Genomic DNA, 144,179 nt, shown 5'->3' with positions numbered 1-144,179 from the left:
GTTTAAACTGAGAGCCCTAAAAGTGCTTCCCTCTCAAGTGTATATATATTGAAAGAGAGAGAGAGAGCGAGAGAGAGAGAGACTTAACCCTTTGAACTCTATGGGCTATAAATCAAGGAGGACATGCTAAAAGAACTGATTCTTCTCTGCTTGTTCCTATTCATCTCTCCTCACCCTTCTTTGCATGACTGCTCTGGGTTCAACTACGACTCTTCAAAAGAAGACATATTGAAGTCCTATTCCCCAGGACTCTAGGATGATTTTATTTGGAAATGGGGCTGTCGCAAGTGTATCTAGTTAAGACGAAATCATCCTTAATCGCACATGCTTGATGTGATTAAATGAACATGATGATGTGAAGACAGAATGAACACTATAACAATGAATAACTTAAGTGATGCCTCTATAAGCCAGGAAACGCAAAAGATTTCTGGGAAAACCAACATAATCTAGAAAGATGTAAGAAATACTCCCTTTTACTGTTTTTTTGTTTTAATTTATTTATGGTGTCAGGTATTGTGGCAAATGAGTTAAGCTGTTTACTGCAACACCAACATCCCAAATGGATGCTTATTTGAGTCCCGGCTACTCCACTTCTGATCCAACTTTCTGTTAATGCACCTGGAAAAACTGCAGAAGGTTAAGCCTCTGTGCCACATTGGAGACCCAGATGAAGCTCCTGGCTCTTGACTTCAGCTTGGCCCATTCTAGGCTGCTATGGCTATTGGGGGCATGAACCGGCAGATGGAAGATCACTTTCACTCTTTCTCTCTGCTCCTACCCTCATATCTTTACTTTTAAAACAAATAAAAAATAATTCTGGGCCCTCGCTTTGAACATGCCAGAATCCCATATGGGCACTGGTTCTAATCCCAGCAGCCCCGCTTCCCATTTAGCTCCATGCTTGAGGCCTGGGATAGCAGTCAAAGACAGCCCAAAGCCTTGGGATCCTGCACCCACGTCGGAGACCCGGAAGAGGCTCCTGGTTTCAGATTGGCTCAGCTCCTGCCATTGCAGATACTTGGGGAGTGAATCATTGGATAGAAGATCTTTCTCTCTTTTCCTCTCTGCATATATATCAGACTTTCTGATTTAAAAAAATCTTTAAAAATAATTCTTTGGTGAATAAATAAAATATTAATCTTCTATCTTCTAGTTCACTCACCAAATGACTGCAGCAGCTAGATTTGGGCCAAGAAAAACTCAGGAGCTGGAAACTTCTAGGTTTCCATGTGGATGCAGGGACCCCAAAACTTGGGCCATCTTCAATTGTTCATTCCAGGAACATTAGCAGAAGCTGAATTAGAAACAGAGCAGCCAGGACTTGAACCAGCACTCATAGGCCATGACTTAGTCAGCAACACCAGCCTCTAGTCCCCTACAGTTTTAAGAGGAAGCATGGCCCTTCTGATATCTTTATTTTGGACTTTCATTTCTAGAATCATGAAACAATAAAGTTCTATTATATGAAGATGCCTCCTTTGAGGAACTTTGTTACAGCATCCAAAGTAAATAAGTACACTTGATCTCTAAAGATGGCACCAATAGACCAGTGTGGGAGGTAGCAACAGGAGGCACCCCAGAGGTGGGAGGAATGACAACTGTGCAGGCAGCTGCTGCATTGCTCTGCAGCATTGTTCTACCAAATGCTCTAACTCTCCATTGCTCTGCAGCATTGTTCTACCAAATGCTCTAACTCTCCATTGCTTCTTTCTCCTGCCTTCCATGTCTAGGGGCAATGGTGAGCCTGCTGTTGCCACAGTCTACTTCCACATTCCCTGTAGCTCTCCCTTTACACAATCTATGCTTTCATAAATAGTCCTTCCAATAAATTTTATAAATAGACCTTAATTGCCCTGTTTGAGCACCCTGAATTATATAAAGAAGGCAACTAGCACTTGCTAAGTATTACCTACACACATATAATTATTTTCAAAACAAGCCTGATAGAATGATGGCCAAAAAGCCTTCAGGAAAATCCTGCACACGTGGTCTAAAAGCCTCTGACACAGACATGTGAAGACTTCATTTTAGTGGTGAGAGAAGGGATGAACATGTAGCAGGTATTACTTACTGCTCTTAGGGACAGCTATGAGTGTCACCTTCCAGAACTCAACTGTTTACTTACAACAAGGGATACCCTTGGACCTTTATTGAACCACATCTACTTTTTTTTCTTTCCGTGAAAAGTTAGAGGGGAGGAGAATTTAATTCAGTGTAAGTCAAAGGAACTTTGTAGCTGGCTGCACTGTGGCTCATACTTTTTCTCCTGGCAAAGGTTAGTTGTCTGCAAGGGCATGTCAGAGGCAAGCTACAAGACATGAAAATGTCCTTTGTCTTCTGTTCATGAATGAATGAACCAGCTTTACAGTTCAGAACCAATTCTCAATGGAGGCAGTGTGGGCAGCAGGCAGATAGTGCTTTGTATTGTGTTTAAGAAAAACAAAACAAAACAAGTGAAGGAAATTTCATCTAATTTCTATCTTATGATAAAAATGAAAACCGACAAAACTATGACTATTCTGGTCCAAAAAGGGAAGCAGCACTGAGCTGAGAAAGATAATTGTAATGACAGAAATGTGTGCCAGACAAAGCAATGCACACATTTATCTCTCCAACTCCATAACCAAAGTACTATTACTACTCCAATTTGTTGATAAGAAAACTAAACATTAAAAATGTTAAGTAAATTACCCAAAGTTACATGGCTCGTAAATGTTAAAGTTTACGAATCATACTCTGTAAGACAGATGTCAAAGTCCCATTGAATACCCACAGAAATTGAATACTCACAGATTTCCCCACTCCCATGCCAAGGTGTAAGACTTGGGGGTAAGTAAAAAATGGGTTACATTAAAAACAAATGGCTTTTCCCTCCAGATTCTGAATTCTGGCCTTGAGAATCATGGCAAAAGTAATACCCCTATTTTACAGCTAAGAAAGCCAAGCTCCTTGTAACTTGCTTGAAGTCTCACAGCTGTTTTCTTTTTTTTTTTAAGATTTATTTTTTATTTTTATTGGAAAGGCAGATATACAGAGAGGAGAGACAGAGAGGAAGATCTTCCCCAGGTGAGCGCAATTGCCGATGCTATGCCAATCCGAAGCCAGGAGCCTCTTCCGGGTCTCCAACACGGGTGCAGGGTTCCAAAGCTTTGGGCCATCCTCAACTGCTTTCCCAGGCCACAGGCAGGGAGCTGGATGGGAAGCGGGGCTGCCAGGATTAGAACCGGCATATGGGATCCTGGGCATGCAAGGCGAGAACCTTAACCACTGTGCCACTGCGCCGGGCCCCCACAGCTGTTTTCTAAAACTCAATCATAACCTAGTCTTAGCATCTTAGTATGAGTGAAATGTCCATAATGGATTAAGGCTGGCCCTTCACATTTGGAAGCCCTTCACTAAAATAGGAAATGAAGATACAGACGACAATAGAAAATGTCCTCTCTAGAAAAAGACTCTTCTATTAACTGAATTAACAAACCAGCTCCAGTGCCTCAGGGAAGATACCTTGAATAATCAGGCTTGATCTCTTAGAAAACTGTGTCTGATACAGTTGGCAATGTGAATAAATACCTAGAGACTAGCTCCAAAAGGCCCCAAATCACTCAAAAACTAAGGAGTCAGGTTGGATTTGGGGTATAAGGAACAATACATGTGATCACTATAGAAAAGTGGTCACACCCAGGGGAAGTTAGTTAGAGGTTGTTTGGCACAAATATTTTAAGATTCACATTTGCAAATTTTATATAATGTGCAGATGATGTTGATTGATAGTCCAAGCTTGAACACATCTTTAAAATACATGAAAGACACTAATACAAGATGGCCAAGTTAGTAGTGAAATAATCGAAAAGGCAATGAAGTGTTACAACACAGCTAATCATTTTTCTCTAGTCCCAGCTATGCCCCACTGGTCCCATCAAAATTTCCTTCAGTAACAGATATTTTGAAATATGTGTCCTAACAGTACAGTAATTGAGCTCAGTAGTTCTCAAACTCTGGTGGGCATTTGAAGCATCTGGAATGTTTGCTAAAACACTGTCCTAGGGTTTCTGGGTCAGCAGGTCTTGGTAGGGGCTGGACTGTTGGCTTCTCTAACCCATTTCCAGTTGATGCTGATGCATTGTTCCAGGCACCACACTTTCAAAATATCACATCTGGGGCCAGTACTGTGATGTATCATATTAAGCCACTGCCGGAAAAGCTAGCATCACACATAGGTGCTGGTTTGAGTCCCAGCTATTCCACTTCTGATGCAGATCCCTGTTAATTCAGCTGGGAAATCAAATGAAGATTGAGTCTTTAGGCTTCTGCCTTTTGTATGGGAGACTTGAATAAAATTCCAGGCACCTTTCTCTGGCCTGCTAAAATCCCAGCTATGTAGTCATTTGGGAAATGAATTAGTAGATGGAAGATCTATCTGTGTAACTCTGTTTTTCAAATAAATACGAATCTTAAAATAAAAAATTCAACGGCATAGGAAGACCTGTTGTTATACATGAAAGTCACCCGGGAAGTCTTTTCCTCCACTTGCATTTTCAATAGTATTGGCTTCACACAAATAGAGCAAGTTAGAATTCAGATTTGAAAAGGGCACAGTCTGGGTATCTCTATTCTCAACATAAACACAGAAACCAATAAAATACTGTAAGATAAAAAAAAAGCCAAATAAAAAAAAATCCATCCCAACTCTCCATATGACTGCAGTGTGCTACCTGAACATGCTGTTTTAAGACCGAAGAGGGAGAAAAAGCTAGTTCAGCAGAAACATGAGAGAGCAGCTTTATTTTCTTAACTTAGCAACTGATAAAACTGAGGACTGGAATAGCAATAAATAATCAATCAAGGCATCAGACAAAGGGAAGGCAAAAAAAAGCTTAAGAATTGCACCTATGATCTATATTGAACGTCTTAAAAAGCCAACAACCACTTACGGGAACTTCTGGCTCTTAGATCCTGTGCCTTCTGCAGCATGCATAGTAACAGATGTGTAGACCAAAGACATTCCAGCTGAAATGAAAAGAGTATGAGGTTGGAGTTTGAGTTCTGAACTGCCTCTGTGCACAGCTACATCAGCAGCTTGATTTCTGTTTCCTCCACACCACAGCTTTGTTACGGCAATCAATAACAGAAGGTAGGATGTCTGTGTTGCAAAATTAAAAGTACTGTTATGGGCAAAATTTCTTAATAATTTTCAATTTTTAAATCAAGTTCTTACACCCAGAGAGATAGGAATTCAGAGTGGAGGCAAAAACGCTGTGCACAAATGGGAGGAAGATTTATATTAAAGTGAGAGAAGGAACATACATTCCCACAGGATCGTGGAAAACCCTGTACACAGAGACAACGATCATGAGTAGGCCAGAGAGCTGCCTCTGAGAAGAGAAAGTGGGAGGAGGTGAGAGAAGGCCCCAAGGGCATGATCCAAAAGCCAAAAAAAAAAAAAACAAAACAAAACAAAACAAAGGAGTGTTCCTACATCTAACAGTCACTTTTATAAAATAGGGAGTGGTGCCCCAATTGATTATACAAGTTGAGTCAGGTCTGGACAGGATTTAATGTGCATGCGGTTTTCTGGGGGTTTTATGGCCTACACATAAAGCTTAGCTTCTCTGTGGCTAGAATGGTGTCTCCTCTTTCCCTATCCTGAATGAGACACAGGTGCATCACTGGGAACTGGGCATACTGACTGAATGGTCAGGGATGGAGTTACAACACAGAATTAGAGTCATACTTTTGTTTTTCTCTCAGCCTATTTTGCTTCTAAATACACAATGTGTCCTAAATAAAGAGCCAAATAAGTAAAGCAAAAAGACTTCTATTTCTTACTTCTGGTGCTAAATGGCATGTGCCAGAATTGCATTTGAATATAAGACCAAGCCAATATTGGATTTGAAGAAAGATGAAACTGAAAATGAATAAGCAAAATCCAACAGAAGATTTGACCAAGGCAAGTCCTATAATACCAGATTATCCCACAGGTTAGCATTGGCTAAGCAGTCATCTTTAACCTTTGTGTATCAGTCACACAGACCATGGAATTTCTGGCCTACACTAGCTAGTCATGCTAGATTGTGTGTATTCCTGCCTCATTTGGACAAGTTCTAGGTCAATAATACCCAGATCTCAGCTTTCAAATGGCATATGGTTATTGCATTTACTAGCATATTCCCAAACCTATAGTTTCTGGGTTAGAATTTCCATGAGACTATGAGCTCTGCAGTCCTTCCAGTTAATGGGGATAGCAGCTGTGGCTCCAGAGTCCCAAGACCAGCCTAGGGGCTTAACTGTGAAGCAGTAGAAGCAACATTGTGACCTTTGTAAAAAAAAGACCCAAAATAACCAAGGGCATGCTGAGATGAGACAAGGAAAATTCAGCCTGAATTAGCATCCGTGATATATAGCAAGAAAAACAAGGATTACTTGTCTCTACAGTCTATGTTTAGTACAATGTGCTCCTTTGAAAGCTGGAATGTGTAGCTGTTATTTATAGAAAACACCATACACAAGCCCAGGACATTTCTGTAGTATTTTTTTTTAAATCTATAACAAACCATGGAGAGAAATTTATTGTTGATGTTAATAAACTGTATTCCCAGTGATAAGGATGTGGTTTTGCAAATGATGAGGCTATTTCCAATCAGTCTTGGGTGCATGAGGTAGTTCAAAGCAGTTACAAAGGTAGAGATGGAGGAGGGAAGCATTGCAGTAAAGAAATTTCCTAAATGTTAAAAGAAGTGTCTCATTCTTCTGATGTCCCTATTTGAAAAAGAAAAATAAGAATAAGGTCAAAAATTTAGTGCTGTTGACTGGAGCGGGCAGAAAGTAGTCACCAGGGGCCAGTGCCGTGGTCTAGTGGCTAAAGTCCTCGCCTTGAATGCGTTGGGATCCCATATTCTTTAAGGCATCTGGTATTACTTCCCTTTGATAGATTATCAAGAAAATCACTACCTTTTTTTCTGGGTAGACTCTGTTCAATAAGCACTCATCTTAATTTGTATTGGGAAGTGTTCCTTCTGTTACTTTTTTTTAAATTTTGTGTTTCCGGAAGAAAGTCCCTTCATTCCAAGGAACTTTAAGTCACAAGTAGTTCTGCTTAGTTTATCGTGGGACCTGCACGGTGCCTCTAGTCCGAGGAGACAGCTTCATGAGCACATGGCTTGGGAGAAAAGTGGATGTATCTCCTCAGGTGTCAGCGGGCAAACTGCACAGCTGTTCTTAGTAGCCTGCCTTCATAGAATGAATCTGTTCCAAAAAAAATGTTATATATGAACTGAACAGATGTGAACTCATTATGACTTGTAGCTTCTCCTTGAGGAGAGGTTTTAATAAACTGTCAGGACAGTATTATACTTTAAAGCCAAATCCTTGCAGCTATTTGCATAATGTATGTTTTGTAAGATGAAGAATTATCTGCTAATTAAGCTTTTTTATACAAATAAAGAATCAATCAATATACTAATAATTTCTTTTACAATTACTTTATAGTGAGTTAAATTCAATTCAGTTTCTAGGATGACAAATAACCTGTGTTTATGCTCTAGAATTCTTAAGAGTAAAAACCGTGTCATCAATATAGCCTATAGAAATATGTGTTGCCATAACAAATTTATTTCTTGCAACTTAATGGTCAGGAAAATCCTTCAATATAAAATTATTAACAGCCGGCAAGACTATCATTTGCAAGTTGTCCCCCAAAATGTGTTGCTCTGCTCTGTCAATCCTCACCCCTACTCTCCCTTGTAGGGCTACCTTATCCACATTTAGAGATGGAAAACTTTAGCAGTGTACAGGGATAGAATACAAAAGTGTTTCCTCTTTTCCTTCAAGATAAACATGAACTTACTGTATCAGAAAGATATGTTTCTTTAAACTTACTTGTTTATTCATTTACAGGAACAGTACAAGATGGGGGGGAAGGAGGTAAAATCTCATCTGTTGGGGTTACTCTCCTTCAGTAGCTGGAGCCGGGCTGGGCCAAAAGTGGGAACAGAGAAATCAGTTTGGGTTCCCCATGTGTGAGGCAAAGACACGACTACCTGAGCCATCAGCTGCTGCCTCCTAGGGTAAAAGTTATCAGACAGCTGCGATTGGAGTTGAGACAGGATGTGAACTCAGGAACTACTGTATGGGAAATGGGTGTACCAAATAATGTTTCAACCACCAGGCTCAGTGCCCACCCAGGAGAGATTTTTTTTTTTTTTTTTGGTAAGTCCTTTATCAGAATTATTTTGGTTGGAAGTGATTAAACCCAATTTATATTGATTAAGACCTTATAAAGGCAAGATAGAGGTAAAACTTCAAAACACCCGGCCTCAAACCAACTATTCTCACTTTCAGTCTCTTCTGCTAGTTCCCATTACTCAATAACTTGGTTTCTGTAGAAGCTTTATAGTCACACATTCTTATTCTTGTGAAAATGTGACCACCACCCACTAACTCAACGAACATCTCTGAGTTTCACCACCAGAGGGAGACTGAGACTAGAATCTGGTCCCTAGTTTTAACATGAGGGAGGACTCATTGGCTTCACTCCTGTCCATCCTAACTGGATCCAAACCTGTTCCAATCAGCTCTAAGTGGGATGTAGTTTATTACCATTAGTTGGGCCAATCAGAGCAGGCATAAAAATAATCTAAGTGAATGGCAGCTCCTTATTTAGTCTCCCACTTGTGTCCCAACTCAGAATTAGAATATGGAAAGGAACATTTCTGTGCAGTTGTGGGTAAGCTCTGGCTTCTTATACCAAGTGCCAGTTGAGCTAACAAACTCCTTTTTATTCATTCAATCAATACCAAGTTATTGAACACTTTTTTACATCACAACGGAAGTTTGGAAAAGACTAAATCTTATGGCATTTAGTGGCAAGATGCTGAGTGACTAAGAACTTGTGCTCTGAGCAGATGCCCATGGATTGAAATGCCAAGTTTCCAACTTACTTGGTGTCTGGTTTTGGCCAAGTTATTGAGCATCAAGGGGCTCAATTTTTATACTTAAAGACCATACAATAAACACTAAGAAATGAGAGCTACTATTGGTCAATAACATATCAAGATGGTCTCATTGTCCATATTGTGTTTATAAGACAGTGGGACATCTAGATGAAGACCTAATACAATTTGGATAAAATACAGATTATTTTTATTTGGGTGGCACCATTGGTCCCTGTCCTACGTAGATTATACAAGTAGCCCCAGCACAAACCAGCACTTACCTCAAAATAATTGGCCCATCATTGTGGCACCTTGTCCCAAATTCCCATGTGTCTGAATTTTGTCTCTTCTATTTCTTTTCTGACACTTGCCCACCTTGAAGTATGTGTGTTTCACATCAAATCTGACACACCTATTGTTTCTAATGCTCCCTACTTTCACCTTTCTGACCCTTGTTCCTAACTCCCCAGACAAGTGAGTCTCAGGTGCTCTCTATAGTTACTGGAGTAACTCTCTATACAGTCAGAAACACAGTGGAAGGGATTTCAGGGGAGCAAAACAGAAAACATGTTAGGGTGAGCGAAGATACCAGACACAGGCATAGGATTTAAGCAGGCCAATAAAGCCACTATAAAAATAGAAAACTACATCCTAAGAGACAGTGAGAAGCTAAACCTTGATGGCTAGTGAGCATGAGCATGTTTTCATATATCTGTTGGTCATCTGAATTTCATCATTTGGCTCACGTGTCACAGTTAGGTTTTATCTCAGCCTAGTGAGAATGGTCATTATGGAGAAACCAGAAAGCAATAAATACTGGCAAAGATGTGGGAGGATAATGTCCCCTTATCCACTGCTGGTAGAAATGTAAACTAGTGCAACCATTATGGAAGATAGTACGTGGATTCCTCAGATATCTGAAAATAGATTTACCATGTGACCCTACCATTCCAGTCCTGAGAGTATGTGCAAATGAGATGAAAACATACAAAAAAGTTGTCTGTGTCCCCAAATTTACAGCAGTGGCTAAGAAATGGAACCAATCCAGATGCCTACTAACTGATGACTGGATAAAGAAAATATAGTATATACACACTATGAAATACTACCCACCCGTGAAAAATACTATAATCTTGCCTTTTGGAATTAAATGAACCCAAATGGAAATCATTATGCTTAGTAAAATAAGCCAGTCCCAAAAAGATAAATGTAATGTTATCCTTGATAACTAGTACACAGATTACAAAAAAAAAATGTAATCTGTATAAGTGAGATTGACATCCTAGGATTTGATGGTTTTAAAGATTTCTTTTTATTGAAAAGGTAGATTTTATACAGAAGAAGATACAAAGGTCTTCTATCAACCGGTTCACTCCCCAAATGGCTACAATGCCCAGAGCTGAGCCAATCCAAAGCCAGAAACCAGGAGCTTTATCCAGGTCTCCAACAGGGGTGCAGGGTCCTAAAACTATGAGCTATCCTCTACTGCTTTCCCAGGCCATAACCAGGAAGCTTGATGGCACACAAACTGGCACCCACATGGGTTCCCAGTACTTGCATGGTGGAAGATTAGCCGGCTGAGCCATTGTACGAGGCCCAGGATTTGATTATTATGTATAGCCTTTATTTGTACTCCTGAGGAATAGTAGGTTTTTTGTTGTTGTTGTCTGCTACCTGGTGTATTGATATTTTTACCTAATGGACTGTGATTGTGAAGTGTAATGAAAATATGTCAATGTACAAAATTAAGGGGGAGGGGGAGAAAATAAGTAGGAAGAGACTGGATAGCAATGCAGGCATGAGGAAGGGTAGAGCGGGAACTATTATTATGCTGCTAAATCTATTGTGACATTTGTCCATTTTATATACATGAAAAACAAAGAAGAAGCTAAACTTTAATGATAGTTTCTAGAAGGTAGATCAGGATCTCCTTTGTTGCTCTGCCTTGCAAACAAACAATTTAAAATTTTTAGTGACTCTTTTATTCTTTAGCTTAAAATATTTTCAGCATCTTCAAATAGTAATGTGTATAAAAATGTTAGAATATGTACTTATTTCAAGATCTCATAATTCCTAACTCTTCATATTAGAGTTTTTTCCCAAATGTTACCCAATTACAAATTGATATAATGACTACCTAAAGATTCCCTGAATGTTATCCATTGGCAGCTCGTCCTGTTTAATGTCTAGGATCAAAAAGGGAAAAATTCAGAATATGAAGAAGTGATAGCTGTTATTTAAAAAGTAGACCCAAGATTCATCAGCAATTATGCCAAATCTACCAACCATCGTTTAAAATGAGAAGCTAAATAAGGTGAGTAAAATCTGAAATGTGGGAAATTTCAGAAAAACTAAATTCTAATCCTTCCTTTAATAATTTGGGATATTGTTTAATATGCATTTAGGAGATAAGCTTGGGAAATGCTTAAATTAATTAGCTCTTGAGAAACAGAGCAAATTGAATGTATTTCTGAACAGTTCATTTACATATAGGAATTAATTTTATCTTCAGAGAATTACTTGTTATATCTGTGAACCAGATTGACTGGGGTTGAATTCTTATATTTAGTGCATGTTAGAATAATATTGTGATAATTATAGGACATTTATAAGTCTTCTATGACTTCTGACTTTTCATTTCTGGTGTACCACCCTCACTGGTGATAATTGCTTTGGGGAATCAATAGTAATAGTTTTTTTTTCAAATTGGGAATTTATAGTCTAATTTGAAAGCACACACACATAACACATACGTACACACTACAAGTCAAAAACAAAGTGAAACAGTACAAATTTAAACTATGAGTTGAACATACAGTACCCGCAGATTGTAAAAAGATTTCATCATAAATTAAAATTTAGACATTTGTGGATCAGGTAGGACTTGAACCAGACAATTAAATATTAGTACCACATTTATTAGCAATAAATAAATAAGTGAATAAGAGAGAATAAAAGTTTAGGCAAGAGAATTTCTATGCCCAATATTCCAAACTTGAGTCAGGCACATGGCTTAGCATTTAAGACACAGCTTGAGATGCCCACATGTTACACTACACTACCGAGAGGGGAGTCCCAGCTTGGCTCTTGAGTTCATCTTCTTCTTAATGCAAACTGTGAAAGGCAGCAGGCTCAAGTATTTGGATCCCTGCCACCAACATGAGAGATCTGGATTAAGTTCCCAGATCCCAGCTTTGGTCTGACAAGCCCAGCTCCAGTTATTGCAGAATCTGGAGACTATGAACCACAGAACCCTCTTGGTCTCTCAAACATGTAAGCATTCATTAAAATCTTTACACTGCAGTGTGCTAACCAATCAGTCTTTATATTCACTCATTGCTGATGTGGTGGGAATGAGAACTGAAAGAGAATAAGGAATTCACCCCCATCCCATCATTCAGGTCCTAGGCCTATTCCATCTCTGGACATGGGTGGCTCCCAAAGCTAGCATAGAAGGAATTGGGTGTGTGTGGATTGTGTGTGGGAGGTTCCAATCGGCCAAGCCTCACACTGATGGACATCACTTCTTCTCACATTCCACTGACAGACCACAGTCAGCCACCTGACCTAACTGTATGGAACTTGGGAAATGTAGTTTTTCTGGATGCCTGAGAGCAAACTTAACATTGTTGAATTAGGCATAAATTTTGGCTCAGGGAGAATGGAATGTCACAGTGGCAAATTTCAGTGGTTATTGCTTGTCCCCTCCCTCAGACTCATCTCTTCCTCTTAATGTTGCTTTAATTTATGAACTGTGTGTACCTCCATTGTTTTAAAGGATATTAACACTTTACACACAGCTAGAAGAAGAGAAGTTCAGACTAGTTATCATAGATAGAAAGTTGGAAGCCTTTGTAGATAACTAACATCATAAAAAATGATGCTGCCAATAACGGTGTAAAGACTGACTGGAAAGAGATCTGAAAAGAAATAATATCTGCATGATATTGTTAACAACATTTTCTTTTTCTTGGGTTTCCTATAGAATCTCTTAATATTGCTAGACAATAAAATTCTGGATGATTGCTCTGGGGAACAGCAAGATAGAAACCACCTAGGAAAGGGGAAAGATGCCAGGGTGATATGTCAGCATCTGAGAATTTAAACAGCCTCCAGGGAGAAGGGGGAGAATCCAGAATGGCCAAAGCTAAATGCTAAAGCAGCTAGAACAATTAAACAGAGTTCTTTTAACCAAAATAAGCCAAGTTACCACAAATAGAATAAGTGCTCCCCCTGCCCTTAATTGCAAAACAAGACTGGAAAGTTGAGCCTCACCATTGCAAATACAATAAACAATTGTATTCATTGCATACTAAAAATGTGTATCTGTTACAGCCCAGTTAAGAGGCTGGCTTAGCTTGGGTATCCCCTAGAACCAGAGCCCTGAGACAAGGTTTGCAGACAGGTAGTTTGTTTTGAGAAGTGATCTCAGTGAACAACAGTGAGAACTATGTAGATGAAACAAGAGGGGAAGAAAGCCAATATACTAATGAGCAACCACTGTAAACATCTGGGGCTTGACACCAAAAGCACCATTTGCAGACCATATAGAATGAGCTCACTTCTGTCCACCCAAAAGATGGAAGAGCGTAAAAAATATACTTTAATGAGCACATCATAGTGGCACTTCTTTATGCAATAGTATTCATCCAATACATATGTTTACAATGAGTCAGCTCATTTACATTTATCGTTGCTTTGTGTAGCAAACATTTACAACCTCCTCCCTCTACAGGCTACTTTGAAATATTCAATTGCTTGTTGTTGACCATAGTTTTCCTACCAACTGAACCCCATCCTTTCTCTATCCCTCCCTCACCCATACCAACCCCAGGATCTGGTAACTACCTTCTAGTCTCTATTTCTATGAGATCAACTTTTTAACTTCCATATATGAGTTTAAACATGTAGCATTTATGTATCTATGCCTAGCTAACTTCACTTAACAGAATTGCCCTCTACTTCCAGCCATGTTGTTGCAAATGATGGCATTCATCCTATTTATGGCTGTATATAATTCCACTGGGGATATTATATCACATTTTCTTTATCTACTCGTCCATAATTAAAATTCACTGCATATTTTTTGTCATTTCTTTGAAAGGCAGATAGAAATGGACAGAGAGAGATCTTCCATCCACTGATTCACTCACTAAATAAATGCATCAGCCAGGCCTGGGCCAGGAACTCATTCAAGATCTCCCATATAGATGGCAGGGACCTGGGACAGATACCTACTAGAGAGTGCCTTAACAGGGTAAACTGATGGGAAGTAGAGTAGACAGGACCTAAACTGGTGCTCTAACATACAAAAAGGTTTAACCTTCTGCACCACAACTTCAACACAGTATCTGTTATTTTTTGTCTTCTTGAGGGCTGGATTTGGATAATCTATGGTGGCTATGATATACATTTATCTGAAGATTAGTGATTCTGAATATGTTTATATACTTATTGATCTTCTGTATTTCTTCCTTTGAGAAACATATATTCAGACTATTTAGCCGTATTTCAATCAAATCATTGTTTTCCTGATGTTGAAGCGCCTGAGTTCCTTGCATATTCTGGAAGTTAATTCCTTGTTGGATTCAATTTGCAAATATTTTCTTCCATCTTGTAAGTTGTCTCTTCATTTTGATAATCATTTCCTTGGATATGCAGAAGCTTTTTGATTTGCTACAATTACACTTCTTAATTTTTGCTTTCGTTGCCTGTGCTTTTGTGATCATATGTACAAAACCACTGTCCAGACCAATGTCTTGAAGCATTTCCTCCTTTGGTTTCCTCTAGTGGTTTCAAAGATTGAGGTTTCAGTGATCCTCTTTGAATTGATTTTGCATGTGATAACGAACAGGTTATGGATAGCCAGTTTGAACGCACCCTGAAAACCTACGAGCAGGAGGGTCACCAGGCCCCACTGGTATCCATCCCATCACACTCATCTTGGATAGCTTTGGGCGTTAAGTGAGAGATGCTTCAGGTACCACTTCCCTGGTGCTGCAAGGTTGCCCTCGATTGTTACCCTTTCCCATTCTGTCATCAGCAAAGCTGAAAAACACACTAAAGGCTGCAGTAATGGGATTGAGAAATGGAGCTGAGATGATGGGGGCTCTTTGATGTCGCTGCAATGACCTGTTGTAGCAGAGGAGATACAGGAGCATGGGCCAGAAGACCAAAAGAGGCAAAAAGAAGAGACTTCCTGCTACCCTGATCCTTTACTTTCAGGTCTCATCTGTCCTTTTCAAAAGTAAAACCATCCCAGCTTTCTAAGAAAGCGAGATTTGGTTCATAGATTTTAACAGGCATGTGCTACCGAATGTAGCCTCTGAACAAACTTGAGATGAAGGAAAGGCTACCAACTTCCCTTTCAAAAACAAATGCTACCAATAAAGAAAACCTGGCAACAGGGGTATTGTTTGCCTAACACGCTAGCACCTTTTGATAGCAAATTGTGGTTTCCCAAAGGGTGAGTCCCTGACAAATGCATTTATCCGCTTTTTAATAGAACCCTCTGATTTTTTTCTGCCATTCCACAGGAAAAGCAGCTAAAAAGTTATTTCCTGCACTAACCTCTTATATGTTGCCCACTGTAAATGAAATGTTTTTGGCTGATATCCACATTCAGAAAAATGTCTTTACCAGCTAACAGCCCATGGGCACTGAATATCTTCCTGTAAAGAGTTTCTCATACTGAAAGAAACATTCTCCACACTCCTTTTACCTCTGTTGGTTTGCACAAATGCATGTTTTTGACATTGTCACTGTGCTAATGGTAACAGACAGTAATGTCATAATTAGCAGACACAATTTTGCTGCACATCTACACATTTACTGCAGTGTGTAAGAGAAAGGAATTTTACATAAAATTAGGATAAAGAAATGTCAGGATGGAATACTCTGTTAATCATTGCACTTTCAGGTTGTTTTTTTTTTTCCTGATTCCAAGAATCCATTTAGCTAGCAACACCTCTTTGAAATGATTACAACTTCAGTTATCCTGATTGAAACACAATTTCCATGCTGAGTACATAAGACAGAAAATTACAGGCAAGCTGTGCTTCTATAAAGCATTGCTAATTCAGTAGTTTTTAAAAACTGCATTCATATGAGACGATTTCAAGTCAGTGTTAATACATCTACCCATTAAGCATCTACTAAGGGGCCTTGAAAGGTGCTCTGGATTCAAATTTAAGAAAATCCCTGCCCTCAGTAATTTATGAACTAGTAGGTAAAACATAAAAATAAGGACCTACAGGGCCCGGCACGGTGGCGCAAGTGGTTAAAGGTCCTCCCCTTGCACGCCCGGGATCCCATATGGGCGCCGGTTCTAATCCCGGCAGCCCCGCTTCCCTTCCAGCTCCCTGCCTGTGGCCTGGGAAGGCAGTCGAGGACGGCCCAAAGCTTTGGGAACCTGCACCCGCGTGGGAGACCCGGAAGAGGCTCCTGGCTTCGGATCGGCATAGTATCGGCCCGTTGCGCTCACTTGGGGAGTGAATCATCGGACGGAAGATCTTCCTCTCTGTCTCTCCTCTCTGTATATCCGCCTTTCCAATGAAAAAATAATAAAAAAATAAATCTTTAAAAATAAGGACCTACAGAAAATGTTATAGGAGGAGCCTATTATTAATCAGTCAAAGAAAACCCCTAACTCCACCTCTGTGTCCAATGGGAGCAAGTAGGGAGGAAGACTTTTCCAGATGGGTAAATGTTACCAGAGGAACACAAAGGGAAAGGCAAGTGGAACATGTGGCAGGGACGTTGATCAAGGCTTATTTGAAGAGCTTGAAGACATAAAGTCTGGCTGGACAGGAGGTACAACTGGAGAAGCACAAAGAGCTATGGCTGAAGATGGAGGATTCTGCAGTGATTAAATTGTGCCTTCTCTCCAAGCACTGTGGAGACAGGAAGTTTAAGCAGGACAAGCAGAATCACATTTGCGTTTCAGAAAGAAACCCTCAGTGATTATGTAGAAGATGGATTTCTGAGTGTTGCATGGCCAGGAAAAAAGGTGATAAGGGTTTGATGTGAGCATACAGAAAAGGATGTACATGTCAAATTATCAGTGTGTCACAGGTTCCATATCGCAAAGAGGAGAGCAGAATGAGGAAGTGGAAGAGGGTTTAGGTTAACAGTACTTTTTCTTTCCCTGCTGGTACCAACGCTCCTCCCTACAACTGCCACCTACCCCACTGCTGAAAATTCTGCCAACACAAGCAAATAAATAACAGGATAAAAATTATGTTTCAGAATGACAGATGCCTAGTTTAAATATACTTGCTGCGGTATTACCTTCTGGCCCTTGGCCTTGGATGCAGGATGGGTCAATTTTAATATTCAAAGGATAATCATGCTTGCAGTAGAATTCTAGAATTAATTGTTGGAGTTGACATAACTTTGCACTTTACAAAATAATCTTTCCTGAGTCTTCTTCTTTAAAACTCAGAAAATCAATTAAAACAATAATGCTCTCACCATCCCCGTGTCACCAATGAAGTAGCTGAGACCAACAGAGTTTATGCCATTTGCTGCAACCCACACAACTTCTAAGGATCTGCCTCCAGTAACCCCACTGTTCTCATTCCAGAACTTCACAGTACCCCACATTAGACAAACATTTTGGTTTTCAGTTTGCACGCTCATATTTTTTAATTTCTATCTTAATATTTATCATATCTACTCAACTTCATTATGATTCTCTTAAGGCCAGGAATTGGGTAATTGCAACTCCTTTCCTTCTACATGGACTAACTATGTGATCAATAGCTGGTGCTGACAGTAGTAATTTCTTTTAAAATTCGAACAACATAGGAATTCGGAGCAGCATTTAAAAGCAGCACTTAATTATTTATACTGAAGGAAAGCAATATAAGTCAAAGGAGTATCATCTAGCACTGAAGAGCTGATACGAATCCTGGGAAGGTGTAACAGTTTCTTATCTGTGAGTTCCAAGTCCGTGGATTTAACCAAACAAGAATTTAAAATACACTGAAAAGAAAATCATATCCATTTTTAATATGTACAGACTTCATCCTTGAGGTTATTCCCTAAACAATACCATATAGCAATTATTTACATGGTATATACTTTGTCATTAGGTATTGGGCATATCTAGTTATGACTTAAAGCATATAGGAGGATGTGCATAGGTTATATGCAAAACCACATAATTTTACACAAGGAATTGAAACATTCCTAGATTTTGTATCCACAAGGAGTCCTGGAATCAACCTTCCATGGAAACTGAGGAAAACTGTCTAAGCTGAAGGTTCAGAGCATGGGCTTTTGTGGTGTGCAGCTCTGTCTACCCTTTATCTTCAGCATTTATGACCCTAAACAAGCTAATGTTAACATGTGTCAATCTCTCCATCTCAAAGAGGAGAAGTGACAGAACCACATGGAAATTCATGCAGGGAGTACATAAGGGATTACATGCAAACTCCTTTTCTGAGTCAGTAAGTATAATAAAAGTCATGACTTTTATATTAAACTGTGATGTTAACTCAAAGCCCTATACATTTCTTCCTCAAAATTTTTTTGCTAAACTATGGGGGCTCCTGACTCGCTGAAGTCACGTTTCCATTCTCTGATTTACACTATCAAACTGGAAGAATTGAAGTGGTTTTTTTCCTAAAGTCCAACCATACTCTCAAGAAAATTACAGAATGTATTTCAAATGTGTAGCCAAAATTTTAGAAAGGATTCAGAGAATGGCTAAAGGGTCTATTAGAGATGTCCAGGATAGACAACTTAAAATTCCTCTTATGTGTGGCTTAATTTTAAGAGATATCAGTTACCCATGGACAGCTACATTCCAAAAATATTGAATAGAAGATTCCACAAATAAAAAACTTCATAGGTTTTAAAATTTAGTCATTTTCAGGAATATGATGCCTCTTCCTTTGTCCATTCTGTCAAGTCTGGCATGAAAATCGTTTCTTTGTCCAGCTGCATCCACACTGTATAGGCTCTTTGACCATTTGTCTGCTTGTCTACCAGATAAACAATCAAGGTAGCTATTGTAGTGCTTGAATACAGGGCGCATCACCACGTCTGGTTACAGGCATGCTCTGGGATCTAGAAACATTTTCCCCTTGGATAAGGACAGGCTGCTGTTCAATGTTAACCATTTTTCCAAGAACTATTTCACTAACTCCTGCTTCCCACCAACATGTGGCTTAGCTTTTGCAGCCACAGCAACTGAAATACTAACTATGCTTCTCCCCACTGCCAACTGGACTTGAGAGAACACTGATGTTCTCTCTAATCTCTATCTTCCAATCCAGGTCAAGCCTCCTCCAGAGAGACCAAAGACTCTAAGAATCATGGATCCCTGCCAAGATCATTCATTTCTTGCCTCCTGCACAGTCTCTCTGTGGATTAAGAACCAGTAGTGCGATTTATTTCTCCACCTAAATGAGTTATGACACTTCTTCCTTATAAGGGAAAATCATCTACAGTCAATTTTAGTTTTGGATACTTTTCTCCCCTTTTAATCACAGATTATTATGGTACACTGTGATGATGGTGTGCCTGCTCAGTAAGATATAAAATGATGATAGTATGTGACTTGGGTTTTGTTTTTGTGTGAGATGTTTCTTGATTTGGTCAAGGGCTTCACTCCCATCTCAACACTTGCCATCTGCCCTGACCGTAACATTGCACAATTCATCAGGTGATAACTTAAAAAAGGAATCTGGTTTGCATGAGATACAAGAAAACTCCTTGCAAAGCAATGTCATAATTTTGACTCAGATAAACCACCTCCTAAATAGCCAATTTTTCTTCAGCCTTTGGAATAACATGGTGTCTCACCATTACATAGTATCTATAAATTATCCCAATGTTTTCAAGTTACCTCTACTTGAAATAAAGGATGTCTTGTTATTTTGGGACAAGAAACTAATGTGTTTGTCTTTTGGCCAATGAAAATTAGGCAATCTCAGATTCATGTAGATCTGGTTTTTAAAAAAGTGAATTCTCCAAATTTATGTTAAATGGAAAGCACAGTTAGAAATCTGAAGCACAGGTTCAGTGTGATGGCTTAATGGCTAAATCCTCATCTTGCTTGTGCCAGGATCCCATATAGGCACCGGTTCATGTCCTGGCTGCTCTACTTCCCACCCAGCTCCCTACTATGGCCTGGGAAAGTGGTAGAGGATAGCTCAAAGTCTTGGAACCCTGCACCTGTGTGGGAAACCCAGAAGAAACTCCTGGCTTTACATCAATTCAACTCTGGCCATAACAGCCATTTGGGGAGTGAGCCAACAGATAAAAATCTTTCTGCCTCTCCTATATAAACCTGAATTGCCTTTCTGTTAAAAACAAATAAATATTTTAAAAGGATAAATAAAAAGAAATCTGAAGCATGTCCTCCATTTTACAGAATTCCTTTCTGGAATTTTGCCTGTAATGCACCATATTTGACATTTTGTGACTTGAGGCTTTCAATACAAGTTATTTCAGGGAAAGGATGAAACATGGTGTTACTTTCTCATGTGTAATGTCAACTCCATCACTAAATTGTATTTTCTAGAGAGCAATTAGAAATGTTGATACAAACCCAATCAAAGTTATGTGACTTTATATCTGAGCTTTTTAATTGCCACTTTGATGCAGCATACTACATTGAATCTTGCTTTGTTATCTCTTATCCATCATCATTTTGATTTAGTAATATGAACATATCCCTTTTCAACTTTGGGTCTACACATATTGAATTTATAAATCTCTTTCAATTTAGAAAGAAAATGAGCTTTTGGAGTTATTAGACAAAAGACTGAAATCTTAACCTAAATCTCATAACATGCCTGTTATATTAAGAACAAATATCTGAACTTCAAAATAGATTGGATTCAGAATTCTGACCTATGAAGAGCATTTGCCTTTCCCCAAAACACTTGCTATTAATAAGCTAAATTTTCAACATTAATTCATTGCACAATAATTATAACGTAGTTATATATTTGTATTTGCCCAGAATTCTCATCTCTGTTTTGAAACAAAACCCATATTCTCTTTAAGAAACTACTTTTGAGGCTGGAATAGTGGTATAGCAGGTAAACCAGTCACCTGTGATGCTGGCATCCCATAGGGCACAACTTTCAATTCAGCTCTTACTAATGGCCTGGGAGAAAAAAAAAACATAAAATAGTTCAAGAGTGTGGGCTGCTGCTGCTCTCACATGGGAAACCTGGATGAATCCCCTGGTTTTGGCCTGACCTAGCACTGGCTTTTGCAGCAATCTGGGGAGTGAACCAGCAGATGGAACATCTCTCTCCTCTCTCTCTCTCTCTAGCTCCCCCACTGCCACCCAATCTAGTCTGTAACTCTGACTTGAAAAAAGAGGGGAACCTCCCAAATATTTCTTCTTTCATACTCATATTAAATGGCAGGGTGGCTGAACGGCTGGTGCCAGGGCAGAGCATATGAGGTGAACTGCCCAACCAAAACATTGTGTCTCTTGAGGATGGATAGAACCAGGAGACAAAGAGGAAAAGAACCTTCATTACTCTGAGCCCAGATCCAGCTGGCCCAGAATCCACTCTACCTTGGAGTGCATGATAAAGTAAGCTTAGGTCAGCTTGAGTTAGTTTTCCTATTACTTACAACAGACAAGAGTCCTGACCATAACAAATAGCTTCAGAATTTATTTATTTGGCATTGCCTCAAAAAAGATTTCCCGTTAGTTTATTTCTGTCCTGCTAGTAAGCTCCTGAAGCTGCATATAAATCATGTAAGGTGGTAATTTCAAAGGTGATCCCCCAAAAAAGTACATTCAAGTGTTTCTTGTTTCTGTGTGTGGGTTGGTGGCTCTTACTCACATATTACCATCAGGAAAACTTATCTATTTCTCAAGTTTCTATTCTCAGAACTATTTCTGAAATATGGGTCAATATTTCACTGAATATGTTCTGTGACTTTTCTTCCTGTTTCTAAACTTTCCTTGTGCCTGCTTTGGCATCTCATGATAGAGAAGGGAAGTGAGTGGCACGCAATGGGACATCTTGCAGGAGATAGTACCTTTAAGAATCCTTGTGTTCCTGATTATATCATAATTTACATGACCATCTATTTAAGTATGTATATTCCTTTGTGTCAGAGTCTCCTTGATTATTAAGATACATAATTAGGCCATTTTTGGCTATAAACAAGAAAATTTACTAAAAAAAAGGAAAAGAAAGAAAGTTTACTTTTCCATATATGAAGAAGCTGATGCGACATGCTTCATGGCTAGTTAACTCAACAACTAACTGATGAGTTCCTTCTCTTTCCAGTTTGCTGTCCTCAGGAAGGTATTCCTCCCTTAGCAAGAACATTGTAGCAATCCTATTCACTACTGCACAGATGATGATGTGTAGAGAAATGGAGCTGTTTCTCATGAGTCCTTTTAAAAAATCATTTCTTATTATTGGAGAGATAGAGATGGACAGAGATCTATTGGTGGCTCATTTTCCAAATGCATGCAATGGCTGTGGATAAGTCAGATGAAACCGGGAGCTGGAACCACAGTCTTGTCACCAACATGCGTGTCAGGAAATTAAATACTTGAGCTATCACTTGCCTCTCAGGATGTGTATTAGCAGAAACCTAGAGTCGGGAGTTAGAACCCTGGTATTCAATGTGAGACACAGGTATGCTAACCACTAGATTAAGCAACTGTTTCCAGCCATTGTAAATTCTCATCAAAGAAGGAACCAAGTTCCATTGACCAGAATTGTATCATGTGTCCTAACTTAAACCAGTTGCTGACAAGGGGACTAGGTATATACTCCTGGAAAAATCCATTCTCCCAAAGTTGAGGATGGGACCAGCATCCTCTAGAAAGATGTTCACAAGAAGAAGTACTATCTGAAAAGAGAAGTTGGGAAGGTGACAAAAGTTCTATGTAGTGCTGGCTTTCTGGGTGTATGTCTGTTTTTAGTTAAATGATCCATCATCATGAAATCCCTAATAAATTTTGAATAAAGGGCCTTGAAATTTATGTGTCCTGTCTTAGTTCTGGCACATTAAATAACTGTACCAAAGTCATAGGGGTGTCTTCTTCATCCTTCCATCTTCTTTCTTTCTTTAGAAGAAGGTGAAGTAAAATTGTGCTGTATAAAGTGAAGAGAAAGAGCCAAAAAAAGATAGAAAACAGGAACTGTGGGTGGAACAGGGAAGCCATCAGCACAGATGTGAGCACACAAACAAAACAGGAGGGCTGGAAGGCAGAAGGCAGAAAACAAAAAAGATAAGAAGTATACCTGAGAATGGGCTCAAACGGGGAAAGAACTCTTTCTCAGGGGGTTGCACCAATGGAGACCCTACTCTGTACATCAACTGGTCTCAGAAAATGTTATGAATAATTTTCTGCTTTTTAATGATCCATATATTTGCTTAGTTTATTTTCATCTCTATCATGTTCTCTCTCCTCAACCACCACTCCCTTTTTGACATTTCCTTTTTTCTGCTGTCTCTCCAGTTTTCCTATTTGAGAGCTGCTTTCCTCACATAAATTATTGTCTCTGACTTCTTTTCAAGAATAGATTCTACTGTGAGGCTCCAAGGGGACTACTAGCTACAAGTGCAGAGACCTAGAAAGAATGCAGGGCTTGAGCTGAGCACAGCAAAGCTGACCTAACCCAGGACCAGGGCACACAGATCGGCTGTTGCTGTTCATGCAGTTACCCCCACAGCCAACACGCTCCTGGGAACACGCATATGGGATAAGCCTGGTTGACCCTGTAGCTCAGCCTCTTAGACTCACTGATTATTTTAGGACTGGATATTGTCCTCAGCTGCTTCATAAACAAAGTGCAGTTCCAACATATCTGTCTGGACAAATGAGAATGAGGCACTCGTTGTTTTCTGGTGTTCAACAATTGTATCGACATAAACTGTTCCATGACACTTTTCTCATGAGTTGGTCAGGGCCTAAAAAGAAGAAATAAAAGAATCAAGATGGAGGAATAGGGTAAGGACACGTTTAAATGAATGGAGAAACATTTAATCGGGATGAAGCAGAGAGGACACATTCCAGGAAATAGGAGAGGACAGAACAACAGCAGAGGGTTCCTGGAGACTGACAGACATGGGAAAGCAGTGGACACAACAGTGTGATGTTGCAGTGACTGATACTCCAGTGGCCTAATAGCAATCTTAACTCCACCAGCAGTGGAAACTCCACCAGCAACCAGGTGAAAAGGGACTTTACTGGGAGCTTGGGAGGTGAACCCAGACAAAGAACTGTCTATCCTGCTGGTCTGTTTGATTTGACCAGGAGCAGAGACAGAACAGCAGATTCCAGATGGGCAGTGCGAGAACAGAGTGGATTTCACAGCCCAGTCAGTCCCCTAAAGCCAAATTAGGTGCCATTTTGCCTAATGAGGTAATGGCAAGGGAAAGGACTGCGCATGCACTGAGCTGGAGTGAACCCATTTCTGGCTCAGTGAACTATAGCAAGGCGAGATTCTACAGGTTCCACCCAAGACAGTCTGGGTAGCCCTCAGACCTGACAGCTAGTAGATCAAGAACTCTAGTAGTGGCACATCAGGCGCCATTTAGTACAATGTGGCAAAAGTTTTAGGACTGCAGGGGACAACAGTGAACTGAACATGTGCTGAGCTCACAGGAACTCACTGAGTTCAGGGATTGCACTGGTTCCACAGGAAAATAATACCAACTGTGGCATCATATGGGTCAAAATAGGTCCGTGTGGCACCCAGATCTAATGGCCAACAGGTTCTGGCAAGATCAGCACCACCAACAACCTAACTAGATAGGACACCTGGTGTCTCCCTAATCCTGGGACCTGCTCCAACCAGAAGTGGGAGAAAGGTTGCAGAGACAACCAGTGTAACCTCAGCACGGTATCACAGAAGGTAGAGACAGGTGAGCCAGGAGCTGGGGTTGTGGAGACCACGGTGGAAATCTAACATAAGAACCCAGACCTGGAACTTACTGGAAGAAGTGGCACAAGTGACTGCAAGTAAAAATTGTGTACCAGCTGCAATAAATAAAATCGCATTGTAGACCTGTGGGTGACACAGCTTAGAAACCTTCCCCAAGGATAAGGATCTGATAACTAGAAGTACAATGATCAAGAGCAAAAGAAGAGACAAAGACACAATGAGTATTACTGAAGACTCCCCCACAAAGGAGCAAAACACTGTGCCAACCTCAGAGCTAACTGAAGAAGACATCGAGAAAATGGGGAACACATAATTCAGAAAACTCATTATAAAGCTTCTGATCAACAATGAGAAGCACATACAAGAGTTCAAAGAATTTAGGGAATGTTACACAAGAAATAGCAGCAATAAAGCAAATCAAGGCTGATATATCAGAAATTAAGAACACAGTAGAGCAAATTAAAAGTACACTAGAGAATCTCCAAAATAGAATGAAGCAAGCAGAAGAAAGAATCTGAGAATTGGAAGATATTTCCTGTCACCAGGGGGAAGCACACAAAAAGCTGGAAGCAGATCTGGATCAGGCCAAAAATGTATTCAATAAATGAGAGACACTATTAAGAGGCCTAGTACAAGAGTTATGAGAGTCCCAGAAGATGCAGAAAGAGAAACTGGTTTTACAAATATATTTAATGAAATAATAAGGGAAATTTTCCCTAATCTAGAGAAAAAATTGAGAAACAACATCCAGGAGGGATACAGAACTCCCAACATCCTTGATCAAAAACGATCTTCATCACAACACATGATCATCAAGCTCTCTTCAGTAGAACATAAGGAAAAGATCCTTAAATGTGCATGTGAAAAAAATCAAGTGACATATAAAGGAATGCCAATTAAACTCACAGGAGATCTCTCACAGGAAACTCTACAGGCAAAGAGAATGGAGCAACATATTCCAGATACTGAAAGAAAAAATTGTCAGCCTAGGATAACATAATCCAGCAAAGCTTTCCTTTGTCTTTGAAAATGAAATAAAATTCTTCCACAGTAAAGAAAAGTTAAAAGAATTTGCCTCTTCCAAATGATACTACAAATGATACTTCAAGATGTTCTCTTGACAGAGAAGAGGAACAGCACCCAATAAAACCAAAGGCAAATGTGAAGAACATCCCATTAAAATGACAACAAAAGACTAAATCAATGAATAATCCATTCCTAAAATGACAAGACCAAATTACCAGCTATTCTTATTAACCCTGAATGTAAATGGCTTAAACTCAATCAAACATCATAAATTAGTAGACTGGATTTAAAAACAAAACCCATCTATTTGTAGTCTAGAAGAGACACAGTTCACCAACAAAAATCAGCGGAAACTCTATCTCATGGATTTTTTTTTTTTTGGTTGCAGATTTTTTTTAAGGTTTAATTTGTTTTTTATTGGAAAAGGCGGATATACAAAGAGGAGAGACAGAGAGGAATATCTTCCATCCAATGGTTTACTCTCCAAGTGACTGCAACAGCTGGAGCTGAGCCAGTCCGAAGCCAGGAGCCTCTTCCAGGTCTCCCACATGTGTGCAGGGTCCCAAAGCTTTGGGCTTTCCTTGACTGCATTCCCTGGCCATAGGCAGGGAGCTGGATGGGAAGTGGAGCCGCTGGGATTAGAACTGGCTCCTATATGGTATCCCCGGCACGTTCAAGGTGAGGACTTTAACTGCTATGCTATTGCGCTGGGCCCAGATGGAGAGATTTTTAATGACATCGTTTGAGCATTTGAGTTCAGGTGAGCCTGAACTCTCAGTCTGATGTTACAAAAACTAACACAGTCCCTTTAATTTTAATATAGTTTAATTCAATTTAACTCAAGGATATTTGACTTGATTCATACCATTACCACCAGATAAATGTGTATTTTCAGTTAGTTTTCAGGAAAATGTATGTTCTCAAGATTTCTTTTAAATTTATAACTGCATAGATATTTACAGTCCTAACTCCATGTGTTCTTGGGAATATGCTCTCTGACTGTTCAGGGCAATCACATCGGGGATTCTGCCAGTGAGAACTGAGTAGGGTCTGGTCATCAGTTACTGGGAGAAGAGGCATATTTGCCTCTATAAGTTAGCAGGACTTGCAGAGATATTGAAGTTGAAATTGACATGACACTTAGTCAACACTCAGATCTTGGAAATTGGATTACAACCCAAATTGTTTATTTACATGGTAGGCATTGCTTTATGAAATGGAGATGGTAAAAAGAAACAGATTTATAAGCAGATCATGAAAAAAATCTGGACAAGCAGACTTCAGAAAAAGAAAATGTTCTCCCTGTAGGATTTGCACATATCCCTCCATTTCACCTGCTCTTGATTCCTGGCATTAGCCTTACTAACTACAAAGACTTTTTAAAAGGCAAATATACTTCTGGATTTCACACTTTATGTTAGTATCACCAAAATCCTAAATTTCAGCAATTCAATTGTGTAATGAACCCTAAATTCAAGAAAAAAAATCATCTTTGTGTGAGCTATTTCACAAAAACCTAACTTGTAAAAACTCTCAATGTTTTTTGTTTTTATAGACAAACTTTTCAAAACTTTCTTTTCACATGCAATCACCATTTCTACAATTTCCGATTCTACTTCTGGCCAGCCTGACTCACTCATAGGACCATGAAAGAGAATTAGAAAATTCAACTGGAGCCCTCAGAAATTCCCTTGCTTCTCTGTGGAGGTTACACCTGCCTTCCAAATCTCTCCCATCTCATGAGCTTGCTCTACAGTTCCTGCTGGCACCCTTTGGAACTTGGTTTCACCATAGCTTGAAGCATGTTTGTATTTTGAGTCCCTTCCTCTTTCAACTTCTCTAAACCCAAAGCTCTTTTTCTGCTCTGAGGAAGAACTCCTGCCCTGAACTTCAGTGCTAAGGAACCTACACCCTAGACAACGCAAAAGCAGGTTAGAATGAGGCAGCAAGTGTGATGCATGAGCAAATGGGAAGGAGCAGAGAAATCAGAGGGAATACGAATCTGACTTTGAATTCACTTGAGCATCACTCTGGCTAAGTCAGCAGTGATCAGTACTAGTCAAGTCCCATGAAAATATCGCAGAAGTGAATTATAATGCACTTCTCTGGATATTCTAATATCGCAGATAATGTCACTTGACCACTTTTCTCATTTAGTACTTCTACCCCCACCTTAGGTTCTAGAAACTTACCCCCTCCTGCTTATCTTTCCCTTTAACCACTGCCTTTTTTTACTCAGCTTCCATGGTTTTGCTTTCACTCCTCTTTTTTCACTTCATTGATCATCCTGAGTCATCTCATGCATTCCCTTGACTTTGACCCACACCTACATACACACTGCAACCTGAGCATTCACCGGGTTCTCCTTCAAAATCTGCTAGATATAACTCAACGTCTTTGTGACTTAAATCCTTTCCAAGCATTTTGCTGTCCAATTTTTTCTTCATCCTGAAGTCCTTGTTTTAATGAATGACACCACCTTCTATTGAGAGTCATATTCAGACACTTAATTCAACATTGTAGCATAGCTGATAAAGATAGTGTGGGCAACCCAGTAGCATCCAATATGGATACCAGTTTGTGTCCCACTTGCTCCACTTGGGATCTAGCTTCCTGTTAGTGGCCTAAGAAAAATATTGAAAGATAGCTCCAAATATATGGGCACCTGCATCCTTGTGGGAAACCTGAAGACGTTACGGACTCCTGGCTTTGGTCTGGCCTAATCCTGGACATTGCAGCCATTTGGGAAGTGAAGCTATGGATGGAAAATCTCTCTCTCGCTTGCTCGCTCTGTGTCACTCCCAATCTCTCTCCCTCTCTCTGCTTTTGGTAGATGATGATGCTGGACTTTCCTACTGGAGAGCTTTCTCCTTTCCAAATAAATGAAGTAAATCTTTTTTTTTTCAAAATCTGGATCCCATTGACATCCTTCTCCTAGCAATGTATCTCCAAAAAATCTTTCCGTCTGTTCCCTTCCCTATATTGGGCTCTCATCATTTTCTTGCCCTTTTGTAATAACTTCATAATGGAATTCTGTGTCTCTAATCAATTTTCCTTCCACCTCACTATACGAATGGCTCTGAGTTACCTTAATAAAACAAATCCTTATCACATTACTGCTATGCTGCCAGGCTATTGATCATACTCTATCAATACTGAAGAGGAAATTCTCCAACAAGAAAATCCAGCATCATCCTTGTTTCACTTCTCCCAAGTCTCTTGATAAACTTTTCACATAAAAGCAGCTAGTCTTAAAATATGACATTTCATAGCTCAATTATTTCACTCAAGGCTTTAACACTGTGTTTCCCTAAGGGTAATAGGATTTTTGCTTTTGGTTTTTTGATATTCCAACTTTATTATTTTCTAAGGACAAGATGCTTCATTAGCAAAAATTGCAGGCATAAAAGAAGTAAAGCAAACAGAGCTGATCATGTGATAGTTCATGTTCTACTCATTACTTCACACAATTCTCTTCACAATTGAGTCCTTGCCACCCACAAAGCTTCGTCTCTTGCTACTCCCTCTCTTTGTTCTATATTTCTCCCCTCTCAAAAAATAATCTCAGGGTTTTGGCCATTCTTAAATTTTTCTTTAGTTAATCAACTGAAATAGATGGATAGTGACACACAGAGAGAAACAGAGTACCGCAAATATCTAACAGCTGGGGCAAAGGCAGGAGAAATCTGGGAGCCAAGAAATTAAAATCCAGGTCTCCCACATGGGGGCAGGGTCACAGTGCTTCAGCTATCACTGGCAGCAAAGCTAACATCCAAGATGAGTGCCAGTTTAAGGCTCAGCTATTCCACTTCTGATCCTAACATGCTAACATGCCAGGGAAAGCAATCGAAGATGGCCCCAACTATTTGGATCCCACTGTCCACATGCATACATCTGGTTTCAGACTTCTGGTTGGAGTCTGGCCCAGCCCTGACTGTCACAGACAGTGATCTGTGGATGGAACATCAATATCTCTCTATCACTAAGCCTTTTATATTAATTAATTAATTTAAAATATTATATGGGGTAGATGTCAGATATTATTTTTTCACATAAACTGGCCTACTTTCACTTTATGACTTATTGAAATTAAGTTAAACTGGTGTCTTTATACTAAAAAAAGTTTTAAAAATCTATGAACTTATTTTAAATATTGTTTAAATAGGTAAATATGAAAACTTGGAGCTTATATTATACTAGAAGAGGTAACAATAAAAGATTAAACAAGTAGCCTAAAGGAAATTGATAAGGGAATATGACAATACTAGTTATAGTATTACTATCACAAAAACTAATATTTGTTTAATGCAGTTTCAAACTTTTAAACTTATTTGAAAGGCCAAAAGGGAAGGAGAAAAGGTGGCAAGGAGGGAGGATAGGAGGAGGAGAAAGAGTTTGAGGTGGAGAGAGATCTTCTATCTGCTAAGTTTATTTCATAAATGCCCACAACAGCCAGTGATGGCTCAGGCTAAACTCATCTGGGTCTCCAACGTAAGTAGCAGGAACTCAAATACTTGAGTTATCACTCCCTGTTGCCTAACAGAGTACACACTAGCAGGAAGCTAGAATTGGAAGAAGAGCTGGGACTTAACCCAGGCACTCTGATATAGCATGCAGATGTCCCAAGCTTCATGTTAACTGCTGTGCTCAGTGCCCATTCCAATTAACATTAATTGAATAAATACTATTTGCTGACACTACTCTTTACACAGAATCCTATAATGTAGATACTATTATTATTTTATGGTTGAGGAAAGTGAGGCAAAAAGAGGTTCAATAACTTGTTCAAAGTCATACATTCATGGAGTAATAGAGTGAAGATTTAAAGTGTAGCAGTTTCCTATATAAGGCAAGCATCTTGGGAAAAAAAACTTCTTAAGATTATTAAAGGGATAGCAAGAGAGTGTTTTTTGTTTTTTGTTTTTTTAACCAAAAGGAAAGGGGAAATAAGAACTCTCAGTGGTAAATGGATAAGAGGGAAGTGGGCACAGAGACTTCTTGGCTTTGTAGGCATTTGCCAGTCTGGGTAAGTTAGAGGCTTGTGGCAATGGCTTCTGTGGGCTAGGAGGGGATTCAGGTAGAAGACTGTCATCTTGTAGACTGGAAGCTCCACTCCACAGTGCTGAGCATGCGGGACAGGCAAGAACCAGGAGTGGAACAGCCCAGGATAAATGGAAGCCCTGGGATAATTTCTATTTCGATATTTAAACTTAAAGGTAGAAGTGCGCTCAGAAGTTTAACAGAAGCAGACAGAAATTCTCCCTGGAGATTAACAGGCCTTCAGCTGTGGTTCTCAAAATGTTCCCTAGAATACATTTTCAAACACAAGGTCACACACACAAAGAAAATCAGGAATATAAGTAAGCTGTGAGCAAGAACTTACAGAAACAATAAACAGAACCACAAAGATTCCAAATACAGATAATAAAGGAGCTATGCTGACTTTGTTGAAATAAATGATAGTTGGGGATATGAAGCTATTTGATGGATGCCAGACTGAGCCATTGGCCATGGGCCACTCCCATTCCCTCCCAACATGGGCCCCTGACACATTGCAACCTGCTTCATCCAAGCTTATCAGGACAAGCCTACTGACAAGACAGACATAACTATTCTAGTGACCTAATCATGGCAGTGACTGCCTGCCACACTGTGCATAAACAACACAAAGATGTGTTCAAGGGTTGGAGAATCAGAGGTGATGGTAGAATAGAATTTAAAACTCAGCCACATTTTGACAACCTGAGGTATGATACTTTTTGGACAAAATTTATTATACGGGAAATTACTCTGAGAGACTTACAAAAAAAACCTATAGACCATTCCTACAAAAATAAATTAATTAATAAATTCTTAATACTAGCAAAGGGATTCACCAATACAATAAAATAATAACCATGATTAGATGCACTTCTTTTCAAGCATGCATGCCAGAAAAACTCAATGTTAGAAAATCTAGACTTTGGCCTCAGTCACAGAGATGAGGAAGGAAGCTTCATTATTTGAAAGAAAGGGAACAAAAAGACACATGCATTGCTACCTTCAGAAGTCGACCTGGGGCAATTTGGCTGCCCACCATGTGCAGCAGATGACACAACCAGAGTGCCAAGCCTTAGAGATGAAATATCACTGGGACTGGATGGATGAGGCAACTAAAAATTGTGAACCATAGATTTAGGCATGGAGTTCATGAGGCAGCCGCAACTAAACCAAAGAGGGCAGCTGCTGTGGCATCCAGTTCATCTTGAATTTCAAAACTTAGTCACAAAATGGACTTTAAAAACAAACAAAAGAAAAGAGAAGAAAAAGTCTCTTGAGAGGAGCCACCATTTGGGCGCAGTAGGTTAAACCACCACCTGTGATACTGGCCTACTGTATGAGTGCTGGTTCAAGTTTCCAGCTGCTCCACTTGCAATCCAGCACCCTGCTAATGTGCCTGGGAAAGCAGCAGAAGGTGGCCCCTGCTGTCCATATGAGAAACTCGGGTGACGCTCCTGGTTCCTAGTTTTGGCTTGGCCTAACCCGAGCTCTTGTGGCCATTCGGGGAGTGAACCAAAGTGAATGAAAAATTGATTTTTTTTTCACTCTCTCCTTCTCTCCCTTTCACTGAAACTCTTTCAAATAAATTCATTAACCTCTAAAAATCTATTAAGGTAATGGTTCAGGAGAAATACCTCAACCTGTGATCACCTTAGCACATGCAAAAAAATTTAAAAGACATTTTTAACAAAATCCAATATTCATTCCTGAAATAAAAGCCTTGATAAAATGTAACAAAAAGCACTTATCTTCAAAAAAAGTTTAAGAATGTTAGAAGAGTTTTTAGTATAACTGATGGATAATTTGACAGGTTCCAATGGACAGCATTCCTATAGTATACTGTCTTTTCCATGTGGTTGCTATAGTCTAGAGGTAGAGTCTATTTTTCACATCTCAACTCTGTGTCACCCTGGTTAATGGTTTTAGCAAACAGAATGTAGCAGAAGTGAAATCTTGTAATAGTTAAGCGTAGACTCTGAGAAATCTTGCACACTTCTATTCTTTCTCTGGGATCCTTGCTTTCACCTTTAGCACAAGCCATAGCTAGCCTGCTGCAGGATAGAAAATCAAATGGAGCAGACCCAAAAAGGCCCAGCTGAAAACCAGCCACACCATGAAGGCAATGTGCAGAAACCAGGACCCACCAGCATAAATTGCCAACTTGGTGCGCAGTATCATGAGATAAACAACTGGTTGTCCAGTCATTAAACTATGAGAAATTTTGTTATGCAACAATGGCTGATTATTACATCTAAGTCTGAAAATCCTCCACCAGTTTCCTTAGTTTGGATATATTAATTTCTGATTACGTACAATTTAGTATTAAGTTTCTAAATGGTAACAGAGAAGCAAGTAGCAAAGCTACTATTCTACAAGATAGGAACACTTACTGATTTTCAGGTCATACCCAAAAAATGATATTTTGCTAGTTGTCTCTTCATTACTTTATTTATTAAGAATGCCTTGAAATATTTAAAAGACATCTGGTCTGAAAAATATTTTTATTCAATTTATGCTTTACTTCCTTATCCTCATCATGAAATACAGATCCCTATGACAACCAGTTAGGATTCTTATCCATCTTTCTTTTTCCTTTTTCTTTTGCCAAAATGCTGTCTATATATTACAACACTTTAAATCTCAGAGTGAACTTCCAGAGGCACAATATTACCTTCATCTTTTTATTCAAACTCCATCGGCTTCAAGCTTTTCTTACAGCAGTTGAGAACTTTTCCTCCTTGTTGTATAACAAAAATACAACTTTTGTATTTACATTTCTTTTTGGAAAATGTTTGGCATTTTCTATGTAGTCAAATGCTAGCATTGTAAGAAAGACTTGTGGCACACTAGCTCATTATTACTTAATACTTTCCATTTTTATTAAGTGTAGTGAGCAATTTGTACTCAATATCCTTTCCTCTTCTAGTGCAGTGAGAGATATGCTAAAGTAAAATAAAACTCAAACATCCTAGATTATCCTTGGATAATTAATTGTTCATTCTAATGACTATATGACATAAAAACTGGACCTCTATATTACACAAAGCAATGGAAATTTTGAGACATAAACAGTCTACTTCATGCCAGAGTCACAATTAAGACATCATTGTGACCTCCAGCCTCTTCCTGAGGAAGAACCTATAGGCCTGGGGCATTCTTTATGACTTCCCAATGATACCCTTGAACACAACTTCACTGAGACAATGGAGAATTTAAAATATTCTTGGAATGTCTAGACTTGCGATTTCCCTGTAACCTTACTTACTTTTTTTGAATTCAATCTTTAAAACTTTTTGTTATTTGGAAGACAGAGTTACACACACACACACACACACACACACACACACACCATTGAGAGACAAAGGAAGCGAGAAAGATTCCATTTGCTGGCTCACTCCCCAAATAAGCCTCATGGCCAGGACAGAGCAAGGCCAAAGTTAGGAACTGGAAGCTTCTTTCAGGTGTCCCATTTGAGTGCAGAATTGCAAGCACTTGGACCAGCTTTCTCTGCCTTCCCAGGCATCTTAACAGCAAGCTAGATCAGAAGAGAAGCAGCTGGGACTTGAACTGGTGCTCATAGGAGATGCTGGCATCACAGGTCATGCCACAGTCCCAGCCCTTGAATTAAGGAATATGTTTACAACCTCCTCTCTTTGATTTAAAAAAAAAAAAGAGTTAAGCTTTGACATGGAGTGCTTGAAACCAATGTGATTCTGGCAGGTTCTGATGGCAAATTGGGAAGACAAGGAAGTTTCAAGGAGCAACAATCAAAACTCTCTTTACTGCCACTGGGATGCACAGTTTGCTTGGTCAAAAGCAGTACTATTGTTAACACCCACGAGAGAATGGAGTATGTTTCAAGCAAATTCTTTTTACACATAATGCTTTGTCTTCTATTTATTTAATTTTGCTACAAATATACTCTCTAAATAGCCTGCAAATTGGGAATTATTTCATGGATAAGATGGTTATATGGAAAATGTAACATGATGTGAAAAAATTGCCAACCCCTGGGACTAGATTTTATGACAATGTTGCAGTTCCTTTTAATCATGCTGTGCTCACACCCAACCAGATATCAGCTCATGCCAGGCTCACCTCTAGAAATTCTCCAGTTTTCTGCAGAGTCTATCACCACAATCCTATTTCAGGCCTCACTTCCTTTCTGCTGGTCTATTGCTTTTGGCTCTAACTTGATTCCCCCGCCTCCTGTCTTTCCTTATCCTATTTTAACCTGAATTTAATCATTTTGAGGCAACTTCAATCTTACTTTGAAATTTATATTCATTTTATTTGAAAGACAAAGCAACATCATGCCTTCTCTGGTTCACTTTCCAAACAACCATAATAGCCACGTATAGGAAGCACAAGTGGCTCTGGGGTTCAAACTTAGGAACTCATAACATGGGAAGTAGGCATACCAAAAGACAACTTTACTGCATCAAACACTCTCCCTGAGCCTGGTGCAATAGTGTAGTGGTTAAAGTCCTAGCCTTGAACATGCTAGGATCCTGTATGGGTGCCAGTTCTAATCCCGGTGGCCCTGCTTCCCATCCAGCTCCCTGCCTGTGGCCTGGATATGCAGCCAAGGATAGCCCAAAGCCTTGGTACCCTGCACCCATGTGGGAGACTCAGAGGAGGCTCCTGGCTCCCAGCTTCAGATTGGCTCAGCTCCAGCCATTGCAGCCACTTGGGAGTGAACCATCGGATGGAAGATCTTCCTCTCTGTCTCTCCTCCTCTCTGTATATCTGCCTTTCCAATAAAAATGAATCAATCTTTAAAAAAAAACACTCCCCAATACCAATTTCAATCTTAACACTGACATAATTAAGATTTTTAATTATTCTGTCATTTACATAATGACATTCAAACTCTTTACATGGTGCTCACAAAATTGTCCAGACATGTTTATTTCTCTAGCCCATCATCACACATTCTGTGGCTGTGTGAAATTGCTCTACTATTTCTTTCCCTCTGTGTATACACTTCCCTGCCCTTCCGCCTTGGTATACTTCTCTTTATGAGAAACATTCTCTTCATCCTCTTAAGTATAAATTCCACCCATTACTCACAGGTCATACCAAATGCCACCTTATTCACATCTCTCTGATATCCCTGTGTAAATACAATTGATCTATCCCACTGCTGCAGCATGGTGGAAGAAAGGACTTTTGTCCTTGTTAATCCAACCTAAGTCACCTTGAGTTCTATCTTACACAACTTCACAGCATCTTCCCCCAACCCCCATAAAATATTTTCTCAACAGTATCTCCAGCATGCTGGCAGTGGAATTACTTTCATCTCCAGGAAGAAAAAAAAAGAAATAGAAAACCTGCTCCATCAACCTTTCCTGTCATTCTCATTATCACGCTGCAGTTTAGGGGAAACCCCTGCATCTGTTATCCCTGCGCTGCCCTCATGACCTTTCCTTGAGAACCACTGTCATCATGCACCAAAATCATAACTTACCAGCAGGTGCAATCCTACTGCTCTGGGAAAATATTCCTGAGCTCTCAAAGTTGCACAACTGCCTGTTGCAAAGAAGTTTCCCTTCCTGGAAGGACAGAAGGAAAAGCTCCTCTCCCTGCAGGCATGTGAGGCTACCTTCAGCCCCGTCACTCCTAATGAAGCCATTGTTCAGTTGCTTAGTTCCTCATGTCAACAATGTACACATACAGCCTCTGCTACCCAAGGTACTGCAGACAGCACCAGAGTAGCTCACATGTGAAAATAACCTCACATTGCAGGCTCAGCCCTCCATCCTGTGCCACTCCATTGCTTGTTGCTTGACTTGCACAACATTCCCCAGGGCAAAGCATTACTTACCATTGAATTAAATATATCTTCCAGCTTATTAACCAAATCTTTACATGTATCAGTTGCAGTGCCTTTAGTTGTGTTCCTTTAATACAAATAATAATGGAATCTGCCAGATGACATAACTAAAAACTTACAGGTAAGACAGGTTTGAGGATGACTTAATCCAGCAGATAGATCTAGTGCTTCATAGGTCTGGGCTCTGCCTTCCATTTAGCATTGACCTCACCCTCAAGGCTGGTGTCCTTACAGATCCGAGCTTCAGGCCCACATTTCAGTGTAAGGAGAGTTGCTACCACAAGTGACCTAAACACCAGGCACAAAGTATTCAAAAATCCCAGCAAAATTTTCCAGAAGCCCCCATCCAACACCATTAGCTGGAACTGAGACTCTCATTCCTGAGCCAATCTCTGACAAAGGGAACTAAGATTGTCAATCAGAATTCCAACATGGCTTCCGGAGAGGAGAGGTGGACACCTAAACAAAACTGAGTTGGCAGGATAGACAGAAAAGAATATTTAATAGGCAATCGCCTTATTTACTTCAGAGGGAGCTCACTCGTGTCTTACAATAGCTACCTTCTTTCTGAACTGCTGACACAGAGAATGTCTCATAGACCTTGGTTAAAATCTTGAATGCCACAGTAATACTTATTTTTAAAAAAGCTTATTTCCTTGCTCCTGGCTTTGGATTGGCTAAGCACTGACTGTTGCATCCACTTGAGGAATGCATCAGCGGATGGAAGATCCTCCTCTCTGTCTCTCCTCCTCTCTGTGTATCTGACTTTGCAATAAAAATAAATAGATCTTCAAAAAAAAAAGCTTCTTGAATCTTATAGACACAATATTGAGCAAAAAAGACACAAAAGAGGATATGGTACTATATGATTCCTTTTATAAAGTCCAACTTTATAAAACATACTTTTGTCATAGAAATTAAAGAGGTAATGTCTGAAAAGCAGAAAGAGGAATTCTAGGATCATGTTCTGCTCCTTGATTGATCCTAGTATGAATTTCATTTGTGAAAAATCATTGTGCCAAATATATGTTTCTATGCTTTTTAAAATGTATGATCTACTTCAACAAAAAAGAAGAGGGGTGGGTATTTTGCCTGGTGATTAAGATGCTCATTGGAATGCCTGGTTTCAAGGCTGAGTCCCACTCCTGATTCCAGCTTCCTGCTAATGTGAGCCCTGAGATAGCAGCGGAGTCCTTACTGCCCATGTCAGAGATCAGGATTTAATTCTGCGATCCCAGATCCAAACTGACCCAGCCATGGCTATTATGGGCATTTGTGGAGTGAATCCATGGATAGGAGCACTTTCTCTGTCACCCTCCTTCAGAAATGAATAACGCTTATTTTTTCTTAAGTTTAAAATATGAATGAAAAGAGTATAAACTATTGTGCAAATTGTTATAGATCAAGATAAGTAACATACATTCTTTAAGATTCAAAGAGTTCATAGCTAGACAAATGAGTCACCTAAATCAATAATACATTACTATAAAGTGTTATGACATATGTTGCATATGTTTTAATGAGCAACATCAAATCCAAGGTTAGTTAAGGAGTAAGGCATCCCAGAGAGGCTGACACGTAAACAGAGCCAAGAAAATGTCTAAATGTGAATATGCTTAGTAAACAGTAAAAAGAACACTGTGAACACATAGTAATAACAGAGTAGTAGAATAGTTGGGTATGGCTGTATCTGAGCATTTCAAAAGAATAAGTGTAGAGGGTAGAGACATTGACAGAAGGATTACAGTTATAATAAGGAAGGAAGCTTTATCCTGAAGACAAAATCATGGAGAGACCATCATGACCCATTAGCAGCCACGAACATGATTGACACACATAGTAACAGGACCTTTTTGTGTCTTAAGAGACTGGAAACAGCACCCACCAAGAGACTGAAAGGGATTGGTTAGAGCTAGCCATTCTGCAAGGCACATGGTCCAGATCCTTGCCCCTTTTGCCTACACTCTTGACCTGCATCTTTAGGCAAGGTGGAACTGGGACAAAGAAGAAGGTGGAATATTTTTTCTGTTTAGGCATAAGGGAAGCAGATACGTCTATTTTACACTATTTAATAATTTCAACTAGATCCCGATGCTACAGCTCTTCTTAACACAGCTTAAGAGGGAACTGCAACAGCAGAACTGAATGTCCAACCCAGGACCCTGGAATTTTGTTGTAAGCCCTTCCTGTGATGTGACCTGAAAGGCTGAAAGTACTGCTCCTTTTAGTCTGATTTTCCTCATCATGAGGTGAAGGATTTGCCCCTGGTTATATCCAAAGTCCTTTCTAGTTCCTTCCAAGATTCCATGCTAAAATTAGGATGCAAATCCTTCCCCTGGAGACTGAATGAAAAAGTGTGTTTTTAACACAATTCATTTGCAAATTCTTGGTCATAAGTTACATTTTGCTTTTATTATTTTTTCTTATAAATAAAAAGAGGATGGATTTCCAGAGCTTTCTTTCTAGATTTTACCAGGGGAGAGGGGGGTTAACTTAATAGTAGTTAGGGATCTAGAAGCCTTTTAAAGCCAAACCCCACATATGTTATAAAGCAACAATATAAGTAGTTTCTATAATATATCTGTAGAAAAAATGTTCTCACTTGACATAATGACTTTACATAAATACTTACGTATAATGGATTACTGTTTTTGGTCATTAGAGTCACTGTTAATTACCTCTTCTTTATTAACTCCTATGAGCCTCACAAACTTATTCCCTCATTTTATATTCCAATGCAGATAAAAATATCACTGCAAGTATATTAGCATCCAACATCCTAGGTATTGGAATTGATATGTTTGTTTTGTTGTTTTGTTGATGTCCAATGAACACTCAGTGACAGAAAAAAATCAAGAGACTTCACGTAATCTTACCTTTTCATCTCTTGTAAAAGAAATGACCTCATGAGCTAGTGGTTCTATGTATATAAACATTTACATCCATGTTTGAAAGACATACCTTAGGTCGATAGCAGTGGATCCCAGTAAGAGGAAGTGGTACTGTGAAAAAAAAAAGAAATGAGAAGGAGCTTTGACTTATACTCAGAACACTTTGGTATTGTTAAAACATATTTTTTATAACAGTTAAAGTGTCCTCCCATATTTATGAGTAATTTTTGAAAAATATTTTCTTAGCTTTCAAAGTTCTTAAGAATTAAATAATTCTGAAAATTTGCATGGCTCAATTACTATATCTAATACATTTCCATAATGAAATAAATTATATGTTTTACCATTATTCCTTATAACAATCATATTTTATGTTAAGCTTCCTATTTTTTGAAGAGTTTAAGCCTTATTGCAAAAGGGGAGTGTGAAAAAGGAAATATCTATATTAGAATAATAGTCTCTACAAGTACAAAGAACAAATGATACATAGGAAGCTATCACAGGGAAATCCAAGAAATCTCTAGGTGTTACCAGCAATGCCCTCTCCAGTGAATGCCTGAGGGGAGTGAACTGGGAGTTGGGCAGCTGAAACCATAACTTCCACAATTAGATTCAATTCACAGCAGTTTGAGACACAGATGAATACAATATAGTCATTCAGTTACAAATTGGCTGACTGGCCTCTATTCAAGTAAACCTAATGCTTTAGTAATCAGGGATGTTATAAGTGTGTAAAGGATGGGGTCATTAATCTACCTTGGAAGAAGTGAGCTGTGGAAGTTAGTGAAGTTTTTTATAGTGGGTGATTTTTTTAAAGGTTTATTTTATTTTCATTGGAAATTCAGATATTCAGAGAGGAGGAGAGACAGAGAGGAAGGTCTTCCATCCGATGATTCACTCCCCAAATGAGCGCAATGGCCAGTGCTGTGCCAATCCGAAGCCAGGGAATCAGGAACTTCTTCCAGGTCTCCCATGCGGGTGCAAGGTCCAGAGGCTCTGGGCCGTCCTCGAGGGCTTTCCCAGGCCACAAGCAGGGCACTGGATGGGAAGTGGAGCTGCTGGGATTAGAACTGGCGCCTATATGGGATCTCAGCACATTCAAGGAGAGGAGCCACTAGGCCACACACCGCTGTGCCCCTACAGTGGGTGATTTTAAACTGGGCTTAAAGGACACATGGGATTTCCCCGGGAAGCAAAGTGAGTGGGGAAAGAGTGTTAATTCTTGGGAGTAGGAGAAGATCAGTGAGAAGCCTTTATCACAAAAGCAAATAGGTTGTAGCTGTGCTAATGCAATGTGACCAGATTCAGAGTACGGTGAGGGCTGGATGATGATGAATTCATGAGAAGAAGCAGGACAGGATTGGAATGGTTCCTCAAGGCTGAGCTCAATTTGAGACTTAGAGCAGCTTATATACTCTTACTGCTTCCCCCAATATGACCCCCAATATCTCAATAAATCGTAAAAATTATGCTTTTCAAAGAATTTCTCAGTTCATAAGAAATCAAGAGGAATAACTTATGGCTAAGCTCTTGGCCCCTCAAAAACAAAACCAGTGAGTTGAAATGGAAATGCTGAGAACATCTTCACTAGTCTGAAGCTTATCCCAGCACCAGGATCAGAATACTAAACCTCCAACTCCAACTCCAGTCACCCGCAAAGAGATGAACCTGAAATTTCATCATTTAAAACTGGAACCTCAGAAGGGCTGGACATCTTCCTAGATCATTACAGCTCCTTGGCTCTCAGCAACCAAATAGGCAAATTTTTCTGCACGTCTCTCTAAAATGTAATGCCACCTTAGGCTCACAGATTATATCCATTCTAATGAAATCTTACAATGAAAATAGATACATTACCAAAGACTCAACAGGAAAAGTCACCAAATGGCAACAAATAAAGACCCTTAAATCTTTCAGTATTGGGGGCCAATAATTCATCTAGTGGTTAAGTGCAAGGTTGGAGTTCATGTTCAGAACCAGAAATCCACAAAGAATAGAGTTCATCTTAACACAAGCTTTATTGGGAGCACTCCTGGGCGAGGTTCACTGGTCTGTTACAGACAGCAGGCCAGGGAAGTCGCACCCAGGGGACTTGAAGAACTGTTTTTATTAGGGGGCTATAGAGGTGGGGGTTGCGGGACAAAGGAACATGCCTTCTAGAGTGTTATAGGATCCCTTCAACCTTGATGGATCTGTGTGTCACTGCTGGCCGAGTTGGAAGCTGCCTTCTCCTGGTGCAGTCTTATCAACCACCCTTCTCAGCCTCCTCCTAGGCCGCCCCTCACCCACCCCAGTTGGGCCTTATATTAAAGAAACCCACATTCCACTTCAGGGTACGTAGATTCAATTTCTGCCTCCAGTTCCGGACCTCAGCTTTCTGTAAATGTAGACCTAGGAAGTCAGTAGTGATGGCTTACATGAATTGCATTCCTGACACATGCATGGATCACTTGGTTTGAATTCTTGGTGCCTGGGTTCAGCGCAGAATCATTTGGGGCATCTGGATACTGAACCAGCAGATGGAAAACTACCTGTATATCCACTTCTCCCTTTTTGTCTTTATAGATAGATAGATAGATAGATAGATAGATAGATAAATTAGATAAAAAGATAGACAAAACAATTTCTATTATAACCAGTGCTTACATAATATAATTATCTGTGAGATAATTCTATCAATAAATGGTAGAATATCAAAAATGAGCAAAAAACAAATTTTCAGAAATCACCACAGTTTCCAAAAATTGGAAACAACATAGATGCCCACTGACACAGGACTGCGTAGAAAAACTGGTTCATCTATTCTATGGAATACTACTGAGCTATTAAAAAAGAATGAAATACAATCATTTGCAGCCAAATGGGCCGAGTTGGAGACCATTATGCTAAGGGAAATGAGTCAATCCCAAAAGGTCAGATACCACATGCTTGCTCTAATAATATAAGATTACTTCTATCAAAAATCTCAATGCTGGTGTTGGTAGAGGTTGTGTTGCTCATCTTATGGAATGATTCTTGTTTCAACTTGCAGTTTTGTAAAATCAAATCTAATTATTTTTGTGGTGACTGTTATCTTTTTGCACTTCCTAGTTTTTTGTATCTCTCCCAATAAATTCTTTTGATTCATTGATCATCCATAAGAGATGGAGTGCTTGTAAACACTTGAGATTATAATTGTCCATTTCAACACTGATTTGGTACATATCATGAATAATGAAGTTCTAGTTATTAATTGTAATTCCTCCCACGCCACAAGAGTCATGCACTGGCATCTATTCCTACAAGAAGGTTTTTGATTCCTGTTTTCACCACTCTTGTGATGCTTTTTTATTTTAGTAGCATGCTTGTTAATTTCATGTTGAAGAAAACTTATTATTTTCACCCCAAAGTGGACTGTGCTCACTGGTTCTGTAATTTAGGGGATATATAATGGAAGTATAATGAAGACTGATAAGTTCAGATATGGAGACAAAGTGCCGTATGTCTCTGTACATGCAGACAAGAGATGGACTTCCAGTGAAAGAATTGAATGCATCCTAATAGTAAGATGATGGACTCCCTGACAATGTGCATGCCTACATTCTTGGGAAAAACTTCAACAACAACACAATGGACTTGTAACTGTTCATCCATTGTAAAACTATGGGGAAATCAATGTGGGGGACATGGGAGGGACCTTGGGGAAGGGTACAGGCAACTCCAGAACCTATGAAACTATATAATAAAACAAAATAAAGTATGCTAAAATATATGTATAAAAGAAATCACCGTGGCTTGAAAAATAATCCAATAAAACATTTAGAAATTTAAAAAATAGTTATAATTAAAATTTAACTGATAGTATAGGTGGCCAATAAATAAGGGAAATAATTATTTTACTATAATTTTTATGGCATTTATCACCCTCCAAATTCAATAAACTGTTTGCACTTGTTAAGAGCATCATTTATTACCTGTTTCCCCATTTTATTTCATTCACTACAATCTCCTCTTGAGAAGCAATGTATTTGTTTTGTTCACAGAGACATCCATCCAAATGCCTGAAACAGCGCTTTCCATCCAGTAAATGCTAAAAACACACTTCCTACATCAATGAATGAAATTGTCCAGGATGCACCTAAGTGATAAGAAATAAAAAACATGAAGGAGGTATGAGGGGGTACAGGGAACAAAAACAAGGAAGTTTAACAAAAACCCAATTAGATTTCCCAAGAAATATCCTCTTAAGTTGACCAGTTTTAAGAAAAATTACTTTAGGAAGTTGAGGCTATAAAACCGATTTCCTTAAAACTATCTGTGCCCGAAGACTGAAGACCTCAAGAGGTACATGAGCCAGTCTAAACATTGCTCATGAAAGAATAAGTGAGGTTATCTATTTTAAAATGTTCAAAACATCAATGTTTGTGCCAGAAAACAATCAGATCCCACTAGCAATATATTGTCCAAGTTGGATAGTATACAATAATAAAGCCAAAAGACCTGCTACAGTACATAAGCTGGATCTTAAAACATAATGCTGAATGAGAAAATGCAAGTTACAGAGATAATGCCATCTTAAAACTTAATAAGTGAAACCGAATATTGTTTAAGGAAATATACACATATGGTTAAATCTTTTTTCAAATGATGAGAAAATGAGAAATAGGGTTTCAGGACAGGTACTGCTTTGGGGTTGAGAGAGAACCCTGGGGCTTCAGGCAGGACTAAATCCCTGCATGGCCTCAACATTGTTGATCACTTTCTGTCACTTACCTAGACTAAAGGGTGGATCATTTTATGCGTCAACTTGACTGAACATAGGGCATGCTGAATAAACTTTATGTTGGGTGTGTCTGTGAAGCTGTTTCTGGGTCAGATCAGCATTTGACTTGATGAACTCAGTAAAATTATCCTCTCTAGTGTGAATTGGATCACCCAGTCCATGAAGAGAACCCAAGGTAGAGAAGGGAGACACACCACGTCCCGCTTCCTGCCTGCCTGCTGACTCAAGCTGGGACATCTCATCTCATATTCTTCTGCCCCAGACTGGGACTCTCAGGCTTTTGAGCTCAGACTGAATAACACCTTTGGGTTTCCTGAGTCTCCAGTTTGCAGAGAGCCAAGACTGGAATTCTCAACTTTATAACTGCCTAAGGTGATTTCTCATAATGAATTCCTTCTTTGCTATCCTATAAATTCTGTTTCTCCAGAGAATCACACTACAAGCAAGGGCAAAATGTTTCATTTTTAAATTATGTTTCATAACTTATCTATCCATTAAATATGCCCACTTTATGAGAAATATCATATAAAGAAAAAAATTCCTGGCCTTAATTTGTGCAAGTTTGAGGTACACAGAAGCACATATGAGCATACTTCAGAAAGTTCATGGGAAATGGAATCTAAAGATGGGTTTATTTTGATGTAAGAACATTTTGCAATCCATGCATGGTTTTGATCATAGTATGCATTTCCCTTGAACATACTGAAGACCCTTAAAATAGAGCTCCAATGAGAATAACAAACATGAAATCATTTCAACCAAATGTCTTTTTATTCTTTTTAACATTTACTTATTTTTCTTATTAATGTAATAAGGTCATTGAGAAAAGAGGCTTTGTGTTCTTTGTGCTACCTATCACACACATTGAATCACATTCTTATTTGAATTGAAACATTATACATGAGAGAGAAAATAAAAATAAGTTGATGTATCCAGTAAGCAAAAGGAGGTACTAAAAGGGGATGGTATCTGAGTATAAAAGAGAACTGGGCAACTAGGCAGCATCCAGGAGCATGATGAAGGGTTTTGAGGAAATGCCTGCAATAGTGTGAATTGGAGATGCTAAGGATCTATGTGGGGCTTGGGGCAGGGGGAGAGGAGGAAAAAACAAGAGCAAAGAAACAGTTCAGAGGTACCACTGATCAGAGCTGGAAAATGACTGAGGGACTCACTCTCTTTTTCAGGAGATAATGAAGGGAAGAGAGAGGGGTCACTGACCTGGTGCATCTCACTCTTTCCCCATATGAAATGAATGTATTGGGTGATATGCTCTCTAAACCCCACAGTAGTAACGTCCTGAGGCTTTGCCACAAAGTGCTTTTGCTCCTCTGCCATTTAATGCACACACCCATACCTATTTCTCATGTGTCTGAGAGCCAGGGAGAACCCTGGAAAATAGAATAGCTTCCTTTTTTCCCCTCTCCTGCCCCTTTGAAACATAGAGCTTAAGAAATTATTCAAGACTTAATAAATTTTTCAGGTAAGAATTTCAGTTCACACAAGTTAAAGAAGCAACTGCTATTTATTTTTTAAAATTCTAAAATTACTTTAGAATGTGCTGGATATAAAAAGAATATATTAAGCCATGCCTCGCGATTCTGAGGCAGACAGAAATGAGGAGAATGTTTACCAATATTCCATCAGCTATTTGATTAGCAGAATTTTTCAATTTATTTCAAAAGCAGAGCAACATATATACACATACAGAAGAAGAGATCTCCCATCCACCAGAATCACCCCCCAAATGGCCCCAACAACCAGCAAGCACTGAGCTTAGCTGAAGCCAACAGCCTGGAATGTCATGCAGGTCTCTATGCGGGTAGTAGGGATGCAAATTTTGGGGCCATCATTTACTAAATTCCCAGGTCTATCAGCAGAAAGCTGGATTAGAAGTGGAACAGCTGGGATTTAAATCAGTGCTCTGATATGAGATGACAGTGTCTCAGGTGGGGACTTGACTTGCTTTGGCACAATGCTTGAAGGAGTGAAATCTGTAACTTCAGGTAAATAAAGGTGTTAAATTTTATGCAAATGATAATGTATTCATTAAATACTTCCATATTGTGTAATTAGGTAAAATTGAATGTGACATTATGAAGTCATCCAATAAGATTTTTATTTTGCAGAAATAATTTCCAATATTATGAGAAAATAGTGATCTCATTTTTTTTTACACAAAACATGCTACTTAACTAAAATATGCATGGGCTAGACAAGGATGAGCTAGTATTCATAAGGGATTCTGGCGACCCGGGCAGAAGTTTAGCCTACTATGCCACAGTGCCAGTCCTGCCTCCTCTTTTTTTTCTTTTAGTTTACTTTTCAAAGGAACTATTTGAAACTTACGTTTCAAAACTTTTTTTACTTACTATTTTTACTTATATGAAGAGTAGAAAAAGAGAGCCACAAGAAGAGATCTTTTGTGCACTGGTTTACTCTCCAGATGCCAGGAACTACTTGGGTTGGGGCAGCTCAAGGGGTGGCTGTCAGGGACTTATTCTGGATTTCCCACCTGAGTGGCAGGAATTTAAGTACTTGAACCGTCTTTGTTGCCTCCTAGGATGCCCATTAGTAGGAATGCTGGCAGGAAAAGAGGAGCCAGGACTGGAGCCCAGGTACTTTGAGAAGGGATGCAGATATCCCAAGCCACATAAGAACTGCTGTGTCTAATGTTCCAACCCTGGATGTCTGTTTCAGTACGGAAGCTACTGTTGTTATTATTATTTTTTGAGGAACCATATTTGCTTTGTCTCCAGAGAACAAAATTTTTAAACTTTTTGTTGAATTAGTGAAAAAAAGACACATTCATTTTTTAACACTGGCTGTCAAACATGTGTATGCACTTTGTTGAAAGAAAGAAGAAAGAAAGAAAGAAAGAAAGAAAGAAAGAAAGAAAGAAAGAAAGAAAGAAAGAAAGAAAGAAAGAGAGAGAGAAAAAAGAAAGAAAGAAAAGAAAGAAAGAGAGAAAAGGGGAGGCAGGAAGAGAGAAAAGGGGAGGCAGGAAGAGAAAGCAGGCAATGCTAAGGTGGAAAAAATTAAAGTTTTCATTAGAGAGATTAAATCCACAAGTGCTGTGGGAAATGTTTATCCCCGTATCATTCTCACTTATCACACATGAAGAAATGTCATTAAGGCCCTGTTACCACATCATCGTACTGCTTTTTAAATTTATCTTCGGCTTAAGTCCCCTCTGGGAGGAAAACACACTCGCAATTTCACACATGGCTTTGAAAATCACTACATAAGGAGCTCTGTGAAAGTCTATATAGTTAATAGAATAGTGTGAGTCAATAATTATTTGTGTTACTTGCCCCATAGGTAACATTTAGTGAAATGTAAGCCATTAGTTTCCAGTTTTATAGATAAAAATGCTATTTTTCTTATTGATTCCAAGTAATGTAGTTGCTTTACAGTGGAATTAGCTTTAAGGAATGACAGTAATTCATTCTTAGTCTTTCTTATGGGAAGAAACAAAAACATGGGTAAATACTGAGGGGAGAAACAATCAATTCTATGGTTGTTGTTTTCAATTTAAATTTCCTGCATCCAATCTTCTTTATTTTATGGCTTCTGGAACTGACATACTGTGTTGAGTTTTCACATTTCCTCTATACCTCTCAAGAAATAACCTTGAGACCAGTGTTGCAACACAGTAGATTAAGCCACCATTTGGGAATGCCTGCATCATATGTGGGTGTCAGTTTGAGTCCTGTCTGCTCTAGTCTGATTTAACTCCCAGATAGTGTGCCTGGCAAAGCAGCAGCAGATAGTCCAACTACTTAGGCCCCTGACACTTATGTGGGAGATCAGGATGAAGTTCTTGTCTCCTGGTTTCAACCTAGCTCATCCTCTTCCAACTGTTTGGGAAGTGAACCAGCTGATGGAAAATCTCTCGCATGTGCTGGCTTGCTCTCTCACTTTGCCTTCCAAGTAAATAAATCTTAATAAAAGAAAAGATATAAATATGCATTTACTCAATGGCTAGTTTAACTGGGCTTTCTACTCTATGGCTGAAGAAGTATATTAAGAACTTCAGAATAACAAGAGGTTTTTTTTTTACCCCTCCCTCACCTTTTAACCCAGAAATTTAAAAAGGAAGAAAGTTTTACAGCATGTATCAAAAGTAGCATCTCAGACAAAGGATAAAGGATTGAAATGATCAATGTGTGCTGTGAGGTTCTTACAAGCTAATAAATTGCTTGAAGGCAAGGAATCAGGAAGCTCCAAACTCTATTAAACGGACACAAAGTGAACTCAAGAATGGGATTCTGATGCTGTCATCAGTAAAACACAACCAGGTTTTTGTACAAGCAGGAAAGAAAAAGGGCAATTAGTGAAATTCATATCATGTCAGTGTTATGGGGTGCAGCCAGTGATAGCCAGTATCCATTGACAATAAGCAAATGAAATGTGGCTCTGGCCCTCACTCTCTGTCCTGAAGGTGGGGCCTAACAGCAATGGAATGTTAATTCCATCCTCAGCCACTCCCCCCCACCAATACCACCTAGGTATTTGCTCCTGCCCACCTATGACTCACCTATCAACTGAGAGGGGATGGTATTGCATGGTTGTGTAACCACGCCCCTCACAAGCCCCTTTTAAAAGGCCCATGAAGCCCGGTAGGAGAGAGGCTCACTATCTGGTCAGGTGCTTCAGTTACTCTGGCACCTTGACTCTTGGCTGACCCAGGACAGGTAATCCCCTGATCATGTGTTGTGGGCTAAGGAGGTGATTAGCGCTGTTGAGCTGGGCAGGAACAGGAACTGGGCTTGTGGCTAAAAACACTTAGACTAATTGGACTCATCTGTACCCAATATCCTGGCTAAATTAGGACGTGAGGGGCAAGAGTATATAAGGAGAGGTGAAGGAGCAAGAGACTTCTACCATCACTGGTCTCCTGTCGGTGCTTCATCCCCAGACCCTCTCCCTCTCCATGATACTGGTTCTACTGGTGGGAGCAATCATGGTCCCTGTGTACTGCTTAGGTGGGACAATGGATATGGTAATGTTGTTTCTGGTTTGTGTGCTATCAGGAGTTTCAGGAGAGGTGAGCCCTAGCAGTGATGGAATGTGGGCAGAGAAGCCAGGGAAAGGTAAATGTCTGCAGCTTTGTAAGTGTGTCCAGGTTATTCGTTGCATGTCTTTAAGGATAGTTTGTATTGCTGGGGAAGCTAGGACATAGGTCTTCAGCTTAACGGATATGGACTTAAGGGTAATGACCATTTGTTCCCCTTCTGGATTATGTTTGGTTGGATTATGATTGGTTGGATTGCCATATGGACTTGTGATTTGCTATTTCTAGTATGCTGTATTATCACCAAGTTTGGTTAATAAAAACTTCTTAATAAACCTTAGACATGTCTGGTGTGATCTCACTTGCACCCCGTAACATCAGATCAATTAAAATAACATAAAGCAGAGCAATTAATTAATCATTTGTCACCCTCTCTGCCTAACTTGACTTGGTATTCAACTCTGATTTTTGTTTTAACACATTATGTTTTGAGATCCAATTCTTCAAAATGATGGCTGGATGCTCCCTTACTGCAAAAGAAATTGATTTTTTTAAAAAATCTTCCTGAAGGGACCAACACAGTGACCATTCACGCCAACCTGCCTGCAAGTGGCAGGATCCCAGCTGGTGCCACTTTGTGTTCTAGCTACTCCACTTCTGATCCAGTTCCCTGCTATTGGCCTGGGAATGCAGAGGAGGATCAAGTCGTTGGGCCCCTGCTCTCACATGGAAACCTGGGAGGTGATCTTGGTTCTTGGCTGCAGATCAGCTCAGTTCTGCCCATTGAGGCCATTTTGGGAGTGAATTAGTGGATGGAAGATTCTCTCTTTCTCAGTAAATCTTCCTTTCAAATAAAATAAACCTTTAAAAAATATACCTTCCTATAATTTCTAGTACTAGGTTACTATTTAATAAATTTTGACAGATTTGAGTAATATAATTTAATTTGAACAGTTAGATTAATATTTTTCTTGCTTACAGAAGAAACACAAGGCAATGCAGAAACACTGAAAAACAACAGAAAATAAAAGCCAATTTAAAAGCAATCAGAAATGCTAAACATCTTTTCCCCCTTCCTACCTCTAGAAATTGGTGGGAAATCTTACTGTGTATTTTGCTATGTTGGTTTATAGAAGGAATAACGGTATAAAATTATGCATATTGACAAATTGACACTAAATGGATATTGCAAACTTCCCCGTGTCAGTAACCATCCTTCTACAACACGATTTCTATAGAAGTTCAGTCTTTCATTGCATGGAAAAACCATGAATCCTACTGAACATCAAAATCACTTCATTTCTAATTTTTTCTATTATAAATTATTTTACTGTGACTATCCATGTTCATATCATCACATCACAATAACTAATCAGTTGAATTCAGCTCTGGTAATAGATAATGGTTGATGAAAAGAGACAAATAATAGAATTAAATGGGTTTGTACATCATCTATTGCATACTTTATATCTTCACATGGAAAAATTGCTAATCTCTTCAAATCTGAAGAGAGGTACTTAAATTTTATAGAAAAAGCATGCCTGTCTTAATAAACTAATTTCTTCTTTGGAGTATAAAATGATTACAGAAAATCAAAGCCTTATAGTATTTAACAATAGAAAAAAAAGCTTAGCATTTATTTTATACACAATTTGCCTTATCTCAATGAGTTATTGGAAAGGAGTATGGGAAAGAATACTTGTTAATTCAGGAAACTTTGAAGATAAGTACATTTTAACTACATAAACGCATTGATACTTTGATAGGTAATCATTAGAATTTCAATGTTGTGTCATATGAAGCAGCCATGTGAATTTTCAAAACTAAAATTCTCTGGGCCTGCATGTTGACTCAGCCAGTTAATCCTCCATCTCCAAGCACGGGCATCCCATATAGGTGCTGGTCCAAATCTCAGTTGTTCCATTGCCCATCAAACTCCCCCACTTCCTATCCAGCTCCCTGCTTGTGGCTTGGGAAAGCAGCAGAGAATAGCCTAAAGCCTTGGGACCGTGTACACACATGGGAGACACAGGAAGAAGCTCCTGACTTTGGATCAGCTCAGCTCTAGCCATTGAAGCCATTTGGGAAGTGAGCCAGTAGATGAAAGATTCTCTCTGTCTCTCCTATCTGTGACACTGCCTTTCCATAGAAAATAAGTATTTTTCATGTCAATTAACTCCATAGTGTTGTAAATTGTTGTGGATGTTTTGTTGTGGCTTTTCACTGGACGGGATGATATTCTGCCAGCTCTGCTTTCATACCAGAGATGGTCTCCCCAAGAAACTGCTGAATTTACCTGGACAATAAGATGCTGGACTCTATGCAGGGAACATGCTTGCAATGAAGAAACCATGACTGGATTTGAACTATAATACTGCAACAAGGTGGAGGAACCCACCATGGGGGGAGGGCATGGAAGGGGTTGGGGAATTCCCAGAGACTATGATATTGTGCCATTAAATGAAATGTATTAAAAAATATATATACATATGTATATATATACATACATACATATATATACAGATTATAGACATGACACTTAAAAAATAAGTATTTTTTAAAACCCTATAATTCTAGATTATGATTATTTAATTGGAAAGTATGAGACTAAAGTTATCTGCCACATGCCAGCATTAATGCTTTCAAATAATTCCATCACTAATATAAATGATGAAAAGAAACTCAAAAATATCTCAACATACACCGTTTAAGGGCATCAGTTCATGGATTATTATTTCTAATCCTTTGTACGAGTTAGGCATCTTTGTAGCTGGTGGTCTTTCCCTCCCTATATTTTGAGTCCAATATTTTAGGACTCTTGCTACAAAATGTTCTCTTGTAGTAACCAACTAAACTTCAAACTCTTGACTGCAATTATTTCTGAGGAGTAGTATCAAAGTGGCATGGAAGATGAAAAAGATCATTAGTTTTTGCTCTGTTTCAAGTTTATTTAAAATTTTAGCAATTAGAATATATCCACCTATTCATTTTTTTTTATTTTTTATTATTGGTTGGTGTTGTTTGTTTCCTCCCTTTAAAAATTTCATTATGGTTGAGTTTCCTTCCAGCTTTTGTCCAAGCTACAATGGTGGCATTACTTCAAGGGTAAAAGGTTAGCAATGAGCTTACCTTGAAGAAAGAAGGCTAAAGGAAGCAGAGATTGTTGAAGCTTGAAGAATGTAGAGTTTTCCAGGCAGACATCTAGAAAAAGGGCATGTGGTTAAGACAGTGGCTGTTTTGAACGAATGGAGTTGAGGCAGAGGGAACACTTTTTCTTTCCTCTTTTTTCCTATTTTTTAAATTATATTTTTGACAATCTTTACATAGTTAATTAGGGTAAAAAGGTTCAAGGGCTACAGGAAAGTGGGTAAGACTATTATTTCCACATTGCTTCCTTCAGGTATCTAAGGTAAAGGGGGATTTTAAGGGAGAAATCCTACCCAGTCTCCCACCCTCCCCAGGTCCCTGATGTGGGGCAGGCTCCCAGGGTCTTGCTCAAGTGGTTTTCATAGTTCAACAGTTATGAATCGCTGCCAATCTCATCACTCCAAGCCCGATGAGGTCGTTGAAGAATCTACTGATTGATACAGTCCATCTTGGAGTCTCAGTTTGCCCAGTTTTTCACTGCCAACATATGGCTGAGGTGGTTGATTGACTTTTTCTATTCTCTGACTTTTCATGGTTAGGGTTCTGAGTCAGGCAGTTCAATTGGTGAGATCCCCAAATAAACTTTGTTTGAGGTGTTCCCAGACCAGATTCTTTTGTTGTTGTTGTTGTTAATGATTTAATGGAAAACCCATCATTGTTTATATACATTTTAAAAGTTAACTTTTTAATTTATTTTTTGACAATCTTCACATAATTAGGGTAAAAAGGTTCAAGCGCTACCCAAAGGAAAGAAAATGGGAGGTAAGACTGATAACTCAAACTTGAATTTGGCACAGAAAGTCCCTGACTTTTGATGGTTTGATGAAAGATTTTTTTCCACTTTAGAATGAAATTTTTTGAATTCTGGACTTTCATGTCTTTTTCCTAAGGCAGCAATATTTTAGTATGGCATGTTCTTATGATGCCAGGCAATGAGCCACATCTCCCAGGCAGTTCTGCAATCTATGGATCATGAGGGGAAACTGCTGAGACTGTGCTCCATTGTGTTCTATAGTCAATAGATTACATGAGAGAGGTAACACTTTGATGTAAAATAAGCTGTGTTAGATTTATTTTTAAAGGTTTATTTTTATTCGAAAAGCAGACCAGGTTTATGGAGAGGAGAGACAGAGAAAGATTTTCCATCACTGGCTCCCCAAATGGTCCACAAAAAAGCTGAGCTGATCTAAAGCCAGGATCCAGGAGCAACGTCTGGGTTTCCCATGTGTGTGTGTAGAGTCCCTAAGACTTGGACAATCCTCTACTGATTTCATAGACCATAAGCAGGGAGACAGATGGGAAATGGAGCAGCTCGAACACAAACTGGCTCCTATTTGGCATTCTGGTACTTACAAGGTAAAAATTTAGCCATTGAACCATTGTACTGGGCCTGTGTAGATTATTTTGCCACACTGTGGGCTAATGTAAGTGTTAAGGAAGTCTGCTCCTTACTGTAATATTTGGTTGGTTACATGTATTAAATGCATTTTCAATGTGGGATAATTCCAATTTACTGATAGGTTAATGGGACTGTAACCATAGCATCTGTATATGAGTTTATTTTACATACACGCAGCATCATCCTATGGTGCTTTCTCCTCACCAAAACAGTATGAAATTATAGAAGGGGGGGGGCGGAGGAAAGACTGCTACTGCTAGTGTTGATGATGAAGACGATGATGATGATGATATACTGGCAGAAAAAGTATGTAGACTCTGGTCAGGGCTGTCTCAAATGACACAATTAGGCTTAGGTTTTCTGTATTTAAAGTCATTTTGTTAATGACTATCTTGGGATCTTAAATTTTCTAAGGTACTGCTGATTTTTTCTTACCCTGAACTTTATTTTACAACTTGCATTTATATAAAACTGAACTTTGAAAACAGCTTTAACGTATGAGTACAATCTTTTTCTGTTTTTGTACTAAAGTTATTCTAACTAAAATGTTCCATTTTCCTCCCCATAACAGTTCTAACACAGAAATCCTTAGTGCACTCCCTATCTCTGCTCATTATGAGCATTTATTATTCCTCCTGAAGTCAATTCATTTCTGGATATTGGGATTTGGCTGAATTATCTCCAGAGGTGTCTTTGTGGTAATTTTAAAGCATTTGGCCACAATGTGCATCATATTTCTAGCCAGGGATGAGCTGATTATTTAAGCCCTTCAATGCATTTTTGGTAAAAATCCACCTGTGATTCACTAAGCTGACTTTACATGAAAATTGGAGCCATTTATGAGTTGGGAGCCTGCCATCCTCCTTCTGGCATGCAAGAAGCTTCTCCTTCCTTGGGGATTTTGGAATTTCAAGCTGCAAGCTGAACAGCTGAGTGGGGAAAAGTCCATAAACAAATAAAGCATCCTAAGGAAATCACTCTTTTTTGCTATTCAGTTGCACAATTAAAGTAGAACTTTTTATAAGAAAATCTTTGGTATGCATGAATTGTTTGATACAGATATAAGTCTTTGATTACTATTCCAGGATCATGTAGGAAGTATCATCTCCCTTGGATGTCGATGAAGTCCTTTAGATGAGACTTCTTTTCCATGACAGTGACCATTAAGTCAAGATTCAAAGATGAAAGTTAGCAGCTAAAAATTTAGACTATTCTCCTAATTTTGCATTCAAAAAAGATATAACTAATCTCCTTTTGGTTTTCAATAAAATAACATATCCTTATTACCTGTATTCCCACCCTAAATTCACAATTATTTTTTCAAAATTTATTTTATTATTGAAGAGAGTGATACACACACACACACACATACACACACATTGAGAGAGAGAGAAAGATCTTACATTCACAGTCCACTCCCCAAAGGGCCACAAAAGCTGGGGCTGGGCCAGGCTGAAGTCAGAAACCAGAAATTCTACCTGCATTTTACATTTGGGTGGCAGGAGCCCAAGCACTTGGGGCCTCAACCGTTACTTTCCTAAGCATACTATCAATGAGCTGGTTTGGGAGAGCAATGGCAGGGACTGAAACTGGTGTTCTGAATGGACTTAACACACTGTGCCACAAACCTGGACTCCTTAACTCACAATTAGAAGTGAAACTGTGATTGGGTTGCATTCAATGCATGTATTCAAAGCTCTCGTTTTCATTAAGGATTTGATTATTAGCTGAATTTTATTTGTATGTGTTTAGCTGAACCTTCTAATCCTTGAAGATACCAGTGATATTGGACATCAATGCTTTCTGGAACCTTCATAGATAACACTTAAAGTCCCTTTGAGAGTTTATTCCATCATTGAAATGAATGCCAACCTTCTTTAGAAGGGAAGTTATTCCCAGACTTGACTCATTGATTAAGATGTAAGCCTTACCATGAAATTTTCTTTCCAGCAGCTAACTCTCTTCCAAGGAAGGATATATTGCATTAAAACATCCATAGTGGCAAGACTGCATTTTTAAAAAAAATGCTTATGTAATGAAGACAGTCATGTATATGTATGAATTTTAACCAGGACAGTGCAGGGGGATTCAATCATTATAAGGTGACAAGAACAGATGTCCTTGAAAAGACGTCTCAACCCCATGAAGTTCATGGCTTTCTGGACAGTATAATTTCTTCTCTTTAGCCCTAAAATCTAGTTATATATTTATGTTTTGTGTGAATACATTACAATTTTTAATTAAAATTTGCATTAAAATAATATCATTCAGCATCCTGGATGGGTATTTTATATATGTTCAACATATTGTATAGATGTTCAGAATAATATAGGGAAGAGCAGAGAACTTTGAAAGTCTTTTCTCTGATTTCTCTTTCCTTTTGTTTTACCTTAACATATTTTTCTAACATTAAGTGTTAACGTATGAAGGAGTTACATTTGAGGATTAGAGATAGCTAACAGAACATGGAGAGACAAAGTACATGGGAGACTCCCAGCTTGAGATTAGCTCAGCTCTGGCCTTTGCAGCCATTTGGGGAATGAACCAGCAGGTGGAAGACATCTCTCTCTTTCTCTGTCTCTCCTCACTCTGTAAAAACCTGCCTTTCAAAAATAAAAATAAATACATCTTTACCCAAAAAAGAAACTATTTGACTTAAAGCTATGAAAAAAAATTGTCATCTACATATACAGAAATTGTGATCAAGCTTCACATTCTCTTAATTTCCCTCTGATTGGCCTTGTAAGTAAATCTCTCTGCATCCCTTGGTGGTAAAAAGGCAATTGTGCTTCTAAACAAAACAAAAGAAGGTAAAGTGGTTAATTACCAACTTAGCTTTAGGGAGATTAACAGCCTTATTTTAGGTGTATTACTGAGCAATTCAGACCTTAGAATGTGTTGCATTTAAAACCTGTGACAGATGTGCCTCTAATGTGGAATAAATCTGACATAAAGGGCAACGTGAGCATAAAGAAAAAAATTACGAAAATTCCACTTATGTTTTAATCAGCACTTTTAAATATGTCCTAAAATTTCAATCTGGTTAGTATGATTGTAAGAAATGTGCTTAGTGCATTTCATTGAAGGCAAAAGTAGTATAACAGGAAAGATGTGGCCACACTACTTTCCCACCTTCCTTTCTGGCAGATGACCTGCATGACCCATCTCTGTCAGTGTCCCATTTGTAGGTGATCGGTATTCTTCTTCTCCCTCAAGGAAGGACAAATATAACTTTGAGGAACACATTTTTAAATAGTTTTTGGAACAGGGTTGGCAGGGATCATAAGGATTAGGATGAAGTAGAGTTGTTCTTATGACCTTGCCAAATATAGAGGCTGGGCAGATTTGATTTCTGTGTATTCACACAGAGTTGTTGAGGAAATGAACACTAAGTATCCACCCCCCACTTTTTCTTATATCTCCAAACTCAACAATGTTTAAGCCTTGAGTACTGACTAGACTCAAGTCACTTTTAAGCTGTCAATAAAAAATGGTCAGTGCTCACCAAGTCCATATCTTACTAGGTGAAGAGCACTGCCTTCCTTTGGAACCGATTTCACCAAAAATTGTACTAGCAGGCATGCAAAACAGTGCTTGGGCATAGGAAAATTGATTAGTAATGCATTTAGTCACATGGGAAAATTATTACAACTCCTTTAAGAATCTAATTTACTCTTGGAGATTTGTGCTCTGTGGAAAGACGTGAATTCTTCATCTCTAAAACGTAATAATTGTGAAGAACGATGAAGGGTCTGAAATTTTATTCTACTTGTGAGTTAACAAGGTAGTCAGCCACAGTTTCACAGATGCTGGCAGAAGGAATAAAACTCCTAGGCCAAAGACCAAAAAAAAAAAAAATGCTGACTATGCAAAGGCAGTGTCTAGAGTATCAGCATTGTGCCAGTTCCCTGAGTCCTAATTCCCACAGAGAGCCGTGAAGAGGGCCAGGAGACACCTGCATATGCAATGGATTACATTGCAACAGAGAAAATCCAAGGTTAGGTAACTTGAATCGTTTATAACAGTCTGGTAGGCCTGTCCAATCTTTGCACCCAGGAAAAAGCACTGTCTACTACTACAACAGAGCAAAAACATATTTGCTCTGTTTCTTTAAAGAGGAACTTTATCTTCCAAGGCCACTCACCATAATTTAAAAAAAAAATTCCTTGAAAAAATATTTCAGAATCAAGACAGCCACTGTCCTACTTGCAAGATATAAAGAAATGTGAGGTACTCATGGAGAATTGGCCTAAATTTCTATCTCTATTTTCTCAAGAGCGAGACTTTATTTTTATGGTCCCAGCTCTGCCCCTTAGCCCACTTTCCATTCCCTGCTCAAATTGGAAGCCTTTCTTGAAATGCTATTGGCAGACGTTGATTTAAGTAGATTGGGAAACCTCGGTAGTGGAGGAAACAAAAGTCAGGGCCTCTACAGAGCAGTTAGCTCAAGACTGACTTGCTGCTTGGCAACTCCTTCCTCCTCTCCTCCCCCGGACACATCTTCCTTTCTTTTAGTATCTACTAAACAGTGATTGATTGCTTTTGGAGGTTTTTGAACAACGTAGATGCCTCTCAGCCTTGACTGCTGAGTGCTTGCACATGTTTGTGTACTTCACGGAAGACACTTTCCCTTGAACAGCTTTGTGGGCTAGCCTCCCTGAAGAAAGAGCAGTCTTAACCTGGCAGGGGACAGAAAAGTAACTGTGAAGCAGAGAACATTTCAAGAGTACAGCAAGCCTGAGAGATAACATTGTTGGGAGGATCAAAACAAAATAGTGTCACTGGGCACATAGGTGCCAAGGCATACTATTACCAGGTAGAAAAAGATGGAGATAAAGTAAGGCAATGCCAAAGAGAAGCTTTGCCCATTCTCGGATTTTCCCTGGACTCAGCAGTGTGCCCGGTGCAGAGGAAAAAGAGTCTCTTCTTTCTCCCCCTCCCAGATCTCAAGTATTCACTAAAATTTCACAATTGTCTGCTGTTGCAACTGTCACTGCTGTTTTGATGAGTTTCTGTGCATAGAGCACTTTCCATTTGGCCAGTTTTATGCTACCCTAGCATGACAAGGTCAAACAAGACAATGTTCCTAGGCCCTAAAAAAGTTCACAGCCTAGTGGAGGAAACAGACAAGTCAACTGACATGTAACGGCAAATGCTGAGAGAGTGGCATGATTAGCGGGAGAGATGCTTGCTCTAGGACCCAGACTGGGTCTATTATAAGTCTACAGTGCACAAGAGGGAACTAATGGTAGCTGATACTCGCATTGCACCTACTATCTGCCAGGAATATATATATTTTTAAAATATTTACTTTGTTTTTATTGGAAAGTCAGATATACAGAGAGGAGGAGAGACTGAGAGGATGATCTTCCATCTGATCATTCACTCCTCAAGCGGCCACAATTGCCAGAGCTGCGCCAATCCGAAGCCAGGAACCCGGAGTCTCTTCTGGGTCTCCCACATGGTACAGGGCCTGCTGGGATTAGAACCAGTGCCCATATGGGATCCCAATGAGTGCAAGGTAAGGACTTTAGCTGCTAGGCCACCACACCAGGCCCAGGAATATTTTTAAGAAAGATGTATTTATTGGGCCTGGTGCAGTGGCTCAATTGCCTAATCCTCCCCCTGCAAGCACCAGCATCCCATATGGGCACAAGTTTGCGTTCCAAATGCTCCACTTCCCACCAAGCTCCCTGCTTATGGCCTAGAAAAGCAATAAAGGATGCCCCAAAGCCTTGGGACCCTGCATCCATGTGGGAGACCTGGTAGAGTCTCCTGGATCCTGGCTTTGGATTGGCTCAGCTCTGGCCATTGCAGCCATTTGGGGAGTGAACCAGTGGATGAAGGTCTTTCTATCTCTCCTTTCTATAAATATGCCTTTCTAATATAAATAAATAGATATATACATACATAAATAAAACATTTAAAAACAAACAAATAAATAAATGAAACTTTTTTTAAAAGATGTACTTATTTATTTGAAAGGTACAGTTGCTGGAGCAGGCGTTGTGAGAGGAAGAAGAGATTTTCACTCACAAATGGTCAAGGCTAGGCCAGGCCAAAGCCAGGAGCCAAGAGACTCATCTAGGCTTCCATTGTCACCTTCCACTGCTTTCATACGACTGACAGCAGGGAGCTAGATCAAAAGTAGAGCAATCAGGACTCAAACCAGCACCTGTAAGGGATGCCAGCATCAAACCCCAGTCAGCATTTTAACCAATCATGCCATGATGATGGCTCCCAGGCAGTTTTAACTACTTTTATAGAATCCTATAAAAGTCCTATGAAAGAGGTACTCTGATGTAATCCCCATGTTTTAGAAGCTCAGGGAGATGAAGGAGGTTCCCTGAGCTCAAAGAGCCTGAACTCAACAGAGGGAGATTTGTCTCCAGGCCTCTGGCCCATAGTATTTGTTACAAGATGCTTTGTGTTCCTTACTGAAACAAGTTTAAACTAATTGTCTTAGAAAGACTATCACCATTTATAACCTATTTGGATGGTAAAATAAATTTTTTAATTCCAAACTTCTGACTCATGAAGAAATTTTCAAAGCCTGTAACTGCTCAGGACTTCCTTGCCCCGTAAGAGAACTACAAGTATGCATGCTGGCTTATAGAACTCTCCATATTCTGGACAAAGGGCACTAGATTATTAATGATCACATCAGAAGTTCAGGAATGTCACATTTGGGGCTTTAATCCTTCACATACACAATTCCCATCTTGCTAATAAAATTGATGAGGTAAGATTACTTTAAGAAAGCAAAAGCAAAGTCCACTTATAAGAGAACTTCCATTCTTAAAAGTGGGAAAAAACATGCACTGCGTAGAACACTATGCTTGCTCCATGCTCTTGCTCCCTTGAGAAATTGGCTAAGTCTAACCTTCATGTTGTGGTGCAAGAATTTCTACTCAACACTCTTTATTATTATGGTTATTACGCACAGCCTTGGAGAAAGCCAGGAAGGGAGAGAATGAGGGCAGGGAGCGAAAGTCTTCCCTCATGTGTAAAACAAATTCCAAAGAAGGGATAGATTTTTTTAGAGAGAGATTTAGGAGGAAATTTGGAGACCAATTCCTGCTACCAGAATTTTTTTTTAATAGATCACTTACTTTATTCGGACTTATCACAGAAGCCATGCCTCACTATTTCTAGATGGCTACCTCTATTTGAAAAATAACTCATTTGAACAGTCAGATACTTTGAACATTGAAAATTAATTTTTTGTTCTCCAAACAAGATGAGCATTTCGAATGTAACTTAAGGAAACATTTGAGTACACAGACAGCTGACAATCTACTTGTATATACAATCGTATATCCTCTTTGATTAAAAAATAAAAATAAATTAAAATGACAAATTGGTTTATGCCAAAGAGAGAACAAATTTCCTTAGATCTAAAAATGCCTAAGAAAGAAGCAGATATTCTTTCCTCCGGGCTTTCTTTAACCCCAGAGCCATGCTTCTTGGGAGCATAAATGTACCAGACTTGTGCTGGAGCAGCTTCCTCTATGTGGAGGAGCGAGTGTGTGAGGCTGAGCCATGACCCCACCCAAATCATATGTTGAAGACCTAACCGATTGTGACAGCCTTTACACTTGAGAGAGCTAATAAAAGCAGAATGAGGGTTAGGGGGTCCTATTCCACTGAGCAGTGTTCTTAGCAGGGAAGGTTACAACAGAAGCACAGAGGGAAGGCCATTTGAAGACACAGAGAAGAGAGCTATCTGTCAGTCAAGGAGAAAGGCCTCAGGAGAAATCAACCCTGCTGATGCTTTGAACTTGGACTTCCAGCCTCCAGAACTGTGAGAAAGCAAATGTTGTTTAAATCATCCAGTCTTTGATACTGTGTTATGACAGTCTGAGGAAAATAACACAGGATGTGGAATCTAGTGACTCTAAATTTCCTTTAGAGCTTCTATATAGAACCCTATAAGGGCAGGCTCATGAACTTACTAATACAATTGTAAACATCCCACAGATTCCATGAGTTCACTCGACAAACACTACTGACTTTACCTTGTACATTAGGAATTGAGCTATAAATGGGGTGTGCAACAGACTGGACCAGTCCATTGCACATGCTGGTAGGCACAGGAACCAGAGCTGGGGGCCAATCCAGAGGGGGTTATTTGGGCTCGCTCTGACTGGGCTGCAGCTCCCCTGATGTATGTGAGTGTTGAACATGAGGTGGGCAGGGTTGGGCAGCACTCACTGGTTTGCAGAAAGGTAGAACAAATGATCAACTACCCCAGTGAAGCTTGACAACAAACTTCCGGGCGAATGAAGACTCTGAGGTGGCCTATGTCAGCCAATTGATCTTAGGATGATTTCCTCATCCTTAGAATGGTGACAGCAACAGCATCTCAGAACTATCTAAACAATTTGAGCAGAACCCTCAGAACATGCTCCACAATGGGGAACCTGGGATGACAGCAGGTACTGAGGTGGCTGGGAGGCTGGGAGTGGTTTTTCCCATTGTATCTCACCCTCCCCCAGAAACAGGAAGAAGAAAGAAATTATCTAAACAAAATAAGTCTGCGAAAACTGATGAAGAGAAGGGAGGGAGGTAAGGGGACTACAGGGGAGGAATCTAGGGAATGAAGAAAGTCGGATTGTCTGCTCAGAATTGTATGGCTATGTATATTAATAAAATGTTTAAAGATTCAAAAAATAAAAAATAATAAAAAATAAAAACAAAACCCTTGGTTTACACACACCAGCATCCCATATGGGTGCCAGTTTGTGTCCCAGCTGCTCCACTTCCCATCCACCTCCCTGCTTGTGGCCAGGGAAAGCAGTGAGGATGGCCCAAAGTCTTGAGACCCTGCACTGGCATGGGAGATCAGGAAGAAGCTCCTGGCTCCTGGCTTTGGATAAGCTCAATTCCAACCATTGAGGCCACTTGGGGAGTAAACCAGAAAACAGAAGATCTGTCTTTCCTTCTGTCTGTAAATATGCCTTTCCAACAAAAATAAATACATTTTTAAATGAGCCCCCAAATAACTCAAAATAAATAAGACTGCCAATCATTCTCCAAGTATTCACAGTTGAAAGAGGAGACAGCCATATAAATTGTTCAACAGAATGTGATCAGTATGCTTGCACATTCTAGCCGTAGACTGAGCGTTGTGGGAGCTCCACTGGGATGTAGGGAAGCTGCCAGTTTCAAGGCCATGCTTAACCCAGGGCTTTGGGGCACGGTGGCGGTGTGCCAGGTGGACCAGGGAACAGAGAGCCATTGCGGTGATCAGGACACCAAAGACAGAAGCAGAGAAGTGGGAAAGCATCCAGAACTCCAGGTGATGAATGGGAAGTTCAGACTAAAGGCAGTTAAGATGTGTCCAAGGGAGGGTGGAAGCAGAGACTGAAGAGTTAGGGTTGGCGAGGCATGCCAAATTTGGATTTTTAAATTCAAAGCAGTGGGAAGGCATCAAGATTTTTAAATCGCAGCATCATGATCAGACTTGCCCTGAGCCTAGTGTCTTCAGAGTGGACAAGCTAAATGGCCTTAGGACTGGAGGGCTGCAGAAAGACCAAGGGCATCTGATCGGAGACAGGGTGCTGGGGTGAAGGAGGTCAAGCTTGCTTTGGAGATGCTGGTGTGCAGAGGTGGGATGGATGGGATCTTGGAGCTTACAATGTGAGCATTTCAACACTTTCACATGTGGGAACTTTAAGAGGTGCTTCCAATTGTGAAGTACTGCTCAGCAGTCACTTGCTCCTTTGCTTTTCCTGTAGCAATGTGTAAACAAACATCACTGCTTCTTTAAACTTACACATTGCCCACTTAATACAACACTTAGTATCTTATTTACTTTCTAAAAATTAATTGCAGGGTACGATGCAATGGCTATTTTGGCTAATCTTTCCTTTGCAAGCATGGAGATCCCATAGGTGCTGGTACCTGTCCTGGCTGTTCCACTTCCCATCCAGGTCCCTGCTTGTGGCCTGGGAAAGCAGTCCAGGATGGCCCAAAGACTTGGGATGCTAGACTCACATGGGAGACCAGAAAGAGATTCTGGCTTCAGATTAGCTCAGCTCAAGCCATTGTGACCACTTGGGAAGTAAACCAGCAGGCAGAAGGTCTTCCTATCTGTCTCTCCTTCTCTCTGTAATCTGCCTTTCCTATAAAAATAAATCTTTAAAAAAAAAACACCTTAAAATTAAAAGAAAAAATTAACTTGAAAAGAACTGCATTTGGGCCAGCAATGTGGCACAGAGAATAAAGCTACTACTTATGGTGCCAGCATCCCAATAGGTGTAAACTACAGTTCTGGCTGTTCAATTTCAGATCCAACTCCCTGCTAACACACCTGGGAGAGCAGAAGTGGCTCAAGAACTTGGGCCACTGCTGGCCAGTTGGAGATCTTTCTCTTTCTCCCAATCCTTCCCTCCCTTTCTGTAACGCTTTCAAATACATCCTCTTGGGTCCTGCAGCGTGGCCTAGCAGCTAAAGTCCTTGCCTTGAATGCACTGGGATCTAATCCCGGCAGCTCCACTTCCCATCCAACTCCCTGCTTGTGGCCTGGGAAAGCAGTCGAGGATGGCCCAAAGTTTTGGGACCCTGCACCCGTGTGAGATAGAAGTTCCTGGCTTCTGGCTCCTGGCTCCAGATTGGCATAGCATCAGCCGTTGCACTCACTTGGGGCGTGAATCATCGGATGGAAGATCTTCCTCTCTGTCCTCCTCTCTGTCTATCTGACTTTCCAATAAATAAATAAATTAAAAACAAAACAAAACAAATACATCCTCTTCAAAAAAGCTACATTTCCTTACCTGTGTTTTTGCTTAGAGAGGAATTGTTCCTCGAAAAAAAAAAGTATAACTGTATTTAGTAAAAATAATTAAATGCTATTTTATCTCATCCTGGCAAGTAAGGGATTTTCCTGATCCTTCAAAATCGGACTTGCAAACTCGTATTTCAGGCTATAAGAAATCTCAGTGAACACAGGCCCTAAGTCTAATCTGCACTTTCTCCTTGCCTACCTTGAATAGTTTACTCAGTCTGGCTGAGCCTCTGCCTACTTACTTAAGGGAGAGAGAGAGAGAGAGATTCATTTATTATCCGTAAGTTGCCTGCTAACTAAAATTCTTTCCTATGGGAAGAATGACTGCTCTTAGATTTTAAAACGCTCTTTAAAAAAAAAAGTTTTAAGAATTTGCTTAAAACTTATTTCTTGTCAAGTTTACCAAACTTGTCAGACGCCTTGGAGTTTCATTCAAAGAAACGACACATTGAGCACGTTGAAGTAATACAACGATCTTCAGGACGACTTTAAATCTCAGCGGATTCAACTAAGTCTTGCGGTGACCACCACAAGGAGTAAGTGATGCTTCCAAGAACAAATTTAACAGTTGGGTGGAGTAGCTATGACTGAACGAAATTCACAAGCCTGTGGGTGCCCCTTTTACCCTTTTTGTGGGGGGGCCGGGGGGAACTTGTCTCTGGATGCAATAGGGGTGTTGGCTCCTCTGGACAGCGGAGAGAGGCGAGCGGCTCCGACCCCACCCCTCCCCACCTGCTGCCCAGCCCGATTCCCTCCTCAGCAATGTCTGATTAGGAAGTGCTTCTCCCCGCCCCGCGCCCCGCGCCCCGCGCCCGCCCTCGTTCTCCTTCGCCCGGGGGATAGCGAGGCCATCCCAGCGAGAGATGCTGTCGGAACGCGAGCCCGGCGCGCAGGAGGCAGCGCTGCCGCCGCCGCCGCGGGGCCGGGGCGCCCTTCCCAGCGCCCGCGCCCGCGCCCCGCTCCGCCCCGGGCTTCCTCCCCACGGCCACAGCCGCGCGCTGCTCCCAGGGGCTGATGGTGGGAGGCGGCGGCGCCTAGGCTTCGGCTCCCGCCCCTGACTGCTCCATCGCGGTCCACGCCACCCTCGGCCCTCTGCCTTCCCGCCCCGCGCTGCCTCAAGCCCCGGGCGCCTCGGGAGGTTGGGACGCGGCTCCGGCGGCGGAGGACGAGGAGGAGGAGGAGGAGGAGGCCGGCGGCCAGCATTCCCGCAATCGGACCGCAGCCGGCGCGATGTCCACCAAGGTCAGGAAGTGCAAGGAACAAGCGAGGGTGACCTTCCCCGCTCCCGAGGAGGAGGAAGATGAGGGCGAGGACGAAGGAGCGGAGCCGCAGCGTCGCCGCCGCGGCTGGAGGGGCGTCAACGGGGGGCTGGAGCCGCGCTCGGCGCCCTTGCGGCGGGAGCCACACGGCTTCTGCCCACCTCCCTTCTCCCCGGGACCCGACCTGTGAGTACCCCGGGGCGCCGGGGTCCGGGTCTCGGCTGGGCGGCGGCGGGAAAGGCGCGGCCGGGGTCGCCCCTCCCAGGACGGGCCGGGGTCGCCTGAGCCCCACCACGCACGGCGGGGGGATCCGACCTCGGCCGGGGCTGCGTGGACCTCGGCTCCCGCTCTGTGCAGGGACTTCGGGGTGCGAGGTGCCGACGGCGTGGCGGGGTCGCCGTCCCGCAGCCCCCGCGCACCGGGGCGCACCGGCCCCACCTGCTCACCGCGGCCGGCGGACGCTCCCTCGGCGAGAGCCTGGACGCTCGCTGAGGAAAACGCCCGCCGGGGCCCCGGGGCCAGGGAAGCGGCCAGACGCGTGCGAGTCCCGGCGCGCACTCGAACCTCCGACTCCTCCCCGGCGTCCCGGCGACGAGCGGCGCTGGGAACTTACTCGGGTCCCTGGGGTCGCGCCTGGCCGTCGGGGAGGGGACAGCGAAGTGTAGGGAGGATTGGGACAAAGGGTGTGGGTTTGCTCGGGTGCCTGGTGTCCCTGCGGTCCGTGCACAGGTGGAGGGAAATGAGAAGCAAAGACCGCGCAGTTCTGCGGCAGGAGTGCGCGAGGGACGGCTGCTGGAGCCGCCTCGGCGCTTAGTCCAGCCGCGATTCTCCGGGTGCGGCGGCAATGCCCTTTCTTCTTTTTAAACATTTGTTTCCTTTCTCTCTCTCTCTCTCTCTTTTTTTTCCTTTCCATACTTTTTCTTTCTCCCCCACGAAAGAGCGGTTGGAGCTCTAGTGTGTGAGAAAGCGACTTTTCACAATTTCTCTACAGCCTTTGATTATCGGGGGGCGGGTGGGTGCAAAGAAAAGGAAGGGTCAGGTTGGGGGTGCCCTGTATTTCTCTTACCTTTGGGAGTTGGGGCGGGGTGGGGGGACAAATGGAGCGACTCGGGTCAGAGCTTGAGGCCCAGGGGAGGTGGCGGCGCCCTCCGGCTCTGCGCGAGCCGCTTCTCCCAGGCGGGACCGAGGCTCCGCAGCGCCCCCTGCCGCCCTTGCCCGGGCCCGAGGCCTGGGGGCGACCCCAGGAGGCAACGATCTGGCCGGCTTCTGGGCTGGCTCAGGGCTGGCGCTGGACCTGGCTGGACTTGCCTGTAGCACACAGAAACGCAAGTTGATGGCAGAGGCGATCCCCTAGGACATGATTCTGATTTAAAATGAGAGGTACATCCCGATGTGCTTCAGTTTTTACTGGGGATCTGTGAGGAGTTTAAGCAGCCTTTTAGAGAAACGGAAGAAATATCCTTTGGGATGAAAAGTGCCATCCATTCGTTTCCCTGCCTGCCTGCCTAGGATTAAGACTTGTCTGTTTTTCCTTCTGCTAAATAGTTTTTGTTTTTTTAATAACCTAGTTCTGTTTCTTTAAAATTGGGTTTTCTTTCACCTTAAATGCGGACTAAATGGGACACCTGAAAACTTGCTTCTCTGGGAAAGTAGGCCGGAACAGAGGTTACTGTACTCACATGTGAAGTTTGAGGTCGCTCACACACAGCCCTGGGTCAAGTGCCTTTGCTACCTGCTCGTAGACCGACTTTCCAAGGTGTTGGCTGGCTTCACATAACTCAGCAAGTCAGGGCTGTGGCATAGTTACTGTGCAGATTGAGGGGCACCTGGCACTCCCAGGTGGCACACATTAATCAAAGTTCATCCCCAAGAGAGGGCAGCAAGCTCTTTCTGCTGACTTGAGGTCTCAGTGTGGTAGCATCAGGCTAGTTTGACGTCTGTGGCAGAGATCAGTGCTTTAGCTCTTTATCTCACCTTTGAGTAATGTCTTTATTTATCACTGTTTAACACCACACAGGCCTTAAAATGGAGTCAGAGCAGGATACCCCAGGCTGTCCAAGTCGTTTTCAATCCACAGAATAGCACAGCTGAATTTAAAATTAAGTAGGATATACTTATACTCTCCCCCCAAAAAAGTCCTCAGAAAAAACCATGTAGCTCACTTCAGCTGCTCCGTGTTCCAGTATTCCATGTGGGAATTTTAAGCAGACTTTGGAGGAAGTGTGTTACTGCTATGTCATTAACAAGATTTTTTTTAAGCCTCTGGAGGAACTATTGAGTCAACCATTGATTTAGACCAAGACTTTCTTTATCACAATTGTTTACAGACCTGTAACCAAGCAGCATAGCATCAGAGAGAGTACCTCATTTTGGAAGTTTTTCAGTCATTAAATATCTTATGAACTCCAAAAAGACATTTGAACAAGATATTTATGAGTTTCCATGCAAACACATTTCTCTAGCATGTATTTGTGCCATCTGGAGGCTGATACAGCAACCCCAAAGAGGAGACATCTCTTGCACAGCACCGTAAAAATCTCATGAGTGAGAGGTGAGAATGAGATGGGGCGTGAGCAGTTATGCTATCAATTAAAGTGTGTAGTATTAAGGATATATAGGTATAGATGTATAGAGATACACACACACACACACACACACACACACATTTGGGACTAGGAGAAGGGTCAAGTGCAAAGGAGAAAAGAGCAGTAGGTGTTTGTGGAGATACCAAGGGAAGCTTTATGGGCCTGGAAGGATAGACGGTACGAGGCAGAGACAGCCTGATTAATTATTTAAGCTCTTTTTGTCAATTCCCATCTCCCCCCTGCCATATGCCAGGTGTGTCTTCCGAATAATTCTTGAATTTTGTCAGAACACAGAGTGTTTTTAAGGGGCAGTGAGATTCGCTGGTTTGGCGCATTCATGTTGGAAGGGCTCCTGTGCTAGGTCGGGACGACAGGGAAGTATTGATTGTTTCAAACCAAGAACAATTTGATCAAAGCCTTGCTGAGAGAAGGATGAGTTGAAGTTGCAATTGACAGAATAAGAAAAACAATATTAGGAGGCTATTGTAGCTGTCCAGAGGGGAGATTAGGATCATAATGTGTAGTGTGTAGTGTCAGCAGGATGAAAAAAGATTGGAAAAAGAACATACACAAAAAGAGAATTTATGGGATCTTGTATCTCACTGCCAAGGAGGGCTTTAAAGAGAAAGCAGGATCTGAGATGATTTGATGATTTTGACTTGCCTAACAAGATTGTTGATATTAATGTTGAAAAGAACAAGAAATGGTCCTGATTATTTTTAAGTTAATGCTGATAAAGGTGTCATACTAAAAATGAAAATTGAGTGTAAAGCTTAGGAAAAATTGATATTCTGCAGTTTGGTAGGATTTGTTACAGAGTTGTGTGCCTGTGTGAATTTATCCAAAGAAAGGGTGTACAGAGAGCAACCGAGGGAGCCCACGCTAGTTCTCTGGGGGGAACATTTTTGTCTGGAGAGCACTGACAAAGAACAGCCAGCAAAGTACACAGAATAACCGAGAAGCAGGCTGCTACTCAGGCCAGGCCACTTAAAGAAGAGTTTCCAAAACGTGAGAATTGACACACAAAACTCAAGAAAGCAGGAAAAAAAATTATGCATCTGCTTTTAGAAAGAACAGTATGCCTTTGTATGTGTTAACGTATCTGCACAAAATCATGGCATCTCTCCATGTGTGTTATCTTAGCAGAAGGTTCCTAAACAAGAGGATTGTGATTATGTGTTTTTCAGAGGAAGGGTTGTTAAAGGTTAGTCATGATTAAAGCAAGAACAGTGTTTTTTAAATATGTCCAGCTGTCACTTACACGGGTGAATGTGAATCCCATGTCTTTAAAGCAGGGTTTTCAAAATGTTTATTGATTTTCAACTAATTGAAAGACAAAATAGATAGATGCCTTCTGTTTGGTTCATTCTACCCCACTCAGGGCAGGGCCAGACCACGGACAGGATCCCAGAACCCGATGCGGGTTTCCCAGATGGGTGGCAGGGACCCAAGCATTGGGCCATGTTCTGCTGCCTTCCAGGATGCGTCAGCAGCGAGCTTGATTAGAAGCACAGTAGCTGGGATGTGAACCTGCATTCTAAGATGGGATCCAGGTATCATAAGTGACAGCTGAATCTGCCCAGTTTACCTTTTAATTGCTTTTTCCTTGAACTTTTTGGAGGGTGCTGGTACCAGAGCTTCTAATGCTCAACTCTGGGACAGGGCGATGAATGAGTTCACAGTAACATATCCCAGCTTGTCTGGCTGCATGTAAGGTGCTGTGGGGCTGGCCTTGTGTGAGAGAGACTTGGAGGAGTTTGGCTGTGGGTTTAAGAACAATGTGAGGTATGTTGGCTTGGATATCAGACTGGAGCAGAAGACAGAGACTTCCCTTGCAGAAGAGTCTGGCCTTTGAGGACTGATGCGTTAAGGAAGAGGCAGGCTTCTCTGTGGGAATAGTCACCCTTCAAAAATAGCACAATATGGCATTAAGCTTGAGGTTTTTAACAACTTGAAAATCTTCATTCCAATTTACATCCTGGGTGAGTTCACCATATACAGTAGTCTGCTTTAAATTATATTTATGTAACAGCGAAGGAAAACATGAATAGAGTTTTAGAAGTTAGGTAGTTCTAAAAGGTTTCTAAGAATCATAGCAAGTACCTAGCAGTTCTCTAGTCCTCTGGTTCCCACGTCCTTTTTTTCTGTCCATTCTATTTTTGCTTCAATTTTAGCTTCTCCATGTACTGTGATCCTGTTACTTATACATCTTCAATGTTACCAATACTCTCAAGTGAAAAAGTTTCCTCATATATATCACGTGTTCTCTCCTAATCTCCACGGTTTCTGGATAATGCAGTGTGTCTGTGCGTGTGTGTGTGTGTGTTTAAGATTTTCTTATTGGGATCAGTGCTGTGATAGTGCAGGGTAAGTCACCACTTCCTCCATTATCAGAACATCAGTTTGCATTCTTTCTTTTTTTGCTTCTGCTCCAGCTCCCAGCTGTTATCCTGGAGAAGGCAGTGGAGGATGACCCGTGGGCTTGGGCATCTGCCACCCATATAGGAGACCCAGATGGAGGTTCAGGCTTATGGCTTCCATCTGTTGTGGCCATATGAGGAGTGAGCCAGATTTCTTTCTGTGTCTCTCCCTTGCTGTCTGTCATTGCCACACGATATTTCAAATAAAGAAAACAAACCTTTTTATGTTTATTTCAACGACAGAATGATGGAGAAACAGAGTGACAGAAAGTGAGAGAGAAAGAGAATCTTTCATCAGCCTGTTTGCTTTCCAAATGGTCACAACAGCCAAGTCAGGTTAAAGCCAGGAGTCAGGAACTCCATCCTTGTCTCCTGTGTAAGTAATGGAACCAAATACATGGGCCCTTCTCTGCTGCCTTCCCAGACGCAATAGCAGACAAAGTAGTTGGGACTTGAACTGGCAATCCGATGTGGAATGGCAGTGCAGCAAGCAGTACCAATGTCAGTTCTGATTAATGTCTTGTAAGATCTTTGTTATTATGACCATGTAACAATTGTTCACTGCTAAGCCATGTAATATACTATGATTTTCTTTTGTAGTCACTTGTTTTTCATGGAGTAAATATTTGTTGCATCTTGTCTTTACTCCTTTAGTTGAGCCTTCCTCAGTTTCCAACCTGTTTGTTTTATTGAAGCCCACAAAGTTCCTTTGTAAGTGGTGTTTAATTCTCTTGCTCAGGAAACTTTTAGAATTGTCTCTGCATGAATACCGTTCTTGGTATGGTTTTGTTGTTGTTGCTGTTACATGAGTTAGACATTTGGTGCACCATTTCAAGCTGGAGATCATGTCCCTTACTTTCATCAGGTCTTAAATTATCGTTGTTCTCGTTCTTCCCTCCGGAATTCCTATGGTTCGGATTATTGTACTTCCTGGATTGATTCCCCAATCCGTATCTTTTGAATATTATTCTTCTTGAATTGTTTTTGACTGTATCTCTCAACTCTCCCCCTGATTTTATTTCTCCATTAGCGATTTTGATTTTTCACCTTTCATACATTTTTTTTCTTAAGAGTTTTCCTTCTTTTGGTAGCCCTCTTTCTTACCTCAGAGACAGGATTTTGTGGTTTGTTTTATCTTCAGTTTATCAGGGAAGGAGACTTTAGAAAGCAGCAATATACTGCTTGAAGCTGTTGTGGAACTGGGCAGGGGTTCTCCTGTTCCTGGTTCCTGCCTTCCTCCATACTCCCAGTACCCTCACGTCTATAGCATCTCTGTTCGGTATCTCCAGAAACTTCATTGTGTCTCTCTTTTACAGGGGTACAGATTTGCACTTGACCGTACCGCTTCAGGGTTAGAAATCCGCCTGCTTCTTTCACATGTTTTCAGCAGTTCCTTCAATTTAGGTCCTCCCCTCATCTCTTACTTCTGCGACTTCTTTTGTCTTGAATTTCGAAGGGATTTCTTTGACTTTGAACATAGTGGCACAGTTCCCTTCCTGTTACAGTCACTCAGGTAAGACCTTCCTTCCTCCACTAAATCACTTATTTTTCTTCAATCTTCTCTCCCAGCCATCTTTGCGTTTTGTGGCTTGGGGTTACAAATGCCTCTCGGTTTCATGGAAGATGATATTTTTGTTGCTTTTCTTTGCTCTCTTCTTTAGGGGATGATTTTGCAAACGTTAGGTTAAGAAAGACTGTTTCTCCATCGCAAAATAAAATAGCCCTACCATTGTGTTTTAGCTGTTTACTTAAGGCCTAATGATGGCCATATTCTTTGACAGAGCCAAAAACACAGAATCTTACTAAATGTAGTAAATAGATGGTAACCTGCATGGTGTGATAAATCTGAAATCCCCACCTAAAAGCATTTTAATATTGAGCTTTCTAAACCTAACTTATATGGAATATTTTTAAAGACTAATATAATGTTTGAATTGGGCTAGTCTAGTCTTGTCAGGGCTCTTATTTTACAAATTGAGAAACTAAAGATGCATGTATTATACAGCAACCTTGAGCCAACTAAAATCTCCCAGGACTGTTGGCTGTTAGCATACTCTGGCCTCTTTCTCTTAAAAAAAAAACAAAAATCAATTTACTCCTGGGAGAAGCAACGTAAGATGGAATTAATTAGTATTAATTCATTTATGAGATCCAATTAATTTGTCATTTCAATTTGACTGCTGATGGCAGAGCAAGTTGAAAAAGTTTGCAAGCTAAGCAAAAGGACTAAAAATAGAGAGAAAGAGGAAAAACACATATCTCTAGGCAGAGTTTACCCTTGCCAATACTACTCGAGGTCATCCTTGTTAAGAATTACAATTCTAGGTTTTTTTTAAACCTGTATTGGCATAGCAAATGTCTGTTTGTCTTTCTATCTCTTTCAAACATTAATCTTACTTATTGAGTTTTCTTTATGCCCACAGCATTCTGTAACTCTTTGTCCCCAGGTTACATTAGGCTAGAGGCCACCACAGAAAATGCAATGGGAGAAAAAAAAAACTGTGCCCTTGGTGAGAAAGAATGTTTTGAATTTCCTGGTTTGGATTGAGATCACCTGTCAGGGAGCATGCCAGGTAACAGTGATAGCCACTGAGCAGTCTTCCAAGGAGGGAAGCTTGTTGCTTGACTAGCAGACCCCAACAGTGTGGTCAGCACTGTACAGTACAGCTCTGGAAGGAAGCTTGTGCAGATGCGTACGTGGGCATCTAACCTAAGATGGAGTGTCTAGACTTGTGGACTGTAGGGAGGCTGACGTCATACTTTTTTTTAAGAGTTATTTTATTTTTATTGGAAAGGCAGATATACAGAGAGGAGAGACAGATCTTCCATCCCATGATTCACGCCCCAAGTGAGCAAAACGGCCAATGCTATGCCAATCTGAAGCCAGGAGCCTCTTCCGGGCCTCCCGCACGGGTGCAGGGTCCCAAAGCTTTGGGCCGTCCTCGACTGCTTTCCCGGGCCACAGGCAGGGAGCTGGAAGGGAAGTGGGGCTGCCGGGATTAGAACCGGCGCCCATATGGGATCCCGGGCAAGGCAAGGCGAGGACCTTAACCACTGCGCCACCGTGCCGGGACCGCTGACGTCATACTTAAGGGCTCAGCAGTGACTCAGTGGATCATTAGAGTGGCTTTAGTATTCTGCCTTGAGTTCAGCATTGAGGCCAGGGATAGATGTCTATAATTATCTATTCAGAGAAGTTCTGTTTAAAAGAAAATGCTCCTATTTTCTTTGCACTGTTCATATAATAATGAATAATAATAATGATCTGGCTCTAGACCTTTTTGAAAAATGAAATTTAAATGCCCACAAATGTGTGACCTGTGAAGACAGAACTTAGCACTGCTAACATTTTATAGCAGCTTTGCATCTCTAAATACACTTTGTCAAATAGAACTGATGTAGATTCTCTATTGAAATGTGGGTCGCAGGGCGATGAGGTAGACATCAATATTTAAATCCTGACTTTTGACTTCAGATATAGATAATAATGCAAGTAAATCAAATCCTTTTGCCTCTTACATTAGAGCTTAAAAGTATTTATAAATGGTAGTGACTAATATATTCAGATAGCCAAATATGACCTTCTCTTGAGCCAGTTTTTTTTGTTATTTGAGTTCATTTTCTCTCAATTCTTATTCAGTCATGGAATGAATTAATGTGACTCTTATTTGTATATTTTGAATTTTTATATTTTCATTTCCTGAAAGGCAGAGTAGCAGAAAAAGAGACAGAGACAGAAAAATGTTCCATCTGTTGGCTAGTGTCCAAATGCCTGCAGCTACTGGAGCTGGACCAAGTGAATCCAAGAGTTCAGAATGCCCATGGGTCTCCCATGTGGGTAGCAGGGCTCTGAGATTTTAAGCCATCATCTGCACCCTCCCATAATGCATTAACAGGAAGCCATATTGGAAGCTGGCACTCTGAAATGGGATGTGGGTATCCATAGTGGTGACCTAACTTACTACCTTTCATTGATGTAAATTTTATTGCCTCCAAATATTCTAAAATAATAAAGACCAACTTTTAAAAGTACTGTAAAGGGCCTGGCATAGTAGCCTAGTGGCTGAAGTCCTCATCTTGCATGAACCAGGATCCCACATGGGCACAGGCTTGTATCCCTGCTGCTCCACTTCCCATCCAACTCCCTGCTTGTAGCCTGGGAAAGTCGAGGACAGCCCAAAGCCTTGGGACCCTGCACCTGCTCTCGGCTTCTTCCCAAGAAGAGCTCTAGGCTCCTGGCTTTGGGTCTGCACAGCTCCAGCCTTTGTGGCCGCATGGGGAGTAAACCAGTAGTTGGAAGATTTTTCTCTGTCTTTTCTTTTCTGAAAATCTGACATTCTGATAAAAATAAATAAATCTTTTCTTTTTTTTACAAAATGCAGTGTGAAAATTAGGCTGTTTATAAAACAAATATTTATTATTAAGGACTGCTAATTGTAAAACTTATGTAAAATTTGTCCTCAAATTATTCTGATGAATATTATAGATGAGAATCAAGAAATGTATAATTCATCAAATATTTTTTGATTCAACAAAGAATTGGATGTGATTAAGTAGAAATCTGCACTTGAGTTTTTGATTGAAATATGAATCACTATTTACATTCCTTTAATTTTTTATCAGTTATATTAAAATACTCATGATTTTTTAAATACATGGCTTACTCTAATTTCCCTTCATCACTATTTTCACATGTTACCTTATGTAACCAAGGATATTTTTTGATCTGGGAGGGGACATTGGCAGAAATTGTTCCCCGGGTCTTTGGTTTTGTGGTTTATGTATCCATGCATTTATGCATCTACCTCTTCAACAGATTCTCATCAGTCATATGCTAGAAGTCAGGTATGTGGCCAGAAGAAGAGGTAGTCTTGGCTTTTGGACATCAGTGTCATTGAAGAAATAGGCATAAAACAGAGAATTAGAAAAAAATGTGCTGTTCGGTTTTATGGAGTTACACACTAGCATGGTTCTTGGAAGCATAGCATCGAACTTCTAGAAGGTATTTGCCTCAGTATTTTCAAGGGCATGTAAGTTTAAGAAATGTCACCCTGAAGTCATGCAGGCAATGACTCAGGGTGCTCGTTCCTTCCTGTGGGCTTTTCTGATGTTTGCTCTTGAGGAGTCTGGCAGTGGGAAACCTAAGGAGAAAATGGTGATCCTGTGAAATGAGGGCTTCCTTCCCTCAGTAGACAGCTTGTTTCTGGCAGTCGCTGGGGCAAATACCAAAATTAGCATACATCTGATTGATCTGTTAGCATGATACAGGAAGAATTCTGAATAGAACACAGGCCAACAGATACTCTCAGGGTTTTTGTAACTGGTGTAATCGCTCTGCCTTCTGATGTTTCTGTGGAAAAATGTCTCTTTAGAAAAGAAAGTGGTACTCCTGGAGAGCTTTCTGAGGCCATCCGGCTGCTTCTGTGACAGGGCATGATTGAGCTGGATACTGTGTGGGTGGATGTGGGCCTGGAAGGAGGCGGTGGCCTGGAAGGAGGCAGCATGGCATGCGGACACCCGAGGCTCAGCACTGGGTTCTGGACAGTGCCTCATACACTGCTTTCCTCTAGCTTTGTGTGCTGGCACGTTCAGGGGACACGGAGCTCATCATGACACCCACTTCACTTCTTGCTCACTGCAAGTACTTATATACTTAGGAGATTTTTCTAAGAGGGAGGTTTGGTGACATTATTGAGGCTGTTTGTCAGGTTTCCTCTACTGCCAACTACACACTCAGGTGTCTCAGGAGGCAGCTTCATTGACTGGCAGCTGCATTGACTGACAGCTGCCTGCTGGTGAGGGGCACTGTGGCGTTTGCTATTTTTGGACTTTCCATCTCTGACCTTTCTTGTCCTCTGTCAGTACCTGCTGCCTGCCACCCTCATTACCACTTCCAATTATCACCATCTCCAGTACTGGAACTGACGTGGTGTTTGATCTCTCACACTTTTCCTCCCCTCCTCTGTGCTTTTCTCATTACTGATCTTCTGGGCCCCTTCTGTCCTTCTTGTCCTTCACAAAATGACAGGCTGGGTTGTGGCCAGTTGGCTCTGTCATTGTTGAGTAAGGTGAACTGAACCGTCAAAACGTTGTGGGTGTTACTGCCCTGGCTTTGCCCACACACAGAGTGTTATTGCTTTGCCTGCTTGCCACATGGGTTGAGTATTTAGTTAATTCTTCACTTCATTGCAATTAAGGGATGAGGATTGCATTTTTCAGAGTGTTAATTTTGTGGCTGAAGGCTTAAAGTAGTTTGTGGTTCAGACCAAAAAGTCAGTTTAAGAGTTGTTCTTTGTAGAATCAAATGTTCCAACGCATAAGATCAGCCTATAACCTGTAGACAGCATGGGAAAGTAGGGGCAGTTTGGGAAAAGACCTGTAAGCTCTGATCTTCTCTACTACTCTATGAGCTAAAGAAAATCACTCACATGGAGGTACTCTCTGAGAACCCTAGATAGTTTGGTCTACCTCATACCTAGGTTATATGGCCTCTTCCTGGAAGTGAATTTCATATATCTTGGGGGCAATATGAACAAAACACAAGATCCATTCAAGCACAAGGAGAAAGTCATGCAATCAAGAAAGTTAGTAAGCATGAGACATAGGAGGTTGCTGTAGGCCTAACATGGTAGGTAGGCTGTTTTACAGTTAACATTTTTATAAGCAGAAAGAATATACTCCAAACTAACAATTTAAAGTAGAGCATAACAAAGGTATAAATTAATAACATTTATTTATTAGCATTCTCAAGTCCTGCGTTCTACAACTAATTGAATTGTTAGACTTTTATACAACAGGCAAGACAGTGGATTTACTTATAATAGCATCACCACAAACACATGGGTGACATAATGTTTGATCTTACTAAGGCCATAGCATCACTAGGGGATAGGAATTTTTCAGCTGCTTTATAAACTTATGGGACCACTGTTGTACATGCTGTTGTCCTTGTTGGAAATGTCGTTATGCAGTATGTATCTGTACTTACCATTCTAATGAGGTTTTGTTAATATAGAGAATTAATTAATCTGAAAATATTTAAAAACTTTAGTATGTACTATAAACACAACATAAAGAATAATCTTTAAATAAGCATAAAGGACTTAAACTCAACAGACTTGAAGAAATGTGTCCTGGTAGAAAACACTCAAGAAGAAAGAAATCAAGAGATGCAGTAAAATCAAGTCTCCAGATTTGTGGGCATACTATAAAACGAGGGGTAAAGTGGTCAGGAAAAGCTTCAAATGGACCCAAAGTCTTTATACTTCAGAGTGAGATTCCTGCAAGCGCTCCAGGCTTCACCAGGGAAAACTTGATCTGGTGTTTACAGAGGTGTGATATAAATTGGATCACAGAATGTTAGAAAGGATGTGAGCTGGCGAAGGCAGAAATGGTAGTATGTTCGGGGACTGAAACAAGAGGAGTTCCAAGAGGCAGGTACAGCAGGGTCAAGAAATCAAAGTAACTTAAATGACCAATAACGTGGCCCCTGTGATCTATTTATGGCATTTCCTGAGTCTTCTACTTGCTCGTTGGCCAGGAACAAGAATTAACCAAGTGCTAAAATGCAATTTGGTGGGTTTTTTTTTCTTCTCTTACTATACATATTTATTTAACAAGTGAGTTAATGCAATGCGGATAAGCTGTTTTCTTCAGTGCCAGTATCCACTATGAGCACTGGTTCAAGCCCTAGTAGTTCTTCTTTTTCTGTTCATCTCTGAGCATTTGGAACTTACAAGTCCTTGCAGGTTGAAAGTTTGGGGTCCTCTGATTCTTCTGGTCTCTGGGCTGTGTTTCTTGCCTGCTTGGATGCTACTTGTCAGTGGAAGTAACTTGGTCTTGGCTAACTCGCCTTTGCTAGAAAACCAGATGTGTTCCCTAGTGTACTTGGCTACAGCTCAGTTCCCACGGCTCCAGAGCCAGGTGCCTGTGACATCCTCCATCTAGCTTACAGCATCAGTGGCTTGTCCAGCTGTGATGCAGACTCCCTGGCTGTTATCACAGGGCCTATGCCATATGGGCCCTGAGGAAAGCTCTTGGCTCGTACTGTACCACTGCTAACCAGAACCATGCTGTCCCTCTGATAAAATACATCTAGCAGGAACCCTCTACCCTCAACACTTTTCTTCTCTGTTGATTACTTCCCTTCTGTTATTTCTTTTCCTAGGACAGTAAGTGTCATGATTTGATGTGACAGTTGTCCTGCGTGCGTGATGAGAGCACTCCATGATCAGCTTCCTTCAGAGAAAATCAGAGAAATAATGGAGTTGAGCAGTCTTTCCTTAAGACAATATTTGCTTCCGCAAATACTACTTTCAAAATCCCATTTTCTGGGAAACATATGAACATTATCTTGACCTTTTTCTTTGCACATCTACTTTAAAATTTATCTTCTTCACTTCCCCCTAAACACACTTACCCAAATCTGCTACAACTGCAGCCCCAAGACCCCCAGAGAGAAAGATGTCTGAAGGCAACTAGGATAAAGATCTTATATTTGGAAAAGTAGAAGCAAAAGTGCCTTAATATATTTGCAAAAAAAAAAAAAATCCTTGATACCACAGGAAGACCCGTGATAGCATGACAGTAAGAAGAATCACGTGATTACAGGACAGTGAAGGAAGAAGCTATGGAGCAGGGGAAGGAAGGTTTTATTAAAAGCAGGGTGAGACAGATTGTGAGCATCCCTGAAGACAGCCTCAGTGAAAAAAGCAGTAGGGAGGCTAAGAGAAATGTGGGTTTAAAAAGAGCTGATGCTGCACTGGGTGTGGTTATAAAGAGTCAGAAACAGCATCAAGTGTTGGAGAGGACTGGAGAACAGGATCTAGGTTGCATCCCAGTTCTGCCTTTTGTTGTCTGTGTTGCCTTGGACAGTTTCCTGAGTTCTGCTTTTCTATTTATGAAGCCGGGAGAAAGAATGCCTGCTTCAGAGCATTGTTACAAGAATGAAATACAAAAGTGCATTGAAAATATGACGTATCTACCAGGGCTCAGGATGGTTTAGTTGCCTTTCCATTTGTCATCTGTGTTGAAAACTCTTATAATCACCAACTCTGATTTTATAATCATCTGGAGGATGGTACTGGCAATGAGAATTGGAGGGAAGGGTCCAATATGACCAAGATAACCCATTTTTATGTTAATTAAAAACCTAAAGAAAAAGGACATTTTGCATTGACAGGATCAAGACAGTTGAGTCATAGGTGACCTTAAAATTTCTAGGCCTGAGAAACAAATGTTAGGAGGGGGTTGGTCTAAAGGACAAAGTAATTTGTAGTATTTTAGTGTGATCAAAGGACAGATAATCATTCTGGTGGGAACTGAGGAAAGATGAGAAAATGGATTTGGGAATTCAGCTGAACAGATGCTTATTGAATCCCTGCTTTCTTTGAGACACTGCATTGGACCTTGTGGGTAACAATGAATGCAACCTGTCCTCTAAGAATGGATGCAGTAGTGACACATAAGAGGAGGGTGTTCCTTAATATTCTGGTATTCTAAAGAAATGAATTGTACTAGGTGAAACAGTTTAAAGCACATGGAGTATAGGAGAATTGATATAGAACTTGTAGAAGAAATCACTTACAAGGAGAGAGACAATAAGAAGTCTGAGCTAAGGTATTAATAAATGGTAATTCAGCACTTTGAGGTCTAAAATAAGTTCCTGGAACATCTACACACACACACAGAGTGAAGTTATATCATGCGTCTTACTCTTATTAAAGGACCAGATATCATCTGGAGAGAGAGGTTTACTGGGACACACTTCTGGGTTAATTTTTGGTACCTTATCCTTGTAAAGGGTACAATGATTCCTATAAAGGATGATCTCTTTAACTCTTTAGTTGCAATTTCAAGAAGACACAGTGATTTTAAGCAATATTACTTGATGAACACCAGAGTATGACATTCATTGGTCAATAACAAAGGCCCTTCTATAAAGGGTGCTTATTTGCCATGACACAGAATCTTAGCTTCCTGCAGACCACATTTTAAATCGTAAAACATAGAACTAAATGAATGCTAAGTCTACTTACCCCTCATCCTGTGCTGCTCAAATATGTCATTTCAACTTCTCTTTTGGTAGAGGTAGTGTGCCAGGTGTTTAAAGAACTCCTAAACTGGAGTTCTTTGACCCAGAGCAGCTTAATTGTTTTTATCTTCAAGGTTCCTAATGTTTAGCAGGGAACTAGACCGGAAATGGAGCAGCCAGGACTCATACTGATCTCTAAGTGGGAGCCGAACATTGTAGGCAGCAGCTTTTCCTGATACACCACACTGCTGGCCCCTGTCAATTCTTAAAATGACAGTAATGCCAACACAATAGCCCTAACTCTTGACCTCATCTAAAACTATTAATTTCCCAAAGACCTTACCTCCAAATGCTCTGATGTCAACTTTTTGGACTCCAACATGTGGATTAGGGGCAGGAGGCAGCTGGCGCTTTGACAAAAGAAATTCTGCAGAATGTTTCTTTGGGTGCTGAATGAATTGTCTCAGTGGATGGAGAACTAAAAGTAGGAAGAGCCCAGGAGACATCGTTTTGTTAGCACTGCTGATCCATTCCCCTCTAATTCCTTGCTTGCTTATCACATTTGTGCATTGTAGGTGACTTGCATGTTGACTCAGATTTTTTCTTAGTCCAGATCATGAAGGTTATCTTAACACTATAAGGGAAGTTGTTGTTTTTTTGGTAAAGTAACTTACTATTGTGGATTCACCACAAAGATAAGTAGCAGTAAGACAGCTTTTTTATTTTGAAATAGCACTGTAATTTGTTCTAATTGAGAAATCTGATTTCACACTTAACTCAGTGTTAGAATCACTTTAAGACAGAATAAGAATGACTCATGTGACTTGGTGTAGTACTAAAATCACAGGTTTTAGTTCAGATATATGAAAGTAGAAAAGCATTAACAAAAACTTAAAACACTAAGAAATGTAGTCTATTAGATACTAAAATCATACTATATTGAGATTCAGGCTAAATAAATACATTCTAGCTACTGTTATAACACACACCAAAAAAAAAAAAAACTGGTAACTGTTCAAAATGATGGATATGTTATTTGCTTCATTGTAAGAAATTTTGTACTAGTTATATGTATCCCAAAACTTTATGTTATTTTAAACAATACTAAGAAACACAAAGAAAAAATAACGGGACAATCATTTTTTAGTATTTTCAAGTCAACTTCTTCTTGGAAAAAATAATGAGATTTTTATAAGTGGTTTCCTTTCTAGGTAGCCATCATTAAATTAAAAAGTCCTTTTATTCAGATGTGACATTTTAATAAGAGTTTATTTTTTCCAAAAATAACAATCTGAATATAGATTATATATTCTCCATGTATACTCTCCATATTAATTTTCTGTTGACATATTCTGCAATTATAGTTAATATCAAAATATTTTAATGATAGGCACATAATTAACATTTTATGTAACATGGAAATTCTATGTGTAGAATTTGAATTGTAACAGTTTGTAGCTTAATAATAGCTTTGAAACCCAATGGAGTCAGGACCATTAGTGGTCATGAAACATACTTATTACAATAATATTTATAAGGTCTGCTTGAAATCCTTATCATAGATTTTGGTCTTGAAACAAATGTCTTTTTTATGTAGTTCAGGGAATGATATTTCCCAGTACACCTAAAAATCATCATTATACCAACACATACATATACACTCAGTCCTACACCCACACTCCCTCACACACCACAGATTTGTATCTCACTAACAGCAACCAAATATGGGGCATTTATTAACCTACAGAGGGATTATAATGTAGAGGTGGCAACTGCGCAGCTATATTTTAAAATCTTTGTCAATTAAGTGATTAAAAAAGAGAAAAACCTTAATTTAAAAAACCCATCCAAACTTTGATTAAAACCACTCAAAATATACAGAGAAAGGTGTAAGTGAAAAGTAAAAATCCCCCTTCTCTCTGGCTCCTTAGGGCCACTCCTCTGAGTCCAGGTATCACTACCGTTGTACACGTCTTGTGCTGCTGTCTAGAAATTGCCACAAAAATGTGTATGTGTGCATATATATGTACATCTGCATACATATGGATGCATCAATGTATGCAATTAGTATTTTAAAGTCAGTGACTGACACTATCTAGGCATTAGATTGGGGTGCAGCTCACAATACTCTTGCCTCTTGAATAAGTTAACAAATTACTTTGGGGAACTCTTTGGTTCCTTGCACGTTTGGTCTCTGTCCTGGAAACCTGGCAGTGGCATTGGTGCTCCTCTTCTATTGGGGCCTTTAAGTGGATACTGATGATCACCTCTGATACCTGGTGCTGGACCAGCCTCCCTAGTTCAGTTGTCCATCTCTCTCCAGTGAGGGTAGCTTCCTGGCTAGTCCATATTCAACCTCTGACTGTATACATGAGATTTTTCTCTATGCGAGGAAGTGTTTCTGGAACATATGGTAATAAAGCATTTTCTTTTTCATTCACTTTTATCCTTAGCTATTTTGTTCTTAAAATCCATGGTGTGAAGAAAAAAAAAACACCTTTATCTGGCATCTTTGGGTGCAACTAATATCCTTCCTCAAATTGCATATGCTTTATAAAGGAAGTGTTTTTGAGTGTTTCAATCAGTAAGAATGTTGGAATTTGGAAAAAGTAGAGGTACAGTTGTACAAAACTTTAACAGCCACTGAGTTATTGTGTAGATTACTGAAACGTTACTGACAATGACAATGTTAAAATTACATTGTTCAGCATTGCTCTTTCAAGACTCAATTAAGATTTATTTTTTATTTGAAAAACAGAGAAGAGGAGAGATAGCATAAGAGAATCTTTTGCGTATTCACTCCCCAAAAGGCTGCACCAGAGAAGGATGAGCCAGGCTGAAGCTAAAAGCCTAGAACTTCTTCTAGCTGGATTTTGTGGGTACAGGGTCTCAAGCATTAGGACCATTGTGAGCTGCTTTTCCAGGCACATTAAGCAGGGAGCTGAATCAGAAGTGGACTGGCACCCATGAGAATTGCAGATGGATTCTTCTCCAAAGCCCACCTGGAGATTTTTTTTTTCCTGAAAGAGCTTCTCATCATGAGCTCATGGAGAAAATCTGAAGAACAGTATCAATTCCTGTTTTTACATATGTAGTGCCAAGTCACATGGACATGAAATTATTTGCCCAATGTTATAGATATTACAGTGTGAATTCAAATCACTGCACATATACAAATGAATGATTTGAAGTTTATAGTAACAGGTAACTTTCAGTGAATGTGGTTGGTGCTGGCACTCCAATGCCCACGGTTCTGGATATGCAGTCAGCACCCAGGTCTTTTCATTACAAACAGTGCTTGTGGTTTTTAAGCCATGGTCAACTTTCAGTTTCAAACAGTTTCTAATGACAAAGACATATTTATTTTCAACAAGATGAATCTAAATTGATTCCCAAATTCTGTAATTGCTTAATCTAAGTCACTGAAAATAGGAATCCTGGGAATTGAGCCTGGGATTGGCAAGAGAAGGAACAGCTAAGATCCTGCCAGACGGTTCTCCTAGGTCTAAATGCTAGACTTTTATTTGGGTGGATGGCAGAAAGCGTCATTGATTTTATTTAGTTCAAGTAAGCAGTGATTATGAGATTTGTGTTTGGCCTAATTCTGGAAAAACTTAGCTTTGCTTAGCCCTCAAGCCCAGTGTTGTGCCAGGTGTTTGCTAGCCTCCATTTCCAAGAGAGCTGGATTTTGAAGGTTCAGGAAGTTCCTTCTGAACAGGTGTCACGAGGGCATGGGAGTGTGGAGAATGCTTCTGATAGTAGGACTCCATGTGAGTACTATTTGCTAGAGAGCAGGATCTCGTGTGCCAATGGGGTACCGATTGCTGTCGGGGTGCCAAGCTGCCAATGGGTAGCAACAGGAGTGAATTTCCTGAGTCCTTTGCACCTGAGCCAGTTTGCCCAGCAGCTACAGGGTCTGCAGTGGGTCCTGCTTTGATAGGGACCCCTTTTGTGGGAGGAAGCAGTGTGCCCCAATATCCTACAGCTGTTTTATCGTCACCGTTGCCTAGGTCCATGGAGGGAAGCCCGTCCTTAAGACGTATGACGGTGATGCGGGAGAAGGGCCGGCGCCAGGCCGTGAGGGGCCCGGCCTTCATGTTCAACGACCGAGGCACCAGCCTCACCGCTGAGGAGGAGCGCTTCCTGGATGCCGCCGAGTATGGCAACATCCCCGTAGTGCGCAAAATGCTAGAAGAATCCACCACGCTGAACGTCAACTGCGTGGACTACATGGGCCAGAACGCACTGCAGCTGGCAGTGGGCAATGAGCACCTGGAGGTGACCGAGCTGCTACTCAAAAAGGAGAACCTGGCGCGCATTGGCGACGCCCTGCTGCTCGCCATCAGCAAGGGCTACGTGCGCATCGTGGAGGCCATCCTCAACCACCCGGGCTTCGCGGCCAGCAAACGCCTGACCCTGAGCCCGTGCGAGCAGGAGCTGCAGGACGACGACTTCTACGCCTACGACGAGGACGGCACACGCTTCTCGCCCGACATCACCCCCATCATCCTGGCGGCTCACTGCCAGAAGTACGAGGTGGTGCACATGCTGCTGCTCAAGGGCGCCAGGATCGAGCGGCCTCACGATTACTTCTGCAAGTGTGGGGACTGCACCGAGAAGCAGAGGCACGACTCCTTCAGCCACTCGCGCTCCAGGATCAACGCCTACAAGGGGCTGGCCAGCCCGGCGTACCTGTCCTTGTCCAGTGAGGACCCGGTGCTTACTGCCCTGGAGCTCAGCAATGAGCTGGCCAAACTAGCCAACATCGAGAAGGAATTCAAGGTAAGCCCGTGCTGCTGCTGCTGCGCTCGCTGGCGCTCCTGCACTCACCTCTCTGTAGGCAGCTGGCGGGACCCGCGCGGCATATTCTACTCCTTAGTTTGGCCTCAGTGGACGTGGTGAAGTTGGGAGGAAATGGGGGGCATCATTTCCGAGGTAGGCCCCCAGCGATGGTGCCATGATCAATTCAGTTTGGGCCGTGCGTGCTTTAGTTATGGTGCCTCTCTGTGTGCTGCGTGTTACAGAAAGTGCAGACTTTTCCACTTCGGAGGTTAGAGCAGGGACTCATTCCTCCGGTTTGTTGTTAGTTTTAGTGTTAGTTTGGTTATTACCTTGAAAGGGTGCACAGTAGGTAGCTGGAAGTGTCCCAGTGCCAGATCCACACCACCCGCTCTACCTCTCTCAGCACTATTAGTTGTGAGTGCCCTCTTAACTGCCCCAAGCATTTTTGTATCCGTTCAAAATCAAAAGTCAAAAGATCAGTGTAAGATACTATTAAAGTCATTCCTCTAATATGGTGAAAATTTCCTCTCCTTGAATGCTACTAATGCGTATTCAGCAGAGTGAGCCTTGGCTGACAGGTCAACCCAGAAATACAAGGACAGAAAAGTGGTCTGCTTTTATGATTTTTTTTGATGAGTAATGAGTAAGTGTTTGTTTTATCTTCGGGATCATCTCCATTAAGCCATATTATTTTTATAAGTTTACAAGTTAATGAAAGACTATTTTAAGATTTGTTCTCTATTGCTACGTTTTCCAATGTATTTTAAACATTGGAAACATTAATCTAGTTATTAAATCTGGGGCAAAAAAGAAGTATTTCATTGTTATGAAGAAAATTGGTCTGACATTTTCACAAATTCTGCCTAAAAAATAATGATACTTATTCCTGGATGCTGAAGATCTTAGTTCAGGCTTGTGGTATCAGATTAGGGAAGGATTACTCCGTTACTTACATGATATTTACACAAATGCAACTAGTGATGTAATTCAGGAAAATCTATTTTATTCTAAGATTGCAGGGAAAGAGTGAGTAAGTACCACTCCCCTTCCATATCTGTAGTTCTCTAGGTATTCATCGACCTTTAACTTGTCCTGGTGGGGATCTAGGCTTAGTTTAATTGTGTTAATTCATTGTACATGTTTTTCTGAAATAAGACAATATATTTATGGATAAACTTCAGAGAAAATACAAATACTAAGTACCCCTTGTATCTGTTTCCTTTGAAGAGATTGGTTATGTAGTATCTAAGAAGACTTATTGCTTTGAACCCAAAATGGAGTTAAAAACAGAATTCATGTGGAACAAGTTAAAAACTTCTAATTCTGCTCAGAGTAGAAAATCAATCAAGTAAAATAATTCTAAATATCACACCTTTGAGAGTCATGAGATGATAATTCTAAATTTGTTTACTTCTCACTATTTTAAACTTCACACAAACCGTGTTTTTATGTATTTTTGGACATATGTTGAGAGTCTGCAAAAGAGATTCTATAAAAGGGAATATTTCTAACATATTTTAATAATTTGCTAAAGATGGTGATGTTTGCAAGTCTGCCCAGTCAAGTCGTCTCCGGGAAGTGATGGCAAGAGTTCATAGTTTTCCCTGAAGTTGGCTGAAAACATATCAGTGATGCTTAGATCTCCTTTACTCTGTAGGAGGGTTAACTTTGACAGCCTTCAAAGGTGGGGCATTGTCATAAGAGGGGGAAAGATGAGCAAACAAACTGGCCTGTGGAGGACATTCCTAAAGCTGCCAAATCTCTAAGGAAATGCAAAGATCACCTAAACCCAGTTCCCACTTCTGAATCATTTAGCCAGCACGATGGAACTTATCCTTCTCTGGGCCACAAGTGGGACAGTTCTGAAGTTCCAGTGCCCCAAAACTACAAGTCTCTCTGCCTGAACTGAATGTGTTTTTTCTTCACCATTTTAACTGACCTTGTTATTCCTTAGTATATGCCTTCCTTTCACTTCTTAGCCCTCTTGTCTCATGTTCATGTCCATCTGTCAAGGTTTAGACAGAGAAAGGAGGACTTCCTTAGCACTGACCCAGGACCTCTGAGTTTTGCAAGGACAGTAGAAGTGAAACTCATCTCTGAGGCAGCCAGGTAACCTGATTTGCTCTGTTCCACAGCCTTTACCGGAGGGACTTAGAGCTTCAAGGACTAGCCTTGAAATGAAAAAAAAAAAAATTAGGTAATATGTTCCCTAGTGAAATAGAGGTGATATTTTTTCCCCTTGTCAAATACCTGTACCTACTTCATTTTATCAATGCCCTGGAATATCCAGTATCACCTCTCCAACTACCATGGGTTACGTGCCCCAGAAAAAATTGTGAGCCCCATGCAGTTCTCCAAGTTCCTTGAGTAACACAGTAGGCATGGGGCTGAAAATACATGAAGGTCATTACCCTAAGAGGCTGGACATTCTAGGATATAGATTCAGATAAATTAATGGAAGACAGCTAAGTGACAGGTTATTAAAGAAATATTTTGGATGTGCAAATGCTGCCTGGAACTATTCTGAGAAATAGAATATTGGACAGGATGGACTAGAGGTCTGATCATCCAAATGTCAATGGCAAGGAAGTCAGTCATTTATTAAGTTCTGCAACCTCAAATTGAAATTCCCTAATTCTTACTAAGTCAATGATGTCCTTTTGTTGTTGTTGCTTATAAAGAAAAAAGATGATCCATTTGCCTGCTTTCCTGTGCCTCAATTTTCTTCTTGTAACTGAAGAAAAGAAATTTCAAATTATGTCACGGTATAGCTAAAAAGTAGAAGAAACTGAATAGAATCCAAAAGCAAAACAACCTTTTCAGGCAGAAAGATACTCCAGTAATCAACTGATCATACCAATGTCTCATTTTGCAAATGAGAGTCCCACCTTTTAAACCTAGATCTTAAAGTCTTGAGTCCCAGTTCTAGATATTATACCTCATGTAATGTACCCGGTGTTACATAAACACTTCACTATTTAACATGTACTTAGCAAACTGAAGCATTTAATTCTCAAAGTACCCATATTAGGATATTCTCATTAGAGAGAATAAGTTAATTCCGCAAGATTACACAGCTAATAACTAGTAAAAGCAGTCTTTGAATCCAAGAAGTCTGGCTTTGAATTCAGTGCTCTTACTCTTTAAATTATTTCATTTTATTTTTAGTATTGTTTACACAGTAGAGAGGGATGCATGCCAATGTGGACCTCCAATTAGAGTGATGAGGGTTGAGGTGTGGAGAAATTGGGTGAGATAAAATGTTTCCATTCTTTTTTGTTTGTTTATTTTTCTCCTACACCCACTAGTGGGGAAGCAGAGGAAGCTGCTCCCTGCTGTTAAACTATATCAGCACCGGTGCATGGGGAACAATTGATGACTTCTTGGAGACCTGGATGTAGGGAAAAATGTTCTGAGGGTGTTACTTGAGTGGTTTTGATAGTTTTGAGACATTGTCAGCTTTGTTGCACCAGGGTTGAGGAAATTTTTTCAAGATCTGATGGCTTGCTTACCAGTTTCACCTAGTGCATCCACAGATTAAGACCCTTACTGCAAAACTCGGCCAAGTGAGTGATCTAACCTGTTCTGCTTCCCATCCTCTGAGAAGGCACTCAGCATCCACTGCTGCCCTAAATGAGATCCGTGTGCATTTGGGCATGCTCTCCACTGTACCAGCACCAGCAGCTGAGGAGGCCCAGTCCTGCTACAGGCACTCTAAGATTGGAACTGTGGCTACAGTTTGGGTCCAGCAATCTAATTTAGGACGCCACCAAGAAATTTTGCCTGGAGTGACATCAGACTTGACCAAAAAAAAAAAGTGTTTGTTTTTATTGGAAAGGCAGAGTTAGAGAGAAAAGGAGAGACAGAGAGGAAGATCTTCCATCCACTGGCTCACTCACCAAATGCCTGCAATGGCCATTCGGAGCTGAGCCAATCCGAAGCCAGGAGCTTCTTCCAGGTCTCCTTCACAGGTCCCAAGTCTTTGGGCCATTCTCCACTGCTTTCCCAGGCCGTGAGCAAGAAGCTGGATGGGCAGTGGAACAGGTGGAGCATGAACTGGCTCCCATATGGGAGCTTGGTGCTTGCAAGGGGAGGCATAGCCAATAGAGCCATTTTGCCGGGCCTCAGACATGACTCATATATGTTCCAGCTAGTGCAGGGTTAGGTTCAATTCATCACCTGCACCAGCCGATGCACATACCACTGGATGCAGATACGTGGTCAGTTCCACCACCAGCCACCATTCACTCCACTATATTGCCCTTTTTGCTATTTGAAAAAGTTCCTGGCTGATGCAAGCCTGCTTAGAGTTGAATTTCAGTTTTCTTCTGATGCATTAAAAGGGATTATGATGGCGGTTAAACCATGCACATCAAAGTGAATATGCAGAAACCTGCAGACAGGCTGTGATGAATACTAAACCTTACTGTTCTGTCTCTGCCTTGAACAGGTTTTGAGATTTTACATTCCTGCTTTATGTGTGCAGTAGGTCACCTGGTAAATGGGCAAGGCCATGGTAATGGAAGGACAATACAGCAAATACAATTAGAAAATGTTGACCAAGCCAAGTATCTAAGCTATGAAGTAATGTGAGCTGGTCTCTTGGTGGAACTAACAGGCTCAGTGCAGACTTCAGATAGAGTTGCTCTTTTGACTGAAGACAGGCCATATCCTAGCCTCTAGTTTTCTTTCACTGGACCTCTGCATAAAGGGGTACTTCAGAAAACTCACAGAAAAATGAAATTAAAAGGGGCCAGTGTGTGAATCAGTGGTTTGAGCCACTGCCTGCAATACTGGCATCTAGTATGACCGTTACCCTGGGAAAGCAAGTGCTGGGGCCTCTGACATCTACCTAGGGGGCCCAGAGGGAGTTTCAGGTTCCTGACTTTGACATGGCCTGGTCCCAGCTGTTGCAGTCATGTGAGGAGTGAACCACCAAGTAAGTGGAAGATCTCTGCCTTTTTCTCTCCCTCTCTCTTTCTGAATCTGCCTTTCAAATATATCTTAATTTTTTTCATTAAAAAATATAATTAAAAGATAAATTTACTTTCTTGCAAACATTTTGAAATTCATGCATATATGGGGTCTTCATAAAATTTATGGAAATGCCTATTATGAAAAAATTATGCATAAATTCCAAGGCTTTTTTGCAGCAAAAATAAACTTGTCTTTTCAATTCATTTTCCCACAGACTTGAAGCATCCTAGTATGTTTAAAAGATGGCATCCTGTGACTGCGAGAAAAAAAAGTATCATGTTTTCTAATGATCATCCTTTTCTGTACTTGGGTTATAAACTTTTTGCAGCAGGAAATGTTCAAATTATTATGAAAAGCATTGTCATCCTAACTTTTGTGATTACCAGTTTCTTGTTTCCTGGCTGATCTTTCAGTGGATTTGAAAAAAAAAAAATAGTGTTCTTTAAAAATAGATAGTCCGCAGATTGTGGTTTCAAAAATAATGAGTCGTCATTCAGGTATTTATGTAGAAGCCAGGTGGTAAGGTTTCTTCAAAGTATGCAAGGAAACTCTTTTGTTTCAGATCAGTGGAGGAATGGTCATTGTATGTTGTACTAGATTGCACAGAGCAGTCTGCGCTAAAGAATAATGGGAGGAAATTTCATCTAAAAGTGTATTGAAAGAGGAGCTTTCTGTAAAAATGAACATGGCTTTAATACTTCTTCTGGGTGCTATAATAAAACATTTCATTAGTCTTTCAGGAATGGAAAGCAGATGGATATTTAACTGATACTCTGCATAGAAACCAGAGACTGGACATCTTATTAATTTTATCAGTTGCATGGTGCCAACTTGAATGGAAACCAAAGATTGATGCATTATTCATTTTATCTGTTCCCTTTTGAGGGGAAAGGATTAACTGTAACCGTTCTTTATCTGGATTTTTGATATCTGAAATGGAAACTATTCTAGTCTGTGTAGCCTTTAAACAATCTCTCTTGTTTATTTTAGTGGCTGACGTGGTTTTGCCCATCAAATCAAATTAATTCTTTGAGAGAGAAAAAAAGAATTCTTGTGTGTTTTTTTTAAATATAATTTTTTTTTTGGAAACAGAGAAAGTCTGTTCTGTTAAGTATTACTTAGTTATGTTAACAGATACAGCATCTCAGAGTGGATTGAAATCAGTAATTCTGTTTTTCTTAAGTGTACCAAATTAAATTCTCATCGGGTTAACGTTCCTAATGAGCTGGAATGTTAGTGAAAGTCACAGAAGTAGGACTGGGGCTGCTGAAAGTGAAACTCTTCCCCAAGGGAGGGCCATCCACACCTTGCCTGGAACCAGCGGGCTAGAAATAGAGCTTCATTCAAAAGGTAACAGGGAGTGCTACCAACAGTCCGTGGCACTATGTAAATATGCAAATGAAATTAAAGATTCACAGATTATTTTTAGCAAGGTGTTAGTTCCAGTGGCCTAGAAATTTTTCTCTCAGGTATTGATATTCTGTAACCCTTCAATCACATATAATCAGAAAATTCTTTTTTTTCCAGTTTTGCAGGGCATGTTGGTATGCCCTTCAGACAACCAAGAGGGAACAATTACAAAAAAACACCTAGCTTATCTATCCCTAGCCACCACTTTACATTCTGAAATGTCATTCTCAAAAGTCCACTTGCATCAATCGCCAGAGGGAGTATTAAATTACAGGTTGTTTAGGCTTTCCTCAATTTCTAAATCAGTACCTCCTGGATAGAAGCTCAGAATTTCTAGCACTTTCCCATGTGCTGTGCATGCTGCTGATTTGAGCACTCGGCCTGGAAAGGCTTTATCTCCAACAAGGCAGGGGATAATAAACTGGGCAAGTTATTTTCACAAATATCCCATCTTCTGCCATTGTAGAAAAAGAAAAATTCCCTAATAAAAATGATCTTGCTTAGGCCTTAAAAGAACTAAAGATACAAAACTTTTTAATCTTTTGGTTTTTCAGCATTGACATTTGTCAATTAAGTGACATTGTCATTTAATATAAGCTTTTATGCCTAGCATTTTTTAGAGCAGTGTTATAATTGTCAGTCTATATTTATGGGGTACCATATGGTGTTTTGATAGATGTATATTGTGATGTTAAGACCAAGCTGAAATACATTTATCACCTCACTTTGTCATTTTTGGTGAGATATTTTGAAATTTACCCTTAGCAATTTTGAAATATATAATGCGTTGTTACATCTGAGATCATTGTGCTTTGCAATAGATCCCAAAAACTTCTTCCTCCTGTCTAACTGGAACCTTATACTCTGATCAGGGTCTCTGCATTCTTTTCCTAGTCTCTTGTAACCACTGTTCTATTTTATACTTCTATAAAGTTGAACTTTTTAGGTTTTCCACATATTAGTTGAAGTCATGGGCATAACACTTCCAGAGCTGTCTCACATGACTGAGCAGATTGTCAAACGGGATTGGGAGAGAGGTGAATGGAGGAAAATTAATCTGTAATTAACTCAGCAAGCCTTGCATCCAGCTAGCGTCTAAGCTTCCTTCTCAAAGAAAGGGCCCCTGTACAGTTTACATGGTTAGAGCCAATTTCCTATATTAAACAGAAAACCTCTTGTTGTAGAATGACTACCGGAAGCTCTCCATGCAATGCAAAGACTTTGTAGTAGGTGTGCTGGATCTCTGCCGAGACTCAGAGGAGGTCGAAGCCATTCTGAATGGAGATCTGGAGTCAGCAGAGCCTCTGGAGGTTCACAGGCATAAAGCTTCATTGAGTCGTGTCAAACTTGCCATTAAGTACGAAGTCAAAAAGGTGAGTGGGCCTGTGTGAATACAGCATCCAGCACCATGTCAGAATAAGCATGAAATGCCACCTGTGCCATAACACCATTTTTAAAAGTAAAAATAGAAGCTGTAAGATCCAGTGAGAGGAATTTGAAAAGGGGATTGTGTAATGTACCTTTTCAAATCTTGAACTGTATATAGAAACTTGGGATTCTGAAATTTTTTTATAAGAGGCTATCAGTATTAATTTTTTGAAAATACAGTGTTCTGTCAAACTTTGCATTAAATCTTTGTCAAATAAACTGATGGAATTTATGTGCTATTTTATTAATGATTGTGTATCTACTTTAAAACTTTATTCACCTGAATGAAGTTGAATATCTTTTGCTCTGGTTATTGTGCATAGCACTTGCCTATTTTCCTGCTGGACTATGGTTTTTTCTAAAAGATGCTATATATTTATTTGAAATTCGTAATTTTTTAGATACAGAAAGAGATCTTCCATCCATTGATTCGCTCCCCAAATGGCCCAATGGCCAAAACTGGGCCAGGCCGAAGCCAAGAACCAGGAACCAGGAACTCATTCTATGTCTCCCACATGAGCGGCAAGCACCCAAACACTTGCACATCTTTTGCTTTTCTCAGGCCATTAGTGGTGACCTGCAATGGAAGTGAAGCAGAAAGGACCCAAACCGGTTCCCATATGGGAATTCCAACATTGTAGACCTGATTTTTTAAATTTTACTAGTTAAATTCTTTATTTAGTACAGCCATTGAGCCTTTGATTACTATGTAAATTTAAAATGTTATATAAAAAATAATAAATAAAATATTAGGTTTAAAAAAGAGTAGAGGATATCAACAAAACTTTTTTTTCTTCAGGAGAGAATCAGAATCATGGTAAGGTTGGGAGTTAAATGTCTAGAAGATCCTTTTCATGCATTGTGAAACCTTTGAAGAATCATGAATCTTTAAATTTCAATTTCCTCACATAAAAGGAGAATTATTTCTCCATCTCAGAGTTTTAGTGGACTATAAATAGATTAAGATATGTAAAAACTTTCTGTAAACTGTTCATTTTACTATAACTGGTATAGTTTTTGTAAAGCACAGTAACATAAATTTTCATGTAATCCTTGCAACAAGTTTATGTTTTTATTCATTGCCTTTATGAAATGGGTAAGAATGATGATGACATTTTTATTCTACAAGGAAACTGAAGTTCATCAAGCTTCAATGACACATCTAAGGTCACAGAGCCAGGTAGTTAGTCATGCAGATGCCAGCAATGAAATTGTTTTTCCTGTAGACAAACCCTTATCTACTTGGAAAATTGTATGAGGCTTTTAAATAAGTCATGAAAATTTTAGTCATGCTGTTTTGCTATAATAAAAATCTCATTCAGAATATGAGTCTGTAAACTCTAGATCAGGGAGATTCTTGGACTTTGAGAGAAGTCAGTAAATCACAAGGAAATAAGCTGTTGTCATGAATGAATAGTTTTACAAACTGGCAAGTCTGTCAACAGCCAAGCCTTCTGCCTTCCTGCTGTGTGATGTGGTGTTTAGAAGGACAGGTACCAGAGTCACCCTGCAGCAATTCAGTCCTGATATTACCATGTATTTCCAGGATGACCATGAACAAGTCACGTAAGCATCTAGACTCTGGTCTGCTCATTAGTAAAGTGTAAAGGAGGCAATGTGAGTGCCTACTTAACTAGCTCTTTGAAGTTTGCATGAGATAATAGATGTACTTGGCAGAGGTTGATGCTTGGTGATTATTCAATAAGTATTAGTTAATATCATTGTGAAAATTCACATTGATGACTCCCAAACAAGGTCAGTCCACAAAGATGAATGTTGTAACCCATGTAGATAGAAAGGAATTTTCTAAGTTTACAGAATCGTAAAAGGTGAAGGAAGAAACTTATCTAAGCTATGCTTCTACAGCTTTACCCTAAATTATGCCCAGAACTAATTTAATAAGAAAATGTATGTGGTCCAAACAGAACAATTCTGCTTCTACTGTAGATGGCCAGCTCCTGCAGAAAGGATGGATGCTCTGAGTCTGTATCATTTAGCCCATTCCACATCAGAGACCTGCACATGCCTCTGACCAGGGAGTGGCTCTCAAGCCAGTGTTTATATTTTAGGAGATAGGGGCAAGTGAGAATGGAAATCTTTCCTCTCTGCTGTGTAACACACATCTACTACAATGTAGAGAATTCTCAGCTGTCATGTCCACAAGGTTTTGGTCAGCCACTAATGACAAATCTCCCCTCTACTTAATAAGACAGTCAAATGTGAAGATTCTCAGTAAATTAGCTTTTCAGAGAAATTATCAGCTACAAGATAATTAAATTGTCTAGACTGCCTTTCTCTCAGAGCATTCTTGCTAGTTGAGATTTTGGTAAATGGGGGGAGCAGATATAATTTGGAGGAAGATTGATTGTGAACTATTTTTAGAAAACTGTCTGGGTATATGTTCACAGATCTTGCACTACGTATCCTTCTCTTTGGCACCTGAAAGGAGAAAATTGATTTTGGTTGTCACAGGTTTTTTATCATTGCTTTGAAAGTGTCATATTAGCAGAGACAGCTCATCTACAGATGTGCTTCTGCTAACCAAACTGTCTTGCAGAGTGAATGCCTTCCTGCATGTTAATTTTAAGTAAATCAGTGCGTAGGCTACGGTATATGGTGTCATTAATAATAAATCTATTATCAATCAACAACCAGCAATTTAAAAATACAGTATTTAGAACTGAAAGGAAATTTAGGACTTAGCAAGTGTTTCTGAGTTTGTTCAATGCTATAAAAGAAATATTCCTTTGGAATTTGAAATATTCCTTGGATTTGTAATCTTTAGTCAGTAAATGTATATAAAAACTCAATTCTGGAAAGCCTGCAAGCATTCTAACCAGCATCTTAACTACTAGAACAAATGAACTGATAATCTTTTGTTTTTTAAGATTTGCTTGTTTATTTGAAAGACTGGAAAGTGAGAGAGAAAGAGAATCATTCATTTATTGGCTCACTATCCAAATGCTGCAACAGCTAGGGCTGGGCCAAGCTAAAGCCAGGAACTGGGAGCCAAGAGCTTCTTCTGGGTCTGCTACATGTGAGGAAGGGGACCAAGTACTTTGGTCATCTCCTACTGCATTTCCAGGTGTATTAGCAGGGAGCTAGATTGAAAGTGGAGCACCAACTGGCACCAATGTGGAATGCTAGCATTGTAGGCAATGCCGTAACATGAGCCCCCGGAATTGATATCATAAATACCCAGTCATCCCAAAGGTTTTAAGAAAAGCACTCAGAGCTCTGTAGAAAAATAATAATAAAAATAATAAATAAAAAAATAATAATTTGCAGAAGAGAAAAGTCAGAGAGCTAAATAACATTTAAAATGTTCAAATCCTGTAATGATGAGTGTGTCTTATATGAAGATATCATTCTTTTCCTCTGTCAAAGCATCAAGAAATAAAACATTGCAATTGTCAATGCTGTTTGTGGAGCAGGCCATCATATTCCTCTCTCCTTTCTGACAGGGAGTAGATTTGGAAGATTGTTCATTCTAGAATCATGTCTAAGTGTTCCACAAGGGGAATTATAAAACTCTGAGGATAAAAAATACTATCATTATCTATACAGATACCTGCATTATCTTGCAAAAGGAGAATGAACCAAAGGGAGATGAAATTCAGTTTGAAAATAGATACAAAAATGCAACTTTTAGGCAGAAACGCTGATTATGTCCAATTCGAGCAATGAGCTATTTGCCGCCCCCTACCCCTTGAGTTGTACTTCTCACTGTGCCTCCCTTGTGCTGTGTGCTTTGAAGTTGAACATCAGTCCTCATCTCCCATCTTAGAAATAACAGTTCTACCTGCTTCACAGTGAGCTGTGTCTGGTGTGAAAGGTTTCTCAACAGATGGTTCAAGAACTGAGTGCTACAGCGTATAGACTCCAGTCCTAACTGGAGCACCAAAAGAGTTAACATAACATTTTTCTCCCAGTTCAAAAATCTGCAAAATCTATATAAGTCTTGTTTTATATTCAATAATTTTATGAACTTTAAAAAGAAATTAAATTGTGTAATTCCATTCACAAGAATATTTTCAATTTTAAAGATTTATGTTGTTGGTTTGAGAGGTAGAGTTATAGAACAAGAGGAAGAGACAAAAACAAAAAGAGAGCAAGTAAGCTGGGATAAGACCAAAAGCAGGAATCAGGAGATTCTTCCAGTTCTCCCACATGGATGCAGAGACCCAAGCACTTGGGCCAAGTGCTGCTGCATTCCCAGATGTGTAACCAGGAAAAGACAGGAAATGTATCAGCCCAGGAAAGAACCGGTGCTCAGATGGAATGCTGGCACTACTGGTAGTGGCCCTACCCACTACGCCACAGTACACACCCCAAGAATGTTTGAAACTGTGTGAGTTGTATCACTGACACTACTATTAAAAATGAAAACAGACCTATTCCTATTGAGTATTTGTACAAAAGTATTCCCCTGAAGAGACTTCCTTTAATGGCTGATTTCATGAAAAGATCATGCAGCATAAATTTTAAATGATTAATACTATTTTCCATAATGTGGTTTTGAAGGTATAGGGATCCCCTCCCCATTTTCCCCCTTTGCTTTCTCCTACTCTATTATCACAGTAGCAACAGTCGTAAGTTTAACATTTAAGTGTATCAGGGCATTCCAGGTACAGACAAAGATAGAAAATCTAGTATCAAATTGTCAAGGTATATTTAACTGTTTCATTGGAAGTCCTCCTTTTATTCAGGGTAGAGATGAATGCTGTAACATGTCTTCACTTTCTGGTAGGAGCATAAATTTAAAAATTTTTGAATTTAATTTTAACTAGTTTTAACAGATTCAGCCCTTCCTCCCTCCCTCTATAGCATGAATATATTTATATTTTAAATTATTTAAAATTTTAAATATTTTATATTTAAAATTATTTGTTTTGCATAATTTACACTTGATGGTTCAGTTTATGATCCATCAGTCATTGGATAAGAAAAAAAAGTTTGTCCTAAAGTGAAGTGAATATAAAGTTGTGATCACTTTGTTCCATTGAGAGGTTGAGACTTTCTTGTGTGTCAAGCATTCTTGCTTAAATCAGAAACCCTCAAATAGAATGTTATTTTTGTAATGACTTTGATTTGCTGATTCCCAGAAATTGGAAAACAGCATACAAATTTTATACAGATAGCTTTGACTGGTATGGTAGCATGAGATTTTTAGAAAGTAAAATAGTTTTTAAGAGATAAAGGTCCTTGTCCTATCCTAAAGCCATTAAAATGAGAAAAACTCATCTCCTAGAAGGATTAGTTTGCTTTCCTCTCACTTGCTAATATTCTACTGACTATTTTCACTTTAAAATGCTCCTTATGGACTTGGATTAGGACTTTAAATCACTGAAGGGAAAACTGATTGCATTGAAAGAAAGCAGTTGTCATAAGGTGCCATATTGTTATCTGAAATAAAAGGGTGGAATTTCATAGTACAGGGAATGTACTTGTTGAGCTACGATTTGAAGTACAACATGATAAATGAACATCACGATTTCAGCTACTAGTCAACATGTGGACAACGTTTGTCCTGTGTCATACAAATCGCAGTAAGTCAAAGATTGATCATTACATCTATGCCACATAGTAAAGAACAGTTTCCACAAGCCTTTCAAGGTGTGCAGCTTTAGTGCAGGTATAATCAATGCTGTAAGCCATGTCTTTAGATTTAAAGGTTAACTCAAGGAACAGGATTATATAAATCACATCTTTAGATTTAAAGGTTAACTCAAGGGACAGGATTAGGAAAAGGGAGCATATTACAAAGTTACTATTTCTGTCTTCAAGCATTTATAGCCTAAGACCAATGCTTCCATTCACCTGAGCTGCTAGAACAGAATACTTGAGACTGCGTAAGAAATTTCTTTTCTTTTGGAGGTTGGGACATCCAGTATCAAGACTCCGACAGGTGCAGTTGTCTGACACAAGCTGTATTTTCTGGAAGGGAGGGACACTGGGTCTGTAGTCCTTAGCAGAGGAGTGGAAGAGCAGGCTATCCCAATGCTGTGTGAATCCTGCATTGGAAAGGCTTTAATCCCATTAGTGAGAAACCCTCTTGACCTGTTCACTTCTTAAAGAGGCCGCCTGTTAATACTATCGTTAACACTTAAATTTTGGAGGTAACATCTCAAGCCATAGTTGCCCATCAAGTTATACAGACAGATGTTCACCAATCTTGTAGATACCCTTGACATATAAAAAAGTACATAGTTGACTTTCCAGCTTTCTAATCTAATGACATTTTGTATAACACCTGTAGCTTTTCTTGCGCATACTATTCCTCTCCTTAAGTCTAATAGGAGTCCCCTGTGCTGCCTGTTTTGGTTCTACCCCTTATAAATGTAGATCCTCCAAAAACTAGCTATTGGGGCCAACATCAAAATACTGATTAATTTATTATTCTTGAGGATTGTTAGATGATTTAAGTAACATTAAATACATTAAATTAATATGTTAAACAAATATTGAAATTAATTCATTGAATACTGATATGTATTTAAATTCTAATTCAATTTAAAATTCTCATCTTAACAAGTATTCGATGTTCAAGTCTCTATTACAATAGCCTACTTGCACTTACCGGGAATTTTCTGTGTGCGCCAGAATAATGATAATACTCAGTGTCACACTGATACTTCTATTTTTGACTTATACCATGTCCAGCACAGTGCCTGACTCATAGAAGCTCAGGGCATTTTGATAAGTGAATAAATGGATGAATGAGATTGACCTAGGAGCTGAAAAGGGAAATGAAACAGGAAGAAATGATAATAAATATAGTACAGGGACAGAATGTAAGTTTGGCAACGTTCTCAGCAGGAATCCTAGGACATCATCTCATGCGTCCAGGATGCCCTCACCTTTAATTAAATCCACACCTGTTTTCATGAGTTTGGGTAATAACTGAATTTGCCCGTGAAATACCATTCAAAAATGAGAATCTTAAAAGAGCAGCTGAATCTTGTTTTGGAAAGATCTGGTACACACTTAACAGCTAGCAGTGACTGATGAGCATTAGGATCTAGGATTTTCATAGTCTAGGCTGCTACAACAAAGTACCATAGCTATAAAAACAGTAATTTATTTCTCACAGTTCTGGAATCGGGGGGAGAAGACCACGATCTGAGTGCCAGCATTGATGGGTTTGGGTGAGAGCTCTCTTCTGCAGTTGCAGAGTGCCAGCTACCCACTGTAACTTCGTGTGGCAGAGAGAGAGAGAGAGCTAGAGGAATATCTGGGTCCCTTTTACAAGGACACTTATGCTATGGGTCAGGGCTCCGAACTCATGATCTCAATGCTTTTGCAAAGCTCCACCTCACACTGTCACATTGACGTTCAGTTTTCCATGTATGACTATGGGGACTGTGGACTGAAACAGTCACCTGTAACAATATGCTTTTTAAGCATTGATTCGTCAACCAAGAAAAGATAGCATATTTTTCCTAGAACTTTAAATCTCTCCTACACTACTGTCTAGTATTACTGTAAAGTATTCAGGCATTCAAAAGGTGTTCAGCATGTTTTAAATCTAATATTTATGCATGCATTCTGCATCTTCACCACCTCTGCCCATGGGTGCCTGAGTCCTCCTGCACATTGGCGTAGCCACAGCTGCCAGAGCAGTCAACAGTGGACTTCTCCAAGGATGACTATGCACTGGAGCAGGAGCGGGGCTTTAAAACAAAATTGTGCTTCTGGCCATCTACCCTGAGAGATAAGAGTGTGGTTTTCGCTGATGGGAAGGTCTGCATTACTAAGTGGAAACCTGTTCATTGACTGGTAAATGATAACTTGAAGCATTTCCCAGAGTTAATATGAACCAGTAGGAACAGTGGCTGCTCTCTTTGCCTCTCGAAGTTTGCTGAAAACGGTTTATTGGCATTTTCTAACAGGTTCATTGTTACTGTTGATCCTGCTTTCTATAACACAGTGAGTGATACCTTAACTTCTGTGTTGCTGAAGGGTGGGCCTTCTCCCTTAATACCCCCCTTTTAAACATGAAGGTAACAACATGGAAAACATACTAGTATTATCCACTTTCCTGTAGCCCTTGAACCTTCTTACTCTAACTAAGTATGTAAAGAATGTCAAAATAAATTTTATTAATTAAAAAAAAAAACAAACAAACAAAAAAAGAAAAATATGTTGTGTAGCTCATAGTTGATTTTAAAGTAATATTTAATGATTCCCAGACCTAGACAAAGCACATGTGGCTAACAAAAGTCATGTCGGGCCCAGCGCAGTAGCCTAGCGGCTAAAGTCCCTGCCTTGCATCTGCCGGGATCCCACATGGGAGCTGGTTCTAATCCTGACAGTCCTACTTCCCACCTAGCTCCCTGCTTGTGATCTGGGAAAGCAGTCAAGGATGGCCCAAAGCCTGGGGACCCTGCACCCATATGGGAGATCCAGAAGAGGCTCCTGGCTCCTGGCTTTGGATCAGCACAGCTCTGGCCATTGCGGCTACTTGGAGAGTGAATCAACGGATTGAAGATCTTCCTGTCTCTCTTCTCTGTATATCTGACTTTCCAATAAAAATAAAGTAAATCTTTTTTTAAAAAAAAAAATCATTCTAGTTGCAAATGGGCATTTTTTGAGAGGGAGCTTTTCATGGACTTGAACACAAATACATTCTGCTACCCATAGTAGGGCAGATCAGGAAAGAGGGCCCAGTCCCCATAAATGCTGTCAGCAAATTAAGTGACTTAAGAAAGTCACATGGGAAAAAATCAGTTAGCAAGACTTAAATAAGTATAGTTTGCTCATTTTTTTTTCCAGAATAGTTTGTAGTTATAGAAGACCTGCTAGTGGTAAATGTTTATTTTATTTTGTGACGATAGAGGGAGCAGTAGAGAGAAGAAATTCCTGGATTAGGAGGGAGCAAAACTGGATACCAGTTCCCAGACACAGGTCCACTCTGACCCCAGCATAATACCCACAGATTCATTGATTATTTTTCTATGCAGATCTACAGATTTTAAATAATGGTACATGGGTACACATAGGGCATATCACATATGAATTTTTCACACATGTAGCATTTTAGGGATTGCTCAGTAAACTCGGTAACATTTCTCTTTCAGTTATAATCCATAATAAACCAATTGATTTTGTTTTGTTTTGTTTTCCACTTTGAAATGAATGAAAATAAGCCATCAGATAGCAAGAGGGGATACATTTGCACAGCAGAGACCAAGAATCTCCCTATTCCACAGAGGGACTGGTGAATTATGGAGGGTTTCTACAGGAAAAGACTGACTAAGGAGAGCATTGCTTTTATCCTCTGGTTTCCACTTTAGTTCTCATAGTTATGAGGCAGTTCTGAAAAATGGAAGGAAGGCAAAGTCACATGTTAGCAGAATTCCCCATGCCTCCATTGTGGAAGATGTGTTGATGTCTGGGATTTACATGCATTCAGTAGCTGGACTGTTGATGATGGTGTGGTAATTTCTCTCTCTCTCTCTCTCTATCCACCCCTAATAGTTTGTGGCTCACCCCAACTGCCAGCAGCAGCTTCTGACCATCTGGTATGAGAATCTCTCGGGTCTACGGGAACAGACTGTGGCCATCAAGTGTCTGGTTGTGCTAGTTGTGGCTTTGGGTCTCCCATTCCTCGCCATCGGCTACTGGATCGCACCTTGCAGCAGGGTACCGGTTTTCAACACCTGTTTCATTCTGGGTTTTCATCTGTCTCATCCCTTTGAGATGAACATAGGAAGAGCTTTGCAGTTAAGGCTCTTATCAGTTTTACCCTGAATGCTAATTGACTCAAGAACATGGATTCTGCTTTCTAGTGGTTGAGTCAATTTGAATAAGAGATGAAAAAGCAGTTGGTACCAGTGGGACAGAGCACATTTGCAGGCATAGTATACTTAGGCTTGTGAGATAAAATCCCCATGGTAGAAAGGAGGAAAAGCTGCTGGAGTGAAGTAGCAGTTAATGCCAATTCCATTGACAGCTTAGTAAGAATGTCATCCGGGCTGCCTCTGGCCGGGAGGAGGAACAGATAGCCCTGCTGCAGTAGAACTAGGAGACAGTTAAGAATTTTGGGGCAACTCATTTGAACCTGTCAGAAGCATTCTAAGGCTGAGTGTCTTAAGTATATTTGAGAACAGTATCCAGAGTCTTCAAGAAAGGGCATGTTAGCTTTCTCTAACCCTTTGTTCCTTTAGAAAGTTCTAAAAAATGTAGAATTGGAGTTTGAGGGGTTTGAACTTCATAGTTTTGCTTGCAACCTTTATTCACCAGAGCAATCAGTTTGTTTGTGCTGAAGAGATCCCCTAAGCCAGATGTGGAAAGGAATACAAGGCATGCTAACAGAATCTGTGATAGGTTAATAAAGGGCAGAGCTGAAGAGAAGGAGCTACTTTGAGTTCCTTTAATCTTGTTTTTATATTCTGAAATCCGGTTTTGTTTAAATCAGGGCTATTTCAGGCAAAGTGAGCCAAGGTCACCTACAAATGACCCTGAAAATCAGTCAACTGTCTGGCTCAGCACCCCTCTCCCTTGCTACAACCATAGGTTCTCTTCTGCAAGCACCATATGTGTGTGAGAATATTCATCCATCTTACTTCACTCTTGATTCGCCTGGTGCAGTTTAAGGTAGAGAGTTTGTCATTTTGATCAATTTTGATGACTTAAGTAAGTTCTTTTGTTATGGATTCTGGAAAACTACTTTCAAATTACTCAAAATCATAAGCACTGAAGACTGTAAGCTATAAATAGTATGAAAAATCATGCAACAAAGGAAAGATCATATCCCACCCAGTTTCCTTTCTGGAGAAAATACATTGGGAAATTCAGGTTTCCATGTCTTTAAGGACAGTTAAAACATTGCAAAATAGAACCTGCAAAGGTCAGCTTATAAGTTGGCATCTTTGGGTCCATGCCCTTTTTTTCTCTTCATTTGCAAAAGTGTAGCTCACAAAGTGATGAACTCTGCTTAACCCAGAAGGGACAATGAACTGGGCCATTTCTGGAGCTCCTGTTTATAGCTGCCCTGTAGCACCTACTCTACTGTTGCAAAACAATCCTTGGTCCGTCATGATATGTTCTTTAGGGGGTTTTCACGAAGGTCAGGTGGGCTGCAGTTGGTCTAGTTGGGGATGGGATCACATGTAAATAATACTTACCTTCTGGCCCAGACCTGGAATTTCCCTGCCTGGGTTTGGAAAGTTGCTGCAAAAATCCCTCTGGGCAGTACTGATTAGGATGGTTTTTATTATTGGAAAAACAAATGTCTTGGTATGTCCAGTGATTAGAACCCTGTAGGGCTGTACCACTTGCTCAGTTCATTGGATTCCTTTTGTCAAAGGTCAAGCAAGTGGAGTGGCGAGACTGGCAGCGATTCATAACTGGTGAAGTATCAAAACCACTTGAGCAAGTATCTCAGAGCATGCCCCACATCCGGGACTTGAGATGGGTGGTAAACTAGGTGGGGCTTCTCCCTTGATATCCCCCTTTACCTCAGATACGTGAAGGAAACATTATGAAAATAATAGTCTTACCCACTTCCCTATATCCCTTGAACCTTTTTACCCTAATTAACTATGTAAAGATTGTCAAAAATATAATTAAAAAATAAAATTAAAAAAAAAAAGGTCAAGCAAGGACATCTTTGCCTAAGGGAGACAGAGGCTAAGTTGGTTTCTTCCTTGGTTTCTTCCTTTACATTATAAGGAATGGTTCTCACTACAATGACTATCAGTGTACCAAGGCTATTCCTCAAATATCCCACCTTTGAGATGAGTGTGCTGCTCTCTTTTCAAGTTATGTTACGTTTTCAAAGAGCAACCTTTAGCTAAAAGTGACTTGGCATGTCCCAACAAATAACTGGGCAGGAGATTAGCTACCCCAGAGGCATCCACTTGCAGCTGGATAACAGCAGAGTGCTGTGTAAATACATAGCTATTTTTCTACGTATAATATGAAAAATGTGACATTTGTCTGCCTGTATTCATGTTCAATCTCAAAAGTACTTGACCTTCTTTGATCATTTGCTGACATCCAATTAAGTTTCTGGACATGCAAAGTCCTTTGTTTGACACTACAGTCTCTTAAATGTGAACCTCTGTGCTTTGAGTTTAAAAGCCAGGTCTGAATATGTAGAGAACTTGTTTGATAAATCTGCCAAGTGTACTTAATTCTTGGACTGTGGAAGCCCTTGGGCAGAAGAACTTGTTTTTCATTTCTACTAGAACATGAGTTGTTTTTTTTTTAATTTATTTTTGTTTGAAAGGCTCATTTACAGAGAAGGAGAGACAGAGAGGTTTTCCACCTGCTGGTTCACTCCTCAAATGGCCACAATGTTTAGAGCTGAGCTGAGCTGATCCAAAGCCAGGAGCCAAGAGCCTCTTCTCAGATGTTCTAGATAGTGCAGGATCCCAAGGATTTGAGCCATTCTCTGCTGCTTTACCAGGCCATAAACAGGGAGCTGGCTTGTAAGTGGAGTAGCCAGTGCATAAACTGATGCCTGTATGGCATGCTGATACCACAAGTGGAGGATTAGACTGCCATGCCACTGCACTGGCCCCCTGAAAATGAGATTTTAAAAGCATTGTATTATGGGGCTTTGTTAAGGAGTCACCCTAAAATGATTACGGACTGAACTTTAGAATTGGTTTTACACTATTAACACAATTTTCCCAACTCAGAGATGACTTTTATGCAGTTTGTCTACTTAACTATTTTGATTATGGTGTATTTCTTCTTATCGTAGAAGTAGCAAATAAAATAATTTATCTCAATTGTAATATTTTATTTTAATATAATGTAAGACATGCTTGAGTTTTTATTATTCAGAAGTGAGAATTAAAATTTATATGTATGATGGGTCATTTATGTTTTAATGTTTAAAGGGTTTTGAGGACTTACATAATTTTACAAGCTCATAATTACATTTAAAATATAAAGCAATAAGTAAAGTAAGTTCACAGCACAAATATTAAATTTTCCTAGTAATTTTTTTCCAAGAAAAAAACTCTGAAAACATCGACTTTGAATATCAAGCAAGAATCTGGAAATATCCTGTGTTTCCAAGAAACGTGTCTGGAGCCTGGCATGATGACTAAATGGTTAAATCCTCTCCATGCAAGTGCCAGGATCCCATATGGGCACTGGTTTGTGTCTTAGCTGCTCTAGTTTCTTTCCAGTTCCCCACTTGTGGCCCGAGAAAGCAGTAGAGGACAGTCCAAAGCCTTGGTACCCTGTACCCACATGGGAGATCAAGAAGAAACTTCTGCCTTCTGGCTTCTGATCAGCTCAACTGTAGCCATTGTGGCCATTTGGGGAGTAGGCCAGTGAATGGAAGATCTTTCTGTATCTCCTTCTTTCCATAAATCTAATCTGCCTTTCCAATAAAAATAAAATATCTTAAAAAATATAGGTAAAGAAGTGTGTCTGTAAATGCAGTATATCCTAAGACAAAGTAGACATTTAGAAACAATTAATTCTGAAAACATATTAAGTTATGTTTGGAAAAAATATACCCCTAAAAAGATTAGTTTTCAAAATGTATAGCTCTTCAGAAACAGAAATATAATTTTGTAAGTATTATTTCACCTGTTTAAACTTTTTTATTGGTTTATTTTCATCTCATTTAAGGCAGAGAGACCTAGAGAAGACAGAGATCTTCCACTGAATGTTTCACTCTATAAATGCCTGCAATAGACAGGTCCAGGCCAGGAACGAGGAACTCAGTGGAATCCATCCCTCAAGTGGATAGCAGGGACCTAAATACTTGAGCTGCCTCTTGCTGCCTTCCAGGGTGCCCATCAGCAGGAGGTTAGATCAGAAAGTCCTGGCTAAACCCAGGTACTCTGAAATGGGATGGGGATGCCTCAAGCTGCATCTTAAATACCGTGCCAATTGTCCACCCATATTATTATTATTACTATTATCATTATTATTATTCATGGTAATTAGCATAAGTGGAAGGCAATTTCCTAAATAAAAATTTTCTTCTTTTTTTCCCTTTGTCTCATCACAGCTGGGGAAAATTCTGCGAAGCCCTTTTATGAAGTTTGTAGCACATGCTGCTTCTTTCATCATCTTCCTGGGCCTGCTTGTGTTCAATGCCTCAGACAGGTTTGAAGGCATCACCACACTGCCAAATATCACAGTTATTGACTATCCCAAGCAGATCTTCAGGGTGAAAACCACCCAGTTCACATGGACTGAAATGCTCATTATGGTCTGGGTTCTCGGTAAGCCTTTTCTATTAAGTAACCTAATTTGTACTTAAAAATATATGAATGATTGTGTTTTCTATGGAAAATGTTATTATATCTTGTGTTTACTTCATTCTTCCCATTTCATTGTTATTATTATCATTTTATGATACAGTTCCATAGGCCCTGGGATTTCCCTTAACCCTTCCCCAATACCCTCCCCCCCTCAATGAATTCCCCTATATCATTACTATAGTATAGTTTTTCATACACAATCAAAATTCTATCATTGCGGGCATGGACAATGGCAGAGTGTCCAGCATCCTATCGTCAAGATAAATTTAACAGTTTCATTGGCAGTCTATCTTTGATCTGGAAGTACAGATGCATACTGCATTGTGTCCTCACATCTGGATATGACAGTCTGCATTACACAGTTACTATACATCCCCTTAAATGAAAAGTCTCAAAATTAGCAACAAGAAAAAAAATAGAAATCTACAATGTCTTGAAGTTAAATAACATGCTGCTGAATGACAAATGTGCCACTGAAGAAATGGAAAAGATCAAGAACCTTCTTGAAGAAAATTATTCTATGCTATGATTTATGAGTCAGTGAAGAATTTAATATAACAAAAAAACTCTTTTTGAAGAAATGGAAACAAAAGTGTCAAAATCCATGAGATATAGCTTCCATTTATCTTTGTTGGTGAGATGTGTCTTCTGTAGGAAACAGATAAATGGTGGGTTTTTTTAATCCAGTCACTAATCTATGACATTTGATTCTTGGGTTTAAGTCATTTACATTTAGGGTTAATATGAATAGGTAATAATTTGATCCTGTCATTTTGGCAATGGGTTCTTCATTGTTTTGAGTTAGTCTTCTGTTATTATTTTACTGGGATGTTCTTCGCATTCGCCTTTGGTTTTGGTGGGTGCTATTACTTTTATCTGTTAAGAGAACATCTTTCAGTATCATTTGTAGGGTAGGTATAAAAGAGGTATGTTCTTTGAGCTTTTCTTTACTGTGGAAGAGTTTTATTTCATTTTTTAAGACAAAGGAAAGTTTTGCTGGGTACATTATTCTGGACCAACAATTTTTTTGCTTTTAGAATCTGGAATATATCACACCATTCTCTTCTGGCTTGCAGAGTTTCCTGTGAGAGGTCAGCTGTGAGTCTGATTGTTATTTTTCTATGCGTCAATTGATTGATTCTTTTTCATGTGCACATTTAAGGATCTTTTCCTTATCTTCGATTAAAGAGAGCTTGATTATAATGTGTCATGTTGAAGATCAGTTTTGGTCAACCCTGTTGCGAATTCCGTGCCCCTCCTGGTTAGTGTTTCTCAATTCTTTCTCCATATTAGGAAAGTTTTCTTGTATGATTTTATCAAATACAGCTTGTTAAAATTTAATTTAATTTTTATTGCATTTCATTTTATGACATCGTTTCATAGACTCTGAGGTTCTCCCAACCCCTCCCCAAGTCCTCCCCCCATGGTGGATTACTCCACCTTATTGCAGTATTACAATTCAAATCCAGTCTTGTTTCTTTCATTGCAAGCATGTACCATGCATAAAGTCCAGCATCTTATTATCCAGATCAATTCAACAGTTTCTGGGGGAGACCATCTCTGGTCTAAAGGCAGAGCTGGCAGAATGTTATTCCAGCCAATGAAAAGCCATAACATAACATCAACAGTTTACAACATTATGGGGTTAACTGACATGGTATTGAGTGACTGATATGTTAGAAAATGCAGGTTCTTAACCACATCCTATAGCCATTTTAAGGTGGATAGAAGCTGGTTGTATATAAACTAAAATTGAAATGTTAATGAAGTAATCACAAATGCAGCTTTAAACTCTGTTTCTCTTTTTGCGCCTTCTGGAACTCCCCTAAGTCTTATATTTGGCCTTTTAATAATGTGTCTTAATTCTTGAATACTTTTTTTAGTTTGACCCAGCTTCACTTCCAACTTTTTGATTGTTTCTCCTTTGTGGCAAGAAATATCTTCCAATTCTGAGATTCTTTCTTCTGCCGCATTCATTTTATTATTGAGACTTTCCACTGACTTTTTGATTTGTTCTATTGCATCCTTCATTTCCTATAATTCGATTGATTTTGTTTCAGTATTGCCATTAGTCCTTAAATTCCTTGAACTCCTGTATGTGCTTTTAGTTGTTAATATTAAACTTTATAACAAGTTTTTAGAATTCTGTATCCCCCATTTCCTCTATGTATTCCTCAGTTAAATCTGAGTGGCAAAGGCTTTTGCTGCTTTGGAGGGGAGTATTCAGTAATATTCCTTGTGCATTTGTCTCTTCTTTTGCTTTTAGTCATTGTACTTCTGGTTAGCATGTTCTTCTCTCTGGGGAGGCTTTCTTTTTTTAAGATTTATTTATTTATTACTATTTTTGAATAATCTTATTTAATTGATTAGAGTACAAAGAGTCAAGGGCTACAGGAAAGTGGGTAATACTGTTGTTTCCACACTAATATCATCACTTTTCTTTCCCCTGTATCTGGGGTCAGGGGAGAAACAAAGGGAGAAGCCCCACCCAGCCTGTCAACTATCCCAGGTCCCTAATGTGAGGCACGCTTTGAGGATCCTGCTCGAGCAGTTTTGATAGTTCAATAGTTCTGAATTGCTGACAATCTTGCCATTCCAAACACGATGAAATCTATTTAGAATCCACTGGCTGATACAGTCTCTTCATGGTTGGGGTTCTGAGATCAGCAGTTCAGTTGGAGGGATCTCCAAAGAAACGTCGTCTGAGGTGATCCCAGACCAGATTCCTGTGTGTGCTTGCCAGTATGGGTCCGGCACATTTCGTCATAGGACAGTTTTCTAACCTGTGTCACTCACAGGTCTACAGTTCAGTTTTAGTTATTGTGTTTGGTACCCACTTCTTTGTTTGCAATCACTTGTGCCACTCCCTCCAGTGTGTTTCAGGTCTGGGCTCTTGTGTTAGGCTTCCACCATGGTCTCCAAAGCTCCAGCTCCTGGCTTACCAATCTCCAACTCCTATGATCCCATACTGTAGTTACACTGTTGTCTGTACAACCTTGTTCCCACTTCCAGTTTGAGCAGTCCCCCATTATTATACCTTATATGGTGGTAGTGTTACCGGTTACCCATATAAGATATGATCAAATTGATCTTGTTTCAGTAAGCAGTAAAAAAAGTGATAGCTAAATAATGCCGAAAGATATCTACAGCATCAGATACGTATTTGATATTTGAACATCAAATATGAGTAACATGAACCTAAATTTCAGTGACTGAACAAAATGTCAGTTTTTAAATGTGACTCACTTTGATGATCGATGACTTAATTAAAATATTTGTTAAACAACCTTGTGGCTATTAACTGATATCTGAAGAGCTTTCATCTTGCTTATTTTCAGAGATTTTTGGAGAGTTTCATTTTGGCAGAGTTTCCAGAAGTCTAATTTCATTATTGTTCACCTCACAATAACCTCTTTTGAATTCAGCTGCATTTAAGTAAACATTTTTAAGTCATGTGAGAAAAAAAATATTTTCTATTTGTTTGTTTGTTTCTCAGTCCTGGCAAGTGGAAGTGGAAGCCATGTGTCTTCTGGTTGCTAATCCAGAATCATTTTTCTATCCTTGACTGTTTCATTCAGTTTATTTCCTAACCTGTTCTCATTTTCTGAATCCATGTGTTGGCCTCCTTGTCCTTTTTTTCCTGTCACCTCATCCTTGGTTAAACAATTATATTGTGAATTTTATTTTGTACCATTACATTTCTTTATAAAAATTCCATCATGCTAGCAGGACAATATGTTAAATGAGTATATTTTGTTCTTCTCCCCAGAATGACATTTTGTTCCCAATTTCTTCCTAGTGTCCTAGAGCCTCCTGGTTAAGGGATTCCTCTTCTCTAAATTATGTTCTCCATCCCCCATGTTTAGCAGAAATGAGGGAAAATTGAGAAAATGTCCTAACCAAAAATTTACAGTCAGTTTCTCATGGGAGGGCTTATTTCTTTAATAATTACTAGAGTTTTATAATTTTCCTTTGAGGTTTTTTTTTTCTCCTCTGCTTCCAAAATCTCATGGAGCGGAAATCTTTTGACCTGAAGAACCTTCTTTGCTTATTGCTTTCCCTCTTCCTCTGCCCACCACACCTCACCCTTCTACGCTTCTCCACAATGAGTATGCAGTTTATAGTATCTAATATAGAACCCAGTTTCTCCCAGTTCTTGGTGAGTTAATCATTCCCTTAGTGAAAATTCTTCCATTTTCCCCTCTTCTGCCTCTGTTTCACTCTCTCTCCTCCACCCATCCCTTTTCACAACTTCTTGTATTTAACTCCAAGTAGCCCCATGACCCCATGGTCAGTCAGTACTTTAAGGCACCTCCCTGAGCCGTGTGCCTTTGGGGTATTTAAAAGACGTGGCTTGAGGTTGGACAAAATAAAAGCCTCTCAGTAGAGGCTGTCGGATCTCACCTGAACTCTCTGTGTGTGTTGCAACAGGGATGATGTGGTCTGAGTGCAAGGAGCTGTGGCTGGAAGGGCCTCGGGAGTACATCTTGCAGCTGTGGAACGTGCTTGACTTTGGGATGCTCTCTATCTTCATTGCTGCATTCACGGCCAGATTTCTGGCTTTCCTGCAGGCAACCAAAGCACAGCAGTATGTGGACAGCTATGTCCAGGAGAGTGACCTCAGCGAAGTTACCCTCCCTCCAGAGATTCAGTACTTCACCTATGGTAAGTTGCTAGCTGTAGGGTCTGCTTAGGTTTCAGAAAGGGTGTTAGAGTCACATTTCTGGAGAAATGAAATTAAGAATACAGCAGCCTCTCCCTACCTGCAAAGTGTAGCCTCTAAGAGCCTCCAGTGGATGCCTGAAACTGGGTAGTTACAAACTCTGAATGTGCTATGTTATTTCTTGGGCATAAACACCTATAATGAAGTTTAGTTGTTTACATTAGGTATTGTAAGAGGTCAACAGTGCTAAATGGTAACCAATTAAGACAGGTGTAACAGCCTTCAGTAAGAAAAGAAAAAACGATAGCATCACCACTCTTTTTTTTTTAATTAATTGTGTTTGTTTGAGAGGCAGAGTTACAGAGAAAGAGAATTAGAGAGACAAAGAATCTTGCCTCCATTGGTTCAGAAGTGGCTGCAACTGCCTAGCATGGGCCAGGCCAAAGTTGGGAACCAAGAACTTTATTCAGACCTTCCACAAGGGTACAGAGGCTCAAGCAGAGCATCTTCTGCTGCCTTCCCAAGAGGGAGCACTTACAGGGAGCTGAATTGGATGTGGAACATTCCAGACGTGGAACTAGCATCCATATTGGATGCCAGTGTAGCAGCTTCAACCCACTGTACCATAGTGCCAGCCTCAGTATCACCACTTTTAGGCTTTGGAGCCATTATTAGGTAGAATAAGAGTTATATGAACACAGGCACCGTGATATGCAACCATCGAGCCGATAGCCACAAGACTGACTAAACAACTAACAAAAGGCTGACATTTACAGAGAGTATGGAGATACTGGAGAAAGGGGATGATACACATCCCAGGAATAATGAAGCTGGAAGGCACGATATTTTATCCCACAACTCAGAATTGTGTATTTCTGAAATTTTCCATTTAATATGTTCCAGACATGGAGCTAGTGCTGTGGCATAGCACATAAAATCACTGCCTGTGGTGCCAGCATCACATATGGATGCGGGTTCCAGTCCTGGCTGCTCCACCTCGAATACAGCTCCCTGCTAATGTTTCTGAGAATGCAGTGAAGATGGTCCAAGTGCTTAGGCCCTGGTACCTATGTAGGGACTCAGAAGAAACTTCTGGCTCCTGCCTTCAAACTGGCTCAGCTCCTGCTGTTGTGGCCTTTTGAGGAGTGAACCACTGGATGGAAAAATCTCTCTATATATGTCTTTCCTTCTCTCTATCTCTCTATCTCCTCCTTTCTGCATCCTTCCCTCCTCCTCTGTAAACTCTGTCTTTCAAATAAATAAATCTATTTAAGAAATGTTCAAGCCACATTTCCACTGTGAAAGGTGAAACTATAGGTGAGATGGGGACTATTGTGCATTCAGTGTGAATGGAGTGTTGGCTGTTTATGAATAGTACAGAGAGCATGAGCTTCAGAACTCTGCCAAACTGGCTTCATATCTAAGCTATGATATTTGACTTCTTTCAAGATAACTTGGTTGTGTGTGCCTCAGTTTCAATGTCTATAAAAAGGAGATGGTGCAAGATAGGATAAAATTGTCTTCAAGGCCAACAACATAATTACTCTTACAGCAGGAGACTGTCTTAATTAGGGAGAAAAAATAGCTTGATAAACTGCTTAATGTAAAGGTGAGTCCCTAAGAGCAGGGGTTTGAAGAGAAAAGATAAAATGGTGCTAAACTGCCCTGCAGGCTGAGTGAACATTAATTCAGAAGAGGCAGATGTAGGAACTAAAATGACCTTGAGAATGTGAGCTTTGGAGAGCCCACAGAAACATCAGGGAGGATATGTTGTATTTTTCTTATGGCATGGAAAGAGGTTCATGCTGCACTCTTCTAGATCATGAAGAGCAGGGAGACCCTGCTGACACCAGCGTGAATGGATGGCAGTGTGCCTAGCACAAGGCCATGTTAACTAGTATCAACTTCCCTTTCCTGGAAGCCAAATTGAGAAGTTGCAATTAGCAAATCTTCACATAGTTTGTAAAAACCTTAAAGCTGGGAAAGACATGATTCTCCAAACCTCACTTTACAGGTTGGAATACTAAGGCACAGAGTTTAGAGGTGTCTAATTGTGAATAATTTCTGTAATTGCAATTAGGGCTTACATTGTGATGAGTACAGGGAGCATGTTGACATTCTAGAAGAAGGTTTGACTTCCATCTCAAAATATGTTAGTTTCATGCATTGTGAAATTTAAACACATTATCTCTGGTCAGTAAAAGTAAAAATTTGTGTATATCAAGGAGACTCATTTAAGAAACAGTCACCGTCAGCAATGAGAAATTTTAGATCATGATATTTCTTGACATTTTCTGTAACCTATTTATTTAACTTTATTCTTGTGCATTGAATGACTCAACATCTCTTAAAAGATGATAATAATAACATTGACCACATAGGGTCATTACAAGCAGTGTCTGACACATCTAAGCATGTTGTTCATTTTTTGTTGATGCTTGTAAATATCTATAATGCATCCATTCTTTAGGGAGTGACCCGTTTGTGCAAAATTAGCCATGTAGTTTGTCTGTTAGAGAAATGGGTTTGCTGTGCACTTAATAAGTGACCTAAAAAGTGTTGCTATGAGTTCTCCTTCAGAATCAAATTCCAAAATGTTCATAGTGAAGTGGCATTTCCCATTTTCCAGGAGCAAGTTATCTCACATGGTCAACACCACTGTGATTCAGTGACATTTCCACTCCTCACCATATGACATTTTACTCGCATCAACTACTTGATGAACGAATTTCCCCACAAAATGTGGAAGAGAATTTTTGCTGCAGTAATGCCTATAGGATGACAAAATAAGTGGTAGATAAATCTTATAACCGAGAGAATGAATCAGTCCAGGAAGCTATTTATCATCCTGGATACTGTTTATTTAATAAAATGTTTTAACCTCTTTTCTTCTCTTTTATATATTATTCTGTTTTCTGTTCAACATGAAGTCAGCCAAATGCCTCTAAAATAGTGTTTCCTATGTGGAAAGTAATGTAAGATGCATACATCTTGCTGAACATGAAAAACTGGGCTTGGGCAGTTCATTAAGCCTAGAGTGGTGTCAACTGGGATAATAACCACCCACCTACAATACAGATCCTGTTTCAGGTATTTGCTTTGCCTGGTTGGCAATGAATAAGTTTCATTTTTAATCTCCTTCTCTCTTTTCTCTAGCTAGAGATAAGTGGCTCCCTTCTGACCCTCAGATCATATCGGAAGGCCTTTACGCCATAGCAGTTGTGCTCAGCTTCTCTCGGATCGCTTACATCCTGCCTGCAAACGAGAGCTTTGGCCCCTTACAGATCTCTCTTGGAAGGACTGTAAAGGACATTTTCAAGTTCATGGTCCTTTTTATTATGGTGTTTCTGGCCTTTATGATTGGCATGTTCATACTTTACTCTTACTATCTTGGGGCTAAAGTAAATCCTGCTTTTACCACGTAAGTAAAACGTCTTATTCAAAAGCTGTTGATGAAGAGACATTTTAATAAGTTGAGATGAAGCAAAGGAAAAATGTCAGTGAATTAAATGAAGATTTTTTTTAATAGCAGAAAAAAAAATCCACCAGAACCAGTGCTTGTATGTGACTGTGATACTCCGCAGGCTCTTCTGGTTGTGCCTTCTGTTTGGCCACAAAATAGATCAAAATTTGGAAAACAACAACAACAACAAAATCAAATGAAACTGGCTATTTTAAGAAAATGGGAATACAGATTTCTAATTTTGGATGCTTCTTACCTTGTGTATAACAGTAAATTTAGTTTTACCATTCTGTAAGCAATACTGAGCTTTGAACAAAAGAAGCACCAGTTTCATGTATTTATTCAGCAGCACAGGAAGCTCACTAAGGGGAAGTTGTAGTGAAATGGCTTGCAGTCCCTGGGAAGGTAATCACACTTCCTTCCTTCCCCTGGCAGTGGTGCTTGCTACACTGCAGATTCACTGCCTCCACGAAGTCTCCAGTTAAGCTTCCTAAGTCATCGTGCCCTTCTGGATCCTCAGCATGCAGACACGCAGGCCGAGAGGTCCTTCCTCACTCAGTGGTCTGTGGTTGCCTGGAGAGGGGAGGAGCCTCTTTCTGTATGACAATCTTTCCAAGTTGGGATGTCATAAAGTACCTTCTAGTTACTCCCTTGCTCTGCGTTATGCTCCTACTGGAAACAAAGGACCACTTCAGTAAGACTAAGGCAGCATCTGAAGCACTTGCTGGTATCTAAATTGTTCTAAAATGAAGAGCAAGTCTTAGAGGTAAAGGGAACCTGAAAGTCACTTGATTGTAGCAAAGAAGAAAAAATCTGTTTGAGCCCAGTAGGAAAACACAGATTCTGTACACAGACCACTCCGGCCCTTACTCCTTTAACTCTGTAACTGGTGTTTTCCATTACGATTTCTTTATCGTTTCAATGTAGTGGGAAGAACAGAGGCCAGGAAATCAGTCAAACCTAGATTTGAATTCAATCTCTGCTGTTTCCCAGCTCAGGCATTTGGTTAAGTCACTGGACATTTTGCTGTGTCGGCTTCCTTCTTTTCAAAATAAGCGCAACAAGGTTTGAATAAGGTCATTGTGTGGATTATGTAAGGCAAGTTATATAAAACCTCTTGCCCACAGTAGGGACCCAGAGCTGCCAGTTTCTTTTCTATTTTGATGATCCAACTTTCCCTACTCACCTACTCCATGTAGGCTTAAAGAGAGGTGGCAGGTGAAATCAATGGCCAGAAAAAGAGATTGTAATTTTTCATGGTCTTTATCTGCATGTATGCCCATTAGCATAACATCACATAATAACATTTCATAATAGAGAGTAATGATAGGAAATTTTCCTGTTCAATTATCTCCTCCAAGAATCTAGCAAAACTTCTTGAGTATAATAAATAGGTACTCCATAAATATATGTTGAATAGATGAATGAATAAGTAAATTAGTATTTAAACCCATAAAACTTCAGAACTCGTTATTTGGAATCAGTTGCAAGAAGTGCGTAAGTTTTTTTCCATATGTCTTTTTCTGGATAAAGGGTTTTTTTTTTTTAAAGATTTATTTTATTTTTATTGCAAAGTCAGATATATAGAGAGGAGGAGAGACAGAGAAGAAGATCTTCTGTCCGATGATTCACTCCCCAAGTGACCTTAACGGCCAGAGCTGAGCCAATCCCAAGCCAGGAGCCAGGAATTTCCTCCAGGTCTCCCATGCGGGTGCCGGGTCCCAAGGCTTTGGGCCATCCTGGACTGCAAGAAGCTAGATGGGAAGCGGGACCGCCGGGATTAGAACCGGCACCCATATGGGATCCAGATGCATTCAAGGTGAGGACTTTAGCTGATAGGCCACTGCAGCAGGCCATAAAATGGTTATTTTTGAACCCTTCTTTATAATTATGTAAAGCTGTTTAGTTTAAGGACTACTTATTCACATATCAATGATGACAACTCAGTAAGTAAATACATGATGCTAAAAAATCACTGGAGGACAAAAGTGTGGTGAGGACCTAAATGGTAATTATCAAGGTGGAACAGTAAGTAGATTATGTAAATTAGGGGGAATGAACAGAAAGAAATCTTCCATTCTGTTGTAACCTCTTCAGTTACAGGTAAACATTATTTCTAACGCAGTACCTGTTAAGCATTATCTCTGATACAGTTGGCCATCGGTAACTATAGGATTCACATTTGTGATTGAGCCAACACAATGGATCAAAAATATTGGGGGAAAAACTTACATCTGCTCTGAGGAGATATAGCCATCCTTGTTGTTATTGTTCCTTAAATATATAATCATTATTTTCACAGACATTGTACTATATTAAATATTACAAGTAACCTAGAGATGACTTGAAGTTCACAAGAGAATATGCATAGGTATATGCAAATTGTGTTATGTTACACAAAGGACTTGATTATCTGAGAATTGTGGTATCTATGAAGATCCCAGAAGTTCACAATCAGCAAGGGATGACTGCCTAAGGGGTGACTATCCATTCCTGTGACAAAAATTCAGGTAGAGAGGCAGTTACAGTGCAAGGCTTGTGTTTAAGTCACTAGACATTTAGCTGTGTCAACCTTTCCCCACACATGGTCTCCAGTGTCTAAGTCTTCTCTGATTCCAAAGGAAATGGCTTCTTTTGGATACTCTCAGAGACTTTTTTTTTTTGCATAAACAAGAATATAAGGATTTATGCACCCTCTTTCTTATTTAGGTGATATACTATTTCATATTTAGCATATCTCATTTTCACTCAATCTTAGAATTTATTTTCCAAAAATTCCTGAAGATAGATCTGTTTCACTCTCTGCCTGATTCCCCACCCTCAGTGATATAATGACATCCGTTATGCAGATTACCAAATTGTTTAGCCTGTTTCCTGTTGATGCCTGTTTACATTATCTTCATTCTAGATGCAAACGATTGCATTGCAAATGATGCTGCAAGAAATGTGTTCAAATGTAGTTTTTAAAAGTGGAAATATAACTTGAGTCCCAACCCTAATCTACTGGAGAAAACCTGACTTAAATTTCTAAACCACCTAAAAAAAATCAAGCTACAAACTTTCACCATGGATGAAAGGAGTGTCATGACATGACTTCAGCTTTTCCCTGCTCAGTTCACAGGGTTTTCACTTGATGATAACATCATGAAAGCTAGGCACTGGTTTCTATGCATGTAAATCTGTATAAAGGGGGAATAAAATAAATCTTTATGTATAAAAAAACTAGGCATTGGCCCCATTTCATCACCAGTTCCTGGAAACCTAGGAGAATAATTTCTATTAAGCAGCATAACAAGACTATTCTACTCTTAAAGAGTTTATTATGATGGTGTTTTATATCTATATAGTATCAGATTGTGACTTGCTTTTAATTTTGATCTTTTACTACTAAGACTTACTGTATATCTTATTTTTCCAACAGTGTAGAAGAAAGTTTCAAGACTTTGTTTTGGTCAATATTTGGGTTGTCTGAAGTGACTTCTGTTGTGCTCAAATATGATCACAAATTCATAGAGAATATTGGATATGTTCTGTATGGAATATACAATGTGACTATGGTGGTTGTTTTACTCAACATGCTAATTGCAATGATCAACAGCTCCTATCAAGAAATTGAGGTAAGTTTGTCTCCTTGCCACCCCACTGTGAAGGCATGTTATGTCTGCCTCAGTGCCCTGTGGTGGATTTCTAGCTTACATTTCAAACAGTTTTACCTCCAAGTGGACAACTTGGACCCTCCTGTGTTTTCCACCTGTATAGGTGATCACACATTTTCCAGAGTGTTCTAGGAGAACAACAGGTCTCCATGAATTTATCACCACACTGCCTTCATTCAGGGTATAGCTTGGAGGTTTTGAAATTAGTATCTTAACGAAGTATTGGCCAGGGGAAAAGTATTCTCTCCTAGGTGAGCAGTTCACCCTTCTTCCTTGGAGAAGAATCTTTAGATAACTGGCAAACCTGCAGCAAGTAGGAATTTATAGTGTTCTAACCATCTAGATTTTGTTTCGTGGATTTCATCTGGTGCTATTCATTATTGTATATACACTTTGTGTCCTCCAGTTTAGTGTGCAAAATCTTTTTAGTGCATGCCGTTTTTGAACACTACTGCATCTCTGTGAGTGCTCAGAAACTCATAACACAGTGTTCTTAAAACAGGAGTTAGGTCCTCCATGCATGAGAACTTCAGCACTCTGAGGGCCTACTTGCTGTGGAAACGGCAGTCTGGGCTGTGTGAAGTGAGTCGGCCAGGATCCTCCGCTTGCATACTCTTTTGTCAGAGTGTCTAAGATCATGAGTGTAGAACTGCGCTCATAATGGAGTCAGGAAACAGCTCTCAGCTGCCAAGAGACTGATGAGACATTTAAGAACATGAGGCAACCACAAAAACTTCAAAAAGCCTTGATGTCTTCTCTTTTTTCCCTTGTCCTAACTACACTGCATCTGCAACCTTGCTTGATTGGCTCTAGCAGAGGAGGGAGGGTGGGGAAGAGTGTAAAACTATTATACCCGAATGTGCAGAATTGATGGGAGTTATGAATTCAGGGGGTGGGAAATAACCACTTCTTCCTTCTTTGGCCTTGATTTTTCTTGTCTTTTTTTTTTTCCTTGTCTTTTGTTTTTGCATGAAGTTCAGGAAATTCTGGTTAATTCCAGTACTCACGGGGCCACGTATTTCAAAAATGAGTGTAGATTCACTTAAGAACCTATTGGCATCAGTTACTGGAATACTTACTTTTTAAAACCAGTACATCTTTTCTGTCTTTGTGACTTAGGATGACAGCGATGTGGAGTGGAAGTTTGCCCGTTCCAAACTTTGGTTGTCCTATTTCGATGATGGGAAAACCTTACCTCCACCCTTCAGCCTAGTTCCTAGTCCAAAGTCGTTTGTTTATTTCTTCATGAGGATCATTAACTTTTCTAAATGCAGAAGGAGAAGGCTACAGAAGGATCTAGAAATGGGAATGGGTAACTCGAAGTCCAGGGTAGGTATCGAAACCTTATCGAAACCTTAAAATAGATGTTTTGTCTTTTTCTGCTTGTCTTTGAATGTTCAGCAATTTTTATGTATGAGCCTAGAGGATGTTCTAAGTAACCATTCATTCCAGAGTCTTTCATAGACGAATAGTCAATATCAGCATACTGTTTTAACAAGTCCCTTAGTCTATGCCCTGTTTTTGGTCAGAACTTGTTTTAAGCTACCAGATTAAAACAAAAGCTCTTTAACTTGTTAAAAGTAAACAAAAAAATTATTGTTAGTAAATGCTTTGTTTTTGTGTGCTCCATGCTTCTCAACTGTTATTCTGAAGTTAAATCACTTTAACTTCAGATTTCTTCTTGGTATATATGTCCACCACCATGTCCCACTCCTCCCCCCCGCCTTTTTTGTAAGGAATACTTTACTGCACAAAATAATACTTTTTGTTCTAGTATCATAAAATGGACACAGGCCTAAGAGCAGCATCCCCAGGCAACCCTACACACCTCCTTTAATAGCATGCATGGTTTGCCCCTGAGCTGTCCCAGCCAAGTCATAGTTTAACAAAGGAGATGAGTTGAAGCTATGGTCAAACCTCAAATCATGGGGAACAATGTGGATGGGGCAAATGGGTCTTGCCTAAAATTGAGAAAATGGTCTGTAGCTGGAATAACGTAGGAGCCCACAAGACATTAACAATGTCTCCATAAAATATAGGCTCTCCTAAGTAGAGGTGGATATTTTTTCTTGGTTAAAACTTGGGGGAAGGGATTGGATACAATTTAATGTCTCACATTTTAAGATATATAATAACTTCCAAAATGTGAACGAACCCTGGACCATTTATTCATTATGAAAGTGAGCTTTCAAATCTTTTCAAAAACTTACTTGACCTCAATGTGGGCCCCTAATGCTCTTTGATTACAGTATGATGATTGACTGTAATATTCCATGATTTAAAATATATATACAGTAAGGAACAGTATAATGTAAGGAACAGGATCTTGGCATTAGACTTGGCCTTGAACTCTGCTTCTTATAGGTAACTCATTCATCGTTCTGAGCTTTAGTTGTCTGAACTGAAAAAGAAAACTGAACAGATTATAGTGAGGATTATTGTGAGATGTCAAAGTTCCAACCGCTACAATTATCAGTACCCTTCCCTATTTGCAGTTTGCAAAGTGCTTTGCTGTTCATTTGAGCCCCGGTGCAACACAGTGAGTTAGGTATGTCCATTAATCCTATTGTATAGGTAAGACAACTGAGACCATTTAAAGAACTCATTTATACTGGGTCTCATGAGCTAACCAGTGCATTGGGGTGGATGTGCAAGTCAAATGTGCTACCATCAGGTTCACAGCTCTTTCTGTGGCTCTTGGCTGCCCTTTCGGCTGACAGCTTAAATTAGGCTAGCCTTTGCTCCTATCTCATTCCTCCCACAGAGTAGCTAGCCATTAAAAGGATCAGGCTTAGATTGTCATCCTGGGCACCTTCAGTTACTGCTGAAGTTGATTTTTTTTTTTAAGAACATAGTTCTGGGATTTATTAACTGAGGCTTTCATATTAAGAAGGATGCCTCTTCGGTGCGTGGGCTTTCAGTTCCTGCATTCGGGAGAATATTCCCAGAGCTTGCTTCCTAAAGGGAACAAATCTGATACAGTAGAGACACTGAAACTCCTGCTGGAAAAAACAAACCAAAAACCCCAAAGGGCTTCCCAGGTGGGGTGAGCAACTCGGGTTGCTGTGGCTACCGAGCGCCCCCTAGCGGGAACTCAGCTAACTTGCAGCAATCGGTAGCGTTCCCGGTTGCGTGTTCCCTTCTGCCTGGGTCTCACCCTTGGCAAGAATGAATGCCTTTTCTCAGAGAGGATACTGGAAAGGAAGGGAAGTGGAGCACAGACGTCCTGGAATGTGCTCTTTGGGCCCTGGTTAAAAATGAACATTTTTATTTTCTTAATAAAATTGCACAGAGCTATTTAAATCTTCCTAGAACTATTCTTTATATACTGAATTTAGTCCAAAGTTGGATAAATTACGTTTTTGTTTCTCTTTTTTAGAGAAAGAAAAGAGCCCCGAGAAAACTTCCTAGCTAACCTATACTGCCAACCCCAGTCAGCAGCCAGCACTGACCTCCAGTGGCGAACGGGAGAATTTCCTTTAGTTAGAGGAGATTTTTTTCTGGCACAAAAGCAAAATCAGGAGGGTGCTTGCATACCAGTGCCACTCCCTTCCTTCTTAGCATCCCTTTCAGTATAGTATACAGAGCAATAATGGTGAGGAGTCAGATGGTGGCTAAACACACTTGTAGGGTGGGGACTCCACCTTTGAATCAGAAGTGGGCCTTGCTCATACATGTGCTGGAAGCATAGACACTACCTGTGTGTTTCCCTTGCCTTCTGCTGTTGCTCATTTAAAAGCTAAACCATTTAAAAAGAGAAAGGGAGAAAAAAGAATCAAAGCCCTTTAACCCATTTCTCACCAAAGCTATGAGCCTGACTTGATGTGAGACCACAATGCCTGCGGAGACCTGTTATTTTTGACTAACATTTTTTTTAAAGATTTATTTATTTTTATTACAAAGTCAGATATACAGAGAGGAGCAGAGCCAGAGGGGAAAATCTTCGGTCCGATGATTCACTCCCCAAGTGAGCACAACTGCTGGGGCTGCGCTGATCCGAAGCCGGGAACCAGGAACTTCTTTTCCAGGTCTCCCACACGGGTGCAGGGTCTCAAAGCTTTGGGCCTTCCTTGACTGCTTTCCCAGGCCAAAAGCAGGGAGCCGGATGGGAAGTGGAGCCGCTGGGATCAGAACCAGTGCCCACATGGGATCCCGGGGCGTGTTCAAGGCGAGGACCTTAACCACCAGACCACGCTGCCGGGCCCTTTGGCTAACATTTTATAGTTGCAAAATACCAGATAATTCCATCTGAACTTCTGTTCAAATTTAAGAGAGGTATGGTGGCCTCAGGAGCCATCTGAAATACTTCCACAAATTTTGCCTTCTAGATGCTGTGAACACATTTTTGTAAAGTATTCAAGACGCTCAGGAAAAATTTTGTCTAGTGTGAGCCATCTTTGTAAAATAAATTCAATTAAACAGCCCTGCTTCAGTACATCATGTCAGTATTTTGACGAATGAGAGCATATTGCTCACATTAATTTTTGCCTTCAAGAATACAGTAAGTCACTTATAAAATCCATCTTCCAGAAGGTGTTCCTTGGAAATGTTGACTCCAGAAATGTTGTCAGGGAGAATAAAATAGATTATATTTTATTCCAAATAAATGTATTCTAATTTACTAGGTTAACTGTATTTTTTCCTAGTTAAACCTCTTCACTCAGTCTAACTCAAGAGTTTTTGAATCACACAGTTTTAACAGCATTCTCAATCAGCCAACACGTTATCAGGTAAGCATCCATTGGACATACCTTCTTGTATGTGATTCCATTTGTGTCTCAGTGTGTGTGTGTGTGTGTGTGTGTGTGTGTGTGTGTGTGCGCGCGCGCGCGTGCACAGTGAATAAAGTTGTATCATTCAAATCTACTATAAGGATGGCACAGAACAGAGAAAATGAGAAAACTGTTAGCAGGGGGATACTTTAGAAATCAGAGTCCAAGTCCTTCACTTTTTTAAAACTGAAGATTTCCTTTTGCAATATTGAAAGCAAAGTGTTGCTACAACTGCCAAAGAAATGTCTTATGTACTTTTAACTGGAAAAGGAATTTCATCTAGGCTCCCAGTTGGGGCAATTTTGGTAGCGAACCAGTAAACAGGAAATTTCTCTTCCCTTCTTTCTGTAACCCTTTCAAAGAAAAAAATCCTTAAAAAAAAACAGAGGATAGTGCCCGTATTTATCTGTTCCAAGCAATAAATAGTATAGTAAGTACCCTTGCATCTTTCACATTTCAAATATACATTATTCTCTGGTAGGATAGTGCATTTCAATTTTTTAAACATGATCAAACTAATTTTGCATCAGTAAAATTTATTTTCCTTTAAAAGGTGGAGTTACAGAGTAAGAAGGAGAGACAGAAAGAGACAGATCATCCATCTGCTGGTTCTCTCTCACAGTAGCCACGACAGCCTGAGTAAGGCCTAATCTGAAGCCAGGAGAGTCTTCTGGGTCTGCTGTGTGGATGCATGGACCCAGGAACTTGGGCCTTCCATCACTGTTTTCCAAGATCAGTGGTAGGAAGGTGAATTAGAAGTGGAGCGGCCAAGACTGAAACTGGCACCCATATGGGATACTTGTGCAAAGGTAGAGGCTTAGCTTGCTACACCATGGCACTGGTCCTATGAGTTAACATTCTTACAGTAAATGTATGGGAGTGCCCATTTCCTGCTTAATTTACTAACAGTGTATTACCAAGTGTTCTCATATTAGCCAGATAGGTGAAACTGGTTTTACTTTGCATTTTTTTTAATCGTGGATGAACTTGACCAAGTCTTTCATCCCTTGTGATATGAAATGAGAATCTTTTCATCAGTTTCTCATACAACTTTTTGACTTTTATGAATTGTTTATTGCTACCCAGCACTTTTTATTTTGTGTAAGTAATTATTTTTAAGATTTTTGTTTATTTACTTGAATGGCAGAGGATGGATGGAGAAACAAAGATCTATCAGCTGGTTTGCTCCCCAAGTGGCCTCAATGCCAGTGTTGGGCTAGGCTGAAACCAAGAGTCAGGAGCTTCCCCTGAGTTTCCTGCGTGGGTATAGGGAGCCAGGCACTTCGGCCATCTTCCCCTATTTTCCCAGATACGTTAGCAGGAAACTATATTGGAAACGGAGGGATCAGGACTCGAGTACACACCATAGTTGCAGGTAGGTAAAGATTTTTAAACATTTATTGGAAAGATTTGCAGAGGAGTAATGACACATACATAGACTCTTCATCTGGTTCCAAACTTCATTGGTTCACTCTACAAATATCCAATGGCAGCAGTGACCAGGACTTACCCAAGTAGAAGCCAGGAGCCCAGAGCTTCCTCTGGGTCTCCCACATGAGAACAGGTGCCAAAACACTTGAGCCATCTTGTGCTGCTTTCCCAGGTGCATTAGCAGGGAGATGGATCAGAAGTGGAGCACCCTAGACTAAAGCAAGCACTCATGTGAAATGCCAGCATCACAGGCAGACGCTTAACTTGCTATGCCACAAAACTGACTCTGGAAAAAATCTTTTTGTAGCTTAATTTCCTGTCCTGTTTGGAAAGATCTTCTCCCATGTGTGTTTATATAACAATGTTAACTCATATTTTTTATACATTCACTTCCTATCTGGAAAATATTTTATTCAAATAGAATATATCTTAAAGTAACATGGGGAAATTTTATCCTTTGTTCCAGATGATAATACAGCTAGCTATGTTGAATAGTTCACTTTTTGCATTGGTTTGAAGTATCACTTCTATAATTTAATAAATTCCTATATGTAGATTTACTCCTAGGCTTTCTGTTTTGATCTGTTGATCTGTTCATATTATAAAACTATGTTATGCTAATGATTATAGTCTAAAGCAAAATCAAACAAGTTAAATACACGCATACATTTACTTCAGAAGGATTCCTGGTTTTTCTTTCATCTATATTTTTTGTATTTCAATGTTAAAATCAGCTTTTCTTATTTATACAATATGCTGTTTTGATATTTTTACTGTGATTGTGTTAATCTATGGAGAACTGATATCTTTATAATGTTCTGTTTTCCTTTTCCTTTTTTATTTTATTTTTTAAAAAAATGTTTTTAAAGATTCATTTATTTTACTTGTAAGGCTCCACTGATTTATTACCCAAATAGTCGAAACAGACAGAGTTGGGTTGGTCCAAAGTCGGGAGCCGAAAGCTTCCTCTGGGTCTCCCGTACGGGTCCAGGGGCCCAATAGCTTGGGCCATACTCTGCTACCTTCCCAAGCCATCAGCCCATAGCTGGATCAGAAGTGGAGCAGTTGGGACTCAAACCAGATCCTATGTAGGATGGTGGTGTCATGAGTAGAGGATCATCTTGCTATACACTACACAGCTCCTTTGTTTTCTTCTTTAAGAACAGAATACCTTTTCTTCAGCTCAGATCTTCCTTTGTCTACTCAGCATCATCTTAAAGTTGTCTTTAAATTTCTCGTATTAATTGGGATTATCATGGTACAGCACATCCAAAACCACTAAAAGGCTAAAGGAAAGCAGAAGTTCAATTCTCTGTCATGTTACAAAGATGGGAGCTGGTCAACCCAGAGTCCCTAGTATGTCCTGAACAATGTCAGGGATGTGGCCTTTTCTATATACCTGTCATGTGTGCCTTTCAACCTAACATTATCTCGTGGTTCAGGAAATGTACTGGTGACATGAAGGAAAGTTCCTGCCTGATAAAGAACTTCTGTAAAGTTGCACAAACTTTTTATGTGCCATGGAGGCTGGAGAAAAAGTTCTAATTTCAGTTAGCTGCATGCCAGACTGAAAACCTGGGGGGAAAAGTTGTTGGTCTCTGCTTGATATAGAGTTACTTTTCTTGGTGCTTACCCTTATGCCTTCAGGTATAGTTGTGTCCTTCTGACTTGAAAAATATTGTCCTCTACCCTGTTGCTTTAGTACCTAGGCCTACCAATCAAAATAGCAAAAGATGAATTGTCTCTGTTCTTCCCTTTCTCTCAATTATTCTTTCAAACAACATTCTTAAAAAGCAAAGAGTCTAACAGAAGGGAAAGAGCAGAGATGAAATGTATAGTGCCCATTGGGAGAATTCAGTGATGAATAGCTGAGAGGGATGTTGTAGTTTGGGACTTACTGTTTTAACAAAGGGGGATAAAATTATGGAGAAGGAAGAACACATAGGAAAAGGGGCGTGAATAACTAGGAGCAATAAACTTCAGGAGGGTAAATGTATAGAAGAAATGAATGGAAAAGTTCTGTTCGTAAGGTTTGCTTATCCAGACCCAACTTGGTGCCAACTTTCTGTTCCCAGTGACAATGATTGCTTTTCCTCCATCTAGTGTGATGGAGGAGAGAAGGCCTTCATGATGGAAAATTTATGCTCCACTTTTAGGGAGATGGGAGAAGGCAGAGAACCCTTTCTGTATTTGGTGATTTTTAGTTGTCGTATGGCTAAAATAATCCTTATGTCAAAGTGACATCTTTTATGATGGTGTATTCTGATCCCCTTGACTGCGTTGGTTAAGATTGTAACCCACGTTTGTTTTAGTGCAAGTCACGCAGTTAAACAGACTCCGCGTTCACCACTGGTTTCTTTTTGCCATAATTCTCCATTAATCTCTGTCAGTTTAAGTTTCTTGCAGTTTCTTCAAGAAGAGCTCCTAGGAACTTTGTTCTTGGTGTTATTTCTAAACCAGTTTCTGCCTTCTAAATAATACATTTGCTAGCTATAAAATCCATATTTAAAATATGTTTGTAGACACGGCTATGCAGTCTAGCTGGAATGGCATGTTGACAGTGTAGAGTTTGAGACCAGTCTGTTTTCCTCATATAATTGACCTGAGGTGTTGGTTTCACTGCCCTAAGTTTTCTTTATCTTACAAATCCAATCACTTGCTAGTGATTGCTCTGTGGATGGAACTGCATTAGTTTTTCCTGGCACACAGCATGGCCTTTATTATGTACATTTAACTTTCTTTTATTTCGAACAAATTTATCTTGAGATTTTTTTTTCTGCTCCATTATTCGGTGTCTCTCCCTCAAAGGCACCAATTGATGTCTCTCCTAGCTACCATTTTGTTTCTGTTCCTTTTGAATTTTTCATCCATTTCCATTTTTAACTCCTTTTTCTCAGAATCTGTTTTGTTTTTGTCTGTCATCACTCGTGCTCCTTCTATTATTTTTTAAGGTTTTTTTAAATTGGAGGAACAGATTTACAGAGAAGGAGAGTCAGAGAGAAAGATCTTCTATCCACTGATTCACTCCCCAAGTGGCCACAATAGCCGGAGCTAAGCTGATCTGAAGCCAGGAGCCTGGAGCTTCTTCTGGGTCTTCCACACAGGTGCAGGGTCCCAAGGCTTTGGGCTGTCTTGGACTGCTTTCCCAGGCCACAAGCAGGGAGCTAGATGGGAAGTGGAACTGCCAGGATTAGAACCAGCACCCATATGGGATTCTAGCACATGCAAGATGAGGACTTTAGCCACTAGGCTACTGCATCAGGATCTAATTTACTTTTTATTTGTTTGCTTTTTCCCCTCTCTCCTCTTTGTCAACTTATGTCTCCCCTCTTTGGCTCACCACATTTTCCTTACTTTTCTTTTAGGAAAATGTTTCTTTTTTATTTTATTTATTTGAGATAACAGAGAAAGTGATCTTCCACCTGCTAGTTCTCTCCCCCAAAAGACCTGCAACAACCAGAGCTGGGTCAGAGTGATATGAAGAATCCAAAAATCAACCCAGGTCTTCCACATGGGTGCAAGGAATCCAAGTGCTGGGCCATCATCTGCTGCCCCTGGTGCAATAACAGGAAGCTCTATTGAAAACAGCAGCAAGACTTGGTCCCAGCACAGTGTATGGGATGCAGGCAACCCAAGCCATAGCTTAAGCAGCCACTATGCCATAATACCTCATCCTCTTTGACTTCCTTTTGTGTCTTATCTGAAAGACATGACTTTGACTTATGTTTTAAAGATGGTAGTATGATTATAAATAACAGTCTTAGGTTTAATTAGTCAGCCTTTCAAAACCAGAACAAAGTACCAAGAGAAACTACTTAGGTTTATTTTTACCTCTGGGTTTTGCAAGTTGATAGTCCAAGATTGAGTGGGCCCCTTCGATTGGGTGATCTGGTGAGGGTAGACAATGGCAGCAGCAGAGCATATGAGGATGAGCCATCACCTGGTGGACCAGGAAGCAGAGAAAATGGCTTTTCCCCAGATCGCCTTTCCGATGCGCACCCCCAAGGATGAACTAGCTGTGGGTCCTCAGACCCAGTCACCACAATTGGGTTTCCACCTTCTTTTTACTATTAACTTGTGTGACTTTGGGTTGAACATCACATGAGTTTAGAAGCCAGATCTTGTCCAAATCATAGCACATGTGTTCTCATCTTTTGTTTAACAGTATCTTTGTTATATTACGGTTCTGGAGACTTGAAGTCTAAAATCAAGGTGCCAGTGACTTAGTGTCTGGTAGAGGCCTGCTCCCTGGGATCTCTTATTAAAGATATTGATCCCGTTCATGACCTAATCACCACCTAATGCCTTCACATTGGGTTTTGGAATTTCAACACATGAATTTGGCATTGAAAATTCAGTCTGGGAAGAGATGGGCATTTGGCTTTGTGGCCTTAAGGTACAGTCCATGACTTCAACAATGCCTCCTCTGGAGAAGAATGGCAATGTTCAAGGGCTTTCCTCCCTTGGAGCCTCCTCCTGTCACAATGGCAGGAGATCTCTTTCTTAAATAAATCTTGCTTTACACACTGAAATTGTTCGCATGAAAATTCTCTTCCATGTGAGACAAGAATCGAGGTTGCTATTGTCTTTTGTGCCAAATCCCACCCCCCCCCACACACACACACAACACTGGGAAAGCAAAGGAAGGTGGTCCAAGTCCTTGGGATCTCCTTCCCATGTGGGAGACGGGAGACCTGGAGGAGGCTCCTCCTGGCTCCAGCTTCAGAGCAGTTCAGCTCTCACCATTGTGACCATTTGAGTGAGCCAGTACATGGAAGATCTGCTGTATCTCGCCTCTCTCAATTTAAAAAAAAATCTTCCTTTCAAATAAAATAAATCTTTTTTAAAAATTAAGAAGGAAGGTAAATGTTTAAGTGAGGAAGAAGGAAAGGAAAGGAAAGAAAGAAGTAGACTGGCATTCACTGCAATACGATTTAGTAGTATAGTATGCCTGTATCCGGGATATAAACAAATGACTAAAATTACATGAACTGGGATGGGAACCTGGAAGAGGGAATGTTTGAAAGTCATTCAAGTGGCAACAGCAGCAAATAATTCTCTTGCTCTGCACAGCGTAACTTGGAACAGAGGCTAGAAGTTACAGCAAGATTTGTGCTCAATGCACAGAGGTTGTTTTCTAACAGCTACAGCTGTCCAAAAATGGATTCAGCTAGCTATCTGGAAAAAGTACCAGACTCTGAATCACAGATGTTTATTCGGGGACTGTGTAAGGTAATTTGTCAGGCAATCTCATAATGACTTGCCTTAAAATAAGGGAAAAAATATTTCTAAAGTCCCTTTCCTCTTTTTTTTTTAAAGAATTATTTATTTTATTGGAAAGGCGGATGTACAGAGAGGAGGAGAGACAGAGAGGAAGATCTTCCGTCCAATGATTCACTCCCCAAGTGGCTGCAAAGGCCGGTGCTGCGCCGATCTGAAGCCAGGAGACAGGAACTTCTTTCCAGGTCTCCCATGTGTGGCTGCAAGGTCCCAAGGCTTTGGGCTGTCCTCGACTGCTTTCCCAGGTCACAAGCAGGGAGCTGGATGGGAAGTGGAGCTGGATCCCAGCACATTCAAGGCGAGGACCGTAACCATTAGGCTATCGTGCCGATCCCTTTCCTCTTAAAACTTCACTTTGTACTCCTGGGTCCAAACCAACCTTATCATTTCAACTCACCTTTTTTAGGTTTCTAAAATTCATACCACAAAATCTATGCATGACAGATTGGTCTTTCATATACAATTAAATAAGACAATGAGTATGAAAACAACTCATAGCATTCTTAACATTTGATAATTAAATTTGAATTGGTACAAAATAAAGAAAAAGAAAAGCTCTGATGCCTTTGGGAAGGAGAATCTCCAACCACCTACATGGGAATTCTTTCTCTTGGTTTGAAAGTCAACTTGGTTATTTTGTTTTGTGGCTTTTCATTTAAGGGGATGTATAGTAAATGTGGAGTGGAGACTATCATATCTAGTAGCATGTTATTTAACTTCAAGGCATTGCAAATTTCTATTTTTCTTCCTGCTGTTGATTTTTTTCATAGCTTTTCATTTATGGGGATGTATAGCAACTGTGTAATGGAGACTGTCATATCCAGATGTGAGGATATAATGCAGTATGCATCTGTACTTCAGATCAAAGATAGACTCCCAATGAAACTGTTTACTATATCTTTACAATAGGATGCTGGACTCTGGCCATTGTCCATGCCCACAATGATAGAATTTTGATTGTGTATGAAGAACTATACTATAGTAATGATATAGGGGAATTCATTGAGGGAGGAGGGTATTGGAAAAGGGATAAGGGAAATCCCAGGGCTTACAGAACTGTATCATAAAATGATAATAATAAAAAGAAGTTTAAAAAAAAAGCCAACTTGGGTTCTGTTTGCAAGAATGAATGTTCTGTCTATTTCCTGGGATCTTCACCTGGCTACTATTGTGGACAAGAGCTCAAGGTCTTACATGCATAGAAATCAATACTGTAGCACCAGTTTTTGGACAAAAGATAGTGTTTTGGTGAGGTCAGCTAGCTGTTCAGCTGCTACACAACAGCACCGCTGTGGTAATTTTTAATTGGGGCTGGGGTCTTTTGATCCACACCATTTATGCTAAGGCACAAGTGAGATGGAGCTCAGCACAGGGTCTTTGGGTCAACTGAATCCTCATTTCCAAAAGAGTTCTGGTATTAAGGTTCCATTCATGCCCAGTGCTTATGTGGGATGGAAATGTTGGTTCCAAAGTATTACTTTAGGTTAAAAGCTTCTTTCTCTGCACATGCCCAAGTTGCCTGCCTTGCAGTTTGAGCTCTGCTGTATTTACAAGGTGCCTAGGATCCTGTTATTAACAGAATCTAATGAGTTTAAACTGGTTCTGCTGTTAGAGTGCCAGTTAGTTATAGTTTTGGAATTTCTGGGTTTCCATATCCTGGACAGGATAAAAAGTTACTATCATCTGCTGTTTAAAAGGTGACTCATTGGCTTATACCAAATCTAGACAATTCCTGGATTTTTATGAAATGTGAAAATTAGTCTGTAAATTTCTGTTAAGCAAGGTTGCTGAAAGAGAGAAATAAAGATGAATCTTTTATGGGTCAGTTTAAGTTTTGAAATGAGCTTTGATGAAAAAAATAGTTTAAACATAATATATACAAATTAATTTTTTATTTACTGTGAATTTCATGGCCCTTGCTTATAGTGTCATTATTAATGTAAGTGAATTAAGATTTGTTTGGAGATGGGAGAGCAGAGGAGAATTGTTCCCCCATGTCAGAGTTCTAGCTACTTCCAATCCAGCTTCCCGCTAACGCATTCTGGAGACAACAAATGACAGCTCAAGTGCTTGGCCCTGCCTCCCAGAATGGGCCACCCAAATGGAGTTACTCACTCCTGCCTTTGGCCTGATACCACCCTGGTTGAGCAGGCTTTGGGGAGTGAAACAGTGGAGGGAGTGGGTGAAAAAATCTCTCTACTGTCTTTTTCTGAGCTGTGCGAGAGAGAGAGGCTCTCTCTGCTTTTCAAGTAGTTGAAAATAAGCATTTTGAAAATGGTTTGCTTTATGAAAGCCTGGGTGATAATTACAAAATAGTTGTGCTGAGTAATTTACGTGTAATCTACAAGGTACATTCCAGTATTTCCCTTATACAGCATGAGGCAGCAGGATCCCACAGCTCTTGAACCGTGGACACACAATTCAAAGGGTTATTGCTGAAGTTGACATGAATGCCCAGACTAGTCAGACACATCAGTTGCTAGGCAGCAGTAAAGAACTATGTATTGGAACTGATACCTGGTGATGAAGTTGCTGCCTGAGACACTGGCATCCAATATGGTTGCCAGTTCATATCCCAACTGCTCCATTTCCAATCTAGTTCCCTGCTAAAGGCCTGGGAGAAGCAGCAAGAGATTGCCCAAGTATTTGGGCCCCTGCCACCCTTGTGGGAAATCTGGAATGAGGGCCTGGTTCTTGGCTTTGACCTGGCCCAGTCCCTACCTGTGCAGCCATTTAAGGAGAAAACCAGCCATAAATATCTCTCTCGCTCTTTCTCTCTTCCTCCTCCACCCTCTCTAACTCTGCCTTTCAAATAAATATTTTTTATAAAAATGTAGATAATTACTTTAATAGTTATTATTTTAGATTTAAAATTTTAATTATAGGTTATTTTAAATGTAGAGAGCTATTATGAATATCCTATAAGTCACTACCAACTTGCTGTAATGAATGTAAACATTTTGCCCTATTTGGATTTTTTGGTGCAAGATTTTTGATACAAGTCAAACATTTCATCTCATTACAATAGATTTCCTTCTTCCTCAGAGATTTTCACTATCTTGAAGTTCAAGCATTTTCTTCTCATGTATACTTACGTTTATATTTATTTGTTATATAAACCTATTCACATCATAAAATATTTTGTTTTTGAGATATATGTAAATAAATGTTGCATGTCTTGTACTGTCTCTACTTTTATCTATGTTGGCAGATGTATCTCTCAGTTTTCGTTCTAATTTATTATACAATGTTCCATTGTATGAAAAAGCCACTTTATGCATTCATCTTCTGCAGAATAGTTAGTTCTGTGAGACTTTTGACTATTTTAAATCCTGAAATAATGAGCATCTTAGTAAATGTGGGTTTTGCTTTTTGCATATTGGTAGCAGTTTTCCTGGGTAATACGCGCGAAGCAGGGTAGTGCTTATGTCGTTTTATATTTCCATTAGCAGGGTGTAAGAGTTTCTCATAACTAGTTGGTACTATCAGAGTTCAAAATATTTATTAACTACAAAAAAGGTCTGTACACTTGAAACATTTCAGCTTCATGAAAGACAAAACCCAAGTACCTCTTCCAGATTAAAGAAAACTAAAATATGAATTTTTTTTCCCCTGGAGGACACCATAACTGGCTTTTATTTCAGTATCATTGACGTTTCAGCCTTGATTAGTCCTAGGGGGCAATGGAGCACTGTCCTGGGCAGCCCACCTCGAGGCCCTGCTGTCTACACCGGCTTCCACCTCCATACCCGCACCAGTCCAGCCCCTCAGCCTGGCTCCAGCGTTCTCTCCATTCCAGTTGTCTTATTCCAAATTCAACTGAAGGGACCGTGGATGCCCCATGCGAGAGCCCTGTCTACAACATGGAGTCTTCCATGTTGAAAAGCAGAAGCATTTATGGGAGAGGACTATGCAGAGCACTCCAGGGCGTGGCTGGGTCTCCAGACAGCCTGTCCCCATGCCGAAGTAGGAAGGACTCTGAGAACTGGCAGGTCTGGGTCACTACCACCCTCAGAATCTGAGCTGAGAGAGTGCCTCTGCAGCTTCTGGGACCCAAGTGCAGGGCTGGGGCCTTGGCACTCACTTGCGGGTGCAGAGTGGATGTGGTTCCCCAACCCCAGGAGGCCTCCTTGCTGGAATAGAGGTAGAGGTGACAGAACACCAAAGTCCTGAGGGAGAGGGGAGCACACACCCCTCGATGCAGTAGGGGAGCAAGGTGTCGGGGAGCCCTGAAGTCAACACTGAAGGCCAATTTCGGGGGCCATGGGGGGGAAGGGTTCCAATCTATGCTTCAGCCATTAGTGGAGGGCAGAGGACAGGGTGATGGCTAGAGAAGGCACCATGTAAGACTCAAGAAAGAAACCAAGGTGAGAAGCACCTCCCCACCCCTGCTGTAGTCCCTCGCCCCCCCCCCCCCGTAACCTTTACCTTTCCCCTAAGGAGCCACCTGAAGATGCAGGTTGGCACGGTGGTGGTGGGGGATGCAGCCAGGAAGGGTGTTGGGGGGAGGGAGAGGCCCAGGCCAGCAAGCTGACTGTGTGACGTGTCTTTTCACAGTTGAGTTAGCTGTGTCCCACCAGTGAGGGTGGGAATCAATTTAAATAGGTTTTCTTGATCCCGGAAGTTCAACTACGTGGACCGTGGTTACACTTGATAGGATGATATTCTAACACAACTTATATATTTCAAATGGACAAAAAATTGATATCATTTACAGTATCCTTAAATAAATTGCCTTTGAATGGGAGCTTCCTTTCCAGTACTTGGAGGCCTACAAGACGAACCTAGGAAATGAATTACTGTGGAGCCTGCCACCTGCCTGGTGGCCAGCTTGCTGCAGCCTCGTTACTGTAGCACTGTGCTTCAGATGGCTGCAGGAGCTTCAGGTTCTCTTTGCCATCATCAAGCACCAGAGTTCCTGCAGCACGACTTTGATGCTCTGCAGGTTCTGCCACCTGGCCAGCACTGAGATGGCCCTGGGGTCCACCATTTCGTTACAACTATTAACTCCATTCGTATTAGTTTATTTATTTTTTAGATTTATTTTATTTTTATTGGAAAGTCAGATATACAGAGAGGAGGAGAGACAGAGAGGAAGATCTTCCATCTGATGGTTCACTCCCCAAGTGAGTGCAACAGCCGGTACTGTGCCGATCCAAAGCCAGGAGACAGGAGTTCTTCCGGATCTCCCACACGGGTGCAGGGTCCCAAGACTTTGGGCTGTTCTTGACTGCTTTCCCAGGCCACAAGCAGGGAGCTGGATGGGAAGTGGCGCTGCCGGGATTAGAACCGGCACCCATATGGGATTCTGGGGCGTTCAAGGCGAGGACTTTATCCACTAGGACATTGGGCCAGGCCCCCGTTCATATTAATTTCTGTTAGAAGTCGTACAAAGAGGCGAGAGCTTCTGGGGATAAGGGTCCACATTCTATTTTAAGACTGTATATTACACTTTTGTAAATTGCTGTTGGAGGCTCAGTTATCATCCCTGGCCATCTTGTATGTGTCATGTCTTTATCATCTTCTAGACCCCAGCTAGCTGTGCCATCTCCTAGTTCTTTCTGGCCAACTTGGAGGTCTTCCAACAGTTGAAAATCGCAAGGGACTTTTACATCTGAGCCCATGGTGGCTGTAATCTTGTGGCACTAGAGCTCAAAGGCCGGCCTGTTCTTCACCAGACTTCAGTTCCCTGGGTGCTGCTGTGCAGGCTAAATTTTTTTTTTAAAGATATGTTTATTTCTTTGTACATAGACTGACAGAGATAAAGAAATCTTATTGTTGCTTTGCTCCCTAAGTGGCTACAAGGGCCAGGATTGAGTCTGGCAGAGCCAGGAGGCAAGAATTATGTGTGAATTTCCTACATGGTGGCAGGGTGGCAGAAAATGGAAGCAGCCAGGACTCAAGCTGGGATTACAAGCAGTGACTTAGGCCACTGTATCACAGCATCTGCCCCAAGACACGTGGTATCTATCAGCAGCAAGCAATATTTTGTTGAGAAAACAAAACAGAATATGGTCTATGTATTAAACAGTTTTTGATCTATGTGAATGTTATAAACTTGATCATTGTAGCATTTACTTATTAGGAGATAGACAGTGAACTATCCAAGAACAGAGGAAAATGCTATCTGAAAATTAATTTGCAACATTTCAGCAATATAACGTAGGAGAGAGAAGGAAAAGCATAGTGACAGATTTTCAACATTAGTGAATCTAAATAAAGTGTATGCAGAGTTTGGGTTACTCCATTTCCCCCTTTTCTGTAGGTTTGAATTTTGTTCAAAAGAAAAAAAAGTGAAAAAAGAGTGTCAAACTCAAATTACTCTTCATCAGTGAGGCTGAAGAGCTTTTTGTAGTCATTCAGGTTTTCTTTTTGTGTGAACTTAAGTTCTTTTGCATAATTCTACTAACACTGTTTGTTGTCTTTGTATTGCTTTGTCAAAATCCTGGTGACTGATTCTTAGTATATTTTGCAAACAGTTTCTCTTTGGTTTGTTTTCACTTTGTATCCTGGGTTTCTTAAGGAGTCTCTTGCTGTGAACGCATAACAATTAATTTGTTTTCACTAATTTCCTCCTAACTTTTCCCAGTTTCTTCCCCTTTGGTTTTCTAGTCTCTGGTTATTAGGAAATCTCATATTTCTAATCATTTTAAAGCTTGTCTCCAGATCAGATCTAAGGTTCTTTTCCTTCACCCTCAAGTCGTCGGTGGCTCTCGGGGTGTAAGCATAAGGAGGAGCTTCATTGGATCCTCACACCTGAGTTGCAGGCTCCAAGCACTTGAGCAATTTTGTTCTGCTTTCCTAGGCCATGAGCAGGAAGGTGTATCTGAAATGGAGCAGCTGGGCCTCAAGCCGGTGCCCATATGAGATGTTGGTGCCACAGGTAACAGCTTAGCTAGCTGTGCCACGATGCCAGCCGCTCTCAGTTCTTTTCTCTCCCTAGTTTAATGACTGGAAGCAAACTGACAAGAGTAGACATCCTACTATGGATAGCATTCCTGGCTTCCTTTTTTCAGACAACTCTATTCTTCTCTGAGTAACCACCACGGATTCCATTCTTTCCTGGGTGGGGAACACTATCTTCCTTTCTCACAGTAAGGGGAGAAAATAACCTGTTTTCTCTGAAGGACCCGGATTCCTTCTGGCTCTCATGGCTTTTCCTTGCGTGGTTGAAGAGGGATTGCGTGGTCATTTCAGTTCTGGTCTGGTGAGTCTCAGGGAAGCCCTAAGGGCAAGTGGCTAGTCCCAGCTGCTAATGACAGTTTGATTGCACAAGATACTGATCATGCCTTGTTTTGGAATTAGGTTTTATCAGTTCCAAATAATCTCTGTGTTCAATAGGTTTTCATCACTGGAACAAAATGCTATAGAGAGGATGTCTTTATAACGGAAAGAGGCTTATGTTAGCTCATATTTCTCATCTGGCATGACCTACTTGTTAGAGTTCTGAGGTGCAGTGCAAAGTGTCACATGGAAAGAGACAGGCAGGTGTGAATGTCTGTCTTGTTCTTTCTCTCTCTCCATCTCTCGGTATAAGCTACCACAGTCTATTCTGATCTAATTTAAGTCACTTTTCCAAGAACTCCTCCTTCAAACACTATAATTGAATTAAGTTCCTACCTTCTTTGTCTCAGTAATGTAAGACTTTGATGGGTACAGATATTCACATAGGAATTTCTCTTGATATCAGGCTATTTTTCATTGCTATCCTTTATTATATTAAAGTTTAAAAATGGTCTGAATATGGATTTCTCAATTTTTTCCTCATGGTTTGTTGTTTTATATATTCAGAATTGATCTTTTTCTTTAAAATCTTTGCTTTTCACACATAGGCATTGGGTCCATTTGACTCTTATGATACATGGGGTGAGGCTGACATCTAATTTTAACTTTCCTATATGGTTAATCCGTTGCCTTAGCTTTTTTGTCTAATAGTCTTTTTTTCCTCACTGATTTGTATTACTGACTTTTAGATTGCTTTTGACTAATGTGCATGCTTTTTATTTTCTTTTTATAGGGATCTGTGCACGCTGTCCCTTAAACTTATTAAGATTTCTGTGGGGCTTACCTGTCATAACGGATTGTTCTGTGCAGACAAGAAATCTCACTTGTCTAGGAACTACCTTTAGTACCGTATTCCTGACACCAAGGAGTGTCCTGGACACAAAAGAGGATATGAATAAATATTTGCTGAATGAATAAAAGAATCTAGTGTAAGGATCTACCCCCTTATGAGTCTTTCTTGAGGTCTAGATTCCACACAAGCCAGCAGGTTTTGTACTTTAACTAGTAAAATATACTTTTCCTGCTCAATTTCTCTAAAACAGATTTTGAGTCATCATAGATTCATCTGTTTTATTTGTCCTTAGCATCTGGTGAATCAGTTAGGTCCATAATTTTTGCTTCCTCAAAAATATGATGTATATACTTGCCTTACTGTCTATGTAATTTCTCCTCCAGCTCCTTTTCCTTTATTGTATTTGAAATGTGATATTTGATACATGCATAAGTATGGATGTTACACATAGTAAGTTGTAAAGAACAAGCAGATGCCCAACTGTGAAATCACCATTTTGTGTCATAGTTAATATTACTCATCCCCCTTTTCCACTTTTTCTTCTCTACTCCATCCTCATACCTCCAACTTAAAAGGAAATCTCTATCCTGAAGTGGGGATTTCTGATCCTCTTGTTACAGTGTTCTTTTCAAATAAGTTTATTGCAAATATAGGTAATCGTTAAAATGTATCATACACACTTGTCATGGAGCTTTTTAGAAGAGTTTCATCCATACTGTGTCATCCACACTGTGGTCCATGAATGGTCCTTGGAACACAATGGGATTACATTGTGTACACTGCTCCAATTTCTTTGTTTCTTCTTCTGTATGCTACGTGTTTAAATTGTTTCAAGTGTCTGCTCTTTGGGAAAGGGTTGCTATAAGCATTGCATATAAACTATTATATCTCTTGCTTTATGTCTGCAAAGTTGCTCTAGGTTCTATACCAAAGATGGACATTTTGGATAAAGGTTGTGCATATATTCAACTTTACAAGATAATAAATTATTTTCAGAGTGGTCTGTTTATATATATATGAAAGTCTTCATTGACTCATATACTTTTCAACACTTGGTAGTATCAAGTTTCTTTTCCCTTTATTTGATGAAAGTTTGCATATCATTTTGTTATAATTTGCATTTCCACAAGAAAAGAGCTTCCAAAGCTTATTCAGCATTTACATTTTTGCTTCAGTGAAATCTTTTGTCCATTTTAAAATTTGGTTGAGCTGTTATTCAAGTAAAGTTCTTCATGCTTTTGGAAACAAATTATTTGTCAGTTATACTTATGTATAGTGTTTTCTTCCAGTTCATAGCTTACCTTGTTACTTTCTTCATGGTATTTTAGAAAATGAATGAAATTAAATTTGTCAATATTTTCTGTTTTTATTAGAATCTACCATTTTAAATCCAACTTTATCTTGAAATTTATTTATTATTTATTAAAGAATTCAAAAGCTTTGTCTTTCATACTTTGAGTGCATATGGAATTGATTTTTTATTCATGATTTGAAATAGGATTTCCATTTAACTTTTCCATACGTATAAAAAAATTACCCTGTAAGATAATTCTGCTGCTATAACATTTATTTAGTGAAATATAGAGACTGCATTTATAAAGCTGTGGAAGATAAGCATGCAATATAAAAGAACATGAAATACTTTAAAATCATAAAAGGTAATACATGCAGTATTGGTATGTATACATAACTCAAAGATATTAGAAGGATATACATCAAAATAAGTGAATATCTTTAGATAGTATACTTAGCCATGATTTTATTTCTTCTGACCTTCTCTAAATATCTAAATTCTCTTTATTCGTATATTCTTTTACATGAAAAACATCAAGATAAATAGTGAGTTCAAGTCAAAATATAAAGTCAGTATGACTTAAATAAAAAGAAGCCATTCATTGAAGGAGAAACTATAAATTGAAATTTTCCCACTTTAGTTTGTGTTGAAAGCTTCTAGTCCTGGAGTGGAGAGAAAAGGATGCTTGTGGATTATGCAGTATTTCAGCAGGTGTAAAGGGGTTAATTTCTAAAACCTCTGTAATTCTTCTGTTACTAGTGACATACAGTTCTCCTCTGAGTTTGCTTTACAGGTTTTCAAGGTTCTTTAGTGATTAGGAACCAGCGTCCTTATGTATATCACTGGTGATTTGATGTTTTCTTTTTGCCCAACAGCAAATAATGAAAAGACTTATAAAACGATATGTTTTGAAAGCACAAGTAGATAAAGAAAATGATGAAGTTAATGAAGGTAAGCAGTCCCAAGATGAGAAATGTCCTTTTATAATTAACTTAATGATCTCGGAAGATATCACACTGAAGTGTATTATAAATATGCAATCCTTTATGGCCTAGTGAGTTAAGCTACCATCTGTGATGCTGGCATCCTAACTGGGTGCTCCCAGCTGCTTCCCTTCCACTCCCGATCCCTTCTAATGGCTTGGGGAAAGCAGCACAAGATGGCCAAGTCCTCGGGCCCCTATCAGCCACTTAGACAACTAGAGAGTAGATGATGGCCTTTTTTACTTAAAATTTATTTCATTTGTTGGATATGCTGACTGAGAGGGAACGAGAGAGAAAGAGATCTTCCATCCTCTGGTTCACTGCCCAATAGCCATGATGGCCCAGACTGGGCAGGCTGAAGTTAGGAGCCGAGGATTTCATCTGAGTCTCCCATGTGAATGGATGGATCTTCTGATGCTTTCCCGGGTTCATTAGCAGCCAATTGAATCAGAAATGGAGTAGCCAGGACTTGAGCCAGCACTCCTATGGGATGCTGGCTTTGTAAGTGGTGGCTAATTTGCTGTGCCTTAACATTGACCCCTTGTGCATATTGTTGAGGAAGACTTACTATTATTTTTATTTGAAACAAAAAAAGTTTTGCCTCCTATATAGTAGAACATAGGAATTATGTTTCAATGCATTATAAAGATAATATACTCAAAAATGTATTTTGCATGTTATTCTATTATGAAAAGTCAGGGACCAGTGCTGTAGCGTAGTGGCCAAAAACCTGGCCTTGCACGCACCAGGATCTCATATAGGCATTGGTTCGTGTCCCAGCTGCTCAACTTTCATCCAGCTCTCTGCCTGTGGCCTGGGAAAGCAGTGGAGGATGGCCCAAAGTCTTGGGACTTTGCACTCACATGGGAGACCTGGAGGAAACACCTGGATCCTGGCTTCAGATTGGCTCAGCTCTGGCCATTGCAGCCACTTGGGGAGTGAACCAGTGGACAGAAGATCATTCTCTATCTCTTCTCTGTATACATGCCTTTCCAATTAAAATAAATAAATGTTTTAAAAAAACAACAAAATCAAGGTGTCAATGAGTTATAGAATCAGTTGTAGGATTTAAGATAAATTCCTGCCCCAATGTTATTTTCAAGGTTGATAGTTTATCTACATTACAGTCCCTTGCAAGCGAATCCAAGCTTTAAGTACACTCTGTCTATACTGGAAATACTACCAACTAAGTTACAGGGCAGTGGTGTTTTAATAGACAAAACTCACATGGCCAGAGGTTTCATATCTAAACCCCTCAATTTCACTGTAGGTTGTAACTTCCTTATATACAGATCCTGTCACACAAACTGTTGGTTCCTTGATCCCACATTCATCATTGCCTTCCTAATAAGCACCCCATATTCCTTCTCCTTCCCTTTCTGTCTTTCAATATTTACTTCATCTGTATGAGTAGTGTTTGCCTACGAAATAGACTGATCATTTTTACTGAAGTTTAGTCTGGCTAGGATTCCTTTTAATTCAAGTCATGAGAGACATTTGATGAAGATGTCAAGCCCTATGCCTGAAGCAAACGAGGGAACTCCTTGTAAAACCATGGAGATACTCTGACTGTAGCTCAGCTCGGAGGATGATGCTATGCTAAAAGTTGAGTGAGCCAAAGGACCATACTTAATGCTGAGTTTTACCATTAATACTATAGCTGGACTATGCAGCTTTTTCAAAGATCAATATATTATTTTAGGCAGATGTTTTTAACATGTTTTAAAGAAATTGAAATGCTACCTTAGAGACTTTATGAAATACATTTATGAATTTCACTCTTTGTTCTTTTATAAATCCAAAGGACAAATTATCAACTACATGTTTATTTTTCATACAAACACTACAGGTGAATTGAAGGAGATCAAGCAAGATATCTCCAGCCTTCGTTATGAACTTTTGGAAGACAAGAGCCAAGCAACTGAGGAATTAGCCATTCTGATTCATAAACTCAGTGAGAAACTGAACCCCAGCGTGTTGAGATGTGAATGATGCTCCAACATGGAATTCTGGCTTTGACCATAGCACAAATGTTGGCAATAATATATCTGAGTATGAAATACTTGAAAAACTGTGGTGTAAAGTTTTAGTATTATCTACCTTTATCATGTGAACCTTTAAAAGTTAGGTCTTCTTTGATTTTGTTTGTTTGTTCTTTTTTTTCACATGAAAATGGTCTGCCTTGACATTGCAAACAACGCCATACTATTGTATTTAAAAGCCCTATATTACCAACATTTCTGATATTTTTGTTCATTTTAGATTATAATGTAATTCTTTGCACTACCTGCTTGCCTCCAAGAGATGGTAAACTCCTTGGGGACAGGGACCATGTCTTATTCATCTTTGTGTCTCCAGCATCTAGGACAGTGCCTGGTACATAGTAGGTGCTCAATAAATGTTGTTGAAACCAACTGAACTCCCAATAAGATATAAATAAAAATAAAAGATCATCACTATGTAGCATACCTTTCTTTGTCCAAGTCCTAAAAAGGTTTTTTTTTTTTTTTTTTGAAATCTAGAAACTGAAGAAATTTTACAACCAGCTATGTCTAAGCGAGATTTTCTTAGAATTTTAGCTCAATAATAATCCTAGAGCTTTGGAACCCCGAGTAAAGAACCTAACAAAAAATGAATTAGAAAATGTAAAATTACATTACATGTTTAAGTTTCTTAGAATTGTTCAATTCAACATATTA

At 40.0% G+C, this 144,179-nt stretch overlaps 2 protein-coding genes across 4 annotated transcripts; one reads left to right on the top strand and one right to left on the bottom strand.

Annotated features, from left to right (window-relative positions):
* Positions 1–65,906: 65,906 nt before the first annotated feature.
* On the top strand, positions 65,907–143,948 carry TRPC3 (transient receptor potential cation channel subfamily C member 3). Of its 3 annotated transcripts, XM_040966572.1 has the most exons (12): positions 65,907–66,172; positions 85,035–85,806; positions 93,378–93,566; positions 103,102–103,266; positions 107,606–107,822; positions 112,293–112,526; positions 115,681–115,945; positions 119,409–119,604; positions 120,763–120,972; positions 124,290–124,373; positions 141,373–141,448; positions 143,330–143,948. In XM_040966572.1, exons 1-12 carry the CDS (start codon positions 65,958–65,960, stop codon positions 143,470–143,472), a joined length of 2,766 nt encoding a protein of 921 aa, XP_040822506.1. In that variant the 5' UTR covers positions 65,907–65,957; the 3' UTR covers positions 143,473–143,948. The 3 variants fall into 3 exon arrangements, with proteins under 3 accessions (XP_040822506.1, XP_040822507.1, XP_040822508.1); XM_040966573.1 differs by lacking the exon at positions 124,290–124,373 and having other exon boundaries at positions 65,958–66,172; XM_040966574.1 differs by lacking the exons at positions 65,907–66,172; positions 103,102–103,266 and having other exon boundaries at positions 85,039–85,806.
* On the bottom strand, positions 136,009–136,750 carry LOC121146978 (ubiquitin-conjugating enzyme E2 variant 1-like). The gene is made up of 2 exons (XM_040966575.1): positions 136,596–136,750; positions 136,009–136,117 (listed from the first exon to the last, which is right to left on the bottom strand). The coding sequence occupies exons 1-2, from the start codon at positions 136,748–136,750 to the stop codon at positions 136,009–136,011; spliced, it is 264 nt and encodes an 87-aa protein (XP_040822509.1).
* Positions 143,949–144,179: the final 231 nt, after the last annotated feature.

Source organism: Ochotona curzoniae, unplaced genomic scaffold (genome assembly GCF_017591425.1).
Source record: "Ochotona curzoniae isolate NIBS_2020 unplaced genomic scaffold, NIBS_Ocur_1.0 scaffold_4506, whole genome shotgun sequence".
In the NCBI taxonomy this organism is placed as follows: Eukaryota; Metazoa; Chordata; class Mammalia; order Lagomorpha; family Ochotonidae; genus Ochotona; species Ochotona curzoniae.
Note: the sequence above shows the minus strand (reverse complement) of the source record. Positions and strands in the feature narration are given on the sequence as shown.

Coding starts and splice junctions, on each gene's coding strand:
- TRPC3 (XM_040966572.1), top strand. CDS start 65,958: ATGTCCACCAAGGTCAGGAAGTGCAAGGAACAAGCGAGGGTGACCTTC. Junction 103,267..107,605: donor GGATCGCACCTTGCAGCAGG/GTACCGGTTTTC, acceptor GTCTCATCACAG/CTGGGGAAAATTCTGCGAAG. Junction 119,605..120,762: donor GCTCCTATCAAGAAATTGAG/GTAAGTTTGTCT, acceptor TTTGTGACTTAG/GATGACAGCGATGTGGAGTG.
- LOC121146978 (XM_040966575.1), bottom strand. CDS start 136,750: ATGGGCTCAGATGTAAAAGTCCCTTGCGATTTTCAACTGTTGGAAGAC. Junction 136,118..136,595: donor GGGATGATAACTGAGCCTCC/AACAGCAATTTA, acceptor TAGTTGTAACGA/AATGGTGGACCCCAGGGCCA.